At 42.7% G+C, this 123,373-nt stretch overlaps 2 protein-coding genes, 1 long non-coding RNA gene and 1 pseudogene across 5 annotated transcripts; all 4 read left to right on the plus strand.

Moving 5' to 3' along the window:
• Positions 1-10,990: 10,990 nt before the first annotated feature.
• Positions 10,991-12,054, plus strand: LOC307068880 (transcription elongation factor, mitochondrial-like; the record flags this gene model as incomplete). The annotated part of the gene is given in 3 exon segments (XM_079726965.1): positions 10,991-11,253; positions 11,255-11,884; positions 11,886-12,054. Coding segments are annotated over 3 exon segments (1,062 nt in total).
• Positions 12,055-15,205: 3,151 nt separating this feature from the next.
• Positions 15,206-28,226, plus strand: LOC307069902. Its single transcript, XR_013811505.1, has 3 exons — positions 15,206-15,333; positions 19,055-19,108; positions 28,178-28,226. It is a non-coding gene; the product is annotated as an uncharacterized lncRNA (long non-coding RNA).
• Positions 28,227-48,449: 20,223 nt separating this feature from the next.
• LOC307069581 (centrin-2-like) lies at positions 48,450-65,612 on the plus strand (annotated as a pseudogene). Its single transcript has 4 exons — positions 48,450-48,475; positions 51,277-51,745; positions 64,888-64,978; positions 65,442-65,612. The product of its transcript is annotated as a centrin-2-like (transcript).
• Positions 65,613-65,664: 52 nt separating this feature from the next.
• SMS (spermine synthase) lies at positions 65,665-120,729 on the plus strand (the record flags this gene model as incomplete). Of its 2 annotated transcripts, XM_079727724.1 has the most annotated exons (11): positions 65,665-65,728; positions 82,891-83,011; positions 87,142-87,232; positions 87,809-87,873; positions 93,931-94,106; positions 95,302-95,456; positions 96,122-96,211; positions 110,579-110,693; positions 111,561-111,640; positions 118,710-118,825; positions 120,212-120,729. In XM_079727724.1, 11 exons carry the CDS (start codon positions 65,680-65,682, stop codon positions 120,249-120,251), a joined length of 1,098 nt encoding a protein of 365 aa, XP_079583850.1. In that variant the 3' UTR covers positions 120,252-120,729. The 2 variants fall into 2 exon arrangements, with proteins under 2 accessions (XP_079583850.1, XP_079583849.1); XM_079727723.1 differs by lacking the exons at positions 87,142-87,232; positions 87,809-87,873 and having other exon boundaries at positions 65,680-65,728.
• Between the last annotated feature and the right edge of the window lie 2,644 nt (positions 120,730-123,373).

Consider the following 123,373-nt stretch of genomic DNA (forward strand, 5'->3'; position numbering starts at 1 on the left):
ACCTGTTCAGGTAGTAAAATTTGGGGAATACCATGAAATACTTACATAATTAATTCGATTACATGAACTAAGCAGTTTATTAATGGAAATGCTATATATGTGCAGGTCAGAGAAAAAAATTTAATAGATGAAATCCTACCTGTAAACTTCTTTTTCTGGGTGGAAAAAAAAACCCAAGCACGTCATTTTCTTATGGCTTTTAAACATCTTGGTCTTCTGCTACATTGGGTCAGGATTTGGCAAGCACTGTATTAGCATATTGAGCACATCAGTCCCATTTTTACAGAAATGGCCTCATTGTGTAAGAAAGGAAATGTTATGTGTTGTTTCTTCAGCTTGATTGTGGGCACTTCTAGAGCGAGGACCATGTCATACTCATCTTTGCATCCCTGGCACAGTGCATGAGACATCAAAAATACTTAATAAATGTGGTTGAATGGATGATGATTAGTGTTATTTATGGATTAGAAAAGCATGTTTCTATTTAAGTAAGCTGTAAAAAGTATTATTGAATATACTGTAAATATATGTTAACATAAAATAATAACTTGGAAGGTCTTTGTGTCCCTGATATATTATCATCTTTATGAAAATAGTCCATTTTGGTTTCTGTAGAGCAATTAGAAAAATGAATTATTTTGAGGATTTGAAGAAAGTGTTGTGTTGGCACTTGTTCAGCAGTAAAACTTTATTTTCAGTGTTCCTATTCTACACTGTTTACATTTTTCAGGGTTGTTTTTAATCACTTAAAATCCATAAAGGATGTATATATTCTTTTTAGCATTTCAGTTTGAAAAGACATGCAGTTAAACTTGACCTTCTGATAATTGCTCTTACAGGTCGCTATCTGTTCTAACAGTAAATTGTAACCATGCACTTCATGGATATGTGGCTCTTAGTCATCAGTTTGTCCTGTGGTATTTATTGAATGTCCACATACTAATGGTACACAGGTATTTTTTTCTATAAATCTTTCAACTGAGCTGTAATTCATTCTTAGGCTTTAACTTGAAGATATCACAGTTGCTGGCATTTAATGTTTAGCAATAAAAGAATAAATGTGTACCAGCACTCTATGTTTTATCATCTATGTGTTGTCTTTTTTTTTTAATTTGTATTCTTTTCTGTCAAAAATTTTCCCTTTACATACAGTACCATCTTAGATGTTTTAAAATTCTTGATTCTAAAAGCAGCCTCAGTTTTCACTCAAGCAATCCATATATGAAAGTTGTTGGTAGGCCACAGAAAGAAGTCTTTTTTAAATGAAATCCCTGTACTCTCACTACTGTTTTGGAAATGGCCTGTTCATGGATAAAGAAAGAAGACCATCATGTTTCATTAGTGTCTGATAGAAGACTTCTCTAAGTCTATGTTTTTAGGAATTCATGAAAGTGTTTCACCTTTTGCCCTAGCACTTCCTCCCTTGTCCACAGAGCCAACCTCCCTCCTACACACACACACACACACACACACACACACACACTCACACTCACACACACACACACACACACACACACACACACTCTCTCACATTCTCTTTCCTTCTCACCCCCTCCCCCTCTTCCTCTCTTTTCTTGGTTACTAAGGGCCAGATAAAATAGGCTGGGAATTTAGCGCAATTCCTGACTGTCTAGCCCCATTTCACACCTCCTCTTTGCCTCTGATCCCATTATACTACAGTTAAGAGCCACCAGACTAGATGATTGATTATCTATCAGCTTTGCTGAAATATAATTAAATACCATAAAATTCACCTGTTTAAAATGTACAATTCAATGTAAACCAGTTTTCTTTTAATGACTCATCAAACAATAGTATACATATGCTTTAGTATAATCTAACCTTTTAAGTGCATGAACATGTGATAAATGATAGAGTTAAGTAACAAATTTATCTTTAAGGTAAAGCACGTGGATATGCTTTATTGAAACAGTAAGCCTTTTTAAATCAGTGCATATGCAAGCTACTCTTGCTGTTTAGGCCATACTAATTTGAATAATCCATTGTATATTTTATCAGACCATGGCAAATGAATTCAATGAGGGGAAAGCCACTATTTCAGAACCTAATGCTACAATAGGTTATATTCAGGGTGGAGATAGAAAAAAATGGCTAAAGGAAGTTGCAGTTCTAATTACCAAGCAGGTTATATTGTGTAATTTGATTTCCCATTAAAGAAAGAAAAATGACACCCTTATATCTTAGTTTTATTTAGCTAAAGATTGATGGATATTCAATAAATGTCCCTTATTATCTGAATGCTTCTCAGACTTTTGTACTGAAGTGCTCCTGACACTGTAGAGAAGGGAAAACCCAGAAGTATCTAAGAGTAGAACCCTGTAATTGGCTCTCCATCCTATAAAGTTGAATCTCACCTTATCTTAAATTCATGTGAATTTTACATTCCATTAATCAGGCATCATAAAGCCAGTCCTCCTCTTAAAGATATGAAACTCTAAACTGTAAAAGAATTAAACCCTATGAATATTAAGATTTTCTTCATGTCTGAAACACATTGGTAGAGGGAATTCCCTGGCAGTCCAGTGGTTAGGATTCAGCACTTTCACTACCATGAGCCAGATTCAATCCTTGGCCTGGGAACTAAGATCCCGCAAGCCACCCGGTGTGGCCAAAAAATAAATAAAATAAAATAAAATAAAACACATTGGTAAAAAGTATATAACAGCTGGTCTATAGACTAGTGACAGCCTATGTTGGTGTTTTTGGATCCATAGTGAAATAAAGATAATGTGTATTATCTCTAATTACAAAATAAAGATAATGTATGTGTGTTGTTAAAAGGTTGCCTGCTGCCCTTCATCAAAGAGCCCTCCTTTATTTGGAGTATGGAAATGCAATAATTTCACTTAGCACTTAATGGCTCTCTGTAACTGAAATTTATTCATTGGCAAGGCGTGTGGGTTTCATGTTTACCCACACCCTTACCTCCACCTGAATTATCTGACCTCCATGTCCTGACAAATCCCTTAGGTGCAAAACGGCATTTCCTTTGAACTTGCATTTCTCATATTATTAATAATATTGCACATCTGTGTATTTGTTTAGCCATTTGGATTTTTCATTCTGCCAATTGCTTATTGACATCCTTTGTTCAGTTTTCCATCAAGCATCCTAAATTTTTCTTATTGATCCATAGGAATTTCTTGTATATTCTAGATTAGGGATCAACAAACTACAGCTTGAAGGCCAAATCCTGCTCACCAGCTATCATGGTAAATAAGTTTTTATTGAAAAACAACTATATTCATTCATTTATGTGTTGCCTATGGCTGCTTTTATGCTACAACAGCAGAGTTGAACAGTTGCAACAGAGACCATATGGCCCATAAAACCTAAAATATTTACTATCTATTTACAGAATAACCCAAGTTCTAGATATCAACTCTTGTCCATTTTAGATGTTGCAAATAATTTTTCCCAGTCTATCATCCATCTGTAAGTTTTTATTTATGAGATCCTTTGTTGAACAAAGATTTTTAGTTTGATGTAGTCAAATCTATTAATTTCTTGATTCATTGTTTGTATTTTGTGAGTCTTACTTAAAAAGTTCTGTCCTAAAGTCACAATATTATCCTATACTTTCTTCTGTTTGCTTTAGAGTTGTACTTTCACAGTGTGATCTTTAATTTCTAGAATATATGGTGTGAGGTAGGAAATCCAGGTTTATTTTTCTGTATAGAATGAACTATCTTTAAAATAGACATAATAGTATTTTCCTTTATAATATTGTTAAATAAAACAGTTTACCTAAAGTTCTTAATATGGCGCCTGACACGCTCAAGTTACTATTATGTACTTTATTTATTTTCAGAATGCAGAATTATAACATAAATTTGCCCTCATATCTCAGTCCACACTGGCATTAGATCTTGCCTCCTTTTGGTATGCCTTTTTGGCTTCCAGTGCCTTCGGGCTAGCTCTGGTTTTCCAGCGTGTCTCCCCAGGCCTTGACCCTTTTAAATATTTTTTCCTGCAATCAAAATGGACCTAAAATCGTATTTAAGGTGTTGGCTAAGGATTTTGCTCACTGAAACTCTTCAAAATAATCTGTGTTCATGGGTGTATTCATTGATAGTAACATGGGCATTTAACCCAAACTGTCTTAACTCAGAAGGAGGCACTGTGATGAACCAGTGTAGGAGAGAATTTGGGGTAGGATGAACTTTGAGGACTAAATCAGACAATAGAAAGCTGTACACAGTCTGGGATATTACATTTCAAAGTAAGCTCTTTTTTTTTTAAAACAAGTTCATTTTAATTTGTATTTTTTTAGTTAGAAAAGAGGTTAAACTTTGTTTTTAATGTCTGTTGCTTTGTAGATCTTTTTTATCCACATCCTTTGCCCATATTTCCCTGCAGCCATTATCACCGTCTTACTGCTTGTCATCATTCAAGATTCACATTTTCACAAAGGGTTTGCAAATATATTGGACCATATCTTAACTTCTTTTACCTGCCCTTGACTTTCATGCTTTATTCCTAGCATTCTTATCTTCCCTTTCAGCCACTTTGTTTCCATCCTTTAATGGCTTCTAATTTTCTTCCTAGGCTTTATGTATCACCAGCAATCTACAGTGGGAGGTAGCACTTAGCAATTTACAGAATTTTCATTCATCCGGTTCAGGCCATCCCCTTTTCTGTTACGGAAATAACTGGGAAAAAGAGGTTAGTTATCAGGAGTTTACTTTGGGAATATGGAATTGGAACAGAAAGAGACAGATAATGTAATTTAGGGGCCTTTATAGAATATTTCTTACTAGAAAAGAAAGGCAAGTTCATTATAGAGAACATGTTAGATGAAAGTAAACTGTAATCTCTTGAAAAAATAGCATTATATTATAGATAATTGGTAAGCTACCTTCTAAACTTGGCAATGTATTATAAGCATTTTTCAATGTTATTAATATTCTGGTGTTATTTTAATAGCTGTATAATATTGCAGTGTTAAATATGCCATAAGTTAATCAGCCCCTATTACTTCCAATTTTGCAATATTATAAACAAAACTGTGAGGAATATCCTTATAACTACATCTTTTTGCATATCTATGATTTAGGGTAATTCTAGAAACTTAATACTAAAAGGAAAAATTGCTATCTTGAAATTGAACAAAGTTTTATATATACATATTGCCTTGTTGCATTTACATTTTTTTCTGTTAATTGGGTAAGGTAAAATGGTGTCTCATTTTAATTCACATTTCTTTGATTAGAAAAGAGGTTGAATACTAAAATGTATTTATTGGCCATTGTATTCTTTTTTTTTTTTTTTTTTTTTTTTTTTTTTTTTTTTTTGCGGTACGCGGGCCTCTCACTGTTGCGGCCTCTCCCCTTGCGGAGCACAGGCTCCAGACGCGCAGGCCCAGCGCCATGGCTCACGGGCCCAGCCGCTCTGCAGCATGCGGGATCCTCCCAGACCGGGGCACGAACCCTTGTCCCCTGCATCGGCAGGCGGGCTCCCAACCACTGCGCCACCAGGGAAGCCCCATTGTATTCTTTTTGTTTATCCTTATCCTTAGCCCATTTTGCAAGGGAGTGATTATTGTCTTCTTACTGCTTTTCCTCATAAGCTCAGCTCCATCATTTGTTACTTGCAAATATATTAAAACATCATTTAAGTATAATGCTTATTTTTATGTTTTCATATATCATGGTCTGTCAGTCTTTGCCTTATGCTTTCCACCTTTGATGATATGTTTTGAAAGTCTCCTCAAGATTTTATAAGTATTCACATTTTCTTATAATATTTTTATTATTTTGTTTTTCAAACATTCAAATCATTAATCTACGTGCAATGTATTTTGATGTTGGTGCAAAGTAGGGGTGTAACCTTGTGTTTTGTTAGCCCCAAATGATTAACCAGTCGTCTCAAAGGAGATGGTTTAGTCTTAAGAGATTTTTCATACCAGCCAGGAAGAGGCCTAAATTTATATCCCTTGGAGATAATAGATATAATAAGTGAAATCGTCTCTCATTTGATAAATCATTCTTATTTATATAGGAAGCAACTATTTATTATTTTACTTTTTCAATTCATTAATACAATGAACTGAGAGTATATCTCGTGTGTTTCAATTGAATAGAGTGCTTAAATAATTTATTTTCCTTAAGGTAAGTTTCTCGGGTTTTTTGTGTTTTTTTTGAAATAGTGTTTCTCATTCCTAAACAATATAGATTAGCAATCTGGAGGTTATCCTTAATATATATCATTATCTAAAGGTACTGTTTTCATCAACTTCTTAATTAAAATTTTTTTGCTGAGATTTTCAAACATTAATTTCTCTTTCTGTGGAATTTTAAATATTAGTCTTTAAAGCTTAAAAAAAAACGTGTCTTTGAAATAGATGTCCTGATTTTAAAGTAAGTATCTTATCTTCATCTGTTTTAGTTATATAATGATTAAGTATGGAGCGCTGCATTTCTTGATTACTTGTTCAAATATATGCGTTAATTTTAGTCATGGTTTAAAATCAGGAAAATAAGAAGTTAGGATACTATGAACTTGTATTTTATTTCTTATAAAAATTTAACTTTTTTCTATTCATAATAAATGATCAGTTTAAAAGAAGTTGGTTAAGTGTGCTTCCCCCCCCCCCCATTTAAAATGCTTCTGAGATCATGGTAGTTGGTTTTTTAACTTGCCAAATTTTAGAGTATGACTCTTGTAAGTATGCTGCTCTAATAGATGCTTATTGGATTAAAAATGTCCCATTTTTTCTTGCTCATTCTCATTCTGCTGTCACTAGAACTGATACATATATTCTTTCCTTCATTTAAGCAATATTTATTGCATACCTACTATGTTCTGGGCAGTGTTCTGGGCGCTGGGGATGCTGCAGTAAGTAAGACAATTTTTCTCTTTTGTATTTTGAAAGAAGAAATGCCATTTATTTTTAAAACAGTAAGTATATGCTGACTACTACTAAATGTTGTAGGCATGGGGTGGCAAGAGATTAAAGGTTAGCAGAGGGACTTCCCTGGTGGCGCAGTGGTTAAGAACCTGCCTGCCAATGCAGGGGACACGGGTTCAAGCCCTGGTCCGGGAAGATCCCACATGCCACGGAGCAACTAAGCCCGCGAGCCACAACTACTGAAGCCCGCAGGCCCTAGAGCCTGTGAGCCGCAACAAGAGAAGCCACCGCGATAAGAAGCCTGCGCACTGCAACGAAGAGTAGCCCCCACTCGCCACAATTAGAGAGAAAGCCCATGCACAGCAACGAAGACCCAATGCAGCCAAAAAAAAAAAAAAAAAATGGAGGTTAGCAGAGGCCAAGTCTTACAAATAAGATAAGGAGACTGTGGACTTTAACCTCATCAAAAATGGGAAGTCATTGAAAGTTTCAAGCAAGAGAGTGCCATAATCAGAATTACATTTTGTATGGATCAGCTTGGCTGAGGGTAAAGCATGGATTGGAGGGAAGCAAGTCTGTAGGCAACAAAACTGGTTAGGAGGGGCTTCCCTGGTGGCGCAGGGGTTGAGAATCTGCCTGCCAATGCAGGGGACACAGGTTCGAGCCCTGGTCTGGGAAGATCCCACATGCCGCGGAGCAACTGGGCCCGTGAGCCACAACTACTGAGCCTGCGCGTCTGGAGACTGTGCTCCGCAACAAGAGAGGCCGCGATAGTGAGAGGCCCGTGCACCGCAATGAAGAGTGGCCCCTGCTTGCCACAACTAGAGAAAGCCCTCGCACAGAAACGAAGACCCAACACAGCTAAAAAAAAAAAAAAAAAAAAAAAAAAAAAAAAAAAAAAAAAGGTTAGGAGACTATTTCAGTAATCTCAGCAAGAGATGATGATGATATAGAATAGAATGGTGGCACGGGACTTCCCTGGTGGTCCAGTGGTTAAGACTCTGTGCTTCTACTGCAGGGGGCGCGGTTCGATCCCTGGTTGAAGAACTAGGATCCCACATGCTGCACAGCATGGCCAAAAAATTTAAAAATAATATAAAATAAAAGAATGGAATGGTGGCCGTAAAGATCAAAAGAGAGAAGAGGACCAACTCAAAAGTAGAATCCACTATATTTGATGGTTACACATAGTTTAGGTTCAGGAAGGAGTCTAGAGGACTTCACATTTCTGGCTTGGATAATTAAATGATGGCAGTGCCATTAACAGAGCTAGGGAACATCAGAAAACGCACAGTTCAATTTGGAACTCTTGAGTCTGAATGCCTGAGAGGAATTCAAGTGGGCCACTGGGTATACAGGTCTGGAACTCAAAAGAAATTAGTTGGAGATACCATGCAAACCAAATATGTAATTGAACCCATGGGAGTGGATAGATAGTCCAGGGAGAATGTAGAAAAAGGAAAAGGGAAGAGAAGGTGTCCTAGAATGGAGCTCTCAGGAACACCAGCATTTAGGTAAGAAGGGTACAAGGAAGAGGAAACAGAAGGAGCTTCAGAAAAATTAGTAAGAAAATCATAAGTGAGAGTTTGGTATTAGAGAAACAAAAGGAAGAGCATGTGTCAAGAAGGAGGCATCAATAATATGAGATGTGGTTGAGAGAGGCTGCAAAATGTCCATGGGATTAGCAGGAGTTCATAGATGATCTTAAGAGAGCAGCACCAGTACAGCAGGGGAAGCTGAGCCAGGTTGTAGTGAATGGAGGAATTATGGGGACAGGGGAAGGGGGGTTGTGCAGATAGAGACTGCAAGTGCAGAAAATGCCCTCATCAAGTTCCATTTGGAAGGGGTGGGGAGAAAGAGTGAGGGACTTGGTGAAGGATGTAGGGGAAAGTTTTTAGTGTTACTGTCGTTGTTTTAGCAATGGGAAGTTCATGAGGCATGTTTTTGGTGCTAATGGGAAGACCCCTAGAGAAAGAAAGACCATCAAGGGAGGAGATGGGATCCAGAGCACAAGCAAAGCAGCAAGAGGGATGCCTTTCTAAGAGGGGAGAAAGAGGAAACACGGATTCAGGTGTGGTTATCTGTGGGTTTGATGGAGAACCTCAGTTGAAGTTCTCCATCAAATATCACCTGAGTCTTAAGTGTCTAGAACAGTGCTTGGCACGGAGTAGGCACTCTAGAAATCTTTGTTGAGTAAGATAGTCCTCACATAGCTGCAAGAAGCAGCCTAGCCAATCCCACTTCTAGGTAAGACCTGCCAGCAGAGGCACTTGAGGAACAGGCACACAGTGCTCAGCTCTGGGATAACAGCACTGAATTTCGTGATTTCAAGAATGTTTTGTGTTTACCTAAATTCTCAGGAAACACAGGGCTGAAGTACAAAAGTCGAAGAGGTCCAGAATAAGGCATTGTGGCATAAAAATGATTTTGAGCGGAAGGCATTTGAGTTCCTAAAACCCTCTATCTGCCTAAAAGCAGAGCCTCCCAGAAGAGCTCAATTATCATAAAGTGCCTCCCCAGGTGCACCTCTAATCTTCTCAAACATTGTCACAAAACTACCCTATCTCCTACCTATACTCCTAAGGGCCCATTTATCTTTCCAAAAAGTCATTTGTTTTTCCTAAGTGCCCTTTCTCCCCTGCTTCTAAGAAGTCATTTGTTCTTCTAGAAGTGCCCCTCCACCCCTTCCCATCCCCCATTAAGATGTTAGATAAGCCCTAAATTCCAGCTGCCTCCTTGAGTCACATTTCTTGGTGAACCCCTGTGTTATATATGTAATTAAATCTGGTGTGTTTTTTTTCTCTTGCTAATCTGTCTTTGTCAGTTTAATTTGTAGGCCCCAAATCATTAACCTAAGAGGGTAGAGGAAAAACTGTTTTCTCTCTGACAGAGTAAAGGGGCATGATCCTCCCAGATGGTTGAGAGAGAGAGGGAGAGAGGGAGATGATAAAGCAAATATGGCAGAATATTAACAATTATTGAATCTGGAAGAAGGGTATGAGGCAGTTCTTTGTACTCTTCTTGAGACTTCTGTATGAAATTATTTCAAAATAAAATGTTTTTTTAGAAAAGAACCAGCTTCTGCATTTATTGATCATCTCTGCCTTTTTATGTTCTATTATCTATTTCCAATATCAACACCTTTTTATTTCACAACTTCCTATGAGTGGAAAAAATGAGGAATTTGAAATATGGAGCTACTTTGAGGTTTGGGCAAATTATATCTCTGTGTTTTAATTCCTTCTTTTTGAGGATAATACCTTCAAAAATGTTACTATGTAAACTGAGATAGGTACAGAGTAGGCACACAATAAATGTTATTCTCTACCATTCCAGTACCAGTTCAAATCTCATTGCCCTTATGAAACCTCCCCGCATCACCCCCATGATAACAACTTATTTTGTATCATACCATACGTTTAGCTAAGTGGCTAAATTTCATACATTACCTCTTTGATTTCTCCTTTACAATCATTTTCTCTGCCTTACAGGTTGGGACATTTAATGAAGCTAAATGACTTGGCTAGATATGGGGCTAATCCAAAATATATAGACAGTTTATACAACTCAACATCAGAAAACAAACAACCCAATCAAAAAATGGGCAGAAGACCTGAATAGACATTTTTTGAAAGAAGACATACAGATGGCCGACAGGCACATGAGAAAATGCTCAACATCGCTAATCGTTGGAGAAATGCAAATCCAAACCACAATGAAATATCACCTCACACCTGTCAGAACGGCTATCATCAAAAAGACCACAAATAACAAATGTTGGTGAGGATGTGGAGAAAAGGGAACCCTTATACACTGTTGGTGGAAATGTAAATTGGTGCAGCCACTGCTGAAAATAATATGAAGATTCCTCAAAAAAGCTAAAAATAGAAACACCATATGATCCAGCAATTCCATTCCTGGGTATATATCCGAAGAAAATGAAGACACTAATTCAAAGAGATATTATACATGCACCCCAATGTTCTTAGCAGGATTATTTACGATAGCCAAGATATGGAAGCAACCTAAGTGTCCATCAACAGATGAATGGGAAGCACGCAGGAACCGGAAGTTAGTGGAGGAAGATGGGCGCGGGCGCCTACTGCTTTAACGTGGAAGATGAACGTCCCTAGTATCCTCTTGGCGGGAGGGAGGTGGAGATGTTTTCCAGTTCCATTAGGGTCCTCCTTATTCCAGGACCTACATAATTCCTGCTGTCGGAAAAAATCCACTGCACCAAAGAAAATTATTCCCCATGTTGATTTTTCTGATGAAAACGCAAAGGAGTCTGGAAAGGCACTTGACAAGCTCTTCTCTTCAGAACAGCAGGCTTCCATCTTGCATGTGTTGAATACAGCGTCTAATAAAGAACTTGAAGCTTTCTGGGAAAAGGTCCCTCAGTATTGTAGAGCACAGAGAAAAGTTTGGGCCATTTCAGAATTTGGAGAGTTTAATGAATGTGCCCTTGTTCCAGTATAAAACCACCATTCAAGTTTGTAACTCCATTCTTAATCCAGAGACTGGAGGGAAAAAAAGGAAGTTACAGGAAAATCGGCTCTTGAGAAAGCTCATCAAACCAGAAATAGGAAGAGAGAGACTTAAGGCAATTAATAGTATTGTATCCATTGTTTCTGGTACTCGAAGAATTGCCTGGGCTCACCTTGATCGTAAATTGGCAGTGCTGGACTGGCAGCAAACTGAATACTGCCGATTGATGAAAGGAACATACCTATCATCTGTCTATTTAGAAGAGGTTTCTTCAGTTATTTCAAAGATGCCTAAAGCCGACTTCTATGTCCTGGAGAAAACAGGACCTTCATTTCAGAACTCATCTCTGTTTCCTATACTATTACATTTTCATATCATGGAAGCCATGCTGTATGCCTTGCTGAATACAACTTTTACCCAGGATGGCCATCATCAGGTGCTGAGCATGAACCGAAATGCAGTGGGGAAGCACTTTGAACTGATGACTGGTGACACGCGGACTAGTGGAAAAGAGGTAGTGAAGCAGCTCCTCTGTACTGAAAGAAGAGCCTCGGGTATTCTTCCCACCAGATAAGATAGTCCGCTACAGACAGATGTTTTCATCTACTGAACAATACAGGGTAGAAGAGTTATATGATTCATTATTACAAGCTATTGCCTTCTATGAATTGGCAGTTTTTAATACTGAATCTTAAAATTCTGAGGTTGGTATGTTACATGTTCTTAATATCATATTAATTTATATTTATTAGGTCTGAAGTTTTAAAACCAACTGTTTCGAACATCCGTGTTAATGGAGAAGAAAACATAAGTTTGAGTGTATTTAGATGTTTCAAGTCAGACTTTTGGCTACTGAATGGTTTACACAATAATAAACCAAGGCTAAATCAATAAATGAGATTCTGTGCCTTTTGGGTTTAAGCATTAAAAAATAAGATGTTCCCTAAACATCCAAAACAAGAAACAAAGTTATCTTCCTTGAAAGGCAAATGCCATCTATACTAAAGGATTTGCATTATTATCATACTGTTAAAATAGGGAATAATGAATTTTCTGGATGGTGCTCATCATGGGAGTAAAGCTAAATATAACTGACAAAAAAAACAGATGAATGGGTAAAGAATGTATATTTATATAAATACACACTGGAATTCTACTCAGCCATTAAAAAGAACAAAATTTTGCCATTTACAACAGGGATAGACTTGGAGGGTTTTATGCTAAGTGAAATAAGTCAGAGAAAGACAAATACTGTATGAAGTCACTTATATGTGGAACCTAAAAAATAAACTAGTGAATATAATAAAAAAGAAACAGACAACACATGAATGTATATAACAAAACAGAAACTGACTCACATATATAGAGAACAAACTAATGGTTACCAGTGGGGAGAGGGAAAGGGAAGGGGCAAGTTAAGGGTAGGGAATTAAGAGGTACCAACTACTATGTATAAAACAGATAAGCTACAAGGATATATTGTATAGCACAGGGAATATAGCCAATATTTTATAATAACTATAAATGGAGTATAGCCTTTAAAAATTGTGAATCACTGTTATACACCTGAAACTTATATAATGTAAATCAACTATATCTCAATAAAAAAAGAATGAATAATAAAGAAAAATAAATAAATAAATGACTTGGCTAAGATCACACAGTCAGTAGAAATGCAAAGATGAGAACTCAGAGTTTTTTTAGCCCCAAGTCTTGTGTTCTTTATGTTACACCATAATTTGATACTTCTCCTTCTGAAATCGTTATTTTTTTTTAGTTATGGTAACATATACATAACATGAAATTTACCATTCTAATCCTTTTAAGTGTACAGCTCAGTGTCATTGAGTACATTCACATTGTGCAACCATCACCACCATCCTCTCCAGGACTCTTCATATTATAAGACTGAAACTGTATCCCCCAGCCCCTGGCAACCACCATTTTACTTCCTGTCTATGAGTTTGACAACTCTAGGTACCTCATGCAAGTGGAATCATACAGTACTTGTCCTTTTGTGACTGGGTTATTTAACTTGGCATGTCTTCAAGGTTTGTCCATGTTGTAAGATGTGTTCTTCTCAGATTTTAAAAACATTTGTGCTCATGACATTCACCTATGCTCTCATGTATCCTATTTCCCTTCCTGGTTTATAAACTCCTTGAGAGCTGTGATCCTGTACTTACTCTTGGTATGGCCACACTCACAGTGCCTAGTTTATAATAATATTCAACAAGCTCTCTTGAGTGGATAGATACAGGCCACTCTAAAGCAGAAAATGATCCCCTCTTATACTTGTACATTCCACTTTCACTCTGACTCTCAGGTATTGGAGACAAGGAGATGGATGAGCATAATTGTTCTCTCTATCATTGCAGTGGGAGTCAGACATAGCTTAAGATGTTTCTCCAGGTTGGAAGTATGGCAGGCATGTGAATTTTAGGCATGTAGCTCCCTGCTCACTGTAAAAAAAAAAAAAAACATACATGCAATATTCTTTAAAGAAAAGAAAAGATCTTGTCTTTTAGTAATATGAGGTGAGGGAGAGTCTGGTCATTTTTTTTTTCCTCCTCTGAGAAAAATGAAAGTGACTAGTCACATGGTAAGAATGAACTTCTCAGATGATTGGTCATTAATCTTTGGTGTCATCTGAGTATACTGGAGATGTATTTGCCTTGTCATGCTATTTGATTATTAAATAGTTCAAATAAACATTAAAGAATAAAAAAGGAGAAATGGAACAAGAAACATTTGGGGTCCAGGTTTAGCTCAGCCACCCACTAGTGACTGTCAGAAGGTAAAGACTTTCAAGACCCTTCTCACAAGTATGCCAGGCTTCCACCTCTATGAAGCAGCAGAGCTTCAAGGGCAAACCTGGCTTCAGAGTCCAATGGGGAATGTGGCCAGGTCAGGGGCAGCCCCAGGAAGCCCACAGGTCTTCATTGCCTCATCTGGCAGGAGCTGCTGCTGGACCACATGCCACCAGTCCCACTCCTGAAGCAGAATGTTGAAGGAGTGTGTCTGAAAAGCAGAAGGTACCTACTTCCAGAAAGAAAAGCTATGCTTCAACCAGCCTAAGTCTACTTCAAACAAGGGCATCCAGAAGAGATACAACCTGAGGGATTCACTCAAGTGTTTTCGAGCCAGGACCTCTAGCACACTTTGGAGAGTGGTTGGTATGAAGTAACTGGATGCAACCTGAAAAGTAAAGCAGTTGAAGATACTAAATGATTTCCCTTTGTATGTCAGCGAAAACAACATTAGCACATTTTTTGAACGTGCAAGCTCTGTGGAAATAGGCAACACACAGGATTTCAAAGGATCTCCCTGACTAAAGGGAAATCAGCAGGCTTTTATTTTAGTAACCTACCAGTAACCTTCATCTACTTGCGATTGTTACATAGTATAAAATATTTCTCAGAGTGAAGTTGGTTACATTGTTAATTTTCACATCAAAACAAGAAATATAGAAAAGATGTTAACTATTCAGAGTGCTCATAGAACTTGGTAACACCACAGGTTTTTAAATTGAGGAACGTTGCCAAAAATACGAGTTGGCTACACTTTTGGTTGCCTGCCCAAAAGCCAATCCTCTCTCACTTTTCTCTTCTGTCAGGGTCTGCTTCCCGCAACAGAGGCTAAAAATGCCAGGTACTCTCTCTCCCACTCTCACTGCAGGTAGGGCTGGCCATATGGCCCAGGTCTGGTCAATGAGCATTTCAGCAGCACTCTCTCTAAAGGTTTCTAAAAAGATTTTCCATACTGATGAAAGCAAGATATTTATTCAAGGAGAACTTTCTTTCCCACTTCTTCCTTCCTGTCATTTCATAGGCTGTGGAGGCCATACTGCAGCCATTAAGCAATAGACAAAAGTGAACGTGCTGAGGATGGCAACGAAAAAGGATGGAAAGAGTCTGGGCCACTGATGACACTGTTTAGCCTCGGACAACCATCTACCTCTAAACTTCTTGTAGGTAAGACAAAACTTCCTGTTACATATGCCACTTTAAGTTGGATATTGTTATTCCCAGCTGAAAGCATCTTAACTGATCCAAGGAGATTTTAAATACAGTCCAGGAGGAAACTATTTTACACCAAATATTTACTAATTTTCCCTCAGATATTGGGAGGGCATATTACTAAATGCAAGTACCTAAGAAAATCTTTATAACATTAAGATAAATGGACGCTCCCAAGATAGAGCCCTGAAGATTGCCCTAGAATGTCTCAGGTATTGTAGCGTCAGAAGAGTTGTTCGTAACATATGAGGGAAGACATACTACAACAGTGAAAATATGTATTAGGAAAATTTTTGGCCACATTTATTGGCACAATTATTAGAATACAATCCAAAATTAACTGGTTTAAATTTTAAGGGCAAAGGTAAGACTGCCAATCTTAATTAGTCAGGTGTTTTCTTATGGATTCAAATCTGTCATTTATTCTGATTGTAATGAGGTTTTTAAATTGTCCAGTTTGAAATGCCACATAAATCATCCAGATTGAAAGTAGAATTAATAAATAAAACAGCTTAGAAGTTTTTTCTGTAATATCTTAGAAAACCTAGATATCTGACCTTGTATTTTTCTTAATAAAACAGGAAAAGCCATTGACTGATAAAGTATTGTCGGTCACAGGTAATTACGTAACGAACAAATCCATTGTTTTTATCGAGTTTGCTAGAAAACTATCTTCATTAACATTTAGATTTACTGTAATTTATATGGAACCCACACATTTGATTTGCAGATTTGGGACACTTTATATTTAGCAATTGATGTCCATTTTCCTCTTCCATTTATTTTGCTAAGATAAGACATATATTTTTCTCAAAATGAATCAAATCAAGTTGAATAAATGAAATTAGTATAAAAATATCTGTTAAAGGATGTTAGTGTCCAAGCTCTCCATTTTTGCCATCTGTTACTCATCTGGACATAATCAGAGCTTATCAAATACAATTAATATACCATATGTACCACACAAGTGATTCTCAACTGGGATGATTGTGTCCTCCAGGGGATTTGGCAATGTCTGGAGACACTTTTGATTGTCACAACTGGGGAATTAGCAGGGTGCCTGTGGCATCTAGTGGGTAGAGGCCAGGGATGCAGCTAAATATCCCACAATGCACAAAACAGCCCCCCCAAAACAAAGAATGATCTCCAAAGTATCAATAGTTCCAGGGTTGAGAAACTTTGGTCTACACCAAGCACCCTGATGTTTAAAATACAGCACAAACTGGTTCTGAAACCTAGTCCACCTAAAACTGAGTTCCTCTGCCGAGTTTATGATTAACTTTTCTACCCAAAACTTTATTCCCTTTCTTGTCCGACACCTGTTCACCTCAAGATTGAGGAGTATCGAAGAACAGGGGATTAAAACCAAGCAGGACCCTGCAAGGCCCTGCCAGGTACAAAGCCTTTCTGTGTCCCCTCTTTCTTCTTTGTACGAAAAAGGCTTCAGCCTCCTAGACCTTCTGAGTTCCGAAGGGTAGATTCAAACTAACTAGGGAAGTGAGGGAATGCAGAAACAAAGGAAAAGGAAGAAACAAACTCGGACTTTTTCATTTACTTTGGCCTCACTGTACATTGGGCACATGAACTTGGGTTCGACAACAGTTCTTTGTTCACTAGAATTCCTATAGAGGAAAGAATAGATTATTATCATTTTAAAATCATCTCAACATTTTCTCAGGGGAAGGCTGGGTTCTTACAAACTGTAAAACATTAGGTTAACATCCAGCTTGTATGTATTGTGTGTTTTGTATGAGAAACTCCTTTTGATGTTATATTTTCTTTCATGCAAAGACAAAACTGATAAAAAAGAAACAAGCCCAAAATGGAGTCATTTGCCTCCACAACAGCAAACCAAGACTTACTTGCAGTTTCAACCTCTCCCAGGAATGTGACCTTTAAGCAGACAATCTGAAATTTCTTGATCAACACTAGTGAGGTCATCTGCATGACACAGACCCCTGCTGTTCCCTTCCCCAAAAAACGTATGGTCTTGCCTGAAACAATCCTTTCTTTTCTTTTGCTAATACCTTCTTGCTCCACCCTCCTTCTGCCTATAAAAACCTTGCATTTTGTACAAAGCTTCACAATACCCTTCTGTTTACTAGATGGAATGCTACCTGAGGGCACACAGTCCAAGTGGCTGCAGTGGCTGATGGCTGGATGGCCTCAACATTTTTTGTTTACTGATAAGGCAGGCGACATTCTTTGTCCACAACCTGGATCAATATTTCTGGGGAAGTTGAAATTCAGTTATGTAAGATCACTGAACAAGCCATGTAGCTTAAAATGGGGTCCTTCAATGGGGTCTTTCTTTGGTTTGGGTCTTGAGAATGTGGGTAAAAAATGTTGTCCGCCATCTCAGCAAACAAAGGATGTTGCGGCCATCAAGCCATCAGCCACTGCCACCACCCCTGAAGGTGAGCCTGGGGGAACTCAGGATGGAGACCAACAGGATGCCTGCTGCCAAGCCCTCAGCCACTGCAGCCACCCCCAACAGTGTACCCTGAGGGGACTCAGGACGGGAAAGCACAGGATACTGGCCCCAGATAGCTGAGGCGCATAGCAAAGGAAGGATTTCAGTGAGCCCAGACTCTTGCATCTTCCCATATGTAGAAAAGCTCTAAATTCATTAACTTGGAATGTGTGGTTTTCTTTAACTAACAGTCATCTTTTAATGTCCTGACTACCTGGTTTTTGTCACAAAACTCCTATATCTCCTGGCTCCCCCTTACGTCTTCGGAGCAGTCCGTCAGAGCTATCTAAGAGGCTACCTCTAGGGCTTGAAGTCCTCAGAAAGTCCACCAAATAAAACATAAGTCTCAGCTTTTAGCTTGTGCATTTTTTTTTCAGTCAATAGGGACTCCAAAGTGTAGGAAATTATCCTGCTTATAGTTATCATAATGTTTTCCCTAGCATTGTATCCTCTCAAAAGCTTTAAATGCATGTTCACAGCCACTAACCACCAGGCAAATGATCTCCCTAAGACAGGACTGTCAAAAAGGGAATGAAGAGAATGACAGATTTAAGGATTATGAACCTGGAACCGTGACCTGTGACTGTCATGGGGATTAAACAAAAAGTCATGACCTATGGATACCACACCAAGGATCAACAAAGCTGTGGGAACTACAGAGCAGTAGCTGAGAGTGGTGCTAATGCCTTAAATTTTTATCACATCTCTCCATTAGGGTGAGTTTGATCAGAAGGGAATTGTTAAAAAGAAATAACAAGCCCAGAATGGAATCATTTGCCCCCAGAGATAACAGCAAACCAAGACTTACTTGCAGTTTCAACCACTTCCAGGAATGTGACCTTTAAGTAGACAATCTGAAATTTCTTGAGCAACACTAGTGAGGTAGGTAATCTGCACGATAAAGACCCCTGCTGTTCCCTTCCCCCCCCCAAAAGAAGATGACCTGGCCTGAAACAATCCTTTCTTTGCTTCTGCCAATGCCTTCTTGCCCCACCCGCCTCTACCTATAAAAAACCTTCCATTTTGTACAACCCTTCACAATACCCTTCTGTTTACTAGATGGGATGCTGCCAGATTCATGAATCATTGAGCACAGTCAATTAGATCTTCAAATTTACTCAGTTGAATTTTGTTTTTTAACAGAACTTAGATGAAGCCTTTCTTCCTGGAACCCCCTCTCTAAAAATATTGTTTTTTATCTAGTCTTTCCGGAGGTGAACCTGAACTTGACCAGCATGGCAAAGGGTCCTCCCCAAGGTATGGACTATAGATATGAATTCCATGTAAATTATATGGCTATAAGAAAGTCACTTAAAAAAAAGAAAGTCACTTAAAAAACTCTTGTGCCTCAGTATTTCCCTATCCATAGAATAGGTACCTACTTTACTCTTAGAGATAATGTAAGAGCATTTCAATTGAAAAGAAAGTTACCATCCAAATCTAAGATCCGAAATAAGAGAGAAGGTAAAGAACATGTTAAACTTCCTGGTGTTTATGATTTAAATGTCTTTATTTATTTTTAATATTTATTTATTTGGTTGTACTGGGTCTTAGTTGTGGCAGGCGGGCTCCCTAGTTGTGGCTTGCAGGCTCCCTACTTGTGGCATGAGAACTCTTAGTTGTGGCATGCATGTGGGATCTAGTTCCCGGATCAGGAGCACGGAGTCTTAACCACTGCACCACCAGGGAAGTCCCTAAATGTCTTTTTTTTTGAATTGAGAGTTGGCAACCCTTTTTTATGTCTTTGAAAGTCTGACCTGGAACACAGAAAAGGAAATCTGTTTTCTTTTTGAAGATCTCTAAGGAAGATTGTCCTACAGTCTATCAGGCTGTTCTAACATCTAGCCTATAATTTATCATGGTAAGACATGACACATTACAATGTAGATTGATATAAGTAGTTTGGAAAGCAATTTACAATATTTATCAACTAACCTCAAAAATGTTCATGGCCTTGTTAGTGCAAGTTCGTGTGCCCGACACACAGTGAGGCCAAACAAACTGAAACGTCAGAGCTTGGAGCAGAGAAAGGTTTATTGCAGGGCCATACAAGGAGACAGGTGGCTCATGCCCTAAAATGCCCTGAGCTCCTCAAAGAGTTTCAGCAAAGCATTTTTAAAAGCCAGGTGAGGGAATTCCCTGGTGGTCCAAAGGTTAGAACTCTGAGCTCTCACTGCTGAGGGCCTGGGTTCGATCCCTGGTCAGGGAACTAAGATCCCACAAGCCGCACTGCGCAGCCAAATAAAGAAAAAAAGCTGGGGGGGGGGCGTCACAGGTTACGCGATCAGATCGTGCACAGTCCTCTGACTGGCTGATGGGGAGGGAACAGGTGGTGTCACAGGGATTCACATTATCAGTCCTTAGGCTCCAGGAGGCCTGGGCCTATGTGCTCATGGTCATCAAGTAGTTAATGTCTTGCATTTGGTGGGGGGTTTTCACATCTGCAAAACAACTCAGGAAATTTGCATCAACTACTATTATCTAGGTACTTCAGAGAGGAGCTAAAGCAGAGGATATGGGGGAAAGCCTGTGGGAAGGCCCCATAGGGTCCTGCTCGGTTATAGCCTTTCAGGCAATAATTCCTTTTCTGGGAATATATCCTAAGTACACACTAGGCTTTCTACAAAGAGATGTTCCTAAAAATGTGATTTACCCCAGTGAATAAATGGAAACTACCTAATTGCCCAACAACCAAAATAGTGGACTGGATAGATTAAATTGATTAATGACTCAGCATTATATTCCCATAAAGCTATTAAAAATTGTTTTACAGAACACATGTGATAACGTTGGGAGATATTTTCATTAAAAAAGAGAACAGGTACAGCAACATGGATGGACCTAGAGGTTGTCATACTGAGTGAATTAAGTCAGGCACAGAAAGACAAATATCATATAATATTGCTTATATGTGGAATCTTAAAAGAAAAGGGTACAAATGAACTTATTTACAAAACAGAAGTAGAGTCATGGATGTAGAAAACAAACTTACGGTTACCAGGGGATGAGCGGGGGAGGGATAAATTGGAAGGCTGGGATTGACATATACACACAGTACTATATATAAAATATATAACTAATAAGAACCTGCTGAACAGCACAAGGAACTCTTCTCAATACACTGTAATGACCCATATGGGAAAAGAATCTAAAAAAGAGTGGATATATGTGTATGTATAACTGATTCACTTTTGCTGTACCCCTGAAACTAACACAACATTGTAAATCAACTATACTCCAATAAAAATTTAAAAACAAACAAACAAAAAACCAAAGCTGTTAAAAAAAAGAGAGAGAGAGAACAGGATATGAAACTTTGTTCATTGCATGACTATAATAGCATAAGAAAAGAAATTAAGCAAAATCCTATAAAATGGTATAATCAAAGCTGCTTACCCATGGTTAGGACTCCGTGCTTCCACTGCAGGGGGCATGGGTTCGATCCCTGGTCGGGGAAATAAGATTTTGCAATCTGCGTGGCGCAGCCAAAAAAAAAAAAATAGCTGCTTGCCCAGAAATTCCACTTCTAAGAGATGATCCTAGGGAAATGATTGGCTATAATGAAATTAATCACCATGCAAAAAAAGTAGAAACAACTTCAATTTTTTTTAGTAAAAAATTGGAAACAACTCAAATGTCCAACAACCCAAACATAAAGGATTAGTGAAGTCACCTATGGTATAAATATACAATAGAAAAATGAGCAGCCAATAAAATGATGTAGAAACATGTCTATTGACTTGACAACATGTTCACAACATATTAAGTGAAAAAAACGCAGGTTAAAAAAAGTGCATACCTTAAAACATCCCTTAAAAGAATAGGAAGAGATAAAAATGTTTATGTGTATGAATATAAGTCTGTAAGGATCGTCTCCCCAAAGAAGCTTGGTTATCTTTGAGTGGTGGGATTAGAGGGTGATTTTTTGAAAATTTTGCTTATATGTATTTTTCATATTCCTATAGTAAATCTGTAATCACAGTGGTTGTACTTCTGGCACCTGCTACTGGAGTCTGTGGCCGACTTGATCTTGTTAGATACAGGCATTGAAGAAAGTGCACAGATGTGTCAGGTGGAGACCAGAAATCACAAGAGAATAGGCCATGCTCTTCGTGAAATCAAAAAGCAGCAATGCATTTGGTTTTTGTTTTGTTTTTTTAATCTTTGAATTTATTTTATTAAATTTTTATACAGCAAGTTCTTATTAGTTATCCATTTTATACATATTAGTGTATATATGTCAATCCCAATCTCCCAATTCATCACACCACCACCAATGCATTTGTTAATTGTGTATGACAGAAAGGGGATAGAAGAGCATGCAATACATACATAGGTGGCAGCCTTTCAAATTTACTCAAGATTACTCAACTAGGTTAAAAATGCAGCTTAGGGCTTCCCTGGTGGCGCAGTGGTTGAGAGTCCGCCTGCCGATGCAGGGGACACGGGTTCGTGCCCCGGTCCGGGAAGATCCCACATGCCGCAGAGCGGCTGGGCCCGTGAGCCTGTGCTCCGCCACGGGAGAGGCCACGACAGTGAGAGGCCCGCGTACCGGAAAAAAAAAAATGTAGCTTATTTCTCTAAGTCTGCTCTGATTTACCCGACAAGCTCCCTTCCTATAGGTAGAAGAAGCAGGGAGGGAGGAATAAGATCAAGTCCAATTTGTTAACCTCAATTCAATCCCATAATTTATAATGCCTTTGTAGGTAAACAGTCTCTACTTGGATGACCCAGTTAAGTGCTCAACCGGTAAGAGTTCCGCCCCTCCCTCTGCTCCTCTCATAGAAGGCATCCGGGTGTGTGAGGGAGGGATGTGGTTTCCTTGACCTCAAAATAGCAAAGGGCAGATGTTAATCCTGCCAAAGAAAAGTAGGATCCAGACCCCGCGCCTCTTCCTGTCCTCTGCTTGCCCAGCAACCCAGCTAACATACCTCCTGCCCTAGTACTTCAACCTGGAACAAGGAGATCAGGACAATTGTTCCCTGTGATCTCCCTCCCAGGCTCCTCTCCCCCCTTGTTTTTCCCCTACAAGTGAGTCCAGAAGGATTGGGGGGATGCTTTTCCCCTCTCTTCTTTACTGCCTGGGGTGGGGGGGCCTTCCTTCTATTCTGCACACACAGCCTATGCATTAAAAAGGAAGCTTTGTTATTTAGAAATCCCTTTCTTCAAAAAGCCTGGGTTTTATGTACATTGTCTTACTAAAAAGAGGTCAAGAAAATCAGCTTTGAAATTCAAAGCTGATGAATGGCCTCTCTGTTCTGGGCAGCACCTGTCTGTCCTTTCTTTCCTGGGACAATAAGCTTGATGACTGTCAGAAGGCTACTAAGGAATAGGATTTAAAGGGGGGAATCAAAATGCATTGGTTTAATTCTTATAAAATGTGTTCCCTAGAGAGGTGAGATTAGATGAACTAAAGTGATGAGATTCATTTTCTTGGATGTCTTGTGAAATCCATCTCTTATCTTCATAGAGACAAAGTGTAATTAAAAAAAAATTTTTTAAGGTATTTAAAAAACATAAACAAAACTGATGAAAATATGGCGTGAATACTTGTCACAGGTTTTAGACATCAATGGGGGAGCCAGCAGGATGGTAAATCTGGTACAAAAGAGAATTCAGGAGAGAGATTTATATGTTCAAAAAGGAAAAGAATGCTGAAATAACTTTGCTAAATTAGAAGCAAAACAGGGCAATAAAACCATAATCTTTGGGGCTATCACTTCTGCACAGAAATCTTTTGCATCTCTACTGGACAAAAATCTACAAGTTAACTGTCTGAGCCTTAATCAAGCCACAGGGCATTCCCATGGATAACTGAATCCTTGGGTGGGCCTGTTAGATAAAGGCCCTTAAATAAAGCTTCAGTCCCACATTGAAAGGACAAGCAGTCATCTTTTTGCCTTGTTTCCAAATGTTAGGTAATTTTTTCTTAACATGGTCAAACACTACATACACCCCATCCACCTTAACAGACACGAACCCAGTCTGGTGACAGCTGCTGGAACAAAGAGCCATGAATGAATTTATAAAGAGCCTACAGAAATAAAAGGTAGACATTTAAAGCAAGTCTGGGTTTCTGCTTTAGAGACACAAATGAATAGGTATCTTTAAAAACATAGAATTGTGATGTTGCTCCAAACTTACAGTTTTACAAATATTTTATTACTCACAAATTACCCTTTCTGTTTTTAGATTCCTATCTAGATAGATTTAATTAGGCCTAAATGATTCCATTAAAAGCAGATTAATCTGGTTAAATGAAACCATAAGGGCATGTGATAATTTTCAGTCATCTTGCATTATGTAGGTCACCACAGCCCATGAAATGTATGCTAGTCTATTAGGTTACTGAAGTGACAAACATTATTTCATGGATAAGGCATATTCAGAGTTGGCTTAACTTTAAGGAATTTAGCCCAGTTCACATTTAACCCACTCTCCAACTGATAGTAGTTTCCAAAACAGTTCTGATTTTTAAAAAGCTCATAACAGCTCATTTGTAATACCATCCTCCTTATTCAGATGGTTTTTGAGGTATCCTCTTGGTTAAAGAGAAATAAAAGAAAACGAATATTATAAAAGAACAAAGCCTGCTCTGAGTAGCAGTTTCCCCATGGAATTTCATTTTCTGAGAGTAAGATCATCTGATTAAAAAGCTCAAATTCTCTGAAACTTTCTATTGAAGTCTATGTCATGTAACATGAGCACATTTCCATAGTAAGGTTATTCAGTTGTGGAAAATACAAGAACTCACATAAACATTTTCCTTTAAAAGTTGAAGAAATCTAAGACACCGCATGTTGGTGCAGAAATGAGAAATCTAAAAGTGTTGCTCACTGACTGTTTGGCTGTGTTTTTTTATTTTTGTTTGTTTGTTTTCCTGCAAGAAAGCAAAAACAAGCATTTGGGAAAGCATTGTAACCCAGAAGTATGACCAAAACTAAGAAATTTAAGTAACTGTCACAGAAACATGGGAACATAGATTCTGCTGGCTAACCCAAACAGATAATCAATCATGTTCCTGACAGTGTGGAATGCAGATTAGCCTGCTATTTGCAGAGACTTTAGCATTCAGGCTGAGAGCTTTCTTGAATACTGGAGCCTGGAGTGGTTTGAGAAATTCTAAGTCAGTGATTCCAAAATCTACAGATTTCTTGGACCAGTAAACTTTCAAAATAATATTGAAAGCTAACATGGTGTTAACTTCTTATTTTGCCAAATAATAATACTGGGGGAAAAAAACTTACTATTTATCATTGCCATCATTTCATAAAAGATGGGGCTTCACAGACTTTTTTTTTTTTCACAGACTATTTTTTTGAGGCTAGTTCTTAATTGGATTTACCAGTGGATTTGGGGTCAAGATATCTTTAGGTAAATTCTTTCTCATACCTTTCATTAGTGACTTAAGAGTCACATTGAAGTACCTGTCATCCATGAATGATCAAAATGAATCCTACTCAAAATGATCAAAATGAGACAGGTGAATGTGACAGGATTAGACTTTAGCTCCAGATAGAGGCTGGGTTCTTGAGAATTTTTCTTTAGGATCCTCTTGTCTTAAGGCGGATTTTTTCAAAAGGTGAGTAGAAAGGAGATTTGAACATTGACCAAATTCTGACTGGGACATGTATTCAGCTTTCTTCTGCCTTACCTGACATTCATTCATTCATTCATTTAAGAAATGGGAAATTTTATTCGAGCCAAATTTGTTTGAGGATTATAACCTAGGAAGAGCATCTCAGAAAGCTCTGAGAACTATTCTCCCTAACTGACCTTTAAACAAGAATCAAATCAATTCATTGAATGCCTATTAGAGTGTTGGGCTAAGCTCTGGGGCAAAATTTCTTAAACTTACGTCTTCATAATTATAGTCTGAGAACCTATCAAAAGAGCAGATATCTAGGTTTTAGTGTCATAGGTTCTGAATGACATCAGAGATGGCAGCGTTGGAATCTCAGTTTTTAACAAACGTAATGTAATTCTGATGCACATAGTCCATGGACCCCCATCTTGAGAAACATTGTTCTAGGAGCTGTAGAGAAGCAACACATCCAGTTTCAGTAATGGCACACTAGCTAATTCAGATCAACCTTCTTGCTGAACATAATTTATTAAACATATTTTTTTAAACATCAGAAAGCTAAGAAAATACTGATAAATTACTGGGATGAGATCCAGAAGAGAATAGAAATTCAGAGGGATGAGGCTGCCTAATTTTAAACTTCTTTCCCTTAGGGTCATGAACTGATTTTGAAGAGATAATTGAGAGGGTGAGCTGTCTTTGTAACAATCTCATGGGACTAGGGGGACAAAAGTTGGATCAGGACCTGCCAAGGTGGAGATCTGGTAAAACGTTCCCCATCATACACACACACCCCTAGAAGTAAGGGTGAATCGGAAGTGGCTTGCTTAAAGAATCTCAAATCTTGAATTAAGGCAAACCGGAAAAAGCAAATGAACATCCTCTCTAGAGGAAGATACATCAACCTGGGTATCAAATTATTTCTACAACTAATTTGTACACAATCAAAGATAACTAAGCCTTAATAGGAGACAGAAAACCATGAGCAAGAACCACTAGGAAAAATAAACAACAAAACAGACACAAAGGGATTCCACTGGGTAAATCGAAATGAACATTGACTATGTGGAACAATTATTATAATGTCCTGTGGGGATAGATAGATGGATAGATATTTAAAATGCATGACAATAATACCATAAAGGTTTGGGAGGGGGTTAAGTGGAGGTAAATGTTCTAAATTTCTTACATTTAGAGGAGAGGAAAGATACCAATTAACATTAGATAAATAAAGGTACATGCTGCAATTCTAGGATAACTACCAAAAGAATAGAAGAAGAGTACATGATTTCTAAACTAAAAGAGATTTTTTTAAATGAATGATAAAAATGATTAATCCAAAAGAAGGCAAGGGAAAAATGAAAAAGGAACACAGAGCAGATGGGAAAAAAGACGTATGTAATAAGACAGTAGATTTAAACAAAAATATATCAGTAATTACATTGAATATAAGTGAACTCAACTTTCTTTTTTTTTTTTACATATATCTATTCATTTTCAGATTCCTTTCCCATATCGGTTATTACAGAGTATTGAGTAGAGTTCCCTGTGCTATACAGCAGGTCCTTGTTGATTATGTATCTTATGTATAGTAATGTGTATATGTTAATCCCAACCCCCTAATTTATCCCTCCCCCCACCTTTCCCCCTTGTTAGTCATAATTTTGTTTTCTAAGTTTGTGAGTCTGATTCTGTTTTGTAAATAAGTTCATTTGTATCATTTTTTTTTAGATTCCACATATAAGTGATATCATATGATATTTGTCTTTGTCTGATTTATTCAATTTTCCAGTGAAAAAACAAAGATTGTGAGATGGAAAACAAACAAACAAAACCCAACTATCTGTTGTTTAAAGAGATACATTTAAAACATAAGAGTGGGACTTCCCTGGTAGTCCAGTGGTTAAGAATCCGCCTTCCAATGCAGGGGATGCAGGTTCGATCCCTGGTTGGGGAACTAAGAGAGCCTCTACTAGAGAGCCCATGCACTGCAACTACTGAGCCTGCATGCTCTGGAGCCTGCGCACCACAAGGAAGAGCCCGCTATGCTGCAATGAAGATCCCACGTGCTGCAACTAAGACCTGACACAGCCAAATAAATAAATAAATACATGAGAATTTTAAAAGATAGAAAGAAAAGAAATGACATTTACCCCACAATTGTTAACTAAAAGAAAGCTGATATAGCTATATTAATCTCTCTACATCCCACTTCAGGTATGATCATGGAGAATAGTGGACAAAGACAAAGTCCAGAGAGGGCCAGGTACAGAGCATTCCTCCCAGAGAGCAGATCCAAGTCCTGATACGAGAACTTCCTTCACTCGGGAGGAGGGAATCTGCACTTCTTGTCCAACATGGTTCATTTTTGCTATGCACCAGTGACTGCTAAGTGCTTTCCTTTCTTCTCTTTTCCAAATGGGAGTTTTCACTGTAGATATCCTGTTTCTGCTTCACATTACATACTGAAAGTTGAGTAGTGGTGGGGGAGTAACGTTCTGTTATTATACAGATTGCTGGAGCTAGACTTGATGGAGAGGATTACCCATTACGCAGAGATATTAGACTTTATTTTGTACTCAGTAAATGGATCGTACTGTAGATTATCTCCCGAGGGGAGGGATGAATGTAGTTTAGTCTTGGAAATAAGGGTGTTCATGGATATTTAGATAGCCAGGGGTTTAGAAGTGTCACAGTTTGCTAATTGTTCCCGGTGTCCATTTTCCCTTTCTGCACTTCAGTAAAGGAGCCTCTCTGAGTGTGAGCTTACCACACAACTGCCCAGCAAGATGCTACATTTCCAATCTCCCTCAAAGGTAGGTGTGGTCGTGTGACCAAGTTTGGGTCAATGGAATATGAGCAGAAGCAATGTGTATTACCTCCATAAAGATGAAGCTGCTTGCCATGAATTTTTTTCCCCACCAATTAGGAAATGGCGATGACTGGAACAATCGCTTCAGTGCTAAGAGGGATGCTGAGAGTGGCAGAGCTGCCCACCAGCTTAGGTTCCTGTATGTCATGGAACAGAGCTGCCCTGCAGGCCCTGGACTGTTATATAAGAAAGAAACTCCTATCATATATAAGCTATTGCACTTTGAGGTTCCTTTGCTACAGCAACTTTGCCTGTACTCTAACTAATAGAGAGATGTGTTATAGAGTAAGAAAGGTGAATTGGAAAGGTAGGAGTGAGGAGGAAGCAATTGTTTTAAGCCTTAATAGCAAGCTCAGGCGTCAGGATTGGAGGGGCTTGGAAAGGTCTCTCTCCCTGCAGAAAGACCAGGCAGATGGTGGTGCTGCTGGTGGTGATGGGGAAGCTGAAGAAAGGGCTTCAGCTACCTCATGTGATGTTTATAATTCTATATCTCTAGGTGTACCTTTCCCAAGAATTCCATGCCCATGCTTCCAAGGGCTGGCCAGAATTTCTCTCTGGAGGTCAAACAGCCTCCTCAAACTCAACATTTCAAAGCTAAGCTTTCTTCCCCAGAGAGCCTTTTCTTCCTCTTGTGTTTCCTATTCTAGTTAAGAACTGCACCTTTTGTGGGGGAGGAACAAAGTGGGAGATTGGGAATGACATATACACACTACTATATATAAAATAGATAACTAATAAGGACCTATTGTATAGCACAGGGAACTCTACTCAATACTCTGTAATGGCCTATATGGGAAAAGAATCTAAAAAAGAGTGAATATATGTATATGTATAACAGATTCACTTTGCTGTACACCTGAAACTAACACAACATTTTAAATCAACTATACTCCAATAAAAATTTTTAAAAATACCTCCTGTGATAAACCATAATGGAAAAGAATATGAAAAAGAATGTACATATATGTATAACTGAATCAATTTGCCGTACAGCAGAAATTAACACAAACTTGTAAATCAACTGTACTTAAATGAAATAAATTAAAAAAAAAAAAAAAAGAACTGCACCTTTCAACATCACCCTTCACATGGTTGTCCTCACTAGAAACTAGGGTTACCCTTGATTCTTTCGTCACCACACCCAGTTTCTCATAAAGATCTGCTACTTCCTTCTTTGCGTTCGTTTCTCTGTGCCAGTGCCGTGTTTCGGGTCTCCATGAACTCTTACCTCAAATGTTGCAGTATCCTCCTTTCTAACTGATCGCTGTGATTTCAGTTTCTCCCATGCTTCACATTCTTCTCAGGGCTGTTTTCCAAAACGCATACCTGGCCATGTCACTTCACCTAATGTTTATATACTTTCTTCCCATTTCTTATAAGGCAAGGAGCCCAGACTCAGTACAAATCTGGTCTCCTTTGAACTCCTATCAAGCCCCTCAGTGTGCTCTGTGCTCTGAGCACACTGGGCATTAACAATGTCCTCTCTGCCTGGAATGTCCTAGTCCTCTCTTCACAGACTCCTACTCAGCCTTTGAAGCCCAGCTTAAATATGACTTATTAGAAAATTTTCCCAGAATTCTCTAGCTTAGTTGCTTAGTTATTCCCACCTCAATATTTGATAAGTGAATGAACTAATTAAAGATAGAATACTAATAACTAAATCCCAAAGAACATACCCAGCAGAAAGGCAGAAAATTTCAGAAGTATAGAATTTTACTAATTCTATACATATAGTAAAGGGAACTTATAGATTTTATTTTATTTTTTTAATTAATTTTTATTGGAGTATACTTGATTTACAATGTTGTGTTAGTTTCTGATGTACAGCAAAGTGAATCAGTTATATGTATACATATATCCACTCTTTTTTTAGATTCTTTTCCCATATGGGTCATTACAGTGTATTGAGAAGAACTCCCTGTGCTACACAGTAGGTTCTTATTAGTTATCTATTTTATATATAGTAGTGTGTATATGTCAGTTCCAATCTCCTAATTCATCCCTCCACCTCTCCCCGCCCCCTGCTGGGAACTTATAGATTTTAAAGCTCATCTAAATGTGTTTATAGATGAGGTTCAGAGAAGTTAAATGACTTTCCCAGGATCAGATAGCAGAAGTGGGAGTAAGACGTGTGTTTTCTGGTTCAGTTTCTGGTGCTGTTTTCCTACATTTTGCCGTGAAAATCCTAGAGAATAATTTTAATATAAGGGTTTGTCTGGAAGGTTAAGTTTAAAAGTTTCAGCCTGCAGATGTTTCGGCCTGAGGTTGTACTTCAAGTCATATATGGAATGATCAAAATATCACTGTAACCTTGTCACAGAGATGATTATCTAAGTGGTGAGTCACTTTCCAAGAGGAACAGGTAGAGATATTGGGTACGTACCAATGTGCACGTTGAAAGCCAGAGAGCATTCAGTCCAGGGGCTCTACATGTTTTTTTGACCCAGGGGCCCTTTCAATCTGCCTTCTCAGAATAATGTTTCTGAATGCATAAAACTTCATACATAGGAATACAAAGGAAGCCAACTACATTGAAAATGTGATTATCAAAGTATTAAATATTATAAATGTGTGATAGATGTACTTCTTTATTTAATCTATTAAATAACAAGATCTAGCAGCAGTCTAATAACTACCCATGATTTTGAAGTGGCAATGAGTGTAAATGATATTTCAAGGCATCTGTGGCAACTGTCATGTGATAGGAAAATATTTGTGATTTCCATTGGTGACAAGTCACAGGTCCTTCTAACACAAATGTGCTTTGATACTTATATTCGCTGTTGAAGGAAACATTTAACTTTTGTTAGAGATCACTGAAAGTGAAGAGGAAATTTTTTTCCTTTGAAGTTCACTGATCTACTAAACCCCAGGTTGAGAATGCCTAGGTTAATACACTCTCTTCATTTTAAAGGTGAGGAATCTTTTATGTGAAATATGTAAGATGAGTTCAAATAAAATTAATTAAAAAAGAAAACATTGATGGAGTCTATGCAGTTGGCCTCTCTCTACTCAGCACATATCCCTCAGGGAGCTTGGGCTTTTAAAAGCAGACTTGGAAAAGGGAGCTTGCTTTTAAACCATCTCTGCCTTCTGCTCGGTGTTCCTGGGATCTTAGTTCCCCGATCAGGGCCCTCAGCAGTGAAAGTGCAGAGTCCTAACCACTGGACCACCAGGGAATTCCCTAATTTGACTTTTAAAATAATATGCATTCTGGAGTAAGGCTCTAAAATATTTTTTTTCCCATAGTAGGCACTCACTGTTTGTTTATTTATTTATTTATTTATTATTTTTTTGTGTCTGTGGCATGCGGGCCTCTCACTGTTGTGGCCTCTCCCGTTGCGGAGCACAGGCTCCGGACACGCAGGCTCAGTGGCCATGGCTCACGGGCCCAGCTGCTCCGCGGCATGTGGGATCTTCCCGGCCCGGGGCACGAACCCGTGTCCCCTGCATCGGCAGGCGGACTCTCAACCACTGCGCCACCAGGGAAGCCCCCTAAAATATTTTTTTTTTTTTTTTTTTTTTTTTTTTTTTTTTTTTTTTTTTTTTTTTTGTGGTACGCGGGCCTCTCACTGTTGTGGCCTCTCCCGTTGCGGAGCACAGGCTCCGGATGCGCAGGCTCAGCAGCCATGGCTCACAGGCCCAGCCGCTCCGCGGCATATGGGATCCTCCCAGACCGGGGCACGAACCCGTATCCCCTGCATCGGCAGGCGGACTCTCAACCACTGCGCCACCAGGGAGGCCCCCCCCTAAAATATTTTTAAACCTAATAATTAACTAAATATGGCAAAATTTTTACTGAATTCATTCAACTAGCTTTCTCTAGTTGCGGTGAGCAGGGGCTACTCTTCGTTGAGGTGCATGGGTTTCTCATTGCGGTGGCTTCTCTTGTTGCGGAGCACGGGCTTTAGGCGCGCAGGCTTCAGTAGTTGTGGCTCGTGGGCTCTAGAGCGCAGGCTCAGTAGTTGTGGCTCACGGGCTTAGTTGCTCTGCGGCATGTGGGATCTTCCCGGACCAGGGATTGAACCTGTGTCCCCTGCACTGGCAGGCAGATCCTTAACCACTGCGCCACCAGGGAAGCCCTAGTATCTACTTCTTGAGCATATACTTTTTTAATTCTTGTGCCAGTCCACTCATGTGCTATACTGTCTCTTTTAATTACATCTCTGAAATTTTGGGTATTTGAACAATAATAGCAATAACAGTAAAATAATAATAATAATACAAAAAAAAGAAGTATTCAAAATGCCTGGTAAAGAACAGAATGCCCAGCCTTGAATTGAACAAATATCATCCAGAGATCCTGAGCAGCTGAATCTTTTGAACGTTTTTGAGCACAACCCATGGTAAGAAACAAATTCTTTTTTCATTGGAATTCATCACAAGCATGCATGCATACACATATGCGCAATTCAAACATAGGTTTCCCCAGACAGACTTCTCTTAATAAGTGATTGGGCCCACTGGTATTTCTTGTTCTATGCCATTCTATTCCATTCAAAGAAATGCTGGCCAGTGATCTGCTATTTGTGGCTAAGGATTGAGTTGAAACCCATAGTTTGATAAACATTGGACTGGATGAACTCCAAGGACTCTCAAATTCTGAGATCCTATGATGTGCATGTGGATCATATAAATAAGTATAGTATTAGAGGGGGCAGATGTTTTCAAGAAATGCTCTTCTTTTATTTTTGTCTCCGACTCTTTATTTTGGAAAATTTCGAAACTACAGAAAAGTTGAAAGAATAGTACAATAAATGCTCTATACCATTCACCAAGATTGGCAATTATTTTACCACATTTGTTTCTCTGTCCAAACACATACACACACACACACATATTTAAGTTTACTCTTTTTTAAATTGAATTATAGTTGATTTATAATATTGTGTTAATCTCAGGTGCACAGCACAGTGATTTGGGTTTGTTTTTTTTTTCAGCCCATTATAGGTTATTACAAGATATTGGATATAATTCCCTGTACTATACAGTAGATCCTTGTTGCTTATCTATTTTATGTGTAGCAGTATGTATCTGTTAATCCCATCCTCCTAATTTGTCCCTCCCCCCTAAGTTTATTCTTCTTACTTTTGCTGAACCATTTGAAAATAAGTTGCAGACATTCTGATACCATATCCTGAAACATAGTACTTTATCCTATACCTCTTGAGAATAAGGATATCCTCCTCCAAAGTCACAATATTATCACATCCAAGAAAGTTAACATTAATGCAACAATGTTATCTAGTGTACAGTCCACATTCACATTTCCCCAACTATCCCCCAGCTGTCACTTTTACAGCTATTTTTCTCCCAGGATCCAATCGAAGATCATGCAATGACTCTTCCATATGAGACCCTAAGAAAGAACTGCTCAGCTGAGCCCAGTCAACTTAAAACAAGAGATAATGATGTATTTAAAAATTATTTACTGACATAATATCAGATTTACAGAAAAGTTGCAGGAATAGTACAATGAGTTCCCAGCTATTGAGCCCCCAAATGCTTTACTATATTTGCTTTATTCTTCTCTCAATTTCTGTCTATCTGTCATCTATCACTATCTGTATTTCTCTCCCTAGTTGTTTTCTGAACTATATAAGAGTAAGTAGCTGTATGATGCTCCTTTACCCTTAAATATATCAGTATTTCCTAAAAATAAATTATCTTATGTAATCATATAGAATTATAGAAAAGTTAATTAACATTGATACAATACTATAGCCTGATCTATATACCTGACTAAGGTTTAACCAATTGTCTCAATGATTTTTTTAAATAAATTTATTTATTTTATTTATTTATTTTTGGCTGTTTTGGGTCTTTGTTGCGGCACGCAGGCTTTCTCTGGTTGCTGCGAGTGGGGGCTGTTCTTCGTTGTGGTGCACGGGCTTCTCATCGCGGTGGCTTCTCTTGTTACGGAGCACGGGCTCTAGGCACACGGGCTTCAGTAGTTGTGGCACTCGGGCTCAGTGGTTGTGGCTCGCGGGCTCTAGAGCACAGGCTCAGTAGTTGCGCACGGGCTTATTTGCTCCGTGGCATGTGGGATCTTCCCGAACCAGGGCTCGAACCAGTGTCCCTTGCATTGACAGGCGGATTCTTAACCACTGAGCCACCAGGGAAGCCCTCAATGACTTGTTTTTATAGCAAAAAAACAAAACAAACCCAGAAAATTCCAAGATAACATGTTGTTTTCAGTTATCATGTCTGTTTAGTCTCCTTTAATCTGGAAGATTTCCTGAGTCTTCTCTTTATTTCGTAACACTGACATTTTTTAAAGAGTGCAGGTCAGTTATTTTGTAGATTGTCCCTCATTTGCAGTTTGTCTGCTGTTGCTCATGATTAGATTCAGATCATGCATTTGGGGCAAGAATCCCGCAGAACTGATTCTGAGTTCTTCTCAGGGCATCCTACCAAGATGCACTTCCTGTCAGTTAGACCTGTTACTGAGAATGTTAATTTTGATTGTTGGGTTAAGCTAGCATCTGCCAGTAACTATAAAGTTACTGCTTTCCTCTTTGTAGTTAACAAATTTCTTCTGGAGAGATGCTTTGAGACTGTAACTATCCTGTTACTACTTCAAATTTCACCTACTGGTTTTAGCACACCTTGATGATTCTTGTCTGAATTGACTATTATTACGATAGTGGCCAAATGGTGATTTTTATATTGATATTTCCATCATTCCTTCTACATTTATTATTTGGCTTTCTACTGTAAGAAAAATCTTTCTCTTCTTATTTATTTACTTGTTTGTTTGTTCATTCAGTTAAGTGTGGACTCATGGATTCTTACTTTATTCAATAAATTATAACCCTTAATGTTATTATTTACTTTTATGCTCAAATTTTTCCAGAGTTAGCCAGAAGGAGTTCTTCAAGCTGGCTTCTGTGACCTTTTAACATGCCCCCATCATTTCTTGAGCTCTCCTTTATTTTTTAGCACAAGATGATCTAGGTTCAGTTTGTATTTTCCTTGCTCCAGTCATTTCCCCAAGGATCCCTGGTTCCTTTTAGTGGAGAATATTATTAGGGAACTATGATCTGTGTCCTGGATATGTTCATTGTTCCTGGGGTGTCATTACTTCTAGACCCTCTCAGACAGAGCTGGGAAATAGATGTATATATGTAGTGAATACATATACATAGTCACACATATCTATATCCATTTCCATATCAAGCTATCTATGTATCTATCTATGTACCTATCTATCTATCTATCTGACTGATACCTCTAGTTCCATTCCAACACAGCCGTGTTCAATCTACTCCTTCCTCTTTCCATAATTGTGACTACCTTCTCCAAAACAGGAAAACCTGGATCCCATTATACAGAATATATTTACTTATTGGCCTAATCCTAGAATGCATAGAAAGTAGTTTCAGAATTGTGAACTTTTGCCTATCCAAAAAAAAGCTTTCTTACTAGAGAGTTCAATATTTGTTTAGAGTTCTTTTTCTCTTTAGCCTGAGGGCATGTGGTGCAAATTTTGTGTATCAAAGTTACTTGGATTAATACTCCCTCCGCAATGTTACTATGTTATTTATTTGAAAAAAGCCGTAGTTCATTTGTTTCTGTTTGTATTCAATTTTTTTTTTTTTTTTTTTTTTTTCAGTACGCGGGCCTCTCACTGTTGTGGCCTCTCCTGTTGCGGAGCACAGGCTCCGGACGCGCAGGCTCAGTGGCCATGGCTTACGGACCCAGCTGCTTCGCGGCATGTGGGATCTTCCCGGACCGGGGCATGAACCCGTGTCCCCTGCATCGGCAGGCGGACTCTCAACCACTGCGCCACCAGGGAAGCCCTGTATTCAATTTTTTATATAAATTTATTTATTTATTTAATTTATTTTTGGCTGCATTGGGTCTTCGTTGCTGCATGCCGGCTTTCTCTAGTTGCAGCGAGCCGGGGCTACTCTTCGTTGCGGTGCGCGAGCTTCTCATTGCGGTGGCTTCTCTTGTTGCGGAGCACGGGCTCTAGGCATGCAGGCTTCAGTAGTTGTGGCTCATGGGCTTAGTTGCTCAGCGGCACGTGGGATTTTCCCGGACCAGGGCTTGAAGCCGTGTCCCCTGCATTGGCAGGTGGATTCTTAACCACTGCGCAACCAGGGAGGTCCCCTGTATTCAATTTTAAGGTCCCCTTCAATTGTTATTTTAAGCAACTAACTTCTGAGGTAGTTTATCAGACAGCAATGGATAGCCCAGACACCATGGCATTATATCACAAGGCACATGATGTCAGTTTGTCCCATTAACAGTGATGAAAAGTTGTATCATTTGGTTAAAGTCTTGTCTACCAGATTGTTTCATTAATAAGTAATCTGTGGGGTGTCTGTCTCATCTTCTTTCTTTTTTTTTTTTTTTTCGGTACACGGGCCTCTCACTGTTGTGGCCTCTCCCGTTGCGGAGCACAGGCTCCGGATGTGCAGGCTCAGTGGCCATGGCTCACGGGCCCAGCCGCTCCGCGGTATGTGGGATCTTCCCGGACTGGGGCACGAACCCGCGTCCCCTGCATCGGCAGGCGGACTCTCAACCACTGCGCCACCAGGGAGGCTCTCATCTTCTTTCTTTAGTAACTGTTGCTACATGGATTTAAGACCACCGTAACAATAGCAGTCAAGGGACCCTACTTCAGAGTTACATTTTTCTCTGTGGAAATACCTGCCTTAATGCCATTGGAATACAGACAGAAGGTTAGCTCCAGTGACTGATTACCCAGCGAGTGGGCTCCACAGCTGGCATAAAAAGGTGGAAATCCAGCTGTGATGAAAACATTCAATTCTATTTGTAGTTCAACAGAGTCTGTGCTTAAAACAGAATGCTACAAAGTGTGTGTAGGTTTGCCAACTGGTGATTCTGATCCCAAATCATGAGATTTGGAGAAAGAAAAAAAGCAAAGAGCAGTCTTTTTATTTTAAGCTTTTCAAATGGAGTTAGGATCGGGTGTCTGCTGAGAAAGAAGTCTATTAAGGACACTGCTTCTCTCTTTGACAGCAATGCAATTGTTTCCTAGTTAGGATGAACATCCCACTATATAAAACTAGTCAGGTCTATGTTGCCTTCTTGGTTCCATATCTCTTAATTTCTGCTTTTAAATATACTATTTAATCATATTCAAGCAATTAAGTCATGGTCCTCTTATATTCCAAACTTACAGACGTTCATGGCTATATTCCTCATGCCTAGGTTAGCAAATAGGGCCTGAGTGTGTACACACATGAATAGATGAATACATGAGGATTCCCATTCCCATTCTTTCATTCATTCCTCACAGATTTATATCATACCCACTCTCCACTCTCCAATGCCACGAATTCTCCTAGGCATTGAGCCACTGAGGTTAATAAACCACAGCCCCTGCTTCAAGGGCTCACAGGCTAGATGGAAAGAGAGAAACATAAACAACGAATTATAAATCCTGGGGGGAGAGGCAGGCACTGATATAAATGTGCACTGGGTTTGTTGTTGTTGTTGTATTTATAAGGCATTGTCAAATTATTCACAATTTAGGCACATCAAAATAGTATTCAGAGGGAAGGGCAAAAAAAGCACAGCATCTCAGTTAGCAGCCGAAAGAACCTAGCATAGTTATAGAAAAGACAGGTAGAGAACTGTACAGTCTCAGTGTCATCACTATCATCATCATTTTTTAAAAGTAGTACTTGAGGGGCCTCCCTGGTGGCGCAGTGGTTGAGAGTCCGCCTGCTGATGCAGGGGATACGGGTTCGTGCCCCGGTCTGGGAGGATCCCATATGCCGCGGAGCGGCTGGGCCCGTGAGCCATGGCCGCTGAGCCTGCGCATCCAGAGCCTGTGCTCCGCAACGGGAGAGGCCACAACAGTGAGAGGCCCGCGTACCGCAAAAAAAAAAAAAAAAAAAAAAAAAAAAGTAGTACTTGAATTAGCTGACAAGTACCTAGGATTACCAGTGTTGCTAAACTGGGGTGAAAAAAGGCCTCCTGCAGTTAACCTGAGTTAAAATTATAAAATACTTTAATGAGGTTTTTGTTAGTATAAACTGTAGTTTTAACAATGAAGACAGTCAAAGAAAGAAAAATATTTTATTTTTATTATTATTATTATTTTGGCCACACCACGTGGCATGTGAGATCTTAGTTCCCCACCAGGGATCCAACCGCACCCCCTGCAGTGGAAGTGCGCAGTCTTAACCACTGGACTGCCAGGGAAGTCCAAGAAAAATATTTTAAAATCATGTACAATTCCACCCATAGGTAAACATCTTTGTTTATATCCTTTCTATTTTTCTAGAACATATATACTTTAAAATATATGAAAATAGGTCTGATCTGTATTTTCTTTTGTGACCTACTTTTTTCTCATTTAACAATACTTTGTGATTATCTTTCTACATCATCAAATATTCTCCTAGGATATCAAATTAAAGGGTAGCACTATATGGAAAGAGAGAATGTTGAAATAAAATTACTGACTAAGCTACAAAGTTAGGTAGAAATGCAACCGTTAGTGTTATCATTTTTACCGGGCAGAAATCATTTGCAATTCTACTGGACCAAAAATATATATAGTTCATTCCCAACTTATCCATCTCTTCTGCAAGTTAACATGTAAATATGTAACTTCATAGAGTCTGGACCCTAATCAATAGTAATTAATAAGTTAAAGTTACATTTCTCTAGAGCTACACTATCCAATAATGTAGCCACTAACCACACATGGCTACTGAGCACCTGACAGGCTAGTGTGATAGACTAAGGAACTGAAGTTTTAGTTTTTTTAAATTTTACTCAATTTTAATTTAAATGTGAAACTGAAGCAGTGTAAAATATTTTTCCATTAAATTCAACTTTATTGTTTCCATAGGACTACATTTCACTTTAACTGTTGCATCTCATGGATATTGCTGTACTGTATTTCAAGAGTTGTCTCCAGTATTACACGTAAACTCATCATCTCTCTAGTAAGTGTCAATGGGTAGAATCAATTCAAATTATTTTTTATATGCATTAACATAACACTGAAATGTGTTTATTTGAACATTTTATGCAATCAGCACCATTTACAGTGATACCTTTGTGAATCATAATTGGTAACTACATTGAAATACTTCTTATGCTTTAAATGATAATATAATTAAGCTATTTTTTAATAAAAAATAAGTATGGACTAATTTTTAAATTTAAAACAAAGGCATAGGGCTTCGCTGGTGGCGCAGTGGTTGAGAGTCCCCGCGTACTGCAAAACAAAACAAAACAAAGGCATACTACTGAGGCAGAATTGAGTGGAGATGTGGATATTAGCACTATATCAGAAGAGGAAAAAAACCAGAGAGATTGGAAGAAAGCATGTTGTAAATTTCATGTAATTTGCAAAATTTAAAAGCTGTTGTGTAAAAATTGTTTAAAGATAGTAAAGTGGATAATATTAAGGGACATTTTCAGTAAGTACAGAGTGAGTTTAACAGTCCAAAAAAAGAAGTCAATATAATTAGTTGCCAGCATTCAAAATGAATGTCCAGTGAAAATTGCTTAAAAAAATGATAACAGCCTCTGAACTTGTAACTTCTTTTTTTTTTTTAATGTTGGCCATCTTTATAATGAGTTGCATTCTTGCACATAATAGAAAACTGTTTTAGATGGTGATAGTAAAAGAAATTATTTCTGTTATGGAAATTCTGTTTTAAAAATATAAAGGAAAGACTAAAAATGATATTTTAGAAAACAAAAAGATCTTCAATTAAACTGCAAAATAATTGCATGTAGATTACAAGACCTTTCTAACAGTAACCAAGATTAATTGATTTAAAAATTGGAAAAATTGCAAGTACTTTTCTTTAGTTTTAAATGATTCATGTGATACAAGACACTGTCTAATTAATACTTTTGGTATGTTTTGTCTCAAAGTACTGCCATATTTGCAAAAAAAAAACAAAAAGCCAATTCATAGCCTAAAAAACTATGGCATAGATATTTTTGAATCTTCTATATCTGTCAAAGAAGAAATTCAGTTAGATATGAAAAAATATATCATAACGGATGGTGCTCCAGCTGTTACGTCAAAATTCTGGATCTGTTGGAATTTTAAAAACAAGAGACTGATGTTTTTCTGGTGACTTCATATCACTGTGTGATACACACTGAAAATATTTGTTCCCAGTTCTCTGAAACAGACTCTATGAAAAGCGTCATGGATACAGTTGTTAAAACTGTTCAGCATATACATGCAAATGCTATGACTCATCACCAGTTTATGGAAATGTTGAAAGAAGTAGAAAATAAATTTAATGATCTTGTATTCATTGCCAATGCTCCTTGGTTGAGCCACAAAGAGTTTTACTGTGCTGTTAACTCCAATTCAAGATTTTCTTGAAACAAAAGTAATGCTTGGGCTTCCCTGGTGGTGCAGTGGTTGAGAGTCCGCCTGCCGATGCAGGGGACACGGGTTTGTGCCCCGGTCCAGGAAGATCCCACATGCCACGGAGCGGCTGGGCCCGTGAGCCATGGCTGCTGGGCCTGCGCGTCCGGAGAGGCCACAACAGTGAGAGGCCCGCGTATCACAAAAAAAACCCAAAAAACAAAACAAAACAAAAAAGTAGTGCTTGCCAAATATTCACTAATTTAAAAAAAAAGGCAATGTGTCTTACATGTTTTCTCACGGATTTCACACTGCATGTGAACAAGATAAATTTGAAAGTCCAAGGAGAAGCTTGTGATTTAGCTAGACAGGTATAAGAATTTATGTTAGAATTGAAATTTTTCAATGATTCAAAGCAATAATAGTGATTTTATACATTTTTCTATCATAAATCAATGTGTAGAAGATTTTAATTTTAATAGTATTATGTAAATTGACTGTAAATACTGGAAGAAAAATTTGAAGTATGCCTCATTTACTTTTTTTTTTGCCTCATTTACATTGATAAATGTAGAATTGCTTCTCAAATTTCACACTACCCCTTTGGATTTAATGTTAAAAATACTAAGTTGACACAAATAAGTGCATTTGCTTAACTTGGACATATGTGGTTTTGAAATTGACATGCTTTAACTTTAAGGTCAAATCAATTCTTTGAAAAAATAAACTAGTTTTATCAGTGTGGATGCAAATATTAAAGGAAAATGATTTTTGGTACTCTTTTTTCTTACATATTGAAAGGATAATATTTTAGATATACTGAGTAAGATAATATGCATTATTAACATCAATTTCTCTAGTTTCTTTTTAACTTCTTTTTTTAATTTGGCTACTAGAAAATTTAAAACTGCATATGTGGCTCCATTGGACAGCATTGCTTTGCATCAGGTAACTTAGTTGTACTTATTTAACATTCCCCAGTACAACACAGAATAGTCTTTTTATTATTTGATAAGTGATCTTATTCCCAAATTTTGGATAATTTTTCTTAATATTATTGACTCATGAAAGACCGTGATATGTCTGAGACTTGTAGTAACTCAGCAGGTTTTGAGCCTGTGTCTTTGGAAGAATAATAGCAGTTGAGTCAGAAAAGGAAGTCTAAGGCCAAACTATGAGAAGTCTTTAAGCATTTGATGTTTATTCTGCAGGCAATTGACAGCCATTGAAGAGTTTTAGCAAGGGTTTTTTTTTTCATCATTAGATTTGTATTCTGGAAAGGTAACTATTGAAGCCTGTGGGACATGAATCGCAGGAAGCCAGTTATTACTATACAGAATAGAAAGAATAAAGACCCAAGTTTAGGTAATTGGAAATAAGAGTGGTGGGGGAAAAGATGAGATGGATTTAAGAAAGATTTGGAGATTGGTGGGGTGTGGGAAATGCAGGTAAAGAGTCCAGAATGAGTCGGAAGTTTTTGATGTGGTCAGCTCAGTGAACGGCGATAGCACAGACCATCACTATTTACTAACATGTAAATATCTCAAGATTGAGATTACTTGAGAAAGATCAAGCTGGGGAGGAAGGTCAAGTGTTCAGTTTGGTCATTTGACTTTGACTCCCTAGGGGGTGAACATAACCAATAGACAGGTCCAAAGCTCAGGGGAAAATGTGGGAGCTAGGAATGGAGATTTAGGAATCTTCTGCATATAGGTGGCTAGAATTGTGGGAGTAGATAAGATCACCTGGATGAAGAAGTTCTCTACCTTGGCTGCACCTTATGATCACTTGGAGGGATTGAAAAACCCCAATGCCCAGGCCATCCTACCAACAAATCAAATCAGGGGTGGGACCCAGGCATGATGATTTTTAAAATTTCCCAGGTGATTCTGTTCCCAGTGAAAGGTTCTTGTCTCATCACAGAAAGAATTCAGAAACGAGACAGGGAGGTCAGTAAAATAAGTAAAGTGAGGATTTATTTAAGCGATTGTATGCTCCAGAGATGAGAACGGGCAGTTTCAGGTGAATAGCTGCCCTGAGTTTCTTTGGCAAGCTGGTTATGTGGGGTGTACAAATGAAGGGGCAGAATATTCATTGGGGAGGGAGGGGTTGGAGGTCGTATTCTCTGATTTTCACACCACCACCACCTTCCCAAGGGGAGGAAGGATTTTGTCCTTATTTAGCTTTCATTGGAAGTGTCATGGCTTCGGTGCATGATGGGTACTTCTTATCTGCAAGGCTAATTTTATTGTAATGAGAGCATAATGAGCAAAAGGTTACATCCAGATACTGGAGATTCCCGCCTTTTCCCACCTTTCTTTGTCTGCCTTCAGAACAATTATCACCCCAAAATGTGTGGTTTCCTGTCAGTCTGGAGGTCCTGCTTTTCTTTGTGTGCCCATGGGCCACCTGCTGTTTACAAGATGCGTGGTTTCCTGCCATCTGGCCATGCCCTCCTTTTTCTGCTCATATCTAGCTACCTGCCTGCTGCAACAATTCTAATATGCAGCCAGGTTTGAGAACCACTGGTACAGGGTAAGAAAAAAAGACATGCCAATGATAGAATCCTGCAGAAACTCAACATTTAGAGAGACAACAGAGAGCAGGGCAAAGAAGCAGTGGGGGGCTTCCCTGGTGGCGCAGTGGTTGAGAGTCCGCCTGCCAATGCAGGGGACACGGGTTTGTGCCCCGGTCTGGGAAGATCCCACATGCCGCGGAGCGGCTGGGCCCGTGAGCCATGGCCGCTGAGCCTGCGCGTCCAGAGCCTGTGCTCCGCAATGGGAGAGGCCACAACAATGAGAGGCCTGTGTACTGCAAAAAAAAAAAAAAAAGAAGCAGTGGGAACCCAAAGATAGTGATGTCATGGAAGCCACGGGAAAAGGAGGTTTCAACAATATGAAATAAGTTCAAAGAATAAAAGAACCGGGCCTCCCTGGTGGCACAGTGGTTGAGAGTCCGCCTGCTGATGCAGGGGATACGGGTTCGTGCCCCGGTCTGGGAGGATCCCATATGCCGCGGAGCGGCTGGGCCCGTGAGCCATGGCCGCTGAGCCTGCGCATCCAGAGCCTGTGCTCCGCAACGGGAGAGGCCACAACAGTGAGAGGCCCGCGTACCGCAAAAAAAGAAAAAAATTAAATTAAAGAATAAAAGAACCGAGAAAAGGTGAAAAAAGATTGCCAAATAAGGTGAAAGCCCAATCATGTTGGGGGAAACACACACACACATACACACGTGTGTGTGTGTGTGTGTGTACACACACATACCAGTCAGCACCAACATGAGGTTTTTCCCATTATCCTGAACAACAAGTGGGAAGGACCAGAAGAGGTAAAAGGCTGGATTGATCCACGGTTGGGAGTTTGCAGGGACAAAGGACAGGGGCTTGAGAGCCCTGCCCCAAGTATCCAGAAGTACTGGAGTTGAGGAGATTAAGGAACTGAGACAGGGCCTTGGCTGAATCTTCCACAGAGAAGCAGAAACTCCACCCAGAATGAGGCAGGCATTGAATTGAGGTCACACAGGTGTCAAAGTTGTCACTGGGGCTTCCCTAGTGGCGCAGTGGTTAAGAAACCTCCTGCCAATGCACGGGACACGGGTTCGAGCCCTGGCCCGGGAAGATCCCACATGCCGCGGAGCAACTAAGCCCGTGACACAACTACTGAGCCTGTGCTCTAGAGCCCATGCTCCACAACAAGAGAAGCCACTGCAGTGAGAAGCCCGCGCACCGCAACGAAGAGTAGCCCCCACTTGACACAACTAAAGAAAGCCCGCGTGCAGCAACAGAGACCCAACGCAGCCATAAATAAATAAGTAAATTTGTTTAAAAAAAAAAGTTGTCAGTGAAAGTGAGCTGAGACCTGGAGGCCTGGTAGAGAGTGACTGGGCTGGATGAGGCATGTACCTCCTGGGGTTATTTTATTAACTCTGTGAACAATGGGCTGAAAGTATCAAAAAGGCCACCTTCCTGTTTTCTTCAACCCTGCACTTTAAAAGGCAGACCATTTGTTTCCCTTAAGTCAAGCTTGCCTGTTATCGAGAGCTTTAAACATGTCTTAGATGCTGCTGTGTCATATATAATTCAGGAGCATTGTTTTTCTTTTTTTCCTTTTTCTTATATTCTTACATTTTCTATACATTCACTGTTTTCGATAACTTTTCATTTTGATATAATTTTAAATGCATGCACAGAAAAGCTGTAAAAAGAGTACAAGGAATTCTTTTATACCCTTTATCCAGATACAACTAGTGTTGATATTTTGCTCCGTTTATTTATGTCTCTCTCTCTTTATGTTTACATGCATTTTTTCCCCCAAACCACTAGTTAGTTGGAGATGTTATAGTCCTTTACCCAAAATGCTTCAGGCTGTAATTCCTAAGAACAAGGACATTCTCTTATGCAACCCCAGTACACTGATCAAGGTCAGGAAATTTAACATTGTGATAAAGCTATTGTTCAATCCACAGTCCTTGTTCTACTTTTGTCAATTGTCCCAGTAATGTCTCCTATGACTATTTTTCTTTCCTGGTCTAGGATCCAGTCCAGACTCACAAATTGTGATTTAGTTGTCTTGTCTTCTTAGTTTCTTTTCATGTGGAACTATTCCTCAACTTTACTTTGTATTTCTTTTTTTTTTTCTTTTTTTTTTTTTTATTAGTTTCTGCTTTATAACAAAGTGAATCAGTCATACATATACATCTGTTCCCACATCCCTTCCCTCATGCATCTCCCTCCCTCCCACCCTCCCCATCCCACCCCTCCAGGCGGTCACAAAGCACCGAGCTGATCTCCCTGTGCTCTGCAGCTGCTTCCCACTATCTATCTACCTTACGTTTTGTAGTGTATATATGTCCATGCCTCTCTTTCCCTTTGTCACAGCTTACCCTTCCCCCTCCCCACATCCTCAAGTCCATTCTCAAGTAGGTCTGTGTCTTTATTCCCGTTTTACCCCTAGGTTCTTCATGACATTTTTTTTTTTAATTCCATATATATGTGTTAGCATACAGTATTTGTTTTTCTCTTTCTGACTTACTTCACTCTGTATGACAGACTCTAGGTCTATCCACCTCATTACAAATAGCTCAGTTTCGTTTCTTTTTATGGCTGAGTAATATTCCATTGTATATATGTGCCACATCTTCTTTATCCATTCATCCGATGATGGACACTTAGGTTGTTTCCAGCTCCGGGCTATTGTGAATAGAGCTGCAATGAACATTTTGGTTCATGTCTCTTTTTGAATTATGGTTTTCTCAGGGTATATGCCTAGTAGTGGGATTGCTGGGTCATATGGTAGTTCTATTTTTAGTTTTTTAAGGAACCTCCATACTACTTTGTATTTCTTGACCTTGACATTTTTTGAAGAATATAGGTCATTCATCTTGTGGAAGGTCCTTTAGTTTGAGTTTATCTGATGTTTCTTCATGATTAGATTCAGGTTGTGCATTTTTGGCAAAAAGACCACAGAAGGGATGTTTGGTCCTTCTCAGTACATCCCAGCAGGAGGCACATGATGTCAGTTTGACCCAATTGGAGATCTTACCACTGCTTTATAACAGCAGTAGAATGTTCTTTGAGCTTTATTTTTCCCATTTGGCAGGCATCTTGCATTGCAGTATAATTTTCTTTTTTGCACAACCATGATAATGTGAAGTTTCTAAATTAGTTTTGATTATTTGCAAATAACCAAAGTACAATAACCTGGTGTTTTTTAAGGAAGCAAGTTTAAAATAATATCCATTTTTTTTCTGGCCATGTCTTGCGGCTTGTGGAATTTTTATAATTCCTGGACCAGGGTTTGGCAGTGAGAGTGCAGAGTCCTAACCACTGGACCACCGTGGAATTCCCTATCTATTCATTTATACTTGTGGAGTTTTAACGTCAACAGGTATACTTAGATTTATTTATTTATTTATTTATTTATGGCTGTGTTGGGTCTTTGTTGCTGTGCGCAGGCTTTCTCTAGTTGCGGTGAGCGGGGGCTACTCTTCATTGCGGTGCGTGGGCTTCTCATTGCGGTGGCCTCTCTTGTTGCAGAGCACAGGCTCTAGGCGCACAGGCTTCAGTAGTTGTGGCTCGCGGGCTCTAGAGCGCAGGCTCAGTAGTTGTGGCTCATGGGCTTAGTTGCCCCGCAGCATGTGGGATCTTCCCGGACCAGGGCTCAAACCCGTGTCCCCTGCATTGGCAAGCAGATTCTTAACCACTGCGTCACCAGGCAAGTCTCGGTATACTTAGGTTAAAGCAAAATGTACTTAGACGTGGCAGGCATGGGCAGGGGTGGGGGCGGGGCAAAAAAAATGTACTATTTCAGACAAAAATGAGAAAACTATATACTTGTAAATAATTAAGAAAAAAGGATAAACTTTCTGATAGAATGAACCTATTTTTTAAATATTAATATTAAAGTATACTGAAAGTGCAAGACCTTTATGATTAACATGGCGCCATGCCAGGTAATATACTCTAAAACCAGAAGAAGTGGAGAGAATTGAATTATTTTTGCAGAGTGGATCTTAACAGTAACTGCTGCATAATGATTTTAGGCAGATTCTCAGAGCCTGAGCCTGACAGAGGGGAGTCATGGGACTGGTTGAAAGAAGAAGCTGAAAACTGAGCCAAAGAAGATTTTAAAATAAGAGCTGTGTCAACATGCATACATTCACTTGCTTTGAAGAAGCTGCAGTAGGATCCAGGAACAGGAAAAAAGAATATTTACTGTTTTGCCTTTGCATGCCAAAATGTAATCTCTCCTTTTCTTCTACCCTTCCCTTAAAGCAACAATTGTCTGCATGTAGAATGAGTGTGTTTTAAATGAACCATTCAGTGCTCTTTTCTGCTCTCATTTCCAGTACTGAGCGACCACATGATAGACTAGAAGTCTCCTGACTTTGGAGTCAGACTGACGCCCGCAATTGGCCTCAGTGTCTATGTCTTTATACAAGGAATGAAGCTTGCTGGATTGGGAGGATTAGAAATGACATATGTAAAGAACTCACAGTACTTTACAAATACTGTGGCCCATAGTGGACATTCAATAATGGAAGCTGCACATAAGGACGATGTAGTTTAAAGAAAAGAGCCCTGGCCTGGGAACTGGGGCACCAGGGTTCTGTTACCCAAACACTGGGTTCATCTCTTGGTGGGTGTCAAGTCAAAAGACACAACCAAGCCAAAGATCTATTAGGGGAACCACTGACTGAAGCCACCCACCCTAGCCAGGCCGGATAGTAACCACTTGCATAAGTTCTCTTACAACAGGAGGTCCTGTTAAGGAACGTGGAACTGACAAGCTACTACCAACCGGGAGAATTTGGGAAAGGTCAAAAGGAGAGAGGAGAAACCAGTCTATATGTCCTACCAACCTCCCAGAATCCTTCTCGCTGGAATCCATCTTGGCTGAGTGATGCACACGCCACCAGGAAGGACCCTGAGTCAGAGTGATTGGCCAGAGACAATCAGGAAACTAACCCCATTACCATAAAACCCGAGACTGCAAGCCACGAAGCAGAGCAGTTCTCCTGGGTTCCCTTACCCTGTTGCTCTCTGCCCCGGTGCCCCTTCCCAATAAAGTCTCTTGCTTTGTCAGCACGTGTGTCTCCTCGGACAATTCATTTTCAAGTGTTAGACAAGAGCCCACTCTCGGGCCCTGGAAGGGGTCCCCCTTCCTGCAGCAAATGGTGACTCTGGTGGGCCTCTTCTTCGCTACGACTGACATCCTGGCCACTCGGGGTACTCAAGGACCAGCTCGCCTGCCGACAGACCAGACCCAGAGGCCGCAACCGGGACCCTTTTGTCCCTGGTCTCCTTCTGACACAGATGACTGGCCAGAGTGCCCTGACCAGGTAAGGAACAAGAGACCTTATTGATCTCTTTCCCCTTCCCTCTTCCCTTCCTCTTTTCAACCCCTCCTATCCTACCTTTTTTTCTTCTGTCCTGGTCCTGGACGCAGGGGTCTAGTTGAAGGGCCTCAGCCTAATCTGAGGGTCGGAGCCTGATCACCTCCAGTGGGCAGAGAACTCAAATTCTGGTCTGGTATGTGGTATGTGGTATCTGGTTTCTGGTTTCTGGTTTCTGGTAGGGCCAAGTTCCCATCCTCCCTTCCTGGAAGCTCAGGGAAAAGTCCGGTAACACCTGGGCATCTGCAGGTGGCAGAAGATATCCGTAAGGCCATCTCCCTTTTATCCCCCTCCTTCCCCTCTTCTTTCAACCTCTTTTTCTCCCTTTGAAATCTCCGAAGACCCGAGATATTTCCTTTTACTCTGTCAGTACTCGGATCTGAAGTTCTGTGTCTCCGCAGGAAGTTTTCTGAGAGACTGCAATCTTGTATTTAAGGGAGTGACTGATTAGGATGGCCGAGCCTGTGTGTGTTTTATGCTTTGTGTTCTGTGTTGTGATTTGTGATGGCCATTCTGCCTTGTGAAATGGGAAATTCTAGTTCTGTTCCCCTGTGAAGCCCTCTTGGGCAAATTCTGTCTGACTGGAAAGATTTTATCTATGAACCTATAACTAAGAAAGAGATATTTTACTACAACATTGTGTGGCCACCATATTATTTAGACTCCAGAGAAAGTTGGTCTAGGTAAAACTCTTGAAAATTCCAAAACTGGTTCTTTCTGCATGTATAGTTAGTAAAAGCAAGCTTGATAAAACGTCTTTTCAGAATTCTGACCCTGAGGGAACAAGTCCTACTAGGAGAACTTGACTTTCTCTCCCTGTGCCTTGAGACCAGGGCTCTCAGGATCACTTATCTTATCTAGACCATCTCTAATTGCTGAGACTGAGGGGAAAAAAAAGGTAAGAAGACTTTTAAATTTTACTTATTCCAACTGTTATTTATAAGCTAGTGAGTTTTATGTTGTAATACCTGATTCATGACTGAGTTTAGAAATGAGGCTATGAGACCTCTGGTTGTATCTGTCTATATGTTTATGTGTGCATTATCTTTGTTTTTACCTTTGGGTGGTATTAACAAAATTAATTTGTAAGTGAGCTCTACTTAATTGGATTAAAGGAAATTAAGCACTTATATAAATTCTCAAAAAAACACAGAAGGTAACTGGCCAGAATTAATTTTAGGTTCATGTGAACTGGGAAATATTCAGTATTAAATTAATACCTGGTATTAATGTTTAAGTTTGTTGATCTAATTAATATAGACATGTCTTTAGAGTCATCAACGTCAAATATAATACCTTTATTGTACTTGGGTTTAATAGAAGTCAAATAAGCCATTATTATATCTGTTGCAAATTTTTCAGCAAGAAAAATAACTTGGTATGATGAAATTTTTATAAGTGTGTTAAATGCAAGTGAGATAAGAGCTTTTAGATGAACTTTTTAGGAATAATTATGTTTTAGAAATGTCTACTTGAGGATGATCTTTCCAGATATTTGATAATGTGAAATTTTACCGTTGTGTTAAGTTAAATGATGGAAGTTTGTTGAACAGCTGTGTCATTCCCAAATAAAATAAGATACTGAGACATCAATTACTAAACAGAGAAACTAAAGATATTTAGGACTATTAATGAATAGGTTTGGTGCCACCTTGAGATGTTCCCTATAAGAAAGCAAACGTGGGACTTCCATGGTGGCGCAGTGGTTAAGAATCTGCCTGCCAGTGCAGGGGACACAGGTTCGATCCCTGGTCCGGGAAGATCCTACATGCCACAGAGCAACTGAGCCTGTGTGCCACAACTACTGAGCCTGCACTCTAGAGCCCATGAGCCACAACTACTGAGGCCTGCGTGCCTAGAGCCTGTGCTCTGCAACAAGAGAAGCCACTGCAATGAGACACCCATGAACTGCAATGAAGAGTAGCCCCTGCTCGCTGTAACTAAAGAAAGCCTGCACACAGCAACAAAGACCCAACGCAGCCAAAAATAAATAAATAAATACATAAATACATAAATAAAATAAAACTCCCTCTGCTTTCAAAAAAAAAATAGGTATGAGGAATAGAATTGCATTTTATTAGTGAAAAGAAAGTAAGTCTGACTGAGAGCTGGTTGTTTCTGGATGGAAGAAAAAGTGATGGATACAGAAAGTGATGGAAGATTTGTGGGAAGTGGACCCTGAGGAAGGAGTTTTGTGCATGGTCAGGACTGGCTAAGTTTAGAATAAATTTAATTGATTAAATGAATTTTAAAAGTAAGCTGGTACAAAACTTGAATTTGGCTTTTCTCTCTGTTAAGAGAACAAGTTTTCTTAAAATGTTGAACTGCCTTTGATAACAGATTTTAAGTTTCTTTACCTTTTAAGCGATCTGTTCTGTATTTGCATTTGAAATCTTTTATTGTTACTTTGGCTAAGTGAATAACTATTGTTTCACAGTGACCTGTGATCCTATCTGACTGAGTGTTCTAAACCCTTTTGATATTTTTCTGACAAACTTTCCAAATATCAAATTTTAATTACAGTTCTTTTGACCTCCACCTAAGTTCGAGATGCTTTAGAAGACCCATGAAGCATCTCACAGAGAAATATTTCATCAGTATGTTAAAATTACAATACATGGAGAGCATTATTACATGAGTGATAAACTTTTTAAAAAATATACTGTATGGAACGGGAAGTGGAGTCCATCTGCGATGACCTCTAACCTTAAGAAGACAAACATGGCATCAACTGCTCAGTGAAAAAGGATGAGTCCTAAACCGGAGCTTACTGAAGAGCAGAAACAGGAAATTCGAGAAGCTTTTGATCTCTTTGATGCTGAGGGAACTGGGACAATTGATGTTAAGGAACTTAAGGTGGCAGTGAGGGCACTGGGCTTTGAACCCAAGAAAGAAGAGATAAGAAAATGATAAGTGAAATTGATAAGGAAGGGACAGGAAAAATGAACTGTAGCTACTTTTTGACTGTGATGAGTCAGAAAATGTCTGAGAAAGATACCAGAGAAGAAATCCTGAAAACTTTGAAGCTCTTAATGATGATGAAACTGGGAAGATATCGTTCAAAACTCTAAAATGTGTGGCCAAGGAGTTGGGTGAAAACCTCACTGATGAGTAGGGACAGGAAATGATTGCTGAGGCTGAGAGTAATGGAGATGGAGAAGTCGAGGAGCAAGAGTTCCTGTGTATCATGAAGAAGACCAGCCTTTATTCAGATCAGTGTCATCGTTTTTTTAAATTAATTAATTAATTTTTATTTTTGGTTGTGTTGGGTCTTCGTTGCTGTGCGCAGGCTTTCTCTATTTGCAGTGAGCGGGGACTACTATTTGTTGCGGTGTGCGGGCTTCTCACTGTCATGGCTTCTCTTGTTGCGGAGCATGGGCTCTAGGTGTGCAGTCTTCAGTAGTTGTGGCACACGGGCTCAGTCGTTGTGGCTTGCGGGCTCTAGAGCTCAGGCTCAGTAGTTGTGGCGCACGGGCTTAGTTGCTCCGCGGCATGTGGGATCTTCCCGGACCAGGGCTCGAACCCGTGTCCCTTGCATTGGCAGGTGGATTCTTAACCACTGAGCCACCAGGGAAGACCAAGATCAGTGTCATCTTTTATACCACAAGCACATGGAACTCGATTTCATGCCTGCTGTTGTGTGAAGCCTGGTGTTTTTTTTGTTTGTTTGTTTTTGTTTGTTTGTTTTGTTTTGTTTTGTTTTTCTGCCGTAGGCGGGCCTCTCACTGTTGTGGCCTCTCTCGTTGTGGAGCACAGGCTCCGGACGCGCAGGCTCAGCGGCCATGGCTCACGGGCCCAGCCACTCTGCGGCATGTGGGATCTTCCCGGACCGGGGCACGAACCCGTGTCCCCTGCATCGGCAGGTGGACTCTCAACCACTGCGCCACCAGGGAAGCCCAAGCCTGGTTTTTGAGAACGTAAATTATTTTTCCCCCACTGACCTCTCTGTATGACTTTAATAATAACTCTGAATCTATTTTCACCTTTTGAAAGTGTTCTTTGAAATTGAGGTTCTTTGTAAGGTGACCCGCTGACTGCTTTAATTCCCCAGGGCAGAACGAGAGCACGTTAGAGTGGAGAAAAGGGTCTTCAAGCTTTTGCCCACCTGCTGTTCTGCCTTGTATCACTTTGTCGCACATTCCCACATTTATGCCACCGCAGAACAACTTCTTCACAAGCACATGTTGTACCTGTGTCACCACAAGCAGGGGGCATCTCTTCAATGGTTCCAATTTTAATTGGTGCCTGAGTGCAGCTTTCTCTTTTATAAAACCCAGTGAACTCTCTTACTTGCATTTGAATGTGTGTGTGTGTGCTATTTGTTTTGTCTTCAAATAAAGCCTTTCTTATTTTGAAAAAAGTATATATATATACTGTATGGATGTTATTATCCTAGAAATTACATGGAATTCCTAAAAATCTAGTGTGGCCTGGTAAAATGTTGCCAGTCATAATTCTAGTTATTTTAAAATGTTGCATGTCACAGCAGTAAGTTTCTTTTGTCAATTACATTGTGATCAGATGTTTAACTGTGACTTTTTAAGCCTTTCTGTCATTTATAGACAGTTGTTGTACTCTGATAAATCTCAAATTATCCTGGGGAACTGGGTAAGAAGTTAAAGAATCTTAAGGAAACCTGATGCTTCATCAAAAGTTTAAGAGGATTAGTTACTGAATGGACCGGTGAATATAGTTGTAATGTTTATGTTTCTATCTGAAACATTACTAGCTGTTAATTTGTGTTTTCCAGATACAAAGAAACCCTTCCCCTCAAACTAATTATGACTTATAGCAATTTGGTAAATTACACCTTTGTAAGCAGAATTGAAACATTTCTCTTTTCTCTCTACCTGACCCCTCCAGAGATTGGAAACTCTTGGGTTCCTAGCAGCTTTATCAGATAAATTAGAAAGGCCACCTCCTAACAGGTGCAGGAATCAGAAGGTATTTTTGTGGACCTTAAAAAGAGAGGAATTCACCTAAATCTGTGACAAGCCCTTGGCTTTGCTTTCCTGGTCCGGGGAAGCCTTTTATCAATTAATCAGACTTAATGTGTAAAGTTTTAATTGAATTATTAAAAGGACACTTTAAGTTTGTTTCTGAAGCTTAACTCAGTAATCTGTCTTTGGACGAAGCTCACATGCTCCATGATCTGCAACAGGGAGGTTAACACCAGGCTATGGTCATTTAAATTTAAAGGCAACTTTATTTGGGGACAATTAAATCATACTAGAGATAACCGGCCTAGTAACACTAGGAAACTGGGCTGGGTGCCTTATGGACAGTGCCAATATATTATTTCCCTTAAAGATAAGGATTGGTACAGAACAGACTAAGAAAACCTGGGATATACTGGGCCGCACCTAATGGAAATTCTTGACTTAAGTTCTTACTTGTGAGCTTACTCATACTGCTAGCTATATTATTTTTTTAGTAAGTAAATTAATTTATTTATTTATGTCTGCGTTGGGTCTTTGTTGCGGCGTGCGGGCTTCTCATTGCGGTGGCTTCTCTTGTTGTGGAGCACGGGCTCTAGGTGCATGGGCTTCAGTAGTTGTGCAACGTGGGCTCAGTAGTTGTGGCTCACGGGCTCTAGAGCACAGGCTCAGTAGTGTGGCGCACGGGCTTAGTTGCTCTGCGGCACGTGGGACCTTCCTGAACCAGGGCTTGAACCCACATCCCCTGCACTGGCAGGCAGATTCATAACCACTGCACCAACAGGGAAGTCCCCAACTACTTCTAATTGGGTCTATTACACCAAAATGGCGGACCAAGGGATTGAGATTTTAATTTTTTTTTTTTAAATTTATTTTTGGCTGTTTTGGATCTTCATTGCTGCGCATGGGCTTTCTCTAGTTGTGACGAGCAGGGGCTACTCTTTGTTGCGGTGCGCAGGCTTCTTAGTGCGGTGGTTTCTCTTGTGGAGCTCGGGCTCTAGGTGCGTGGGCTTCAGTAGTTGCAGTACTTGGGCTCAGTAGTTGTGGCATGCAGGCTCTACAGCACGCAGGGATTGAGATTTTAATCATACAAGACTCAGATCCAGGACTTGGAACTCAGGAATATTTCCAACTCGGTGTCTATTTTCCAAATTGAGGCAGGACTAGTCCCCCTTTTAGCAGGGAGTGGCCAGAGCTGTCGTACCCCAGTTCCCTGAATTGAAACTGAGCAGGACTCTGTTGGGCTCTGGAATACAAATCCTTTCTGTGCCCCCTATTTCTTGTTTGTAGGAATAGGCTTCATTCAGCCTCCTTGACCTTCCCTGAATTCCAAAGAGCAGATTCAAACAGTTGCTAATCAGGGAATGGTGGGGATATAGAAACAGGGGAGGAGCAGGCAAGTGATGGTATGGCCTTGGGGCAGGGTCCTGGTTCCTCCTCAAGGAGTATGCATAACAATCTCTCTGAGTTCTTCTGCAGGAACTAAGGCCCCCACCCAGGTGAAGGATGGTAACTTCAGGCTGAGCACAAGACTCCTGGAGCACCGCCCTGTTACCTCACTACCAACCAATCAGAAAAAAGTCACAGACACTGCAGCCCTCACCCCAAATTTTGCCTTCCTTTTCTGGGCCCAGAAATGACCATCCTGTTCGGCCTCCTGTTTGGCCCTTGTCTATTTCAACTGCTAACAAGGTTCATCTCTGATAGGGTCCAACAGTTTCAGGCTAAACTGTTGTTACTACGAGGGTGAATGCTGATTTGGGGCACAGAATACCTCGATTTAAATCAGGTGGAGAGAGTGGGACTTCCCTGGTGGCGCAGTGCTTAAGAATCCGCCTGCCAATGCAGGAGACACGGGTTCGATCCCTGATCCAGGAAGATCCCACATGCCGCGGAGTAGCTAAGCCCGTGCGCCACAACTACTGAGCCTGTGCTCTAGAGCCCACGAGCCACAACTACTGAAGTCTGTGCACCCTAGAGCCCGCATGCCATAACTACTGAGCCTGTGTCCTGAAACTACTGAAGCCCATACATCTAGAGCCCGTGTTCCACAACAAGAGAAGCCACGGCAATGAGAAGCCTGTGCACCGCAACAAACAGTAGCCCCCACTTACCACAACTAGAGAAAGCCCGCATGCAGCAACGAAGACCCAATGCAGATCAATCAATCAATCAGGTGGAGAGTCATGAAGAACCTAGGGGTAAAACGGGAATAAAGACACAGACCTACTTGAGAATGGACTTGAGGATATGGGGAGGGGGAAGGGTAAGCTGTGACAAAGCGAAAGAGAGGCATGGACATATATACACTACCAAACGTAAGGTAGGTAGATAGTGGGAAGCAGCCGCAGAGCACAGCTCGGTGCTTTGTGACCGCCTGGAGGGGTGGGATGGGGAGGGTGGGAGGGAGGGAGATGCATGAGGGAAGGGATGTGGGAACAGATGTATATGTATGACTGATTCACTTTGTTATAAAGCAGAAACTAATAAAAAAATGTTAAAAATAAATAAAGAAAGAACCATAAAAAAAAAAAAATCAGGTGGAGGAAGACTTCTATTCCACTAGGCAGGACTACGCCCACTCTCATCAGGAAGTAGTTACAGAAGAAAGAGAACTCTGCCCCAATTCCCAAGAAGTATTTGAGTATGAAGTCTCTTGGGGGGAATTGTTAGGGGAACCACTGACTGAAACCACCCGCCCTAGCCAGGCACCATAGTAACCACTTGCATGAGTTCTCTTACAACAGGAGGTCCTGGTAAGGAATGCGGAAGTAACAAGCTACCACCAACCAGAAGAATTTGGGAAAGGTCAAAAGGAGAGAGGAGACACCAGTCCATATGTCCTACCAACCTCCCAGAATCCTTCTCGCTGGAATCCATCTTGCTGAGTGATGCACACGCCACCAGGAAGGACCCCGAGTCAGAGGGATTGGCCAGAGACAATCAGGAAACTAACCCCATTACCATAAAACCTGAGGCTGCGAGCCACGTAGCAGAGCAGTTCTCCTGGGTTCCCTTACCCTGTTGCTCTCTGCCCCGGTGCCCCTTCCCAATAAAGTCTCTTGCTTTGTCAGCACGTGTGTCTCCTTGGACAATTCATTTCCGAGTGTTAGACAAGAGCCCACTCTCAGGCCCTGGAAGGGGTCCCTTTCCTACAACAGATTGGTTGGGAGAAAGAAGGATTAACTACTTGCATCAAGTAAGGAGAACACTGAGGACCTTTCCCAAAGCAGTGTCTCCCCAAACACCAAAACTGGGGAAGTTTTAAGCTAAGGATACATGCATATTTGTGAAGGGGTTTGGGCAGAGGAGACTATAGCATAGAATTGGGGTAAAGGTTGACAGGGTCCAAGCTGTAGTTGATCGAAGTCTTAAGGGTCAGAAAAGATTAACATCCTCATTCCATCCTCCATCTGGGTGGGGGTCTTAGTTCCTGAAGAACTCAAAGATATGTATCAGATTGTTATGTATATCCCTTGAGGAGGAACTAGGACTCTGTTTTATCTCTGAACTATTGTTTCTTGACTGTTTTTCCTTTGTTCCTGCATTCCCTCACTTCCCTTAAAATCATTAATTACTGAGACCTGTTCAAGGGCAAGCATTGTGGCCAGGCTTAGATCAGAAAATGGCTTAGGCCAAAAATGGTTTCTCTTATGTCAAGAAAGCCATGCCTGGTTCTCTTTCTCTGGGGACTCCCTATCCTATCTGCTTACAGTCCTGGTCCCTGAGCCTTCATTTCACTAAGAAGCATGTAAACTTGAGCTGGTCCCTCAAACTTTCTGGATTTTTGTCCCATTAGGGAAGAAGTGTTGGCTGGAGAGAAACTAGGTCCAGTTGGAGGGGCACTAGCATGCTGCCACTAATGTAAGGTGGAAAGTTCTTCACTGGGGAGCTGACTGCTGTGCTGTGGGAACACAGGTGAGCAAGGAAACGAGCAATCAGCTCTGCCTGGGTCAGGAGTGGCACCTGAGCTGGGCCTTCAGTGCTCATGTGCGGCCTTTTCCACTGGAGAAAGGAGGTGTTTCAGGTGAGGACAAAGACCCAAGTGTCCGGCAGGTGAAAGGGCTGTAAAATGGCGGCTCATATCCAACCCCACTGCAATCAGCTTTTGGGACTACCTCTGACTGTTGAGTTGTATCAAATACATTTAAGACAAGTGGACCCTCTGTGGGCTTTGGAAATCTTTTAGCTCTACTCTAGGGAAATGTTAATTGAAATGGGAGTTGCCCTGTAAACCCCAGGTACTCACCATTTGGACTGGGGCAAAGGAAACTACCAGTTAAACATAAGTCTTAACTCACTAATAATAATAACGAATCGTTCCATGGTGTGTTCTATGTGCCAGGCACTGTTGAAGTGCTATACTTCTATTAATTTATTTAATTCTCAGAACAATCGTGTGAAAGAGGTGCTGTAGTGTTACTTCCTTCACAGATAAAGAAAGTTAGAAAAATTAGATCATTTGCCAAAGGTCACCTGCAAGGAAATGGGAGAATCAGAATTAGGATCCAGGCCCCCCTGATCCTAACCATTCTGCAGGCTGCCTCTCTAGAGACTGAGGAAGTAAGGAATCAATGTTACAGAAAAAAAATTAAATTAAATTAAAAAAATATTTATATATATATATCATAATTTTTTAATTGAAGTATAGTTGTTTTACAACAGAAAAGTATATATTTAACTAGCACTAACAGTTGAGAATTTAGTCACATCGTTGAGTATAGCTGTAGGAAATGCTGCCTTCGGATGAGAAGCCAGGGCATTACTTTTGGGACCAAAACATGCTCTATTCTATTATTTGCTTTGGTAACAATTTTGATTGTGTCATTATTTGAACATAGGCGCTTAGGTAATGCCTTACAACACTTCAGTCTCCCCTCCCCCTAATGCGCCATTCTTTGTTGGAAATGAGAGGAAAGAAGAAAGTAGAATGGGTTGGACAGCATTTTACTTGGAGCAATGTGGGCTTTGTAAAGAGTCTCAAGAGGAGATTTTCCTAAGAAAGGCTGGACCAGTGTGTCTTCTCTGGGCTGAGTGATGGAGCCTCAGGCTGCCAGTCTTCCCTCTAAGTCAGGCTTTCTCAAACTGGAGGAACCCTTTGGTGGGGCAGGCGGTGTGCGGACATATCTCAGGGCACTGCGATTCTGCAAGGGTGAGGAAAGTGGCTGCAGGGTAATAATAGGAATCGACTTCTCATCCTCTTGTGTTCTACATGCTAATTCTAAAAGGGTCAGCGGGGACACAAATGAGGATTATGACTGGCACTCGGGGTGCTGGCTTGAAATGTCTTGCGGAAAACCTATTTTGTCATTTACTTTTCTTAAATAATCATCCAGAGTGTTCTACCAACAAACTCTTAAGGAGGTTCTGAATGGGCTGTGAACTGCCTGGCACCCTGGGGGTCAGGAATACAGTTTGCCCCGGTATCTGTAGAGGATTCGTTCCAGGACACCCCCCCCCCCGCCCCCCGCCTCAGCAAAATCTGAGGATGCTCAAGTCCCTTATATAAAATGGCCTAGTATTTCCATTTAACCAACCTGGGCATACCCTCTAGTATACTTAAAACCGTCTCTCAGTTACTTTTTGGGGGGGGCGTGCCCCAAGGCTTGTAGGATCTTAGTTCCCCAACTAGGGATCTAACGCGCGGAGTATTAACCGCCAGGGAATTTCCTCGTTTACTTATAATACCCAATATAATGTAAATACTATGTAAATAGTTATAAATACAATGTATATGCTATGTAAATAGTTGCCAGACTAATATAATGTAAATACTATGTAAATAGTTATAAATACAATGTATATGCTATGTAAATAGTTGCCAGACTAATATAATGTAAATACTATGTAAATAGTTATAAATACAATGTATATGCTATGTAAATAGTTGCCAGACTAATACAATGTAAATACTATGTAAATAGTTATAAATACAATGTATATGCTATGTAAATAGTTGCCAGACTAATACAATGTAAATACTATGTAAATAGTTATAAATACAATGTATATGCTATGTAAATAGTTGCCAGACAGAGGCAAATTTAAGTTTTGTTTTTAGGGACTTTCTGGAATTTTTTTTTTTTTTTTTTTTTTTTTTTTTTTTTTTTGCGGTACGCGGGCCTCTCACTGTTGTGGTCTCTCCCGTTGCGGAGCACAGGCTCCGGATGCGCAGGCTCAGCGGCCATGGCTCACGGGCTCAGCCGCTCCGCGGCACGCGGGATCCTCCTGGACCGGGGCACGAACCCGTGTCCCCTGCATCGGCAGGCGGACTCTCAACCACTGCGCCACCAGGGAAGCCCTGGAATTTGTTTTTTTAATATTTTCAATCTGAGGTTGGTTGAATCTAAGATGCGGAACCCACGGATTCGGAGGGCCAACTGTACGAGTTGAATGACTGGGAGGAGAGTGGGGAAGTCCAGAGTGGGGAACAGAGTGGGTTGGCTGTCACCATCATCTCCCTTTCACGACATAGGACTCCTGAGGACTGGGTCTCTGCCTGGGGTCCTTTGGGGTGTTGAGCATGATGCTCTATTCCTCAGTTCATTTCAAAGGACACAGATATGGAGTGCCTGCTGTGTGCCAGGCACAGTGCTAAGCACTGGGAACCAAGGATGAAAAGTCAAGAGTCCTGAAGGAGCTCAGTGCCCAGGGTAGGGTGTGCCTTAGTAATAATATCAAACATCCTCATCAGCATAGCCATTTATTGAATACTTGTCATGTGTCAGATACTGCCCTCTACGCTTGTCATATAGTTATTCATTTAATCCTCACAATATCTCTACTGTTATTAGCTCCATTTTACAGAGAGGGGAAAGAGGCACAGAGAGGTCGGTGAACCTATTCACTGTCACACAGCTAGTAAGAGATTGGGTAGGGGTTCAGCCCAGAAATTGGTGGAGATAAGCGATGGCTCCAGAGAGGAGGGGGGCAGGACACCCTCTCCAATCACACACTCCGTGATGGGGAGGGGGCGCCTGCTGGTGGGAGGTGGGCAGACTCACACACCTCGGGGTTGGGGAGTTATAAGAAAAGTGGGGACACTTTGAGGCAACAGGCAGGGCAATCAGAGGCAGCACCATGAAGGGGCAACTAGCCAGACTCTGGAGCCACCTGCCTGGGTTTGAGTCCTGGCCCCAGCACTTTCTAGCTACCTAACCTCTTTGTGCCTCAGTTAATCCATTTGTAAAATGGGGATAATTGCACCTACCTCTGAGGGCTATTGTAAGGATTAAATAAGTTAGCATTCGAGGCTGAGAGGCTGAAGAATGCTTCTTTCTGGGAAAACCTCAACCATGAGGCTGGTTTCACAGCCTCCTTCAATTCTGCTCCTTTTTGCAAACATCTCACTTCAAGTCCACCCCATCAGGCATTTACTCGGAATTTGCTATAGGTGATGAAGTTCACTTAATAAAACTTTCTATACAGCTTTACCTTACAAACTTGGTTTGGCTACATGTCTTTTTTTTTTTTAAATTGAGGTAAAATGTACATAACATGGAAGTAGCCATTTTATAGTGAAAAATTCACCGGCATTTAGTACATTTACAATTTGGGGTAACTATGTAATTCCAAGACATTTTCATCCCCCGCAATAGGAAACCCTGTACCCATTAAGCAGTCACTTCACTTCCCTCCTCCCAGCCCCTGGCAAGCACTAACCCGATTTCTGTCTCTATGGATTTACCTATTCTGGACATTTCTAGTGGAATCATACAGTATTTGTCCTCTTGTGACTAGCTTCTTCCACTTAGCATAATGTTTTCGAGGTTCACCTATGTTACGCCATGTATCAGTACTTCATTCCTTTTTGTGGCTGAAAATATTTTGTTTATCCATTCATCTGTTGATGGAAATTTGGTTGTTTCCACCTTTTGGCATTGTAAATAGTGCTGCCATAAACATTTGTGTACAAGTTTTTATTTGAACACCTGTTTTCCATTCTCTTGGGTATACACCCAAGAGGGGAATTGCTGGGTTGCATGGTAACTGTTTAACGTTTTGAGGAACTACCAAACTGTTTTCCACAGTGGCTGCACTATTTGACATTCCCACCAGAAATTCCTCCACATCCTCGCCAACACTTGTTATTTTCTCGCTTTTAAAATGTATTTATTTACTTGTATCAGAGCCAGCCTCATGGCTTTATCTATTGGGGTTCACACTGCTTTGGGGTTTGGCAGCGGCACTCTTCACTTTGCACTGGAATCTCCTGGGTTTTTATATATTTATTTTAAGAATCCAATGCCTGAGCTGCACCCGAGTCCGGGCCCAGGCAGCAGCAATATCTTTTAAAGCTCCCTAGGTGATTCCAGTGTGCAGCCAAAGTTGAGAAGCATTGTATCAAAGATTCCAGGCCCCTCTCGGTTATACGCTCTTTTTAATCAGAAATTTAAGTCGCGTTTAACTAGCTAGGCCAGGCCCACATTCATCTGAGAAATGGTGGGGGAGTGATCCAGATATCTGTCAGACATTGTAACCCTAACAAACAGCTAAGACCAGTTCTTTTTTTTTTTTTTTTTTTTTTTTTTTAAGAGAGGAAGTGATTTCACCACAGCTGCACACAGGGGGCAGGGAGGCAGAATGTCTCCTAGGGTCCCAAGTGAACTGGTGAAAAAGCAAAAAACAAAACAGTAGAACAAACGGCTACTGGGTAGTGCTCACCCCTGCCTCCCCCCCACCTCTCTTCGTAAGAGAGGTTTGGACTGCAGCCCAATAGAATGGCCTGTGTGTTCTTCCAGCTGGGGAAGTTTCCAGATAGCACCCCAACTTCCCTGCCACGGCCACTGTCTTCTCCTTTTTAACAGAAATCTTTTCTTTTCCATTCTCTTCTTCCCAGGAGGTAGTTATTGTTGCTAACTGTGCAGGGTAGTGTGGCGCTTTCTCTGAGTTTTTAAAAACGGTTGCAGATGTGCCAAGTTGGCCTGACTGCCAATAAGCAGATGGGTCCATGTGAATGTGAGTTTTAGATAAGAGTAATATCTAACATCGAGTAGGATTTTGCTAAGAGGTCACTTTTCCGCTCTAAGTATTGACTTCAGCTTATTTTCACCGCCCTCCAGCCACTCCCCCCCCACCATGAGGAGCACCTGCAATGGAACAGCCGTGTGCCATGGGGACCCGCGGGGCATCACAGCGAGAGGGGGTCAGGAAGGACCACTCGTAGCAGTGGGGCCTGTGTCTGGTGCTTTGGGGAGCGTTTAAGGAAGCTGGGTGTCGCTCTGGATTGAATGCTGTCAGGAAGCAGGGGTGAGTCCTGATCAGGCGTCTTAGTGTTCTCACCCGAGAAGCGGGGAAGACCAGACAGAGGCTGGGATTGGTGAAGAAGCAGCAGTCACTCCTAGGAGCCAGGACCCAGGGACGATGGGGTGACTTTGGTGGTTTGGACAAGTTCCTGTTTTGTCCGTGTTTTTTTTTTTGTTTTTTTTTTTTGCGGTACGCGGGCCTCTCACTGTTGTGGCCTCTCCCGTTGCGGAGCACAGGCTCCGGACGCGCAGGCTCAGTGGCCATGGCTCACGGGCCCAGCCGCTCCGCGGCATGTGGGATCCTCCCGGACTGGGGCACAAACCCGCGTCCCCTGCATCGGCAGGCGGACTCTCAACCACTGTGCCACCAGGGAAGCCGTGGTCCGTGTTTTTTTTTTTTTTTTTGTCCGGTACGCGGGCCTCTCACTGTTGTGGCCTCTCCCGTTGCGGAGCACAGGCTACGGACGCGCAGTCTCAGCGGCCATGGCTCACGGGCCCAGCCGCTCCGCGGCATGTGGGATCTTCCCGGACCGGGGCACGAACCCGTGTCCCCTGCATCGGCAGGCGGACTCTCAACCACTGCGCCACCAGGGAAGCCCCGTGGTCCGTGTTTTGACATGATTACGGAGTGGTCTTGTTTTTGTTCCGTCCCATCCTGGTCACAGAGTGGCCTTGTCTGACGTCAGGGTTCTGGGGAATTGTTTATGTTCAACAGGAGGGCACCTGGCCAGCTCCTGCTGGATGCCAGGTAGTGCTTTTCTCTGTCTCAGGCCTCCTCTGGGCCAAGAGCAGACGAGGGCAGGCAAGAAGACATTAATCCATGATATCTACATTTTCACCATTGCCAAGATTTTGTTGATGAGGAAATGCAGGCTGGCATTGGGTAAGTCTCTCCTGCTTTTTTATTGCAGAATAAGTTGCTGAATTCTCTAATGTGATAACAGTTGCACAGGATACACTGTTCAACTCTAACACAAGCAGTTTCCACAAACAAAGTGATTACTCATCCTCTAACAGGCCTTGAAGCCAGGGGCCTAGGTGATAAAACCCAGGCAAAGAGAACACGGTCCAGAATCCAAACAGATACTCACAGCCCAGTTGGAGGTATTTAAAAAGGCCTCAAGCCCTTGATACCTGTCCATGTCCTACCTGTAACAGTCTCGCCACGATTGTGTCATTGGTAGGTAATACAGGCACTGTGAACATGCTTAAAATTACCCAACAATGCCGGCTCCATTTCAAGGCCCATTTATCTCTGATGCTATGCTAACATTATGAAGCGTTAGGGTTTTGTTGTGGCTTTCTGATTAGTTAATAGCAGAGTATCTCAGGGACTTTTATCTCCATCTATTTTGCACCTGCAGAAGCAAGGTGGGGCACTATGGCTGGCCACTGCCACCTGCCCTGGAGGACACAAGCTGCTGAGCAGGACCGGCTACATAATTTGCAGGCCCAGTACAAAATGAAAACACGGAGCCCCTTGTTCAAAAATCATTCACAATTTCAAGACAGCGAGAGCAGAATGTTAAAGCAAGTGCAGGGCTGTTCTGAGCCTGAGGAGGCCTGTGGAGCCTTGCTGCCCCTGCAATGTGGCAGACAAGGACAACTGGGTTCCCGGGGACCTGACTCCGGAGGAATGTCCAGAACTGGAGAGCATCCCAGGAAGCAAGCAAGAGCTGCAGTCTGAAGAATAGAGACTGAAGGCTGAGATAGCAGAAGAGCTATGGAAATTGAGGACCCTGGGATCCACAGAAGAAAGGAAAACATGCAGGGCAACAAACAGGTGGCCTGGGCTGGAGAAAATTAATGTGGGGGCTGAAAAGGGGCCCCGGTTCTTAACAGGATGGTCTGTTAAAGGACACTTGTGAAGACACTGCCCAATTCCTGTGGAAAGGTGAAGGACTCAGCAAAACAGCCACTAGGGACTGTTTGCAGGAGAGATTAAGCTTAATATCTAGGTTCCTCCTGCGCTTATGGAGGTACAAGAGTTCACTGATCTAGACTTTGTCCAGCCATTACAGCAATTCCTGAGGAGCCTGGGAACGCCTAGAGAGGCACAGAGGACTGATGGGATGTGATGGAGGCATTTGCCCAGTGATACTGTCAGTGTCATAAAGAGGGCTTTAGTGGCCAGACACTGATGTTCTCTCCTTTGTCGCATCTTGTTGATCACTAGCTACAACCCCGAAGTCAAAGACAAGCTCACAGCGAAAAGGTTCACTGCCACGAATGTAGACATCAGTGGTGGACGAGCAACTCTAGAAGCTGTAATTTCTCAAGTCAACATTAACAACGTTTTCCTCTCACTTGCTTCTTCCCCATTCCCATTTTTCGCAAAAACGTAGGCAACTAACTTGAATACCCAGGAGCTTTCTGTTCTGTGCCGAAACGCAGAGCCGGCCCTGGCTATAGATAATGTAAATGACAATGCTAATAGATTAAATTGTAGCATTTGAAGAGTTAAGGAAAAGGCGGCAGTACTTTTAGACTCCAGGGTGGATCCCAGCATTTTATTTTCTTGGCTTGGTCAGGAAATCAGAGGGGCCTGGGCTCGGGGGGCCGGTCTGGGGGAAGTGCAGAGGGTGGGCCCCCCGGAAGTCGTGCTGCGTGGTTTAAACCTAAGGTGACCTAACGGATGGCGGGAGCGCCCGCCAGATCCTCGGCGCGGGGCGCGGCCATTGGTGACGCACGCCGGGGAGCACGGCGCCCACGTTTCCACCGTTGCCTTAGCGCGGCCTCACACCCTGCGCTCGGAGTTCGGGGCTGCGGGCGTCCTCGCTTCCTCCCTCCCGGAGGCGGGCCCGACCCCGCCCCCGCGCCCCGGGTGGCTCCCCGCGGTCCCTCCTACCTCCTACCCTCAGCCTCCCCGGCGCGGCGCACTCCCCGCCGGCCGCAGCCTGACACGCCGCGCGGCCCCCCAGTCTCCCCGGCCGCCTCCCCCAGGCATGGCCCAGGGCCTCGCCTCACTATGGCAGCAGCACGGCACAGCACCCTTGACTTCATGCTCGGCGCCAAAGGTGAGGGCGCGCGCCCGCCACCTGCCCCGTCGCTCCCGCCGCCGGGCGGGCTGGGGCCGGCGGGGCCGGGCGGGGCGCGCGCCGCGGGCCGAACAATGCGGACGGCGGCGCGGTCCCAGCCCCGGCGCTGTCGTCAACCGGCCTGTCGCTTGCACCGGCGCCCGCGTGGAGGCAGCGCTCCTGCTCCCGCCGCGCTCCGTCCCGGCGGCAGCGAGGGGCCCGGGGGGGCCGCGCCGGCTCCCTCCTCGACCCCGACCGGGCCGCCCTCCGGGGCCCGGGTCGCCCACCCGCGCCCTTCGCGGGCTCGGCCGCCCCCGCCAGGGGTCCCCTCGCGCCTTGGGCGCGGGAGGAAGAGTCCGGGTGGCCGCGGCCCCCCCTGGGGCGGGGGGCCTGCGAGGGGCCCGCCCGCGGGACCTTTCCCCGTTCCCCGAGGCGGGTAAATTCCCCCGGGGGTGGGGGCTCCCCTCGTGCGAGCCGGGGCTGGGGCAGGACCGCGCCGCGCTCGCAGAATTCTCAGCCGACTGCGTAGGAGACAGATCCCCCGGAAAGGGACGGGGCACGGGAAAAGGAAACGATGATTATATTATTATTGGGGGGGTGGGGGGTGAAGTCCCAGCGCGGGAACTATAAGTCTCCGAATCGGGGAGGCTCGGAAGACTGCGAGCCGGCCAGAACAGAGGGCTGGGAAAGTCCGGACCGACTGCAGAAATTGTGGAGAGGAAGGGTATTTTGTATTCTTTTTTCCTGGGTGCGTCTAAGAGGGGGGGGGGGGAGGGGTAGGACTGCTGGTCTTTCTTCTGATGGATTTTTTTTTTTTTTTTTTTTTTTTTTTGCCGGGCCCAGCGGCATGCGGGATCTTAGTTTCCCGACCAGGGATCGAACCCGTGCCCCCTGCATTGGGAGTGCGGAGTCTTAACCCCTGGACCGCCAGGGAAGTCCCTCTGGTGGCTTTTAAACCTGTGAGTGCCGCAGACTTGAATCTGCGCTTCCGGTTTGTCCCACTTGGAGCGTCTCACACAAGTCTTGCTTTTTCACTGTCTTCCTCCAATTGGCTGGAGCCACCTTTTCTGTTACCATTGAAAACATTACTTTCACACTTTCTTTCTCCCCTGCCCCTTTTTTTAAACTTCTGAGTACTCACTTTGCATTTTCTCCCCCAGTTTAAAGGACTTCCGAAGGCATAAGATGAGGGGGAAAAAAAGGACCTTAGGGATTTGGACAAGACCTAGTAGTTTTGTGTCCTGTGTTGATTGGCTCTGCTTGTGACTTTGGCTTTATTTCTCAACCTGTCTGAGATGCTTCTTCCCTGTGGTAAAAAGGGGGAAGGATAGGGCGCACGTCGTTGGGCACCCCCATCCCCCAGGGCTTTTAATGTTAATGGAGTTGCTGGAAAACGGTACAAGGTTGTGAAGTAATATCAGCGTATTTGGGTGGTGGGGAAGTGACTAGGAGAAAAAGCATTTCTTAGTTCCCTCCTTTCTTAGGTGAGGCTGGAGGGAAGGGAGGCGGCTGGGGAGAATCAGGAGACGAAATGGTGATTGGAGCTGTAAAAGGTTTTCTTGAGTAATTAGCCTGCCAGTTTCACTGGGAGGGTGAGGCTTGAGGAAGAAATAGTGGTTCAAAGCCACTCAGCTGCTGAGTTGAGTTTCTGGTGGCAGTCTTGTGTGAGCGCTCACCTGTGCTTATTGAGTGTGGGTTTTCCAGGCTCTAAGGAGCGTAACGATGAGGCCGGAAGATTCCTGCCCTTCCCTCAGCCTGAGTGTCCTTGCCTGAAGCCTTAAATAGCTTTCAGCTAAATTCAGGTGTTGTCTGTTGAAATGATTGCTCCCAATGGACTTCTGTGTTCTGTTGTAGAAGCGGGGAAAACCTTCCCTTAATTGTATGAAGAAAAAGTGAGAGAACTAGAACATTTTGGGCAGGCACCGGCTAGAGAGGGAGAGAGAACCATGGACGTGCAGTTTGGAAGGGAGCAGGAGAAGCTGGCGGGTTCGAAGTTGCCGAGGTGTGGAAGTGGCATCTAAATAATTTAGTCGTGTGAAGAGAAAGTAAAAAATGATTGAGAATTCCCAGTCAGTTACTCTTTTTTTGTTGTTGTCTGCGTTGGGTCTTCGTTGCTGCGCGCAGGCTTTCTCTAGTTGCGGTGAGCGGCGGCTACTCTTCGTTGAGGTGCGCGTGCTTCTCATTGCGGTGGCTTCTCTTGTTGCGGAGCACGGGCTCTAGTTGAGGTGCGCGTGCTTCTCATTGCGGTGGCTTCTCTTGTTGCGGAGCACGGGCTCTAGGCGCTCGGGCTTCAGTAGTTGTGGCGCACGGTGGCATATGGGATCCTCCCGGACCAGGGATCGAACGCATGTCCCCTGCATTGGCAGGCGGATTCTTTTTTTTTTTAATAAATTTATTTATTTTACTTTTGGCTGTGTTGGGTGTTCATTGCTGCGAGCAGGCTTTCTCTAGTTGCGGTGCGCGGGCTTCTCATTGCGGTGGCTTCTCGTGTTGCGGAGCACCGGCTCTGTTGCTCTGCAGCATGTGGGATCTTCCCGGACCAGGGCTCGAACCCTTGTCCCCTGCATTGGCAGGCGGATTCTTAACCACTGCACCACCAGGGAAGCCCTTTTTTTTTTTTTTTCGGTACGCGGGCCTCTCACTGTTGTGGCCTCTCCCGTTGCGGAGCGCTCCGGACGCGCAGGCCCAGCGGCCATGGCTCACGGGCCCAGCGGCTCCGTGGCATGTGGGATCCTCCCGGACCGGGGCACGAACCCGTGTCCCGAACCCGTGTCCCCTGCACCGGCAGGCGGACTCTCAACCACTGCGCCACCACGGAAGCCCGCCAGTTACTCTTTTTTTTTTTTTTTTTGCGGTACGCGGGCCTCTCACTGTTGTGGCCTCTCCCGTTGCGGAGCACAGACTCCGGACGTGCAGGCTCAGCGGCCATGGCTCACAGGCCCAGCCGCTCCGCGGCATGTGGGATCTTCCCGGCCCGGGGCACGAACCCGTGTCCCCTGCATCGGCAGGCGGACTCTCAACTACTGCGCCACCAGGGCCCTGGCCAGTTACTCTTAATTCCCAGATTGTTGATCTTCAAGATGAGAAAGTTTTTTGTTTTTTGTTTTCAAAGATGAGAAGGTTTTGATGACAAGGTGAACATTCTAGAAAGAGATCCTAAGGGGACATGTATGTATGCATCTGTATTAGATCTTGAGTCCCTACAGAACTGTTTTGGGAGTAAGAGGACCCTGATTCTTATTATATCCCCCCATCACTTGAGTTTGGGGGGAGGCATGTCGCCCTTGCTGTCTGTAGGTATCCACCCTTGTAGAATAAGGGGATCTGGCTAAACTAGGATCTGTTTTTGGTTTTCATTAAGGGGCACTTGGTGAGAAGTCTACCACCTGTGAGGTCTTCAAAAACATTTATTTTAATTGATAGTAATGAATCAAAAGGCATTACTCTTGGCATGTGAGTATTGGATGTGACTCAAGGGTGAGTCAAATGCCTGTGGAGCCTGGAATCATGTTCTTTTTCTCATTTGTCAGTAATCCTTCCTCATGCTCCAGTTCCACAATGTGATTTTAATGGAATTAAACTTGAACCACTTAGTTATGTTATGTTACGGTTCTGTATAACTTGGTTACCAGTGCAAGCCAGCTAGTACCCAGCAGCCACTGGGCCACTGAGGGCAATTATAGGTTGGGCCTGGCGGTGCCTGTTTAGTTCTGGCTGATGAGGTAATTCAGGAAATTTTAATTACTGCTGAAAAAAAAACTCACCTTTGATCCTCTCATAAGTGAAGTATTGGACTGTGAAGACTCTTGAACCCAGAAAACACTTTGTGACTTCTCAGCCTGAGGCTAACAAGAATAAACATGTCCCACATTAGTATAGCTTAAGCATCTCTGGGCAGGTGGAGGACACGTGGTTTGTTTATGCTAGGCAGCCAGCGAGTGTTCTGCGTAGACGGAGTGAGGTACGCACGACCTCTGCCCGCCCTGGAAGGGTAGGGTTGCAGTCTTCCTTTCCATGTCCATTTCTTCCCCGGGCTGGGAGTGTCTTTGAAGGGTGACCTCCAGGGTTTTTATCCTGGACACAGTTCTGATACATCATAGTTGTTTGAGAAGTACTGGTTAAATGGACCTGACTGATGTTATGGTAAAGGTGGAAAGCTAGTTCAAGTCCACTGGGGGAAAACAAGGCACACATTTACCTTTAGAATTAAGAGGATGGGTCCTGAGTGAGGAAATGTGACTGATGCTGTTGTGTCTGTCCTTTGGATCACTGATTTATAGTTTATGTAGGGAAACAAAGTGACTTGTGTCATTCAAATTAGCAAATTAGTTTTATAACAGAAATTTATTTAGTAAGTTAAGGACACGGGAGTTCCCTGGTGGCCTAGTGGTTAGGATTCTGGGCTTTCACTGCCATGGCCCAGGTTCAGTCCCTGGTTGGGGAACTGAGGTCCCACAAGTGCGCAGCACGGCCAAAAAAAAAAAAAAACCCCAAAACAAAACAACAAAAAAACCATAAGCCTGCTTGGGAATTATGGGCTTAGCCAAAAAATGTTGAGGGTAGGGGTTCTTAAGTTGTGTGCCTTTGGCCTTCATTGGGGAAGCCTGTGGAGTGCTTCTCAGAATAAGAATTTTAAATGCATAAAATAACCCATTTATTTAAAATAACATTCTCAAAATAAAACCCCTAATATGTGACATAGTAAATAATAATATGTGCTTCTTTCATAACACAAAATACAGTCTAGCTGTAGGCCTCATAATTTCCAAATTTCTGTAATTTCGGAGTCGAGTCGAGGAAGTCAGTATTTCAGCAGTCATTTGATCAGGAAAAGCTGTGCTTCTGTTGTGACAGTGGCCAGGTAGTTGATGATGTGTGGTTTTACAAGCATAATTGAAAAAAATGCTAAGTTTCAATTAGTGAAAATAAGGATGTATACTTTTTGCCATCCATGTTCACAGAGCCCCTGAATTGTGTCCCCTGGCCCTTGGGAGTCCACAGTCCCCAGGTTCAGGCCCCCCAGGAGCTGGAGGGAGAACTGGGACTGTCATTTCTCTATATTGTTCCTTTTGGGAGGAGGTTTCCACTCAGGCCAAAACTGTAAGCAAATGTCCCCGCTTCTTCAAAACATCTTTTTGAAAACAAAAAAGCCAATGTTTACTAATTGCCTCCTGGGCTAGGCATTGCCCTAAGTGCGTAACACATTATTTTATGTAATCTCCACAACAGCCCTATGGTGGGTTTTATCCCCGTTTTAAAGATGAGTAAATAGGCCCATTGAAGTTTTTCTCCTTTTAAGTGGGCTACCTGTGATTCAAAACCCTGTCTATTTGATTCCAAGTCCTTTGTTAATTCCACAACCCCGAAGCCTCTAAGTTAAGGCAATGGCTGCGTGTCCCCCCGCCCAATTTATCACTATATGGAGACTTTTTTTGTTTCTTCACCTTGGGAGGTGCTACCAGCATCTAGTAGGCCAGGGGTGATTTTAAACATCCTACAGTGCACAGCATTGACAAGCCAACATATCTGTGGTGCTGGGGTAGAGAATCCCCGGTGTAAGTTCTAACCAGGTTGTTGCAGTGATCTGGATGACAAATCATCAGCAAAATTTCCCTGGTGCAGGGAAGGAGGATGGGTCTTACCTTCCCCTGAGGTTTGCACTGGGGTCAGTTAGCACTTCCTGCCCAGCAAAGCCTGTGGCTTCAGGTGACCCCCCCACCCCCCACTTCCTGAACCATCTTGGACCCTCTCCCCCAAGCTCCCGCTCTTCCATGTATTTATTGAGCTCCTTTCTGGCAAAATCAGATCATCTTCATGTACTTACTTAATTAATTAATTTAACATCTTTATTGGAGTGTGATTGCTTTACAATGTTGTTAGTTTCTGCTGTATAACAAAATGAATCAGCTATACGTATACATATATCCCCATATCCCCTCCCTCTTCTGTCTCCCTCCCACTGTCTTCGTGTATTTTAAATTTATTTTATTTATTTATTTTGGCTGTGTTAGGTCTTCGTTGCTGCGCGCGGGCCCTTTCCAGCTGTGGCGAGCAGGGGTCACTCTTCGTTGAGGTGCGCAGGCCTCTCATTGCGGTGGCCTATTTTGCTGTGGAGCATGGGCTCCAGGCATGCCGGCTTCAGTAGTTGTGGCTCGTGGGCTCAGTAGTTGTGGCTCGCGGACTCTAGAGCACAGGCTCAGTAGTTGTGGCGCATGGGCCCAGCTGCTCCGCGGCATGTGGGATCTTCCTGGACCAGGGTTTGAACCCGTGTCCCCTGCATTGGCAGGCGGATTCCCAACCGCTGAGCCACCGGGGAAGCCCATCTTCGTGTATTTTAAATAGCTATAACTATAAGCATAAAACCTAAACCAGTTTTGATTGCATCTAGCTTTTTTGTTCTTTTGTTCAAGAGTAGAAAAAGCTTTCTCCCTACCCCCTCAGCATTATCATTGTCCCATCACACTTTATCCACCACTGTGATAGAGAACATCCACACCCGCTTTAGCGATGAAACTTTGGGCAGCTGATGAATGGGAGAATGCATGTGTGGGCTGCACTGACGTGAATCACAGTCTTTGAGGGGAGGGTAGTACCTGGAATTTACATTTTTAACCAGCTTTCCTCCCAGCAATGCTGATGCTGATTATATGAGAACCACTATAATAGGATCCTCATTAAAAACAAAAAACCCCCGTGTATCAGAAACCTTCGAGGCACCCACCCACGTCAGTAAGTCCTATGGATTCTACCTGCTACCCTCTCAGATTCCTTGCTCACCTTTTTCCTGGCTACAGTCCTTGGCCACAGTCTCCCTACTTGTCTCCCTCCCTTGTTTGGGAAGGGCTCAGTCAACAGAAACGCACCAGATCCCTGTCCCTTTTCCCATTTAAAAGCCCTCCTGTGAGTCCTCATTACTCTACAGATGGAGTTGAAACTCCTTATCAGCACTTCCAAGGCCCATGAAGGTCCATTTCTACCCGATTCTCCATCCTCACCCAACACACGCTTGAGTCTCACACTTCTTGTGCTTCCAAGTAGAACGTGGACTCAGAATTTTCTAACAGCTCTGGGGAAGGTATTTTTTTGTGTGACGTAGGTATTCTCTCATACCTTAATTGTCTTTGAAAATGTTTTCTGGACTGCTTGGGGGGAGGTCCCTTGTTAGAGTCTGCCTACATTTGGCATGCTCCTTTGCTTTGTTGGGATTTAAAAAAAAAACTCCCTTTTCCCCAACTCTGCAAGATTCTTAATTGCACTGATCATGCTCTATTTGACCCCAGGCTGAATAATTGCACATTGTTGGGAATTCATTTTGTGAGCTTGCCATTAAAAAATTGTGTAAACCTTAATGTTTTTTTAGAGTATAGTTCCGCAGTTATACCTATGTCTTTAAACCTGTAGAGGTGATATATGGTAAAATTAGTTTGTGCTTTATATCAAAAAACCTCATCTAGTTCCTACTTGGTAGTTCTCTATTGTTTTAAATGCTTTGGAAGGGATAACAGCTGTTTAAGAAATTGATTCCATAATCCAGGCATTTAGGAACAATCACCCCAGCTAACAAGTGAGGTATTTTTTCAAGTAATCTGAAGCTCTGCAGGTGATGTTTCTCAAAAAGTGTTTGCCAATTTAATAAGCAACTGGTGGATGATTTGTCTTGTGGGTTTTTTGTCTGTTTTGTTTTTGTGGGGGAAAGCCAGTTTTGTCTTGCAGTGGAGGAGTTACCAATTTGGAATCTTTGTATCCTCTTTTTTTTTTTTTTTTTTTTGGCCTCCCTGCCCGGCATTTGGGATCTTAGTTCCCCCACCAGGGAATCGAACCTGTGCCCCCTGCAGTGGAAGCACTGAGTCTTAACCACTGGACGACCAGGAAAGTCCTGGATTCTTTGTATCCTCTTAATTGTATAATGAAGTTGGCTGTATTTGAATCTGCATTCAAAGGCCTTCCCTACCTTCTTGGGAGGTAGACTGAAGTGCTGTGGTCTCTGATAGCTTTGAAAAGTTAGAGCTTTTGGTGTTGGACTTGGGACCCTGGGTAAGATTTGGAATTACGGGCTTTATAATTTGAATTGAGACCACCGTGGTTATACTAACCCTTGGCACGTAAGGATTAGCTCGAAAGTTACTGGATTGTGGTTGGGCCTCTGTTTAAAAACGTGTTCAAGAAAGCTATTATTGAGTTTAGTTTTTGGAGTCACGCATGCTCTGCGCGTTTTAATCCACCATTTCACTGCAGTTGTAACCTAAGCCTGCTGGGGTGTGCTGCGGCTCCAACCACCATTTCATGGTAGTTTAATTACAGGCTCAGTTCTTTTGAAAAGTCAGGAAACCTCCTCAGTTGAATTCTGCCAGCCAAGTATGTAAACCATTGCACAAATGCTCTTTTAAACCCTTACGACTGGGCATTTTTCCAGACCCCAGGGAAAAGGCAACTCTGGAGCCCAAAGTTGTGGTGGGCCTGCAGTTCGTTAAACTGATGATGTCACCTGTGTTCTGGAATGAGCCCCTGAGCTAGTGGCCGCACTTGTGATCAAAGGCATTCATGGGCTAAGCGGCAAAGTCAAAAGGAGCTGGTAAGAGCCAGGAGCATGTTCTGGGTTCCTGAACTGACTTGACCCTCTGGGTAGTTTCCCATTTACCTTAATTTCACCCTTTGCGTGAAGGCACCAGTGATACCAGTATCCCACACACTGTGTTGTTGGGTGGGATGTCCAATAAAATGTTTGGAAGAGTGTCAAATGATACATAAAACACTTAACACTAATTGCAGTACTTAGCGCTGAGTACTTTGAAATTGTGCCAGTGGGTAAAGATGATCTGTTATAAAGAGGTGTGAATTTCACTTACTGAAAGATAAGGCAAGTTCTGCTGGCAAAAGAAGAGGCAGAAAATAAAGGGTTGGCATGTGATTTGAAGGTTGGTCTACTTTAGTTAAAGGACCTCTCTAAGTTACTAAAGCAGAATTTTATGAAGACTTTTTTCTTTGTTTGTTTGTTTTTGTGGTACGCGGGCCTCTCACTGTTGTGGCCTCTCCCGTTGCAGAGCACAGGCTCCGGACGCGCAGGCTCAGTGGCCATGGCTCACGGGCCCAGCCGCTCCGCGGCATGTGGGATCTTCCCGGCCCGGGGCACGAACCCGTGTCCCCTGCATCGGCAGGCGGACTCTCAACCACTGCGCCACCAGGGAAGCCCTATGAAGACGTTTTGATTTTTAAGATAACGCTTCCATGGGTTTGTGTTGCATGACTGTTTTCCCTGGAATGGAAATTTCTCCTGTGAGAATCCTGAGCAATTTCTAGGATACTGTTACATTTAGCACCAAATTGTCTCTTCTGAAGGACTTCAGATCACAGTGGTCAAGCAAGACTGATAGGATAATGGGCATTCTGAATTTCTAGAAAATATTAGAAGATTTCTCAAACTGGGTTCAACATGGGGTCCTTTCTCTTTTTTTTTATTGAGGTGTTACTGACACGTAACATTGTATTAGTTGCAGGTTACAACTAATTACAATATCGTAATTCGATACTTGTATATGTTGTGAAATGATCACAATAAGTCTAGTTAACATCTGTCACCATACATAGGTTGAAAATTATTTTTTCCTGTGATGAGAACTTTTAACACCTACTCTTAGTAACTTTCACATATGCAGTACGGTATTAACTATAGTCACCATGCTGTACATTACATCCTATGACTTATTTATGGGACCCTTTTTCTTAGAACCGGTGCCATGGATCACACTTGGGGAAACAGTAGTGGTGTAGGTTTTATAAATGGTTTAACACTGAACTTTTGAACTGTTTAATGCTGCAGCTAAGTGGCCCAGTTGGTCTGGGGTTGTGAGGAAGGGGATCATGGGCCTGTCGGTTCAAGTGTCCCTAAGTGGGGTCTGTCTAGGTTGGAGAGAAAAAGAGCTCACTATCAGTTTATTCCCTTTGGAATATGATAGGGCTTTAAAAAAAGAAAGGCATTTTTGTGAATGTTTTTTGTTTGTTAAGAGTTCCCATGCATATTTTTTTTCTTTTAATGAAGGATATGGCTTTGCTTGAAGAAACTCCAGAAGCTGTTCAAATAATGGTTTATGCATTTGTCTTTTTACATATTTTTGTTTAAGTTATGTGCTCATTTTAGACTACCTGCAGAGTGTAAGGAAGTAGAAAGGGGGAAACCCAGATCTCTCACCTTATCACAAGTAGATAACCTGTTGATGCTTTGGTGTCTGGGACAAATGGCTTATTGTTCCATATTTAACTAAGCGGGGGGCAACACAGTGTCATGATTAAAAGCACTGGATCTTTGGAGTCCGGCTGCTTGAGTTTGGATCCTAGCTCTTAGCTCTACCACTTACAAGCCTTAAATGTGTAACCTTGGGCACATCTTGACCTCTAGGCCTTATTGAGACATCCTTGCCTCCTTACTGCTAGCATTCAGTCTATTACCATTAAGTAGGATGCTGGTTGTACGTTTTTTTTTCTTTTTTTTACATTTTTATTTATTTATTTTTGGCTGTGTTGGGTCTTTGTTGTTGCGCGCGGGCAGCGAGCGGGGGCTACTCTTTGTTGCGGTGCGCGGGATTCTCATTGCGGTGGCTTTTCTTGTTGCGGAGCATAGGCTCTAGGTGTGCGAGCTTCAGTAGTTGTGGCTTGTGGGCTCTAGAGCGCAGGCTTAGTAGTTGTGGCAGTGGGCTCAGTAGTTGTGGCTCTCGGGCTCTAGAGCACAGACTCAGTAGTTGTGGCGCACGGGCTTGGTTGCTCCGCGGCATGTGGGATCTTCCCGGACCAGGGCTCGAACCCGTGTCCCCTGCACTGGCAGGCGGATTCTTAACCACTGTGCCACCAGGGAAGTCCCTAGTGTACAGTTCTGAGTTTTGACCAATGCATACTGTCCTGTGAACACACCACTGTGAAGATGAGAACATCTAAGAGGATTTTTAAAGCAGATACTTGAATGATTTCAAACTGTATTTGGAGTCCATTTTCCTTATCTTCCTCTTTTAGGTTTAGGGGTCTGTCGAGAAGACCAGAAAGCTGGTAAACTGCACAACCCAAGCCTGGCTCATAGGTTCTCTGACATGAGAGTCTGGGGTTTTGGGGTAAGGATACCTGCATTTATATTTCCCCTTGCAGGAAGCTGCAAACGGATCTGCCAACAGCTTCGGGCCATCTTCCCACTGAGAGAGTGCAGATCTCTGAGAGGGGGAGGTGGGAGGAGGGGTGGGGCGTCTGACCTGGATGGTAAATGGGAAGTGTGCATGGAGGAGGCACATCAGGGGGCTCTGGAAATTCCAGGGTCTGGGGAGTGGGAGGTGGGATGGAAGGAGGCTGGGTTTTGGGCCTCACCACTTGGGCATGGTGCAACCGTGGGAATAATTAACCACCTGTTGGAGCTTAAATTCCCCGAGCTTTGTGGGAGAGAGAGACCTAGGAGACAGTAAAATTGGGGGTGGTGGTCCTTGATGGTGAAGTGTGGCATTTCCAGCGCATATAAAGATACGTTTAGCAAGAATAGAAATTCATCTTCTAATTTTATAAGCCAGGTGCTGCTTAAATGTGAGAGAGCAGAGAGGAATGCAGCCACCTAATTTTGCAGAGCGGGGACTAGTGTGGCTCTGGCCCACAGCTGGTGCAGGGTGATGACCCTGCAGCGGCAGAGACTTGGCATTGTGTAGCTTAAAGCCCTCATGCTTTATGTCCAGAGTTTTCTTAGTTGAAGTGTTTGAAGTTGGAAAAGACTTAAAGGCACAAGTCACGGTCATGGGGTGGAGAGTCCAAGAGTTTTTCTCGAAGTGTGAGAATTGCTTATTTCCTGAGGGCAGCCTCTCTAATGGAATTCACTTAGTTAAGGAGGTTTCAGTATTTTAGCCTCTTGAAGCTGAAGAAGAGGGAATCTAACTGAAGCAGGGCACCTGATGTCATAGGTTTTTATTGGGCAGGACTCTCTTTTCTACTTGTAAGGTTGGGGGGTACAGCTAACCTACTTATGTCCACAGGGCTGCCCACCTTGTGGATAATGATCAAATGGCAGTGCCTGACTGTGAGGGACGGAGGGCTCGAACATTGGTGCTGACTTCCTTATAGGAACCCTGTGAAGTGGTGCCTCCATTTTATGTTTGATGAAATGAGGTCTGTGAGGCCAGTGAGTTTGAGTGGTGCAGAGAGGCTGTGGTGGGGGGCTTGTGGGAGAAGCTTCAGGGGACCGTTAAGGGGGATCTTAAGTGGCAGGGGTATTAACCACTGGTGGGAGGGAGTGGGGAAGTCTGGATTTTATCCCAGACTTGAGATTGGGACAGTGTGGTGAGCATTTGGGTGAGAGGCAGGTTGTAGCTGGATGTGCAGATTTGGGATTCGGCCATCTGGAGCTGATGGCCAGGGTCAGAGGAATGAGGTTCATTCTCCAAGAGAGGCCTATAAGTGGATCCCTGGGACAAAATGAGGCAGGGAGATGAAACCTTGTCTTCCCTTGTCTTCTTTTGATAGTGGTGTATTTAATTTGGACTAGACCTCCAAGTTGATTCTTCTTAAGTTATTGTTGAATAAACACACACACAAAGTGGGCAGTGGTCTGGAAACGAGGACACTGAGTTGCCCATTGGACAAAGGACACATCTGCCCTGGGACGGGTCTCTGTGTTTCTGAGCACTTTGGAAGGCTCTGAGTGCTTTACTAGTTGCACATCATTCTTGCCTGGGCAGAGTTTTCTAAGAACTTGTGCCAAGTAACATTTTATTAGCCTAGTTTGGATTACCATGTCTACTTGAAAGCGGTGTGCTTATATCTCTTTTAGCATTGAATCTATTTTCATATTTTCTGATTCATAGGCACTTATGACGTCGCTGCTATGTGTTCCCAAATTTGGGTGTGCTCTGACCCCAGGCTCTTGCTCGCTCACGTGTAGAGCATGTAGTAGTTCTCAAGGGATTGCATTACCCGCCTCCCTTCTGCCCCTGGGAAATTGGGGTGTGGGGTCTTTTTTTTTAACAAAGGGGGGCTCTTCTTGTATTTAGTGGGTATGGCTGGGATTATCAAAAGTCCTGTGAGGGACAGGAAAGTCATTTACACTGTATTTTCAACCGAAGTTGAGGAACCCTGATAGAGCAAGCACATTTTGTTTGGTCATGTTATGTGCTCCTTACTAGACAGGCGTAAAGGTTGAAATTGGATAATTAATTGCAGAGCATTTTCTGGGGGCCTGTCATGGGTTACCTGTGGCTATAGCTAGCAGGGAGTTTGGACTTTTTTCAGGCCTCCTGTTGTGTTGAATATTTTCTGTAACCTTTTGGTGACTGGAGTGTAGTTAGCTTGGAGTTAGTGGGGGTTTATTTTTCTTTTTTTATCTAGTGGTTTAGATCAGTGGTTCTCACACGTGGCTGCACATTGAATTTCCCAGGGAGCTTTAAAAAAGTGTTGCCTGGGTTCCACCCCCAGATTTTTCTTTGATTGGTCTAAGATGTGGCATCAGAAGTTTTATAACTCCCCAGGTGGTTATAATGCACAGCTAGGATTGAAATACACTGGTCTAGGTGTTCCAGAAGCTCTGCAGAGATACAGGAATAAGGATGATTAATTTAGCTAGATGAAATTTTCATTTACCCACAAAACATTTATTGAGCACTTGAGATCAAGATGACCAAGGAAGCTACCTTGTTAAGGCTAGTGGATCTCATTTCTTTGGTTTCCAGTTTTCATCTTAAAACCTTGGTTCTGGAAAAGAGATGCTATGTAGTTGTTTCAGCTCCAGCTCTGCTTTCTGGAGTCCTCTCCAAGGGCTGGGAGCAGCTTGGGTGACTGGGGAGCCCCCAGGTCAGGAGGAAGGTGAATATGAAATGAGGTGAACAGTGGGCAAAACGGCATGGTCCCCATGTCCCTGGCAGGGCCGGCACACTCTGGCCACAGGGACTGGGCGGTGGCGACAGCCAGAAGGATCATTCAGACCCGGGCTATTTCTACTGAACTGGGGGGGTAAGCCCACAGTATAGAAATAAGGGAACACTAAACTGGATCTCTTTTGTAATGTGTTTTCCTTCAGTTTGAAACCTGGCTGGAGGGCCTCCATTAGCCCACTCAGTGCCTTTCTGCTAATTGTGCCACTTAGAAAAAGGGGATGGTCGCTACGCTGGGCTTGGCCAGCCGTCAAGGGCTTTGCGTGTATCAAAGACACCCCCTTTTCCTGCCCAGGGGACAGAATTTGCTCCAGCTCAGCCCCAGGGCCCTCATTCGGTGCACAGCCTGGCCAGTGATCCGCAGGGTGACCCTGCGTGCACAGCCCTCTTCACCAGCATGGGGAGTTTGTGTCCTGTTTTGTGATGTGCCAGCTGAACCCGGTCTTGAGGCCGTTTACCGGGAGTGATGATTTGTTTTATACACTTTCAAAACAGAAAACATCTGTTCTGGCCAGGGAGGGATTGAATAATTGCATAGTGGCTTTCCTAGTCACAATTCAAGTACTGCTGGGCGCACTTGTCTCCACCGCCCCGCAGCTCAGTCACTTCCACGGTGGCCCCACCCCACCAGGCTTCGTTGACAAACACAAATGGAACGAGGTCGGTTCTTTGTATCAAGTTTGAAATTGAAATTTTTTTCAGGGGCTGAATTCAGTCTTAAAACCACAGTTCTGGGGGATATAATTCAGGCCTCCCCGTTTTAATTTCCTGAAACCAGTTCCAGAATAGCAAAGCCAGCTAGATTAGTCTTTGCCAAATGAGCTTCCCAAAGGCACAGTTTTGCTGGGAACGAGGGAGACTCGAATGAGACAGGAGGCCACTCGCTGCTCATGCTGGGCGGTGCTTGTGCTCGGGTGGGGCCGTGGTGTGGACGCTGCTCCAGTGGTCCCTTCCCGACGCGGGGCTTTTTCCTGAAGGGGCCTCAGTTTATTTTGGCTGGGCACAGGGCGTGGCTCCCCCCACCTCTTTGACCCTGCCCAGGTCCCCGCAGCCTGCTGGGCGCTCGCTGCCTTCTGAAAGGAGGAGCCGCCTCCCTTTTGGGTGAACTCCTGTTGGTATTTTTGTGGTTTGCAGTCCCTTCGCTCTGCTCACTTCTCTCACACTTGCTGGTACCTCACCAGGTCTCTGGGCCGGGGCTGCTTGTCTCTGCCTACTCCTGGTGTGCTGTTTGGGGATGCAGTCTGTCATTTAGTTTTGTTCTAAATGTTGTCTGTGAGGTTTGGTTGTGCTATCCTAATTGCTCTGTGTTTGGAGATTGAGAAGATTAAAAAAATCACTGCTTCACTGCCATTGTTGCTACTCCATTTGCTTTTGTTTGTTAAGCAGAGTTCAAATAGGACTTTTGGTGGGTATATTAGTCGGCCAGGGCTGTTGTAACAAAGTACTGCAAACCGGGTGACTTAAAACTACAGAAATGTGTTCCCTCCCAGTTTTGGAGGCTAGAGTCTGAAAACAGAGTATAAGCAGGGCCACGCTCACTCCCTCTGAGGGCTCTAGGGGAGAGTCCTTGCTTGCCTCTTCCAGCTTCTGGTGGCTCCACGTGTTCTGGGCTTGTGGCCATTATCACGCCAGTCTCTACCTTTGTCTCCCCCCACCCCCGCCCCGTGTCTTCCAGGCTTCAGTCTCTAATAAGGACTTAACTGGAATTAGGACCCACCTGGATGCTCCAGGATGATCCATCGCTAGATCCTTAAATTAACTACATCTGCAAAAACCCTTTTGCAAATCAGGTCGCACTCCCAAGTTCTGGGGGTTAGGGTGTGGACATATCTTTTGGGGGCCACTATTCCACCCACGACAGTTGGGTGGATGAAATCATCTGCTTTTTAAGTGGCAATTTACATTTTTTAAAATGTCTGCATAAGACACATGTGCTGCCCGGTTTGGCCTGTGAACCCAGTTTGTGGCCTTCATTCTTACTGTGCACTGGAAGGTGTGGGGAGCAGAGTTCCACATGTCATGGGAGGAAGACTCGCGTAGATCGAGGAAATCCTTCCAGTCCGTTTTGGCACTCCTTAGTTTATGGAAGGAATTCTAGTGTAATTTTCTTGTGAAACCACGCTGTGGTCGGCTGTGGATCTTGTTTTTTTTCTTTTGTCCTCGGTTCAGGTCACAGGGATGCTTTGTTTTGAGGCTTTCCAGCCCCTACTCTTTTCCTTCATGTGGAAAAAGCACCAGCCTGTGGTGGGCTCCTGAGACAATACAGAGTACTTCCTTTTGTCTCATCTTGGTTCTTTTTTTTTTTGCGGTACGCGGGCCTCTCACCGTTGTGGCCTCTCCCGTTGCGGAGCACAGGCTCCGGACGCGCAGGCCCAGAGGCCATGGCTCACGGGCCCAGCCGCTCCGCGGCACGTGGGATCTTCCCGGACCGGGGCACGAACCCGTATCCCCTGCATCGGCAGGCGAACTCCCAACCACTGTGCCACCAGGGAGGCCCTCATCTTGGTTCTTTATCTTACCCTTCTCAAGGAGTGAGTACTTTTGCAAATACAACTAGACAAGAGTAAATTGCATTTTGTTTTTATCTAAATATCATAATGATGGATGTTGTTGAAGATTGTGGCTTCAAGTGAACCTACAGAGGTTAATGCAATTTCTGTAACCTTGACCTCAGTCCTTGACCTGAGCTCCACTTTGGTAGCAGGGGATGGGATGGGAGATGGGATCACAATGCCTAGCAGCTTGTACCATATTGAATTGTTCAATTTCTACCAGTTAGAGATAGGTTACTGAGTGGCGCCATTTATTTTTTCCAATAATAAAGGCAAGCCATCCTTATTGTAGAACACCTAGAACACAAAGCCAAAAGTTTTGAAGTCGTTTATGGTACCCATCAACAGTGAATGGAATTCTTTTTCTAGTACTCTGTATTCTCATTAACTTACTTAACCTAAAGTGGAATGTCTTTTATTGTGTTTGTATTTCTGGTTTCTGGCTAGCCTGAATATTTTGTTAGGCTATTTCTAGTTCGCTGAATATCTGTCTGCATTTTTGGCACAGCTATTTTGTGGTTGGTGTTGCCATTCTTATTTTGTTCCTTGGTAATCTGAAGCCTCTCCTTGTAGGGTTCAGAACGTTGTAGCTCATGACAAAGGGGATAAGCGACGCTGGCAGCTCTGTTCAGGTTTTCTTAAAAGTTCATTCATCAAACTGTGCCTCACTGGCTTTGCTTCTGAATGTTTCATTCTGACCATCTTGCCTTCTCCCCCTGTTCTCCAGCTGATGGTGAGACCATTCTGAAAGGCCTCCAGTCCATTTTCCAGGAGCAGGGGATGATGGAGTCGGTGCACACCTGGCAGGAACATGGCTATTTAGCGACCTACGTAAACAAAAACGGCAGGTGAGGCGGCCTTCAGTGCTCCTCTTCAGGTCTGAGCACTTCAGCAGTGTGTGTGTGTGTGGGGGGGCATGTGTGTTTGTGTATGTGTGGGTGGATGTGTGTGTAAAGGGCAGTGGTGGGGTGGTGTCCTGGTTTTTTTCTTTCCTCCTTTGGCATCTTTGAGGAGGGGCTAGAATTCAGTGCTTCTCAGCTCTAGCTGCACAGTAGAATTGCCTGGGAGTGCCTTCACAAAATCCCATGCCCAGGCACTCCCCCCAGAGACTGAGGCCACTGGGCATCGCTGTTTCTCCAAACACCCACCGGTGATTCTGTGTGGCCAAGACCCAGAACCCTTGGGTAGCATAAGCAGTGTGAACCGGCAGGCAGTGATCCAGATGGCCGTGCTCCACTGCAAGAGTTTCTGCTGCAGCAGGTCTGGGGCAGCACCCCAAACAGCATTTCTGACAAGCTCCCAGGGGGTGTCAATGCTGCCGGCCAGCCGACCCCACTGTGAGGAGCACTGTAATAAGTGGTTATCAGCTAATGCAGACCGTAGTCAAATTCAGGATGAGAAAGTCTGCAAGTAGCTTGACAGGAAGCTGAAGGGATCCAGGAGTTGTTTTTGTTTGTTTATTCTCCTTAAGACTTTATAGATGATCTAGACTTTTTACCTGATCAATATGTAAATGAGGGCTTCCCTGGTGGCGCAGTGGTTGAGAGTCCGCCTGCCGATACAGGGGACACGGGTTCGTGCCCCGGTCCGGGAAGATCCCACATGCCGCGGAGCGGCTGGGCCCTTGAACCATGGCCGCTGAGCCTGTGCATCCGGAGCCTGTGCTCCGCATCGGGAGAGGCCACAACAATGAGAGGCCCGCGTACCGCAAAAAAAAAAAAAAAAAAAAAAAAAAAGAAATGTAAATGAAAGTCAACCTAAGACTGGGAAAAGAAATGACTGATAACAGAAGACACTGGTGCATTGAGCTCTTTGCATTTCCCTAAGTCTTGGTTTGTATCTTCTAGACTGTCTCGTGTATAAAACTGTTAAGATTCTTAGGAATTTGCACTGTTAATTTTAAAATGTGAACTCCTGGGTATTTTTGATGGCTTTCATTCTGTTCTCTAAGTTCTAGAATTCCATGTGGCTTCATTAATGTCCCATATTCTCTCCCTTGTTTTTCTAATTAAAAGAAGACCTCCCCCCAATCTTACAGAGACCCAGAAGACAATGCTGTGAGGTGAGGGAAACTTGTACTTTTGAGCTCAGCCCCACTTCCATTATTTTCTTTATAAGGGTACATGGTTCACCCCTGTGGTGGTGATTGTTGTTTCTAACTATGTAGCAAACGTCCATATATGCCTGTAGCAGATACCTCCAACATATCTAAAATGATTTCTTCTCAAGGGTGACCCAAACCTTCTACTGCCTCCGTCCTTGGGCTCTGGCCCAGTTAATGGTGAGTCCCGTAGAAGCAGAGGTCTGCAGCTGGCCTTGCACCCTCCAGCCTCTCTCCTCCATCCTCCCTGCCCCCGTGTCTCACTGTCCTAGCTGTGGTCCGTCCTTTGGGGACACAGCAATCAGACCTTGCCTCTCTCCCACCCCCGTAGACTGCTCCTCCACTCCAGGTGAAGCCTTGCATCTCTTACCACCTCCTAAGGGCCTTTGCAGCTGGGCGCCACCAACCTCTTTACCTCAGTTCTTGAATCTTCTGCCCTAGACACCAATCCCAGTTTTCTAGAAGACTTAGGATTCTTCCTGGAAGGGAGTTTTTTGTTTTCTGTTTTTTGGGTTTTTTTGCGGTACGTGGGCCTCTCACTGCCGTGGCCTCCCCCGTTGCAGAGCACAGGCTCCGGACGCGCAGGCTCAGCGGCCATGGCTCACGGGCCCAGCTGCTCCGCAGCATGTGGGATCTTCCCGGACCGGGACACGAACCCACGTCCCCTGCATCGGCAGGCGGACTCTCAACCACTGCGCCACCAGGGAAGCCCTGGAAGGGAGTTTTTGAGTAATAAGAGCTGTTGGAAGTTGGTTCTGAAAGCAAAAAAAAGAGAAAAATTAACATACTTATTAGTTTACTTTTTTTTTTTTGGCCGTGCCACACAGCTTGCAGGATCTTAGTTCCCCAACCAGGGATGGAACCTGGCCCCTTGCAGTGGAAGCACGGAGTCCTAACCACTAGTCTACTAGGGAATTCCCTAATATGCTTAGTTTAAAAACTTGTTATCCACATTGGTCTTCCTCTTCTCTCACTTGGTTAGCTGGGACCCATCCCCATGCGGCCTGTCGTGAAACCTCACTCCTCTCTTCCATGCCCAGGCACCTGTCGGCTCAGGGTAGGGACTGCAGCTCCCAGCCAGGCTTCTGGCCTGACTTCTGGTTAATGACCCCTTTGTGTGTGGTCCTGGTCCTCAGTCACCTTTTTTCCTGGTCTCCATTTTCTCCCCCTTGCAACTTTTCCTCTTTCTTTATTTCCGGTTTTAATCCTGTGAGGTTTGACTCTACCTTTCGGCATTCTCTGTGCTCCTAGGTTCTCTGGCGGGAGATTCTTTGCTAGAACCACCTAGCTGGTTAAGAGGTGGCATTTCTCTCTCCTTAATTTACCCCTGGCCCCTCTCCTTTGTGTGACTGGTGGTGGTGGTGGGTGGGGATGGTCAGCTCGTGCAGGTGCAGATGAGTTTGTGGTGTCCTGGGCCTGAACTTGATCTTGAGGCCATTTAAGGGCTGAAGGTGAAAATTAACTAGTTGTATTTTTAAAAAAATATTTATTTTATTTATTTGGCTGCATCGGGTCTTAGTTGCGGCACGCAGGATCTTCATTGCGGCATGCGGGATCTTCTGTTGCAGCACAGGCTCTCTAGTTGTGCTGCGCAGGCTCTAGAGCGCACAGGCTTAGTTGCTCCGCAGCGTGTGGGATCTTAGTTCCCCGAACAGGGATTGAACCTGTGTCCCCTGCATTGGAAGGCGGAGTCTTAACCACTGACCACTAGGGAAGTCCCACAGTTGTATTTATTTTTTAATCCAAGCACACTGCCCGTATTCTCCAAACAGAACTCTTCATCTTATTTAGTGTCATTCAAATGTTTCTTTAACCACACCTATAGTAAGAAGTGATTTTATATCAGATGTGCACATACACATCTGCATATATACAAATATACATGTCTAATTGAAAGAAAAGTTTCTTCAGATAATTCTTACACATGTGTGATACACTATTTTTATTTCATAAAAAAGCTGGTCAGATACACTAAATTAGAGGTTAAAGCTTTTCCTGTAAGGAGCTACATAAGGTCCCTGTCACATACTCCCTCTTTTTTCTTAAGCAACTCTTTAAAAATGTAGAAAAACATATTTAATCTGCAGGCTTTACAAAACATGCCGTGGGCTGGATCTGGCTTGCAGGCCCCGAGCTCAGTGAATTTAGCCACCACCTGCTTGCAGTCAGAAAAACACGGCTCTGGGGACTTCCCTGGTGGCGCAGTGGTGAAGAATCTGCCTACCAGTGCAGGGGACACGGGTTCGAGCCCTGGTCCGGAAAGGTCCCACATGCCGCAGAGCAACTAAGCCCGTGTGCCACAGCTACTGAGCCGGCGCTCTAGAGCCTGCGAGCCACAACTACAGAGCCCGTGCTCCGCAACAAGAGAAGCCACTGTAATGAGAAGCCTGCGCACTGCAACGAAGAGTAGCCCCTGCTCACCACAACTAGAGAAAGCCCGTGTGCAGCAACAAAGACCCAACGCAGCCATAAATAAATAAATAAATTTATTCAAACAAAGAAACCACGGCTCTATTTTGAACTCTGAGGGTAATTGGGAGAACCCAATGTGCTCTTCACCACCCTCCCTTCCTTTTAAGGAGGAGTCAATCACTGCTGAGGAACCTTCTTAAAAATCAGATTCATAGAACTTGCTGCTGAATCACTTTCTGGACCCAAGAACCTGTTTTGAAAAACTTGATGGCTCTCTCTAAAATCTTCCCTAAATGATTGGCTTCCCTGCCCCCATGAAGAGGCTCTAATGAGAAAGCAACAGGGATAATTACGTAATTTAGGGAAAAAAGAGCAGTGGTTTTGCCTTTTAACTGGGTTGGTGTCTTTTTTCTTTTGAGTGCCGTGATACAATTCCTAACCTTAAAATTATGCTTTCCTCTGTAGCTTTGCCAATTTGAGAATTTACCCGCATGGATTGGTGTTGCTGGACCTTCAGAGTTACGACGGTGATGCGCAAGGCAAAGAAGTTGACAGTGTCAGTTTTCCACTTTTATTCACTCAAGTATTTGAGGATCACAAAAACTGCTCAGTTTAATGATAAAATTATTTTCACCGATTTGCTGAATTTCACTTAATTTTTTTCAATAAAATTTCTATTTTATCTTAAATATTCACTTAATTTTAAACTTGCCTCCCTTCAGATAAGTGATTTTAGAAGAAAAATAGTTGTTCCTCAGTAGTTTTTAGGAACCTGGCTGTCATCTTTCCCTTGACTGCTTGAGTAATGAGTTATGATTTCACTTTGCACTGGAGGGAAGGTAAACCTTTATCCAGGATGTTACAGCTGCAATATCCTTGAGCCTTTCCCATTGCCATTATTTTGTTGGTACGTTAGGCTGAAGTGAGGTTGGCGCACTATGTTGGGCTAGTTGGCGTGGGAGTGGGGAATTGGGCCAGGCCTGCAGGCTGCTGTAGGGGTCAGGGAGGACAAGTGTATCTGGGCATCTGCCAGTGTCACAGCTCTGTCAACATGGCCTCAACCTCCTGGTCTGTAATTTAGCTGTTCCACTCAGCTTATTCGATAAGCCCATTTCTTTTCTTTTAATTGCAGCTTTTGAACAAAGTAGAAGAAAGAATGAAAGAAATGAGTCAGGACAGTACTGAGCGGGTGAAGCGGTAAGTCCACTCCTGAATGTTCTTTTATATTTGGTTAATCGATAAAATAATCAGAATGGTGGTGTTATCCCTGAGCAGTGTCTAAGATGTAGAAGAGATCAAAGTCGACTTCTGCTTCTGGCCACTTGGTAGACTGAGGTAGTGGGCCCTTACAACAGGAGACTAACTGTATATGAGAGAGAGAGAGATGCTAGACAAAGTGGAACAAAGGCAGAAGGGAGTGTACAGTGCTTGCAAGGGGCTGGAACTGTATAATGCAGAGAATCAGGTGGGGCTGGCACCTCAAAGGGGAGCTAGAAAACTCCTCGACCCTGTCCAGTAAAGAGAAAAGATTGTCTTGTCTTTCCTCAGAGTTCTGGGCCCCAGAGTAGAATTAAGCAGTTTTAAGAGATTTTGACAGCATGGGATGATAGAAAATTTGCCTCAGTGCTTTCAGGTAAGATGACATTGATATCGCAGGGTACTAAGAATTTCAGAGGCCACTCACCTTGAGCAGCCCCTGGTGGGTTCTTTTCAGATGAAAACGAAGACCATTAACCTTTCTTGAGGAGTGCAGCCACTATGCCACATGTGACTATTTAAAACTAAGTTAATAAAAAAGCAGTTCAGTTCCTCAGTCTCACCCCATGTCACTAGGTAATGGCTAGTGACTGCCATATTGGACAACGCAGATAAAGAACATTTCTGTGGTGCCAGAAATGTTCTGTTGGACAGAACAGAGGTATTTGTCAGTGGTGTCAGATGTTAAAAGAGCTTTGATAGAAGTAATAGTTTTGACATTTGTTGGGAGGGATAGAGTCTGGTAGGTCCTGGGAATTAATCATGGCTGCACAGCAGGTAATTCTGAGCGGTTCGGCCTTGCCCTGCCTGGGTGGCTCCTTATCAGGCCCTAAAAAGTGGGCTTGTCCCTTGCTCATAAAGGCAAACACACACAGAGAGACTTTAGTAAGGTCGGGGCATCACTGATGGAAGTGACCATCCAGAATACAGACTTCTCCATTTCAGGGCACTTTACACAAGAGGGAGTCCTTATTGGCTGTTGAAGGCCGTTTAAGTACATAATGGCTCATCCTGCTAAATTTGATCAGCCTAGAGGAAAGCCCCAGGGCAGATGTAAGATAACTGGAAAGTTGTTTAACCTCCAACATGGACACAAAGCAGAAAACTGCATGTGGAGAGAGCAGGACACAGTGTAGAACTCGGCCACTTGATTGAAATCTGTTGGAGCACCCTCTGTTGGAGCACCCAGACTTGTTTACCCCACCCAAGATCAGCTTACGTGTCCTCGGGCCCTTCCCCATCCTTAAAGAACTTGTCCACACCTACACTCTTTTCTGGAATTTCCCTCTTTTCCTGCTTGCAGAGTTTTCCTAATCTTTCCTGGTCCATCTGAATTGAATGGGTTCCCACTGTGTCTTTAATTCGGTGATAATGAATTGGCCAACATCAAAATGCCTGATTTTTTTCTTTTTAAAATTGTTCTGGTTTTTATTGGGATTACTTTTAGGAGTGAGCAAATAGATGGAATGCTTTTATGGGCTTCCGCACTGAATGAGAAGTCTGGTTCCTTTGTGGTTTTGGTATGGGAGTTTTTGAAGTGAGAATGCAGTTATACTTCCGATTTTCAGTTCAAAACACAGCACAGGCATTGTTTTTCCTTGTGACTGTTTTTACATCTTTTCATAAAATCAGGGCGGAGGGGGCAGGAAGTTGTTGGGAATACTTTGTTGTAGGCCCTTTGTTTTGGGCCTCAAAAGGACAAGAATGGTGCCACTTTTCTGTCTGGGGAATGACATTGTTAGAGACTGAATCATTAACAAATGACTCAGTAACATCTGAAATGATTACTCCCCTGTGGCCAATGATTTAAACCTGAATTAAGAAGCCATGGGATTTATTAGAAACTTTATTTTCATATCCTCCTATTCAAAAGAAAAGAAACAGGAAAAACAAGCTTACATCAGTAATGTTTTGTTGAAAAGAAAAATTCTTGCAATTTACACAGTGTACCTGAGGCCCAGGACATAGTGTGTCTTTCTCTCTACCATGTATTTTCAATTTTCTGTAGTGAAGGTTGAAAAGAGAGTTTTGTAGGGCTCCAGAATATCTCCCAAAGCCCATTTCAGGGAGATGCGCTTCATGTTAGTGAAGCCAAATCCAGCCTCTGTACCCCAACACTGAATTAAATCTTGGAGACAGAGTTTTGGGTGAAGTAGAAAAGAATAGGTTTATTGCTTTGCCAGGCAAAGGGGGCCACAGCGGGCTAATGCCCTCAAATTGTGTGTCCCAACTTGGAGGGGGTAGTGAGGAGTTTTATAGTAATGGTTCAAGGAGAGCGTGATTAACTCGTGGACATTCTTCTGATTGGCTGGTGGGGAGGTAAGTGGGCGTCAGCATCATCAGCCTTCTGGTTGCAACTGGTCTGGGGTCTGCGTGCTGGTGGGCAGCATGCAGTTGACTTCTCCCACCTGGTGGGGGCTTCAGTGTCTGCAAAACAGCTCAAAGATATTGTTCTGTGTGTCCCTTGACGGGGAACCAGGACCCTGGCCCAAGGCTGCACTACTGTTTCCTTTAACTCTTCTCCCTTGTCTCCACATCCCCTCCCTTCCCTAATTAGCATCTGTTTGAACTGCCCATTGGCACTCAGGGAAGGTCTTGGAGGCTGAATGAAGCCCCGTTTCCTGTAATCAAGAAATGGGGGACACGTCCAGGAGCCCCATAGGGTCCTGCTCGGTATGATCAAGGTGATGGTTTCCCCATCTTTAAAGATCCTTGCATTGCATCAGCTCGGTGCTTTGTGACCACCTAGAGGGGTGGGATAGGGAGGGTGGGAGGGAGGGAGACAGAGGGAAGAGATATGGGAACATATGTATATGTATAACTGATTCACTTTGTTATAAAGCAGAAACTAACACACCATTGTAAAGCAATTATACTCCAATAAAGATGTTAAAAAGAAAAAAAAAAAATCGTTGCTTCTTTGCATCTCTTTAAAAACCACTGTGTTGGGCTTCCCTGGTGGCGCAGTGGTTGAGAGTCCGCCTGCCGATGCAGGGGACATGGGTTCGTGCCCCGGTCCGGGAGGATCCCACATGCTGCGGAGTGGCTAGGCCCGTGGGCCATGGCCGCTGAGCTGTGCGTCCGGAGCCTGTGTTCTGCAGCGGGAGAGGCCACAACAGTGAGAGGCCCACGTACCGCAAAAAAAAAAAAAAAAAAAAAAAACACCACTGTGTTGCTGTGGAGGAAAGAGCTCTTACCTGCACCCAAGGCACCAGTGACTCAATTGAGGATGGACATTGTTTTCATTGGGTTTGTGCATAGTTCAGTAATTGCCTGTAGCTGGCTGGCTGTCAACCCCGAGGGGTGGGTTTCCTCCCCTGAAAGCCCTTGAGTTGCTATTTGTTACTTTCATCCAGTGTCACAGGTAGCTCATGCTCCCACCTCATGCCACCCACCACCCATCAGCCAGAGGTGGAAGAGGCTTCCCCCAAGTCCTGTTTGCCTACTCTCGGGGTTTGTCCTGTTTGGGGTGCCACATTTTACAAGAAAAACCTCTGATCTGCCTAATTCCAACAGCTGAGTTTGTTCTCCTGGAAGATGAAGAAGTGGTTAAATTAGGAGGAGTTAGGATTAAATGACAGTTTATGGGAATTTGCTTTGTAAATTCAGTGCTTTTTGCAGATGTTAGTATTTCCTCATAGAAAGCCTCATAAACCTGTAACAGGTTCAGACTCTATTCTTGGAAACAGGTGACCGGAAGAGCAAAGACTTATCAGAGCGAGTCAGAGGTAGCGCAACCCAGCATTTTAGGTACCTGTGGCTTGTTGACTGTAAACCCCACTGTACCTGAGAACACAGGACTTGCCCATGGTTGTGTTATGTATGCAGTGAGTTCTCATCTTGTTTGTGTTCCACTTAATTTACCAAGCCCCCTTTCCAGGTCTGGTTTTCCTTGTCATGTAGTGTCCTCTGCTGTTAGTTTCTAGTACATTCGCCCTATCTAAAATACTCAGTATTAACAGAAAGAACTGAATGAGAAAATCATTAGTTTGCAGCTATTCTCGTAATAATTGGTTCAGGCAAGAATCTTCTAGATGCCAAAGCCGCTGGTGAAGGTTTGCTGAGAGGTCAGGACCTTGACCCAGTTTCACAGGACCGCTCCACACCCTGCTTAGTAATTTCAAAGGGAAAAAAGATACCTTTGCAAGTGTAGGGATCTCGTGGGCATCTGCTTTAACCATGTGGTCACACTTAGCATCACCAATAATAGGACAGGAACACATCTCGTGCCCCTGATGTGATGCTTGCATAATATGCCAACTTGACTCTATATTCAAGAGATCTTCAGGCAAACCCACTTGAGGGATTTCCTGCAGAACACCTGGTCTGGACTTTGCTGTGATGTGAATGTCATGAAACACACGGGGAAGGGATGACGACGCCAACAGACTATTTTCTTTTCTTTTTTAACATCTTTATTGGAGTATAATTGCTTTACAATGGTGTGTTAGTTTCTGCTTTGTAACAAAGTGAATCAGTTATACATATACATATGTTCCCATATCTCTTCCCTCTTGTGTCTCCCTCCCTCCCACCCTCCCTATCCCACCCCTCTAGGTGGTCACAAAGCACTGAGCTGATCTCCCTGTGCTATGCGGCTGCTTCCCACTAGCTATCTATTTTACATTTGGTACTGTATATATGTCCATGCCTCTCTCTCACTTCGTCCGTGTCCTCAAGTCCATTCTCTGTCTGTGTCTATTCCTGCAACGGACTATTTTCGATTAAATGAGGGTAAAAAAGGAAAACAGCAAAATACAGTATATGATTCTTCATTCAAAAGTAGAAAAGCTCTGAAGGAGATAATTGGCAGTTGGGGATCCTTGAACAGGGATTCCTTACTAGGTGCTGCTATTCCATCCATGTGGACGTGAATGGATGTGGTAGTGACAAAGTACTATGTAGGCAGTCTTAACAGATCCCTGCTGGAGTATTTGGGGGTGAAGGATGATGTCTGCAATGGCCATTTTCTCCTTTAACATTTTTTAGGGAAAATTTAAAGTATGCCAGAAAGGTTTTTTAAAAAGTAAATTCTTAATGTACAACAGTGTTGAAATTTGGTAGTGGCCATGTTTGTATAAACCTCAAAGCGCAAGTTTTAGATTGGTTATGTACTATTTAGGAGTCTGCATGGGGTCATGTGGCTCCTGCACATGCTTGTTCCCAGGTCCTCTTTTTTTTTTTTTTTTTTTGTTACGGGGGCCTCTCACTGTTGTGGCCTCTCCCGTTGCGGAGCACAGGCTCCGGACGCGCAGGCTCAGCGGCCATGGCTCACGGGCCCAGGCGCTTCGCGGCATGTGGGATCTTCCCGGACCGGGGCACGAACCCGTGTCCCCTGCATCGGCAGGCGGACTCTCAACCATTGCACCACCAGGGAAGCCCTCCTGTATATTTTTTAATGATGGCCATTCTCACTGGTGTGAGGTGATACCTCATTGTAGTTTTTTTGTGTGTGTGTGTGGTACGCGGGCCTCTCACTGTTGTGGCCTCTCCCGTTGCGGAGCACAGGCTCCGGACGCGCAGGCTCAGCGGCCATGGCTCACGGGCCCAGGCGCTTCGCGGCATGTGGGATCTTCCCGGACCGGGGCACGAACCCGTGTCCCCTGCATCGGCAGGCGGACTCTCAACCATTGCACCACCAGGGAAGCCCTCCTGTATATTTTTTAATGATGGCCATTCTCACTGGTGTGAGGTGATACCTCGTTGTAGTTTTTGTGTGTGTGTGTGTGTGGTACGCGGGCCTCTCACTGTTGTGGCCTCTCCCGTTGCGGAGCACAGGCTCCGGACGCGCAGGCTCAGCGGCCATGGCTCACGGGCCCAGCTGCTCCACGACATGTGGGATCTTCCCGGACCGGGGCACGAACCCGTGTCCCCTGCATCGGCAGGTGGACTCGCAACCACTGTGCCACCAGGGAGGCCCCCCAGGTCCTCTTTTAAGGCAGCCTCACCTAAGCAGCCTTTCTTTTAAGTCTCATTCCTGTTTTCCTTTTTTTCCAGATTACCACCCATAGTTCGAGGAGGGGCCATTGACAGATACTGGCCCACTGCAGATGGCCGCCTGGTTGAGTACGACATAGATGAAGTGGTGTATGATGAAGACTCACCTTACCAGAACATTAAAATTTTACACTCAAAACAATTTGGAAATATTCTCATCCTCAGTGGGGATGTTAGTAAGTATTCCATCCCTACCCCAATCGCATGACAAAGTGACAATGTATTAGATTGTGTTTTCCTGACAGATACCACCGTTGTGGATTTGTCCATGGCCCTGCTGCGTTGTTTTTTTTTGTTTGTTTGCTTGTTTTTTGCTGTACACGGGCCTCTCACTGCTGTAGCCTCTCCCGTTGCGGAGCACAGGCTCCGGACGCGCAGGCTCAGCGGCCATGGCTCACGGGCCCAGCCGCTCCGCGGCACGTGGGATCCTCCCGGACCGGGGCACGAACCCATGTCCCCTGCATCGGCAGGCGGACTCTCAACCACTGCGCCACCAGGGAAGCCCTGGGTTGTTTTTTTTTTGAGATGAATATTTACATTGGATTAACCTGTGGCTTGTCTGGGCTTTCATGTTTTATAGTAGAGCCATGAAAATTTTGTCATTACTCTTTTTTCCTTAGTTTTCTTAGTGATTAGTATTTAGATTGTATTTCAAAAGAAAATGTAATTGCCTTTTTAAAAAAAATTTTTATTGAAGTATAGTTGATTTACAATGTTGTTAGTTTCAGGTGTACAGTAAAGTGATTCAGTTATACATATATATATATATTTTTGTTATTTATATTCTCTCCCATTATAGGTTATTACAAGATATTGAGTAGAGTTCCCTGTGCTATACAGTAGGTCCTTGTTGGTTATCTATTTTATATTGCTTATTTTTTAAGAAGTCTTTTAGATGGGAAATTTCAAACCAAAGTAGACAAAACAGTAAGATAAACCCACATACACTCACCATTGAGTGCCAACAATTACCAACTCCTGGCCAATCTTGTTTCCCCTGAACTCCGGTCTACTTTTCTCCCTCTCATATTCTTTTGAAGCATCTCTGCTTCATATTTTATCTGGAAACATGCAACTGCTTTTTAATTATCATATCAGAACAGGCTAAAGACTGAATATTCTTCCTACTGACTAAAGTATATATGTATATAATCTATGTAGGTAACATTTTATGTTGGGTGTTAGATGAGTAGGGTTGATGAAAGTCCACAATCCAAAAAACCAAAAAACAACACCTCTGTATACTGCTGTTTTTAAAGATTGAAAAGGAAAAATTCTGAATTTTCTAGATTCTAGCACTTTCTGGTATGATAAGTCAGGTGGTGTATGGCTTTGGTTAGAGTTACCATTTTGGATGTTTCTTCTCCCTAGATTTGGCGGAAAGTGATCTGGCATATACCCGGGCCATCATGGGCAGCGGCAAAGAAGATTACACTGGCAAAGATGTACTGATTCTAGGAGGTGGAGATGGGGGCATATTATGTGAAATAGTCAAACTGAAACCAAAGATGGTCACTATGGTAGAGATATCCTTTGTTGTATAAGAGATCAAGTTAAGTGGGCTTTATTTGTTTTCTTCCTCATTTTTTGTCTTAAGAATCAAGTTAATGTTACGAGGTCAATGTGTTATAAAGACTACCTTGAACAAACATTTCCACTTAGTACCAGTACCTTTTTTTTTTTTTTTTTTTTGCGGTACGCGGGCCTCTCACTATTGTGGCCTCTCCCGTTGTGGAGCACAGGCTCTGGACGCGCAGGCTCAGCGGCCATGGCTCACAGGCCCAGCCGCTCCGCGGCACGTGGGATCTTCACGGACCAGGGCAAGAACCCGTGTCCCCTGCATCAGCAGGCGGACTCTCAACCACTGCGCCACCAGGGAAGCCCACCAGTACCTTTTTATATGGCCACCAACAAAGAAGCAGAGTTGAGAATTAAAGAGCAAGTAACCTTTGTACTATGTCTACTGTTCGGCAATTGCTGAAATGGCTTCTTCATTAGAAGAAAATTGAGTTCCTTTTGAGTGTCCTTGGTGCACAAATGAAGTCATTGTCTCATTTATCATTTTTTAAACTTATGATACCCAAATTAGTGTTAAAAATGTTATGTCATCTTAACCTTTTTAAAAAGTATATTTCAGAATTCTTTGATACATCCAAATCCAGGGGAAATTTCTCCTTAACCTATTTCGAACATTGACCAAATGGTGATTGACGGATGTAAGAAATACATGCGGAAAACATGTGGTGATGTCCTAGACAATCTTAAAGGAGACTGCTATCAGGTAATTATATTTACCAGATAATGTTTTTTTATTATGTCAACTGATAATATGTTGATCAGAACTGTTCCTTCTGAAAACAGCTTTAAGTATAATTGGTTAAGAAGATAAATAATCAAGATGATAGGTCATCTTGTAGGGGAGGAAAAATTTTCCCTCTACCCTTCTAGTACTTGCCTGAGACCCCCATAATAAAAGACTAACAAGAGGAAAAACAAGTTATTAAATGTTTTAAACTCATGTATTTATGGGAGATGCACAGAAAAGTGAGCAACTCAGAGGTAGCTGTAGAATTTAGGCTTAAATATGATCCTAATAGGGACAGAGGGATGTAGGTGTCTTGAGGGAGGGTAAATGACTTAGGAACAATGAACAGGGCCCTTAGAAGAGTAGAAAAAGAGGTATGATAGTTTGTGACAGAGTTTGTCTGGGTGTGGTGTCAGCCTCATCTGCTGTGATAAGAGGCCATCTTCCCTGGTTGAATTCCTCGGGGAGGGGATCTATGACAGTTGAATTTCTTTTGGAGGATCTGTCTTTAGGCAGATAAAGGGGAGTTCAGAGAAAGCCTCTCCCTACATTTGCTGTTTTTCAAGTGCCTACAGCTCAAAATGTTCAATATGCCAAAGCACCGTATTTTGAGGTAGCCTGTTCTGCTATCCTTTATTCTCTTTATGTGAGTTCTGTATACATTTGTATTCAGGGAAGGTGTGTACATATAGTTTAAAAAAAAGAAAGAAAGAAGGAAATGGCTAACTCCAGATTCTTTGAATTTAATAACATTAATTCATTCTTGTATAAAAGGTGCCATGTACCTTTTTATGACCTGGCAACCACCACTTTTGACTTTTGTCTCTTTAGCCTGAGTCTCTCTGTGTCTGGGTCTTTGAGAAGGAATTCAGGTATTTAATTAGAGGGTGTAGACGATGTTTGATGTAGGAATAATTGCTTCTTGCTAAGCAAATAAGTTCCTAAATTCTACTGTGCTTGTAAGTTGACCGATCATTATAGTTTGTAGGATACATTTTGTATTGTATTTTGAGGATTCATACGTTAGGTGCCCATACCTACATTATTTGGTAGAGCAACATAACTAAGCAAATGCATATTTTTATTTGACCAGAATCTTAAATGTGTACCTCTAGTTTTATAAACATATAGATGAATGCTTTCATTTGTTATGCAAATTACCTACACCTACCCATGTTCTCTAATATGTGTGTATCCAAATTTGATTTCATGGTACGTGTGTTAATTTCTTTTTTTTTCGGTATGCGGGCCTCTCACTGTTGTGGCCTCTCCCGTTGCGGAGCACAGGCTCCGGACGCGCAGGCTCAGCAGCCATGGCTCACAGGCCCAGCCGCTCCGCGGCATGTGGGATCTTCCCGGACCGGGGCACGAACCCGTGTCCCCTGCATCGGCAGGCGGACTCTCAACCACTGCGCCACCAGGGAAAGCCCACATGTGTTAATTTTTCAAGGAGAGAGAAATTATATCAGTGTTAAAATGCAGTTGTGATAGTTTTATGGGCAAAAGGGAAAGAAAGTACGTATTTCACTTACACTGTTGGAAAGTTTAAAAAGGGAGGGAGGATGCAGCAGTTCCAATCCTGGGTGTTTATTTGGAGAAAAGGGTAACACTAATTTGAAAAGATACGTGCACCTCCATGTTTATTGCAGCATTATTTACAATAGCCAAGATATGGAAGCACCCTAACTGTCCATCAACAGATGAATGGATAAAGAAGATGTGGTGTATATATACACAGTAGAATCCTACTCAGCCATAAAAAAAAGAATGAAATCTTGACATGTGTGACAACATGGATGAACCTTGAGGGTATTATTTCCACTTAGCATAAAGTCAGATGGAGAAAGAAAAATACTGTAAAAATACTGATTTCACTCATGTGGAATATAAAAATATTTTAAATAAAGGAACAAACCAAACCAAATAAAAATACATAGGTACAGAGAACAGAGTAGTGCTTCCCAGAGGGGAAGGCGTAGGGGAGGGTGAAATGGTTAAAGGGGATCAGACTGTATGGTAATGGATGGAAACTATGCTTTTGGCAGTGAGTATACTGTAGTATACACGGAAGGCAAAATATAATGCTGTACACATGAAAAAGAAGAGGGGGAATTTAGGTTCTTCAGAGCATGACAGACTTTTCACAATGAGCTAAAAATTACCATTGTTTGCAAATGTTTGCATTGTTAGCCAGACCCTCTGCCTAAAGTGTTAATCCCCACATCTGTATCAAGTGGCTACTGTTTCTATTTTGTAGTTGAAGACAGTAAGTTTAGAGAGTTTAAAGGGCAATTTATAGGGTAACTTTAGAGGAATGTTTCAAATTCATGTCTCCCTGGCGGCTCCTTAGGTTGACTATGGATTAAGAAAAAAATGTAACAAGAACCGCAAACCTAAACCTTCAGTACTGTGGAGTTCCCTTTCAGGAACAGAACAGCCACCAGGGGGAGTCTGAGAAATTCTTCCGAGGCTGAGAGTTTTCCTGGAGCTCTAAAGGGGTGGGGGTTCCTGGTCTTTGGGACAGCAGTAGGCAAGCCCCTTAGCCATTAAAATACTACCATTAAAAAAATACCAGGTCCGGGGCTTCCCTGGTGGCGCAGTGGTTGAGAGTCTGCCTGCCGATGCAGGGGACACGGGTTCGTGCCCCGGTCTGGGAGGATCCCACATGCCGCGGAGCGGCTGGGCCTGTGAGCCATGGCCGCTGAGCCTGCGCGTCCGGAGCCTGTGCTCCGCAGCGGGAGAGGCCACAACGGCGAGAGGCCCGCATACCGCAAAAAAAAAAAAAAAAAAAAATACAATACCAGGTCCGGGCTTCCCTGGTGGCGCAGTGGTTGAGAGTCTGCCTGCCGATGCAGGGGACACGGGTTCGTGCCCTGGTCCGGGAGGATCCCACATGCCGCGGAGCGGCTGGGCCCGTGAGCCATGGCCGCTGAGCCTGTGCGTCCGGAGCCTGTGCTCCGCAGCGGGAGAGGCCACAACAGTGAGAGGCCCGCATACCGCAAAAAAAAAAAAAAAAAAAAAAAAAAAAAAAAAAATACCAGGTCCTTGCAACTGTTTATCATTTATAAAACATAATTAATGTTATCCTTTTTTAGAAAATAGATTTATAAGCAGTAAATCTAGCAGTTTAAAGAATTTTCAATTATGTCCAAAAAAAAATTTAGTTAAGTATAAAGATATGAATCTTAAATCTATTACTAACACAATCCATTGTCAACACAATCCATTATAAAAATAAAATAATTTGGTATTAACAGGTGACAAACCATTTGAGAATATTTAGCAGTCTTAATAAAAACTTGGTAAGAAAATTGCAAGAGAAGGGAAACTACCTAAACATAATAGAAACGATCAGAAATGTAAAGATACTGTATTAAATGGCAAAATACATAAGCGGTTTCCACTAAAACTAGGAACTAGAAGAGGATGTTCTGTTTAACCTTGTTTTTGAGTCCTTAATGAAAACAGTATAAACATAGACAGAATCACATTACTTGCAGAGGATATGAATGCTCACAAAATATAGAAAACTCATCTAGAAAACAAGTTGAATTCATGAGAATTTGGTGTAGTGATAGCATAAAGGCAGACTAAAACTTTTTTCCTTATTCTAAATGCAAAAGTTTGAATGGAAATTGAGTGTGGGCCAGAAATCCTTTTCAAAATAATGACCAGTTAATACTAGGAATAAATTTAACAAGAATGATTTTGAGACTGATAGAATTATGTTAAGATCTTATTGAAAGACAAGCAACTGAAGTGTGAATATGTGGAGAGACAAGTTATTTCTTAGATGAAAAAGTACCATAATCCCCAAGGGGGTTTTTAGAATTAGACCAAATGATTTTGAAGTTCTCTTGAAACCATAATTATCTAAGACTAGCCAAGAAAAAATTTAAAAATGATCACGGTGAAGGGAGATTTGTCCTCTTATTAATTTACTGTGAAGTACAGTAAGCAAATAGGAAGTATGATGATGACAAATATAGAAGTATGGCACAGAGACTTGACCACACCTTGGTGTTTGTGTAGGCACAAAGCTAATATATGGACTAAGGTGTTTTCAGTTTGGGAAAAGATTTAGTTGATTTAGTAAATGTCGACATAATGGGCTGTCCATCTGCATGAGAACAAAATTAACCCTAGAAGCCATAGAAAAAATAATTTCAGATGACTTAAGCTCTAGATACTAAAACTCATACATTTAGAGAAATTTAGAGTATCTAACCTTGGAGTTGGGAAACCTCATAATGAAAGACAAGAAACCAGTAACTGATAACATCATACTATATAAAGAAAGCCAAAAGTCTGAAAATAATGGCAACAAACATGATAGGGAGTTAATCCCTTTAATAATACAAAGAGCCCCTACTAAAATTTTAAAATATTAACTAAAGGTGTAAAGGATATGAACTGGTGTTGTAGACCCCAAGTTCGTGTGCCCAGTGCACAGTGACGCCAAACAAACTGAAATGGAATTTGGAGCAAAGTTTATTGCAAAGGGCAAGCAAAGAACAGGCAGCTCATGTTATAAAGACCCGAACTCCCTGGTGGTGTCTAGGGAAGTGGTTTTACAGGCAAAATTTGGGGGAAGGTGCAGGGTGTGTGACCTTCCTCTGGTTGATGGTAACAGGGTGGTGTTCCAGAAATCTCAATCATCAGCCATCTTGTTTCAGCCAGGCTGGGTCCATGTGCTTGTGCACAGCCTGAAGTTATTGTCCTCTGCCTGGGTGGGGGCTTTAATTCCTGGTTAAGAACTCAGTTATGTATCAGATTGTTATCTATAGGGACACAGAAAGACTTGTACCTGGGAGGGGCCTGCGGTGCCCCACTCACTTTAAATTCCCCCTTTTCTTTGATACTCCTCAGTCTTAATGGGAACAGGTGTGGGATAAGAAAGGGAATAAACTTTTGGATAAAGAAGTTAATCATAAACTCTGCTGAGGGAGTACACTTTTGGGGGCTGGGGAGATGGATGACTAGTTTTAATCCCCCACCCCTGTTTCAACCTTGTCCAAATCTTTGAGGGAATGGGGTGATGACCTGTCTGGCTACTTCCTGCTAAAATGGGGCATAGTCTTGCCTCACCTTGGGGAATGGACACTGAGTTGGAAATACTCCCAAGTTCCAAGTCTTGAATCAGAGTCTTGTATGATTAAGATCTCAGTTCCTGGGACTTCCCTGGTGGTCCAGTGGTTAAGACTTCGCCTTCCAATGCAGGGGGTACAGGTTCGATCCCTGGTCTGGGAGCTAGGATCCCACATGCCTCATGGCCAAAAAACCAAAACATAAAACAGAAGCAATATTGTAACAAATTCAATAAAGACTTTAAAAATGGTCCACATCGGGGCTTCCCTGGTGGCGCAGTGGTTGAGAGTCCGCCTGCCGATGCAGGGGATACGGGTTCGTGCCCCGGTCCGGGAGGATCCCACATGCCATGGAGCGGCTGGGCCCGTGAGCCATGGCTGCTGAGCCGGCATGTCCGGAGCCTGTGCTCTGCAATGGGAGAGGCCGCAACAGTGAGAGGCCCGCGTACCGCAAAAAAAAAAAAAAAAAAAAAATGGTCCACATCAAAAAAAAATCTTTAAAAAAAAAGAGATCTCAGTTCTTTAGTCCACTGTTTTGGTGTGCCAGATCTAGTTAGGAGTAGTAGTGACAACCCAAACAGACTTTGGAAAATAGATATCATTCCCTGAGAAATTCAGGAGAATGAGCCTGAAAACCAATCTGGACCTGGCACTTAGATAAAATTAGATTAACTGGTTACAAGTCTCCCCTTAAGTAGGTTATAACTTTTGATGTGATATTAACATACATAAAAGGAGCTATTGGCCATTACATGTCTCCTTTTTCTGCTAATGTATGATCTAAAGCAATTTCGTTGTCTAAAAAATTTAATAGTTACAAGAGGAGACCTTGAGATAAGGTTGCAGCTGCCAGCCGGCACTACTTTGAGAATGGCTGGTGGTATCCCAGAGTCTGATACAGTTCAGAAAATTCAAGTTCTCAACAAGACAGATGTGTCTAAAATCATGTCCTCAAAGGCCACCTAATTCTACCTTGGATGTTTGAACCACATGTATTCCATTTTGACTTGACAAATTCATTCCCCTCCTCAATGGCCAAAGCATATGTACCATATGACCAGGCCGCTCTGGTCAGTAAAGTTTAAGTTAAACCGTCTATAAGCCAGAATGACTCCCCAATACTTCCATATGTGAAGATTTTTCTTTCATTTCCCCTTTTGATTGCAAATCTTTCAGGAGACCAAAGTACTTGTCCCTCGATGTCAGGGTGGTTGCTGCCTCCCCCTGGGTCCCTCATGTTCCTCTGTGCTAGGCCTCCTTTTTGTTTATATAAATTTGCCTAGGTATCTACTTTGGGGGAAAACTAATCAGATACTGTCCTTAGGCTCAGAGGTATGCTAATGGGGAAACATTTCATAGGCTACACATTTAGTTAATTATACCGAATTGTAACACAAGCAGTGTGTATGTGCTTTTAGCAGTAGACTTAAAGCTAGCAATGATATATGTCATGTATGAGTAGTTATACCCTGACAACTTCACTAGGAAATTTTCTTTCTATCCTGAACATTGGGGGCAACAATATGGTTAACACAGTAGCTTTCAATTTTGATAGGGCCTTGTCACACACAGGTCATGGGACATCTGATCTTCATCTCAAGATAGGTTGCTGTTATAAGCTTCAGAAACAAACTCAGTGTCTTTAATAATTTGATTAAACTTTACAACTATATAACAAGGAGCTATCTGGGAAGTAAGTCTTAAGCAATAAATACAGACCCCAACAGAACTAGAATTTAATATCTATTGAAACAATCTTTCTCCAAAATTACCCTCATTTTTTACCAAATATTTTAGCCAAATTATTAAAATCAGACTTTCACATGACTGATTCACTTTGTTATAAAGCAGAAACTAATTAAAAAAATAAAAATAAATAAAATAAAATAAAAGACTTTGACAAACTTGGTCTGATTATTTACATACATGTAATTGATCCTTTAAATTGGCTGTGCTGGAACTTTTCATAAGGGATCCCAGACTGAATTTTTAAAAGGCCCCTCAGGGCCAGTAAAGCTATGCCAAGGGCTTGCCACAGATTCTGCCTGCCATGTCTGTAGATCTGCGTGAATTCCTCTCTTCTAGAGGTCTCCAAAACATCTTGAGACTCCTGCGCTTGTCAGGTAGTGACCTTTCTTGTTCACCTTGATAAGGTTGCTGGGAAATCTGAGTTGCCAATTTTTGGAGGGCTCAGGTAGAAAAAAAAAATCATTGTTTCATTGCTGTAAGTCATAATTAGCTTGAGGGGAAGTTTTCCTTGTATCTGGAAAACACAGATCAAAACCAGTAGTATTGGGCTTCCCTGGTGGCGCAGTGGTTGAGAGTCCGCCTGCTGATGCAGGGGACACGGGTTCGTGCCCTGGTCCGGGAAGATCCCACATGCCGCGCGGAGTGGCTGGGCCCGTGAGCCATGGCCGCTGAGCCTGCGCGTCTGGAGCCTGTGCTCCGCAACGGGAGAGGCCACAACAGTGAGAGGCCCGTGTGCCGCAAAAAAAAAAAACAAACCAGTAGTATTTTGGACAAATACCATGAAAATTATAACCATATTCACCAGTTCGCTCAGTAATCCTTTTTGTTAACAGTGTTTATGAAGCCGCCAGGTTTTTCTGTTAGGATTCTGTAATTGCTTACCCAGTTCATCGATATGATCTGAAGTTTATAAGACTTGGACATGTCAAAAAGTCCTTTCTATGAATCTTCTTGAAGATGAAGCACTTTTGCAAAAACGGTAAAACTGTAACTGAGTGACAAGACTTAAAAGGTACAGTTAAACACCTGATCCCAATGTAATTGACAAAAAACTTGGTTATAATAACTAGAATTATGAGTAACATTTTTTTTTTTTTTTTTTGCGGTACGCGGGCCTCTCACTGTTGTGGCTTCTCCCGTTGCGGAGCACAGGCTCCGGACACGCAGGCTCAGCGGCCATGGCTGACGGGCCTACCCGCTCCGTGGCATGTGGGATCTTCCTGGACCGGGGCACGAACCCGTGTCCCCTGCATTGGCAGGCGGACTCTCAACCACTGCGCCACCAGGGAAGCCCTATGAGTAACATTTTATCAGGACACACCAGACTTTGAGAAATTCCATATAATTAAAAAAAAATTATTGGAGTATAGTTGATTTATAATGTTGTGTTTCATATAATTTTAAGAATATAGGGCTTCCCTGGTGGCGCAGTGGTTGAGAGTCCGTCTGCCGATGCAGAGGACACGGGTTCGTGCCCCAATCCGGGAGGATCCCACATGCCGCGGAGCGGCTGGGCCCGTGGGCCATGGCCGCTGGGCCTGCGCGTCCGGAGCCTGTGCCCCGCAATGGGAGAGGCCACAATAGTGAGAGGCCCGCGTACCGCAAAAAAAAAAAAAAAAAAAGAATATAAAAACATTTGCCCATACCGTATAACCTGATAAGGCTTAACATTCATTTGACAATGCTTCCCATGTAATTTAACATACTGAAGTATCCTAGTTCATTTAATCTCTGAGATGCCTTAGGGTTCTTCTGAAGCATCCTAAAGTTAGCTGGAGGTCAAAAGAACTTCAGTTAGAATTTGATATTTGGGACGTTTGTCAAAAATATTAAAAAGTTTCAAAACACCTGGTCAAATAAGATCATAGGTCATTGTGAAACAATACCCATTCACCTAACCAAAGTGACAATAAAAGATCTCAAAGGCAAATATAGAAAGTTACAGTGAGATCCCTCAGAAAGGCAAAAAAACTCACAATCTGTTATTGAAAGCAGCTTAGCATTCTAAGAAAACTTTGTTTTGCCAGCAGAGAGAGAAAACCAAAAACCCAAACTCCAGTCTTGCATTAGCCTATTCTTTTTTTTTTTAAAGAATCTTAAAAAAGTATTTATTGATATCTCTTTGTAAGTGAATCAAGTGGGTGTAAAGCGGCATAAACACAGCAGTGAAAATCAGATACCCCATTATAAAAATAAATTACAAAAAAAAAAAAGACCGTGAAAGAGAAATTTTTACAAAATTCGTTCAGGGGCTGTGATGCAACCTGGATTGACCACATCTAGACCCACAGCTGGATGAGACATAAGGCTGGACACTTGGGGCTGAGAGGATTGGTGAGGTTGGGTGAGCAAATGCAGACCCTTTAAAGCAATAATCGTGCCACCCATTCCATGGTTCCCAACTCTCCAGGTTTAAGGGAATCTTACTACAACTAAAACATGCATGGGAAACCCAGAGGATGGGACACCGTGTGATCGGGAAAGGTTTCTAAAACGCACCTCATTTTTCATCTCCTGGTGCTCGGGTTCGCCATTCCAGCCGCTTTACTAACAATCTCCCCACTTGGAGAATCAGCACCTTTAACCTCCTGTTCCGTACAGTTTGCAATTTGTCCGGAGGATGAACGGGAAGAGGGGGAACCAATGAGAGACTAGCTCTAGGTGTTTGGACGGGCACATGTCACTCTAATTGCCAATCAGGAAGAAGAATTAACCAAAGGATCAGCCTGCCCCCTGGAACCGGAATAGGGCCTGAAGCAATCCTGCGGTTTTGCGGCCAGCTCCCAAATAAGCGAGTTGAAAAATGGAGCTCAGGGGCACAGCAATTCACAAACCTGCACAGTTATAAATGATAACTATCGTCCAAAAATATATTGAGGTAAGGCAACGAAGAGGATTTGAAAGCGATGCAGAATTGCAGGAAACAGTTTTCAAGAGGTAGATTGGACTCGCCTTTAAAGCACATGAAAAGCGGCAGAACTTCGACAATGATGCAGTTGGCCAAAAAGGGCGCATGCGTCATCAGCCTTTTTTTTTGTTTGTTTGCGTTACGCGGGCCTCTCACTGTTGTGGTCGCTCCCGTTGCGGAGCACAGGCTCCGGACGCGCAGGCTCAGCGGCCATGGCTCACGGGCCCAGCCGCTCCGCGGCATGTGAGATCTTCCCGGACCGGGGCATGAACCCATGTCCCCTGCATCGGCAGGTGGACTCTCAACCACTGCGCCACCAGGGAAGCCTATCATCGCCTATTCTTGATAACAAAATTTATTTACTTAAATTTAATCCAATCTTAGCCAATCCTGACCATGTATAAAACTTTTCTAAGTGTTTCTTTTTCACAAACGTTCTAAAACTTTCTGTACCCATGTTATTTTGTTCTTTATTTTCTTTTCTATTCAGAAATAACCAGCTCTCGGACAAAATTACCTTTTTCCCTTTAACAAAGCACACTTCCATTCTTCAAAACTTCTTTTACTGTAAACACATCCTACTTTCCTTGTATGTTGAAATATTTCCCTTATTTTTTAAACATTTGAAAACAAAGTTTCACCTAGAAAACTTATCTAATTTACATTTAATTTACTCAGATGTCTCATCAAGTTGTTTTTCTTTTTGACAAATTTTAAAACAATATGAACTTACTGACTTCTAGTAACCCTAGTTGCAATAAAAGTATTATACTTAATACTGATGACTCTAAAGACGTGTATATTAAACCAACATGCTTAAGCTAGATTTAATACCAAATATCAAATTAATAATATTTCCCAGATCACATGAACCTGAGATTTACTCTAACTAGTTTTTTATATTTCTGAGAATTTAAATAAGCACATGATTTTTTTTAGGTCAGTTAAATGGAACTCATCCACAAACCAATCTTGGCAATGCCATTTGGAGATAGACACATATTTATAATGTACACATAGACATACATATGTCTATATAGACACAGATGTAAAAGTTTTCCTGTTTGCATTTAAAAAGCCCCCTTCCCTGTCCCCATCGTTCCCCCCGTCCCCATCGTTCCCCGCCCCCACTCCAGTCTCAGGGATCACAGACGATTAAAGTTTCTGAGAGCCCAGGTAGATCATTTTCATCTCGAAGGTAGTAGCTAACCTCTACTAACTGCACACACACAAAACAGTTTTGGAATGTCAAAAGAGCCTCATCTTAGCCATTTTCAGGGTGAGATTTCCTTCAGTTTGTAAGTAGCCAATTTGGTTTAAATCAATAACAGTAATAGACAGTAATACATATCACTCACCCACATTCACATGCTTCCCTTCCAGATGAACTTGAATCAGCATTCAGGTTACCAAGACTCCCTTAATGAGGGTTAAAACCAGGAAGAGAGAATAGGATTGGGACTCGTGTACCGAGACATTCATGCCCACACCCAAAATAAAAGCCAAACCAGTTCCAAAAGGCTCACTTAGATACAACATAGCATAAGAGCCTATACATAAGGACTTTCACCCCATTTCACTTCCCTTTTATGAAACAGTTCTGGTTGAAAGATGCTGTTACAATTTAGAGGGCCATTGTTGTCCAGATCCCAAGGTGTACTGAGGCCAGGCAGTGTTACGATGAAATATCATTTTCTTTCATTCATGGGAGCAAAGCTGATCTCCCAGTTCTGAAAAATGTACTCTAGGGGACTACAAGCTGGAGCAGAGCTGTGGTCATCTATAGTTATTCATGGCTGGTGGCGTCAAATATCAAGCAAAGAGCAAACCAATGCAATGCAGAACAATCTCAGGGTCACACTTCCCTAGCCCCAGAAAGGGAGATAGCCAACCAATGCCCTATCAGAGGTGAAGCCAAATGACGAAGCCTAGTCCCCTAGTCCCTTTATCTTAGGGAATTGTGTCAAGCTCGATTTCTGACTTGTTACATGTGATTTTTTTTTTACATGAACATGTTTTTTGTAACTAGAAAGGAAGACTTCTTTGCTGTAGGCGAAGCCAGTGCAATAGGGAAGAATAACCATGGTGTCAATGTGAGCTCCATTACCAGAGATATCTCAACCAGCCAATGCAGGTACTGACTGATACACAGATACAAAAAACAAATACGGCCGCATAGACAAGAGATCAGATGAGGTATAGTTCAAAATTGCTTTCCCACTCCCAGATGGAGGCCCTCAAACAGATTTCGTCTGACTTCCAAAAGAGAATCAGATTGACTCACAATGAGCCCAGAGTGGCTCACTTCCTGGAAGGAAATGAACCTAGACGGAGCCGGTAGGATTCCCAGCTCACGCATGCTGGAGAGACTCACCCCAAACCGATACCTAAGGTGGGCCGTAGGTCAGGATGTTTCTTGGTTCTAAACAGTCCTGTGCCGAAAGGGCTGGCATCCGGCATCGCCAGGGAGAGTCCCTCCAAGTTCCTCTGAGTGAAATGAGCTCTGGTGGCTGTTGGGGACTCAGGGAAGAAGGCTGCCCTCGGCCAGGGTCGACCTGTCACGGGCACAGTCTCTTGGTTGGCTCATCAAAACTGGTGAAACCAAATTCGTGTGCCTGATACACAGTGAGGCCGAACAAACAAACTTCAGCGTTTGGAGCAAAGAAACGTTTATTGCAAGGGCCAAGCAAGAACAGGCAGCTCAAGCTCTAATGCGTTTTAAGGCAAATTTGAGGGGAGAGCTGCAGGGCGTGTAGTTTTCTTCTGATTGGTTGGTGGTGAGGTAACCCGGCGGTGTTACTGGATTCTCAGTCATCAGTCTTCTGGTTCTAAGTGCTTGTGCTCAGCCTGAAGTTACCAGCCTCCACGTGGGTGGGGGCCTTAGTTCCTGTCGAAGATCCCGGAGTTATGTATCAGGTTGTTAGGTGTAGGGATACAGAAAGGTTTTGTACCCAGGAGGGCCCGCAGGGCCCCGCTCAGTTTCAACACGCCCCCCGCAACTTCTTTGATGCTCCTCAGGCTTGAGGGGAACAGGTGTGGGACAGGAAAGGGAATAAAGTTTTGGATAAAGAGGTTAATCACAAAGTTGGCAGAGGAATTCGGCTTTAGGGGGACTCGCTTTCATTGGTACTTTTCAGAAGACGAAAGTCAAATAGCCTGCAAACTTATGACAAGCTGCTTACCCCTATTGGTGGCGTGAAGTTCTTGTGAAAAGTTAGCAAGGGACTCGACAAAATAAAACAACAGGGACAACATCCAGTACTGGGAAGGCTGCAAGGACACAGGTGCTTTTTGGAGCAAGAATTGCCTTCAGAATTAAAAATTAAAGTACACATGCTTTTTGTTCTGGCAACCCAATGTTTGGGCATCCAGGCAACAGTCATCTATACAAGGAGGTTTGTTACGGCTGTGTTTGTAGAGACCAAGACTTGAAGATGGTAAGAATATATAGCATTTTTAGTGGTATGTTAACATTTTTTAAAAAACATCATTACCTGGAATGGTGTTAGGTGAAAGTTGCCAAGTTCAGAACGATGTGTGTGATCCTAGTTATACAAACGAGAAAACGCATTTGTGTTTATGTGCAGGTGAATGTGCACAAGACTTTATCTGAGCACAAGGGAAAACTGAGCGTATCAAACAAGACTGATATGTAGTTGGAGGCGGCTGAGGTGTTAGTGCCTTCTAGATCTTTGTGTGGTTGCACTTGATGCATTAAATGAACCGAGTTATGTAACAACCGGAGAGGAAGATCCAGTTTCTTCAAGAATTGTGGTTTTGAGGATATGTGTAAGAACATTTATAGGAAAAGATCTGGAATAGTTTATCTTAGGGAATTGTGGCAAGCTCGATTTCTGACTTGTTACATGTGATTTTTTTTTACACGAACATGTTTTTTGTAAGTAGAAAAATGAAAAGACGAGGAGAATAACTCCTTTCTTGTTCAGGAATTTGCCTACAACTAGGTGGTCCCTAGCACATAGCTTCAATACTCCAAAGATACGGCAAATCCCAAACTTATTTCCTGTATTTACTGTAAAGGGTCTGTATGAGAATTCCAGCTCCTACCTGCTATACTCTGCTTGTTAATAACTCTGTGATTGTGAGAGCTGGCATTTATCACATGGCTTTATTACCATGAATACTTGAGGTATTAGAGGTAAGATGCAAAAAATAAATCAATAGACAACAAAGTCATTCAGTGCTTAGTATAAAAGAAAAACTAAAAGTAGAAGAAAATACATGTAGTAGGAGAGGCAGTATAGATTAGAGTTAAAGGTGTGAACTTGGTTTTCAGGTCTAGGTGTGCTTCTTGGCTCCATTTCTTATTGGGTGCCTTTGAGCAGGCTTTGTGACCTCTCTCGTTTGTGTCTCTATTTGTAAAATGGGGATGGTAATAGTACCTGTGGGGAGTTGTAAAGCATGCAGTAGGTCCTGAATTGTAGCTCTTAGCAGGTATGGGTGGAAGTCATTTTTGCTTGTGCGGCAGGGTGCTGTGGCCCTCAGCCCCCGCATGCCGTCTCCCCTTTCCTTCTACAAGTGTTTAACTACTTCCATATGTGTTGGCTCACCTGCATCTGTTCCGGTTCTCTCTGGAAGGTTCTAATAGAAGACTGTATTCCTGTACTGAAGAGGTACGCCAAAGAAGGGAGAGAGTTTGATTATGTGATTAATGATTTGACAGCTGTTCCAATCTCCACATCTCCGGAAGAAGGTAGATTCTGTTCTCTTTTTTCTTTTTAACCAAGATAATGTTCATGGAAACGTTTTTCTTGGCACCATGTGAGAATGAAAGGATCTTAAGAGATTGTCTAGTAAAGTTCCTTCATTTATTAAAGGTAGTTAAACTGAGGCCAGAGGTGGGAAGATGGCTAGATTTTGCTTTGGTCAAATCCTGTTTTGCTATTAAATGAGAAAAATTAATTCAGTTGTTTGAAATAAGCATGAAATAAAATGACTCATAGTTACACCATTGAGACATTAGCTTGTTGGATAACTTATTTTTATATATTGTGATTTTTTTAACCTGTACTGGGACAATATGGTGACCTTTCTAAGCCACACCAGAGACAGTTCCCCTTCTCAGACCACAACTCGAAATCACTGCTAGCTTAGAATTTCAGTGTTCATGTTTTTTCTATTACCTTGTCTTCCTGCTGAGTTTCCAGACTCGGGTCACCACCTGATGACCCTCGCTGACCCTCACCCTTGCAGTTTCTCTCTTGAGATGTTGCTGCTTTCCCCCTTACTTAAAGCTGTTGTCTTTCAGATTTCAATCACTGCCTTTGTGTCAAATCTTTATGGGTATGGTGAGAACACTGCTACGTACATGCACATTTGCTTTTGATCTTGCTTGTGTATGCGTGTATGTGCACGTGTGTCCAAGACACAAAATATGTGACAGTATGCTGTCATTCACGAATAAGCCCTCGAATATTGGGTCTTAAGAAGCTCATGGCTATTTCTTTTTTTTCTTATTTTTTGTATTGTTGAATATTAATGTGAATGTTTGACTTTAGATGTTGTTTCTGATGCACATAAACTCATATTTATAAAACTTAATTTTTTTTTTTACATCCAGATTCCACATGGGAGTTTCTCAGACTGATTCTTGACCTCTCAATGAAAGTATTGAAACAGGATGGGAAATATTTTACACAGGTATAGACTTACTTAAGTGTTTTTTTCCCAAAACTCTCAAATTTTACGTTTTGTGCTTCACACAGCCAAAATACTTAGGAGACATTAACATAAAGACTAATGGTAGCACTATTTAGTTACTTGTAAAATTAAGACTAAATGAAGGTTAAAAGGGAGTGCGTATAGTATGTAATGGCTGTGTGCTCTGACAATGTAGGGATAGTACAACTACTAAAAATAGTGGTGAGTGGGGGAGACTGGGACAAGTATATGCAAAAATCTTTTGTGTATTTTCAGTAATCATGTTGGTGGTGATGGTATTAGTATTGTTATTCTGAGGTTGTTATATTTGTAATGTGGCATAAAGCAATTGAGCAATTATACAATATTTTAATTCTATCATCCCCAACATTGTCAGTATGGAAGGAAGTAGTTGAAGATGTAATAGAGAAGTGGATAAATAAAGCCGTATTATACTGAAAAAATTTCAAAGACAGACCAGTATAATTGGATTATGTTCTGAAGCAGTAAGTTTGTAAATAGCTGGCCTGTCATTTTTAGGGAATTAATGAGTTCTGTTGTGTCCTGTTACCACAACCTTCCGATTTATTAAACTTGGGCTTTTGGGCCTCCCTGGTGGCGCAGTGGTTGAGAGTCCGCCTGACGATGCAGGGGATACGGGTTCGTGCCCCGGTCTGGGAGGATCCCATATGCCGCGGAGCGGCTGGGCCCGTGAGCCATGGCTGCTGAGCCTGCGCATCCGGAGCCTGTGCTCCGCAACGGGAGAGGCCACAACAGTGAGAGGCCCGCGTACCACAAAAAAAAAAAAAAAAAAAAAAAAAAAAAAAAAAAAACTTGGGCTTTGGCTGTAGTATAAGCCGCTGTCACCAGATGGGGACACAGACTGTGATTCCCCCCCACCCCCAAAGTCTAGGGCAGGGGTCCCCAACTCCCAGGCCACGGGCCGGTACCGGCCCGTGGCCTGTTAGGAACCGGGCCGCACAGCAGGAGGGGAGCGGCGAGTGAGCCAGCGAAGCTTCGTCTGCCGCTCCCCATCGCTCACATTACCGCCTGAACCATCCCCCCACCTTCCGTGGAAAAACTGTCTTCCACAAAACCGGTGCCTGGTGCCAAAAAGGTTGGGGACCACCGCTCTAGGAAATTCTTAGTGGAAAAGCCATCAGCATAATTTCATAAACTGCTTTGGCTGTAGTATGAGTTGCTGCCACTAGATGGAGACACAGACCGTGGTTTTTCCCCTCATCCTCTAGGAGATTCTTAGTGGAAAAGCCATTAGCATAATTTTATAAACTGCTTTGGCTGTAGTATGAGTTGCTGCCACTAGATGGAGACACAGACCGTGGTTTTTTTTTTTCCCCCCCCTCATCCTCTAGGAGATTCTTAGAGGACAAGCCATCTACATAATTTCATAAACTGCTCTGGCTGTAGTATGAGCTGCTGCCACCAGGTGGAAGCAAATTGTATTTTCCTCATTTTCTAGAGGATTCTTAATTTTAAAAGGTTTGAAGTTAGTATTTCTTGATATGTAAAAAAATACATATATATATAAAACCTACTAAAGTCCTTAACATTTCGAAAATGACAGCAAAAGCAGCTAATTGATGATCCGTCTTTTTACTTGGTACAAAAATCCCTTGATTCGTAAGCAGAAGATAAACAGTATTGTACTCTGGTCCCTGTAATTAATTCTTCAGTATTTTCAGGAGAATTCCACCTCCCCCCCAAGTTTTTAAAAACATTATTATAGTTAAATGTCAAGAACTACTAGAAAGGTCCTAACTTTATTCTCCCGAGGAGGCATTTTTAAGCAGACCCCAGACAGTTTACGGGATCTGAGATTCATGGTGCCGAAAACAGCTTGGCAACTTAAGAGACACCTTGAATTAGTTTCCGTCCCATCCTGTTTTCTTCCTCCTCCCCCTGCACGGGCAATTAATCCTGGACCTTGCACTTGGTGAAAGTGTTGGTAAGCTTCAAGGGAACAGACAACTGTCGACGAATGGACTTTTTTTTTACCCTGATCATTCTTAAGAATGATTTTTAAAACACATTCTAGAACTAACTTTTTAAAAGCCAGGGGTCCAGGGGTCCGTAAACCATGGGCCAGATCTCATCTACTGCTAGTTTTTGCAGTTTTCTTGGCACACAGTCATGCCCATTCATTACAGAGAGTCCATGGCTGCTTTGGCTACAGCAGCAGCTTTGGAGCACTTTTGGTGAAAACTATATGATCTGCAAAGCCTAAAATATTTTCTTTCTGGCCCTTTATAGGAACCCTGTAAAGGGTTCTGACCCCTGCTTTACAGGAACTCTACAATGAAACCTGCTCAAACCAAGTGGTCTTATTCTTATAAAAGCAACCCAAATTTAGTGAGTTGGGTTTTTCATAAGTGGATATTTCTCAAGCAGAGCATATATTGATAGAATTTGGTTCTTTTTATGTTTCTGCAAATAGAAGTTTCATGGAGCTTAAGTTGGGGAGAATGTGAGGCTCTGGTATCTGTAATCAAAAGTGACTGAAAACAATTTGGATCTACTTCAAACCAGTCAGTTTGTAGTAGAGAATAGGTCCAGTTAGGAAGAAAGCGTGACTGTTTTCTTTTGTTGTATTTACCTGGTACACTGCTTCCTTGGGGAACTGCTGTCTCAGTATGGACAACTAATAGAAAGGCTTACTTGACAGATCATCCCCGCCCATTCCTAAATACTAATGATTTAGGCTTTGATAACCTGGCCTTTGCCAACCAACTTTTACTAAAAATCACCTTAAATACTCAAGGCTGTGCTGGTTTCTAAGAATTGTCCAAAAGATGTATTAGGACATGCTTCCCACCCTCGCATTCATTATAGTTGGAAACTCAAGGCAATCTCTTTTTATGATACCCAGGAATCCCACAGTATGTTGCATGGTTGAATGTGTCATATGGACCAAGGGGGCGTAGGCCTTTGAAGAAGCAGTAGTCAAGAGCTGCAGTGTGGTTTGACTCAGTATGTACAGATGTCATTCCCACAGTGTAATGCTTTCTTCAGCTACCACGTGGTATGCTCAGGAGATACCTTTAATTCACACCCACCCCCCTTCCCTGAGCCTGTAGCTTAGAAATGGAGTAAGGTTAAAGATGGGACAAAAATGTTGTTTGGCTTGTTAACTTGGTGACTGACAAAAGCTAAACGTTGCTGCCTAAAACTGCTTGCATCACAATGACAAGTTCATGATGTCACTAGTGTCACTGTGGCTGGTTGAAGACAGCCTTGTCTGTGGGCCACAAAGCTGGGGAAGGTGTCCTGGAATGTGTGGGGATTCATCGATCCACCGCTGGCAGGCCAGGGGAATTTGAATCCAGGGAAGAATTGCTTTTGTGGGACTAGGAGGCAGGTTCCCCCTACCCCCCATTAAAAAAAAACTGTAGGTTATTTCAAAGTACAAAAATATGTGTGTGATATTCATATTAGTTATGATACAAAGATATTAACTCCCCCGTCCCCCCGCAGTCGTGGATGTTACCAGTACGCTTGACTCGTCTGCATTCCTCCCTAATCCCCTCCCGCCTTCTGGAAGTAACTCATTTTTAGTGTGATTTTTTGTTTCAGTTACTCTTGTGCTTTCTTTATAGATGTTTTACACACGTGTGATCTGCTAAATCATCATATTGTTTTTGCTTGCTTTTGAACTAGATAAAAATGGTGTCATTAAGGAGGTATTCTTCCAGACTTTTTTTTTAGTTGCGGCATGTGGGATCTTTTCAGTTGCGGCATGCAAACTCTTAGTTGCGGCATGCATGTGGGATCAAGTTCCCTGACCAGGGATCGAACCCGGGCACCCTGCTTTGGGAGCACGGAGTCTTAGCCACTGGACCACCAGGGAAGTCCAGACCTTTTTATATTACAGAAATCACACAAGCTGTTTAAAAGATACAAACAGAACTGAAATCTATAGAGTAATAAAGCAAGTGTCACCCACAGCTAACATGAGGCAAGGAGAAACTTCTTAATTCTTTGCTATTAGATTGTTATTATGCATCCTCCATGTGTCGTAAGAAAAGAACAGTGTAGTTCCATTTAAATACATAGAAAAGTGAAATGTATCACATTACTTTTTTTGGGTAGGTATCTGTGGGTTTTTTTTTTTTTTCCTTTTTAAACTGCTTTTTGACAATTTTGGGGAAGCATAAATTGAAACTATCCTATTTCTTTACCACATTCTTTGTAAGGAGGACTTCCCATATACCCTCTGTAAAGAGAGAGTGTGGTGTCATTTTTCAGATGGCAAGGAAAACCTTGAACTGTGAACCTTGGTGGCATTTCCATTCTATAGCTTCCCCGGTAGTGAGGTATTCTAAAAACAACCGGGCAGTGTTTTCTATTTGTGAATCTTAAATTACACATGTGGTGTTTATGTACTCTCATGGTGAACTTGATGTTGAAACCAAATTATATGCTGGCCAAGGGCACTTTGGCCAGTTCCCACTGCAGGACCCTAGATGATGGGTTACTAAACAGGCTGGCACTGAAGGATGACGATGTGCTGAGCGAATGTGCTACGTTAAAACCGCCCAGGCCAGCCCTTGGAATAGTTCTGTCTACCCACTTGCCCGTGACTGACTGGTTCTTTGGTTTTGAAAGCCATCCTCAGGAACGCTTATATCACAGGCTGCTTTATTTGTGAATAATTTTCATCTTACATTATACTTGGCTATTTTGAGGCAAATTGATAGCAAAGTTCTTATGAAGGAATGTGATCAGCACATATATTTAGTTGTCTTCCAAATGTTAAGAACTTCAGAGGTTGGGACTTCCCTGGCGGCACAGTGGTTAAAACTCCACGCTCCCAATGCAGGGGGCCCGGGTTTGATCCTCGGTCAGGGAACTAGATCCCACATGCATGCTGCAACTAAGAGTTCGTATGCCACAACTAAGGAGCCTGTGAGCTGCAACTAAGGAGCCAGCAAACCGCAACTAAGGAGCCCTCGAGCCACAACTAAGGAGCCCACCAGCCACAACTAAGGAGTACATGTGCTGCAACTAAGGCGCTGGTGAGCTGCAACTAAGGAGCCTGCTGGCCACAACTAAGGAGTACATGTGCCGCAACTAAGGAGCACGCCTGCCGCAACCAAGACCTGCGCAACCAAATAAAATATATATATATATATATATATATAAGAATTTTAGAGGTTAAGAGGAAATAGTTGGTATTAAATACCCATCTTGTTTTCTAAATCCATTATGAAAAGCCCTTGGGGGAAAATTGTTCTCAAATGATAAACCCTACCCCAGATCTACTGAATGAAAATCTGCATTTTAATAAGGCCCCCTATGATTCACACATACATTAAAAATTAAGAATCACTGCTCTAGAATTACGCAGGTACTGTATGCATTCAGCAGATCTCCTGTGTCTTGGCCAGCATCTCTGATTCTCTTCACCTTTTTTTTTTTTAATGGTCATAGAGTGGCTGCTGCAGCTCCACATTTCCCATCTAAGTCGGAGACTGGAAGAAAGTTGAAGGAGCCAGGTCACTGTATTTATCCTTGATTGTCCAGAATCAAATATCACTTACATGTGGAATCTAAAAAATAATACAGGGCTTCCCTGGTGGCGCAGTGGTTGAGAGTCCGCCCGCCAATGCAGGGGACACGGGTTTGTGCCCCGGTCTGGGAGGATCCCACATGCTGCGGAGTGGCTGGGCCCGTGAGCCATGGCCACTGAGCCTGCGCGTCTGGAGCCTGTGCTCTGCAACGGGAGAGGCCGCAACAGTGAGAGGCCTGCGTACCTCAAAAAAAAATAATAATAATAATATAAATGAATCTATATACAAAACAGAAACAGACTCACAGACATAGAAAACAAACTTATAGTTACCAAAGGGGAAAAGGGAGGAGGAGGGATAAATTAGGAGTTTGGGATTAATACAAACTACTATATATAAAATAGATAAACAACAAGGACCTACTGTATAGCAGAGGGAACTATACTCAATATCTTGTAATAACCTATAATGGAAAATAACCTGAAAAGATACATATATATATATATTATATATAATAATATATATAGTATATATAACTGAATCACTTTGCTGTACAGCTGAAACTAACACAATATTGTAAATCAGCTATACTTCAACAATTTAAAAAAAGAACACATTTCAAGAAATAAATCTTTCCCAGCAGACTTCCACTATATTTCATTGAGCACTCCTACCTGCTGGGGAGACGGAAAAGGGGTGGCAAAAAAGAGAAAAATTAGAACAATGAAGTCAAGAGAAAATGTTTGATAAAGAGTAGAACTGGGTGGGCTTCCCTGGTGGCGCAGTGGTTGAGAGTCCGCCTGCCGATGCAGGGGACGCGGGTTCGTGCCCCGGTCTGGGAGGATCCCACATGCCGCGGAGCGGCTGGGCCCGTGAGCCATGGCCGCTGAGCCTGTGCTCCGGAGCCTGTGCTCCGCAGGGGGAGAGGCCACAACAGTGAGAGGCCCGCCTACCGCAAAAAAAAAAAAAAAAAAAAAAAAAAAAGAGTAGAACTGGGGAATATCCTTAGTGTATACATCTTGAATAGAGTTTTGTTCTCTTATGCCTTGAAATAAATCACAGATTTTGGGGGAAAGCACAGAGGTGTGAATATAGTTCTGTGTCAACATCTCAGACTCTTAAGAGGGTTGTAGTTTAAGCCATTCTGGAAATCAAGAACATTATCTTTTTGATACTTCATTCTCAACACAGTGGTGACTATTGGGAAAACGTATTTTGAATGGGTTATGTGTATGAATCTTTGCTCATTGCATGGTGTTGATACGACTGTGTCAGTAATGAGAAATTGGTCTCACTGCTTTCTGTTGCTTCATACTTGAATAATTTGAAATGGCTTGGTAAATGAGGTAGAAGGATAATGAGCTAATGGATCTATAAATAGCACTCAGTGCAATTTGTGAAAGTACAGAAACCTTATCTCATTTTCAGAGATGAACTTTTGTCTAAAGCTAGAATTGCTCATTTATTAGAAACCTTCAAATGAGTGGGATGCTCAGTAGGACTTAAGAATCCTATTGTTTGCTTTTCTCTCTTTGATTTAGGGGAACTGTGTCAATTTGACGGAAGCCCTGTCACTCTATGAAGAACAGCTGGGGCACCTGTATTGTCCTGTGGAATTCTCGAAGGAGATCGTCTGTGTCCCTTCATACTTGGAATTGTATCCTTTGACCACATCATTGTGTTGCCAAATCAGAACCTCCATGTAAATACCATGCCCGTTTAACATTTTAAAGAAACAGAATTAGTTGTATAGTACATGTAAGGCCCTGGTCCCCCCACCCCCGACCCTGCTCAGATGCTGGGGTGTGGCCTGACACAGCTTCTCAGGTGGTTTTAATGGTCTGGCACCACTGGTTCTCACAGGCAGTCCCCAGACCTGTGGCATCCCCTGGGAACTAGTTTCTCGAGCCCTGCCCCAGCCTGCCGCCCAGTGAGAAACACTGGAGGGTGGGGCCCGGTGACCTGTCTTGACCAGCCTGCCAGGAGATTGATGTGCACTTTAAAGCTTCAGAAGCCCCAGTCTAGACACTGTCCCAGCTGGAGCAGGCCGACTGAAGAAGCTCATTGTCCTTTTATGTTAAAATTACCCTACTTTAATATTAGTTTCTACACTTCACTTGATCCTGATTTGCAGTAGAGATAGAGCTAAAACTAATGGTGGGCGTCACAAAGTTAATGTTGATGTTCTCCATTAGTTCCACTTAGTAAAGTTAGTCCAGGGAAATAAGAAAAAAAAAACGGAGAAAACCCAAATGAAAGCATTGTCATTGGAAATTTATAGTGCATTTCTTCCTCCTAAAAACGGACTGTGGTCTGTAGAGCAAAGCTACCTGACCGGAGGTGGCAGGGTCTAGCTTCCTGTGAGAGCAGGTTTCATGGCTGCCTGCTAGCCTGAGCTCTGTGACCATGACAGCCCTCCAGGGAGGAGGGGCCGCCACGTTCCTCCTGGCCTGTGCAGAGCTTTGACGCCTCTCCCTGGCGAACAGGCAAGCATGTTCATCAGGGTTCCTCTCCAGAGCATTTGTTATAGCCAGCTCTTCTTTATACGTTGAAAGACTTCAGAAAGCAGTTGATGACACCTGGAGAAAAGGCTTTCGCCCTCTGGCTGCCCTCTGGTTCCTCTTCTTCTCCAGCCTTCCACCTTTCTCCCCCTTCTCTTCCTAGCTCCCTCCTCTCCCATCCCCCCCACCCCTCTTCTCACCTCCCTCTTGTCTTTGTCTCTCCTCTCCTCCTCATTCTCCTGTTAATTCCCCCAAACATTTTAGAGTCCTTGGAAGCAGAAGTGTTACCTGAGAGGATATTTGTGTCCCTTTAACCTTTTCTTTGCTCACCCACCGCCCTCCCTCCCCACCCCACGACTCACAGGTGGTGGGCATCCTGGCTGCAAAGTGCCCTTGTTTAAGAGGCCTTCATTCTCATGACCACAGTGCTGTAAGCTCTGAAGCTTTCATCCATCTTCCAATTTGTAGGCCAGTAAACAAATTTGAAGTGATGCCTGTTCTTCCTTGAATTACCTGTTCTTATTCCTTGACTCCTTGTCCAGGTGGGTATTTTACACTGTTTGGAAGAAAGCTAAACCTTGAAAATCAATTTCCCCTAATCATGTGTGCTGCAAATAGCCTTCCTGACCTTCGTATGCTGTACATGACATCGAAAAGAGTCAGGCAATTGATTGTGAATTCCTTCAAGTTTCCTTTTTTAAATTATTTTTTAATTTAAAAATCAAATGGAAAATGTATATTTTGATGAACTGGGGTGTTATTTTTTTGAAAGTCAGCTGAAGGATGATGAGACAGCACAGTGAAGGCTGCTAAATGCACTGAACCTCTAGAATGTGATCTTTGTTTTTGTTTTTGTTTTTCTGTGTGGGCTTTTTTTGTTTCTGTTTTGGTAGTCTTCGAATTTGATTGTTTGGAGGAATGAACATCATTGTTTTCTTCTGGAGGGGAGCTCTTGACGGGAGTTTCTTTTCCCCCCAAATTGACCTAGGTATTAAAATTTGGTGCTTATAAGGAAAGACTTTAAAAAATGAATAGCAATGCTTCGATTAAAATTACAAATGAGAAATTTCATGTGTCTGTTGTTTTATTTCAGCCAGGTCTTCTCTTTCTCACTTCTGATCTCACAGAACAAAGATGTCTCCTTGGTCTTTTTTTAGTTCTGTTATATCACTCGGTGCCATTTGTCTCTTTCTAATAGGATGGCCTTAGGGCCTTTTTTGAACAGCAGTAATGACTTCATTTACCACCGTGGTAAATGACACACAACCTATTACATTCACCAGTTCTTCATTATAAAATTGACCTAAGGATAGGAAAAGATTTGGCCTTACTGTAAAGTTGAAAGTCAGAAGCTTCTTTCTATTCCAACTCTTATTGGTGTATTAGATGTGAAAATAAAGACCACTTTGGAATGCTGCTGTGAAGTTTTCTGAGTTTTTTGATGCATAGATAGATGACAGTTGTGGAGAGGCCCACAGCCACAACAGCAGCTTAAACTCACCTAAGGAAGTACGTGTAACAGCTTGGTAGTGTACTTGTGGGTCACAATCCACATCAAAGGTGAGGTTATATTGACCTGGATTGTTGGACATCACTGGGTTATCCTGTTTTGCTTTTTTTTTTCAAACTTTTAATTTTTAATTTTTTTTATTTTTAAAATTTATTTTTGGCTGTGTTGGCTCTCTGTTGCTGCCTGCGGGCTTTCTCTAGTTGCGGCGAGCGGGGGTGCTCTTCGTTGCAGCACGCGGGCTTCTCATTGCAGTGGCTTCTTGTTGCGGAGCACGGGCTCTAGGCGTGCGGGCTTCAGTAGTTGCGGCACACGGGCTCAGTAGTTGTGGCACGCGGGCCCTAGAGCGCATGGGCTTCAGTAGTGCGGCGTGTGGGCTCAGTTGCAGTGCGTGGGCTCTAGGGCACGTGGGCTTCAGTAGTTGTGACTTGCGGGCTCTAGAGCACAGGCTCAGTAGTTGTGGTGCACGGCCTTAGTTGCTCCGCGGCGTGTGGGATCTTACCGGACCAGGGATTGAAACCGTGTCCCCTGCATTGGCAGGCGGATTCTTAACCACTGTGCCACCAGGGAAGTCCCCCTGTTGTTTTTTAAAAGGTTTTATGCTTTATCAATGGAGTGAGTTCATTTACAATGAATTTGCAGTAGGCAAAGCATTAAAAATGAAATATCCAGTGTGTGTTTTGAGACAGAATAAGTGTCAACCAAGAACATTCTTCCTCCTGAGATAGGTTCATGGTATGCAACAGATATTCTTTAAAAATGAATATATGTCCACTTTTTCTTTTTTGTTGGATTGGTATGGGGGAAAAATAATAAAGGAGTTAGACTCATGTGGGAACTAGATTGGCTTTCAGCAAATATTTTTCTTGTGATAGAGGTTAAAAACAGCGTTGGTAGATAGACACTAAGAATCCTACGCAACCCCCGCCCTCCGACTCTATGCTTTCAAAGTCTCTGTGTACCACTGTGTAAGATTAGAAATGATGATACTACTACTGTTAGAACACAGTTTGGGGTAAATGGAATTAGAGGGTTTTCTTTTTTTTAATTTTTATTTATGGCTACGTTGGGTCTTTGTTGCTGTGCATGGGCTTTCTTGAGTTGCGGCGAGCAGGGGCCACTCTTCGTTGCGGTGCACGGGCTTCTCATTGCGGTGGCTTCTCTTGTAGAGCACGGGCTCTAGGCACACAGGCTTCAGTAGTTGTGGCTCGTGGGATCTAGAGCTCAGGCTCAGTAGTTGTGGCGCACGGGCTGAGTTGCTCCGAGGCATGTGGGATCTTCCTGGACCAGGGATCGAACCTGTGTCGCCTGCATTGGCAGGAGGATTCTTCACCACTGCACCACCAGGGAAGTCCCAGGGTTTTCTTTTTTTTTTTTTCCATTTTAGAAAAGCAAGTGTATCTGCTGTCTAGCTATGGTATTGTTAATATGTGGCATAACTTTATACTTGAAGACTAGCTTGAGGCTGAGGCTAAATCTGCTGATGAATTTCATGACACACAGGTAGGTCCTGCCAAGAGCTGAGAGTTAAGAATGAGATGGATCAGGTTGGGCCAGGCCATGGAAGACACATTCAGGAGAGACTAAGGGATGTGGTATGGGAGGACGAAGGGAATGGAAAGAAATATTTTATTCTGGGTGATAATGGTGAATTCTGAGCACAATCAATACTTTCTAGTAGAGAAAGGATGCCTGGTTTTTTTGAACATCTTTGTAACTGTTAAAAGAAAAGCATGCAAACTGAACTTGATAACTAAAAACAACCTCTACTTTTGCTGCATTTTAAGGAAATGTTATAAGATCCAAGCACTGTTACATTACTTTAATGGGTGTAGTGTTATTTACTGTTGTAGTCTCCTTTATATTCTAAAATAGAATATACTGTAATATATAGCTGCTTTTTAATTAAAGACAAGACAAATGTGGCTGTAGTTTAAATTCTAGTCAACACATCAGCAGATGTCAAGAACTCGTTTATTAAAAAAAGTAATGCTGCCCTCTCCTGAAAATGTGATTGGATATTTTAAAAATTTGATTAGTGGTGATGCACCTGGGCTGGAGGAAGGCTGGGTTGACAGTGTTGCTACTAAGCAAAGGAAAAATGTGCCCCTCCTTCTTGTGCAATTGACTAGACACCTTCTTGCTTAACTCCTGCTGACATAAGAGTTTACATTTGTCTCAGTAGATTGATCAGTTT

This window comes from Hyperoodon ampullatus, assembly GCF_949752795.1.
Source record: "Hyperoodon ampullatus genome assembly, chromosome: X".
Classification (NCBI taxonomy): domain Eukaryota; kingdom Metazoa; phylum Chordata; class Mammalia; order Artiodactyla; family Ziphiidae; genus Hyperoodon; species Hyperoodon ampullatus.